At 50.7% G+C, this 138,756-nt stretch overlaps 5 protein-coding genes across 5 annotated transcripts; 2 read left to right on the forward strand and 3 right to left on the reverse strand.

Annotated features, from left to right (window-relative positions):
* Positions 1-1,123: 1,123 nt before the first annotated feature.
* Positions 1,124-55,448, forward strand: NFAT5 (nuclear factor of activated T cells 5). The gene is made up of 14 exons (XM_066557709.1): positions 1,124-1,220; positions 18,536-18,661; positions 29,387-29,945; positions 34,381-34,573; positions 37,806-37,996; positions 38,797-38,969; positions 41,752-41,886; positions 42,055-42,107; positions 42,603-42,735; positions 43,231-43,308; positions 44,157-44,269; positions 44,804-47,237; positions 47,915-48,164; positions 48,988-55,448. The coding sequence occupies exons 1-13, from the start codon at positions 1,148-1,150 to the stop codon at positions 48,151-48,153; spliced, it is 4,500 nt and encodes a 1,499-aa protein (XP_066413806.1). The 5' UTR covers positions 1,124-1,147; the 3' UTR covers positions 48,154-48,164; positions 48,988-55,448.
* Positions 55,449-56,130: 682 nt separating this feature from the next.
* On the reverse strand, positions 56,131-58,876 carry NOB1 (NIN1 (RPN12) binding protein 1 homolog). The gene is made up of 9 exons (XM_066557710.1): positions 58,768-58,876; positions 58,542-58,674; positions 58,301-58,434; positions 58,140-58,211; positions 57,898-58,029; positions 57,585-57,800; positions 57,329-57,426; positions 57,103-57,247; positions 56,131-56,650 (listed from the first exon to the last, which is right to left on the reverse strand). Exons 1-9 carry the CDS (start codon positions 58,843-58,845, stop codon positions 56,381-56,383), a joined length of 1,278 nt encoding a protein of 425 aa, XP_066413807.1. The 5' UTR covers positions 58,846-58,876; the 3' UTR covers positions 56,131-56,380.
* A 127-nt stretch (positions 58,877-59,003) lies between these two features.
* WWP2 (WW domain containing E3 ubiquitin protein ligase 2) lies at positions 59,004-90,041 on the forward strand. Its single transcript, XM_066557450.1, has 24 exons — positions 59,004-59,056; positions 60,971-61,054; positions 61,583-61,730; positions 62,001-62,119; positions 67,304-67,450; positions 68,164-68,260; positions 72,610-72,845; positions 73,717-73,933; positions 78,424-78,513; positions 78,812-78,986; positions 81,806-81,860; positions 83,328-83,409; positions 83,673-83,801; positions 83,947-84,025; positions 84,139-84,210; positions 84,295-84,383; positions 85,391-85,550; positions 86,497-86,630; positions 86,727-86,867; positions 87,395-87,515; positions 87,793-87,897; positions 87,995-88,091; positions 88,852-88,924; positions 89,053-90,041. The coding sequence occupies exons 2-24, from the start codon at positions 60,985-60,987 to the stop codon at positions 89,150-89,152; spliced, it is 2,736 nt and encodes a 911-aa protein (XP_066413547.1). The 5' UTR covers positions 59,004-59,056; positions 60,971-60,984; the 3' UTR covers positions 89,153-90,041.
* LOC136561079 (serine/arginine repetitive matrix protein 1-like) lies at positions 59,006-60,567 on the reverse strand. Its single transcript, XM_066557202.1, has 2 exons — positions 60,526-60,567; positions 59,006-59,518 (listed from the first exon to the last, which is right to left on the reverse strand). The coding sequence occupies exons 1-2, from the start codon at positions 60,565-60,567 to the stop codon at positions 59,006-59,008; spliced, it is 555 nt and encodes a 184-aa protein (XP_066413299.1).
* Positions 90,042-90,583: 542 nt separating the features above from the next.
* PSMD7 (proteasome 26S subunit, non-ATPase 7) lies at positions 90,584-93,890 on the reverse strand. Its single transcript, XM_066557316.1, has 7 exons — positions 93,739-93,890; positions 93,122-93,213; positions 92,767-92,859; positions 92,200-92,297; positions 91,840-91,920; positions 91,208-91,299; positions 90,584-91,068 (listed from the first exon to the last, which is right to left on the reverse strand). The coding sequence occupies exons 1-7, from the start codon at positions 93,810-93,812 to the stop codon at positions 90,630-90,632; spliced, it is 969 nt and encodes a 322-aa protein (XP_066413413.1). The 5' UTR covers positions 93,813-93,890; the 3' UTR covers positions 90,584-90,629.
* Positions 93,891-138,756: the final 44,866 nt, after the last annotated feature.

A 138,756-nucleotide genomic window follows, 5' to 3' on the forward strand; every position in this document is an offset into this window, starting at 1 on the left:
CTTCTTATTTTCCCATCCTTTCCCCACTTTCAAAGCAGATTTTGGACACTTTGGAAAAGGAATCGTACGTCTGTGCGGGACACCTTTCCACACCTCCTCCCCCTTCTTAGACCTTTCAGAGAAAGGGAATCCCAAATTCCCCCTCAAAGAACGCACTGCTTGTGTTCTCCCAGCTCCCCACATGTGGGGCACTTGTGTCTTCAGGCAGCTGCCATCAGTGTCAATGATAACGCACTGTTGACACCACTTTTGTATTTTCATGTTATTTGGAAATAGCTCTTTTTTTTTGACAATAACCGCCAGCGGGTTTGGCAGCTCTGCCTTGTGGGTTTCCATGGCGGAGCCCTGCGGCTGGATGGAGCTCTGGTGGCACCACAGCCGGCCCCTGACCCTCGGGGTGCCATCACGACCCCCAGCACGGGGCGAGGAGGGTCGGGCACAGCCCCCTGAGGCACAACCCCGGCCGCGGATGTCCCCCAGGGACTGGGGACAACCGCTGCTGCCGCCCTCTCACTCGGGCTCCATCCCGGGGACTCCCCGAGGGTCCATGCCGGCTGCCCTCACGCCGGGGCGCTCCCCCGAAGAGCTCCCCTGAGGGACCAGCCCGGCCCCTCACCCCGGGGGCTCCCCTCAGAGTCCACCCTGGGGCTGCCCTTGAAGGGCCCTCCCGGGTCTCCGATCCCGGGAGCTCCCCTCACCCCGGCTCCCCTCAGGGCAGGGCTCTCCCGTGAGGCTCCATCGCGCCCCCCGCTCCCCTTCCAGACTCTTCCCCCGCGCCCCCCCGCGTGCGCACGCGCGGCCGTTCCGCCCCCGCCGGTCCCCGGCCTCCCTCACGCACGCGCAGAGCGGCCGCGCCGCCGCCGTTCCCCGCCGGCCCCTCCCGTGCCCCGCGCAGGCGCAGCGGGCTCGGAGCGGCGTCGGGCGCGCTCCGCTGCACACCGGCCCTGCGAGCGCCGCCCGCTCCCGCAGCCCCGGCCCGACCGCCCGCCCGCCCCGCCGACCGCGGCCCCGCCGTGCGCCCAGCGCGCTCTCCCGGCCCGTGTCTCCGCTCCGCTCCGCGCGCGGCGGAGGCAGCCGCGCCCCCCCCCCCGGCCCGGCCCCCCCTCCTCCCGCCGCCCCCTCGCCCCCGCCGGGCCGCGGAGCTGCGATGCCCTCGGACTTCATCTCTCTGCTCAGCGCCGACCTCGACCTCGAGTCCCCCAAGTCGCTCTACTCCAAGGGTGAGTGACCGTGGCAGGCTGTGGGGGGGGCAGCGCCGGTACCGCCGGGCCCGCGCTCCGGGCCGCCCCGGGCCCCGCGGGGCATCGCCTGCCCGCCGCCCCCGCCCCGGGATGCGCGGCCGGAGGGGCCCCGGGGCCGCGCGGGGCCGCCCCGGCTCTCCCGGCCGCATTCCTGGCCCGGCCGCGGCCGCCGCAAGAATGTGTCCCGACAGGTTCCGGCGGCGGGGCCGGCGGCGGGGGGCTGCGGCCCGCCCGGGGTCCCTCCCGGCCCCGGCTCTGCCCGGCCGCGGCCACGGACACGCTCCGGCCTGGAGCGGGAGCTAGCGGGGAGTGCGGGCGGGTGCGGACCCCCAGAGCTGCTCAGTAAAGGCTCCCGGGAACGCGGCTCGGTGGAACGGGAGGGCTCGGTATGCCCTGGTTTGGGGTGGGAACGGGAGCGGAGCCCGGCGAGCCGAGCGTCCTGGGTCCCGGTGCCCGGAGCATCGCCGGGCGTTATCCCCGAGCACCGGGGTAAAGCAGCATTGTCTGGGGAAAGCTGGACCCCGAGGGGATGGAGTGGGTTTAAAAGTAAATTAGATTAATTTTTGTTTTCATAATACCGAATTTGAGCTCTGACAAGTGCACGTGAACATGGGTAAGTCTATCAGGACAAGTGTTACGTACTGCAGAGTTTTTAACTCATTTTCTCGTGTTTAAAAGACTTGAAAGCCAGTACTATTAGTTTGTGATACTAGAAGTACCAGTTAGTAGTTTATTAGTTGTTTGTTGCACACGCCTGCCCGCAGTACAGCTGGTGAGGGGAGCAATTTTGGGGCCGTATAATGAAATAAATGGAAAAATCTCTTATTACCCTGAAGTGAAGGTTTAAGCCAGTTTAATGTTGTTACAGCATTAACAGGTTAACAGTAAAGATTTAATTTTTTTAGGACTATAATATGGTCATTAACTTTGAGTTGTGCGTTGGTAAGAGATGAAGGTATGAGAAATAAAAAGACTTTAATGAATTAAACTGCTCAGAGTCATTGTCTCTCTCTTTAAAGTTATCACTGGTAGCTTGTAAGTTTTTTTTAGGATGTTACCAGAGGGGCTCAAGGCTTTCTGGTTGCCCAGCACAATGTGTTCCAGTTGGTTTCAGTCCTTGTGCCAGCAGTAGGAAGAGTATTTTGGAACAGGGTAATTCAATTATAAATACAGGTGATAAACCCCATTGAAGTTATGATTTATCCTACTGGATATTTGAGAAGTGTGCACTGTTAGTTTGTAACACAGTGGAAATAAAAAGCTTTTGTGTAAATCACGAAATTGCTTCAAGGACTTGTTAATTGAGCAGAACATCTGAACTGCCCAATCTCACTGTGAATTCTCTTTTATTTATTTGTATTTAATGGAATGGTTGAGTGTTTCAGGTTGGAAATGAGTCTCAAACTGATTAATCAAGAGTGTATTTTTCTTCCGGTGCAGAGATATGGGTTCAGAGCTGGAAGAGGTCGAGGGAAGGATGTTGTGGTCACAGTGAGCTCTTGATCCAAGCAAGATGCCACGGCAGAGGTGTATAACACAGACAGGGGTTATAAAGAGGTTAAAGCAAGTTTTGCTTTTCATATTTTGTCACAACAAAAGATCAAGGAGATGATAAGTTGAAATGCAATTGGAACTTCAGAACCAATGAATATACTTCTTGAGAATGAATAACAAAGTGACTGTGAGTGTGATTTTAGCTGAAATTTAGGAAAAGGCGTTACTGGTTCTCTGACTGATCAGAACATGCTCCAGTGTACTTTTTTTTTTTTTCCTAGATAGATACAGATAAGTTATCCTGTGGACAAGTGCTCTGGCTCAGGGTACAAGTACAACTGATGAGATAAAGGGAAAGGTCTGAACACAGTGAGAGAACCACAAATATGCATTTATGATGAGGGTGTGTTAGAGCGAGTAGTTTCTTCTAACTGCTCTGCTTTTAACAGCACAGCCGCCCCGTGGGTGGAATCCAGCCCCAGGCTGAGCTGGGGCCAGTCCCTCTCCTCTCGGTGGCATTCCTGTGCTCCCGGTGCTTGTGGCTGGTGATCCCGGCCTTGGGAGCCTCCCTGTTGGGCGCCGGGGGGCTCTGAGCTTCTGAGGGAACCTCAGCTTGGTGTGGTCTGTGGAGCTGCTGGGGTTTCTGACAGAGAACATTTGGTTTGGTGGAGTTAAAGTGGCTGAGTCTGCGGGCACCAATTAACAAAATAGCAAAGTTACATTTGGAAACCCAGCCGCTGGAGTTTTTAGTGGTGTGATTTTTTTTCTCCCCTTCTCTGGACAAACTGACTTACGTCATCAGCCTGTCCCCGCACCATGTGTTAAAAGTTTTGGCTTGCACCACCATCTCAGTTAAGAATTCTGTTTTCCCATTCTCATTAAAAAAAGTCAAACAAAATTCTGGAAGCCGCCACGCCTCAGGTGAGTGTGAGTGGGTAATATAAACTCACCCCGCAGTGAGAGTCCATAATGTAAACTCTGCTCTGATAACTCATTCCAGTAATTTCTTTTCATTTATGCGTATCTTGGGACGCAGAGTGTTTTCTTTGAGTATCTCAATACTTTCTGTTGCAGTTTCTGCCCCTGTAGGTGTGTTTCCAGGAGCAGCTCCAGCCCCAGTGAATTCCCATGTGCACACTTCAGGCAGCTGTGTGCTCCTCTTTTCCTCGTGGCTCTGCTCATGCCAGCTCTGACGTGGCCACAGTGAGCTGGACTGGGGAGCTGATCATGTTAAAATTAACTCAGCTTCTCCCTTTTTCTTTCCCAAAGGAAAAGGGGAGGAGAAATGTTGGTTTTTAATGGGGTGAGTGTCCTGTGTTTGCTGTGGGTCTTCATGAATGGCTCGTGCTGACTCAAGGAAGGGACATGTGGAAACTGGCCTTGGGGAAAGGTGGGACTAGTTCTTTCAGCAGCTTATATTGGCTTAAAATGATAGTGAAACTGTACTGAATTTGCAGGTCTCTGCAGCAGGATTTCTAAATGTTTCATATATTGGTTGTAGCTGTTAAAAGTGAAAGAAATGGGAAGTGTGGATTCCAGGGCCTGTTGCTGGAGCTCATCCACAGGCCCTAAGGAGCTGACTTGTGTGAAGGACTAAAACAAGTCTTTTAATGTATAGTCAATATTAAATAATGTATAATAATTAAGAAATGCTTTGTAACCATTGCAGAAGGATGATATCTCCTGCTAAGAAGTTAAAGATATAAACAAAAATATGCATCACTTCATGCTGAAAATATTTAGGCTGTAGTATGTTTCTTTCCCATCTTTACATAACACACTGTCCTTTTTGGAATAAACCAACCCAAATGTGCATACAGATTAGTAATGTAGTAGAAAAATCACTGGAGCGTAAAACCTAAAACCTCGAGGCTGGTTGTCCTGTGGTTGAATATCATCTGCAGCATTCAAATAGAGCAAAGTTGGCTCTTCGTTGGCAGCAGGCAGAGGTGAAAACCTGTAATTAAAGCAGTTCATCAGATGTCAGGGACTAAATCTGATTAAACATGGGATTAATTTAGCTAATACATTCACTTTGAGTTGCCCAGTAATGTGTGTGTACTAATAAAATGGCATTTTTGCACTGTAGCACAAGTGCAGTTAGAAGTTTTTATTCATGTCCTGCATTTTGCTTTCCACAATGGAGTGGCTGTAAAACTGAGAGACTTCCTGGAATTTGGTAGCAACAAGAAGAATGTTAGTATTCTGATAAATAGCTCTTTTGCCCTAAAAACGTCATATAACCAAAACTCAAACGTTCTTCATGCGTAAATGTGAAATGACTGTAATCCATTTGTGTTTGCTGGGAATCGGGATACAACATGTGGGGTTTGGTGATTTTTCTTTTTCCCTACCAGAACTCTTCTTCTGTGATCCCAGGGATAACTCTAGTAAGACAGTGACTAAATTATCAAAGAGGGTTGGAAAAGATGCTTTATGAAAATAATGTAGACCTTTAGAACTAGTACTAGCAGGTTTTAGGAATAGAAATCAGACTTGGCTTCTTTTTGAAGCAATTTTTATCTTATTTTTATAGCTGGTAGAAGGTGCCACGGGGGTTGTGCCGTGCTGAGTGTTCTGTGAGGGATGGGTCCCTCCATCCACCCCTTGCAGCTCTGCCAGCTGCCCCCAGGACATTCTGACTTAACCAAAATGGATTCAACCAAAGTTCTTAAACTTGTGCGTCAGCCTTTCCTTAAATGTCCTTTCCTCCTTGGAATCTTCCTCTTTTATTGGCTTTCAAAACAAAACTCTGGAATGTGTTGCTGCAAGATGATTGTGTGGTGCTGGGGGTAGGGGGAGGACTTTGAATTCACAGCTTTCCAGGGTGTAATTTGAATATTCCGGTGGCAGAGCTGTCTGAACAGCCCCTTTTCCTCACCGTCTGTTCTCACCCATGGACTGTGCTCTGAATCCTGCCAGCACAATTGTTGTTTGTGGTTGGGAGATGAATGGGATTGGGAAACTGATCTAGAATGGGGATATTGTACTTCTGATCGGATTTTCTCACATTGTTCTGCTTCCTGGTCTGGTTACTGTGCAGCTGCACAAGGAGTGGTGTCCCGGCAGGAAAGGGGGACTCTGGGGCACTGGGACCAAGTGGTGGAGGTGGGAGCAGATGAGCTAAAACTGCTGAGCTGGCTCTGCCATGGACAGAAATGCTCCTGGTGTTGTGCCTTGGTAGCGTTTGCGGTGCCCTTGTGCCGAGACTGGGCAGGCAGGGCAGCCCTGTCCCTGGAGAAATCTGTGCTGCTTTGGTTCTAGGACTAGTTGGAGTCTGTGATTGCCAGTTTTACTTGTTTTGGATACTTTGTCCTTCTCTGAAAGTTGTCATTTTTTCTGTTAGAGAATCCCCATACATTGCCCAATTCTTTTGTCCCTGGAGGTGTCCAGGGCCAGGTTGGATGAGGCTTGGAGCAGCCTGGTCTATTGGAAGGTGTCACTGCCCATGGCAGGGAGTGGAATGAGATGAACTTTAGGTACATTCCAAACCAAACCTTTCCTTATGGTTCTGTGATTCTGTATTGCAGATTAGTGTTGTCAAGAAGTAGAATTTTCTCATCGTACATTTCTGAGGTTGTAGGTTAAAATTTTTCATTTTTTTATGAAGCATCTGACCTTTACTTATAAATTTTCAACAGCATGGTTACCTTTTGGTATCTGTAACTAAAAATGGTTGGCATCCTGGAGCCTTGATCTGACTTTTGCACTGGTACACAGGTTATGCAGTTTTATATGAAATGTATTTTACAGAATCATTCAGCTTGGGAAAGACCTCTAAGGTTGAGTTCAACTTTTGAGTGATCCCCACCTTGTTCACCAGACAAGAACACTTATTGCCATGTCCACTCATTCCTTCAACCACCTCCAGGGATAGTGAAAGAGAACTAATACTTCATTTTGTACAAAAAGGCAATGGCTGAGCTAATTTTGAAGTGTAGCAGTGGTGGTGAACACCAGCAGGAGTTGGTGAGTGGCCAAAGTGCAGGTGCAGTAAGGTGTGTGGTCATGTCTGCAGTTACCATGTGTGCTGTCTCGGTGGGTATGTAGAGAGTAAACTGATGAGGCTGAACAGTCAGGCCACTTTGTCACTAGCAATTGTTTTAGGAACTGACTGAAACAAACTCTCAGATGCAGCTTTGAACAAACTCTCAGATCCAACTTTGAGCTGTGTAGTAATAATAGCAAGTGCTAATGGACACGCAGTAAAATCTCCGGTAGCTGCTGTTTGCAAAGCAAGCAGTGCTTTAGCAGTGTTTAAAATGTAAATGTCCAACTTCAGGTACATTATTTTGCTATATTGTATAGCTCTGAGGCATCTGTGAGGTGAATATCACTTAACCAGACTGAGGAATGTTGTCACTGTTTACATAAATACACTCTGTAGTTGTTCTCCATTCCCTTCCATCACTTGTCCTTCAGCATTTGGAAGGGTTTTATGATTGCTTTGTAAATAACTAGAAAGAATTTGGGGTTGCCTTGCAAAGTTTATGACACTGATGTGATGTGCTGAAGAAGCACAAGGTTCTGGCCCTAAAAGCAGGCTGAGTTGTGGTGAAGGTCGGGAGGTTTGGCAGACAGGGAAGATGGACAGTGGCTCCTGTCAGTGCCCAGGAGGGTGAAGATACGGAAGAGAGAGGTTTAAGAATGGTCCTAAAATGTTTCCAAATGTTGGCATTTCCATTCTTGTTCAGAAGAACTGACACTACCTGCAGTTGTTTCAGTCCCTCACTGTGTGGAGGCCTGATGGTTTTTGTGCATGTGGATTCACTCAGCAGGAGTCAGTGAGTTTGGATAGGAGCACCACGGGGTGATTGGGGAATAATCAGCTGCAGGGTCCAGAGCTTCTGTTAACTGGCAGTTTTCTGCCTTTGCAGTGAGGATCCTGTAGTGTGGAGATGTGTAAATCCTTACCGTTTGGGGCAGAATAGGAGTATCTAGACTTCAGCTCAGTTCTTTTTTGACTCTTGATTTGCAAGAAATCCCACAGTCTGGTTGTGTATGTGGTGAAGAAAGACTTGTATGTCATTTAAAGTTTACTTTGTTTTCAGTATAGGAATGAAGAGGTCAGCTAATAGTTGAGTATGTTTTGTTTCTTAGGGAGTAAAAAAGGCAGCTTTCCTTGGAATGTGTATCCCTATTAAAGGAGATTTACTGAGGAATTTATAATTACAGTTTCTAATAGTCTTGGTTTTATCTCACAAGTAAATGATGCAGAGCCCAGGAATCTGATTTAGGTTAAAGTTCTGAAGAGAGTCAGATGTTCTGCTGGTGGGAGAGGATGTGGGTGAGTCTTGTGGAAGCAGTGCCAGCTTTCAGTCTCAGCCCTTGGGGCTGGCAGGAGCCTCTGGAGATCATGGAATTGGTGCTGGGACCATGCTCAGCAGGGTCTGACTGTCCTCACAGAGACTCCACAACCACCCTGGGCAACCTGAGCCAGTGCTTGGCTGTCCTCATGGATAAGATAATTCAGATGGAATTTAATGTGTTTTAATTGGTGCCCATTGCCTCTTGTCTTGTCATGGGGTACTGGTGAGAGGAGCCTCTCTTGCCTCCTGTCAGGAATTTCCACACATGGATAAGATCCCCCCGAGCCTTCTCCATCTTTATTCCCCTGAGGAATCCCTTGCAGGTGCAGTAGTTGTCGCAGGTTTCCTGAGCGTGTTCCTCATAGCCCTGATGAGTCAGTCCCTTCAGAGCGTGAGAGGTGCCAGACTCAGCAGAGCTGTGTATTGAACATCACCTGTGGTTTGAAGAGCAGTGTTTATCACCAAAGAGTAGAAGGCAAAGGGATGGAGGGAAGCACAGCCTCGTCTCAGTGTTGGTGATGATGGAAGGACATACCTGTTAATGGCAGCAAAGGCAGGGAGGCTCGAGGTGCTCAATGTCGTGTTGAGAGTTACTAGGACTGGTCAGGTCCCAGGTCTGTAATGAAATACTGAACCCAAGGGGTGCCCACAATGTGTTGGAAGTCTGCCAGAATGCTTTTTGTTCTTCACCTTAAATATTGTGGTACAGCCTCAAAAGAAAGAGTCTTGTGTCTTTCATTGCTACTGCTGCTTTTCTTGCTCACAGCAAATGTAAGAGATGACAAAAATAACCCCCTCAGAAAAAATGGTGCAAACCTGTACAGGCTGAGGAACGTTGTAAGACAGCAGTAAACTGTGGGTCAGGTGAATTCTGTGTGTCCCTGAATTCGGGTGGTGCGTTGTACCTAAGGAACTGCCTGATTGCCTCAGTTTCTGGTGAACTTTGATTTTTGAAACAGCACAGGTGCTTTAAAGGGGTTGATAAATAGCTATTACTGATGTTCTTTGATCGCTTGGTATTTGGGTTTCTTTAAACATTTCAAGGCCAGGTTGACGGGGCTTGGAGCAGCCTGGTCTAGTGAAAGGTGTCCCTGCCCATGGCACGGGTGGAGTGAGGTGAGCTTTAAGGTTCTTCCAAGTTCAGCCAGTCTGGGATTCTGTGATTGTGTTCATGAACCTACTCCTCTGTCAGCCTGCCTGCTGCTCTGCCTTGTCCACAGTGGTATTTTAGGTGTATTTTTATGTTCTTTGGTTTCTGTCTGGAGTTTACAACCACATAGGATAGATGTCTCAGTAAGTCATTACTGGTCTGTTCCTTGAAGTGACAATTCCTAAATAATGTTGTTCTCTCATTCTGAGATGTGTAAAATTGGATGCAAACAAGATCCAGGATTTATACTGCCTGTCTACATTTATAAAAGTCCTCTTTGAGCTGTGAATGGGGATGACTGAAACACAGCCAGGAAAGCTTTATTTGATATTTGGATGAATGCCATAAATAGAATTCAGCTAACACATGCCTTTGTCAGTTGTTGAAATTCAACTTTAAAAGGATTAATTTCTCAACTCTACCCTGCTGTGCAGAATCCTGAATATTGAGATTAGCAAATTTTCTGAAGGTTGATGGGATATAGTGCAGGAGCTGGTTATGAATTGCTTGCAAAATTACCTATTTAATGCTGCCATTTCTGATAGTAATAGTTGTCCTTTAGAAAAATACAGGAAACCACTTTTAGCTTAAATTTTTATTTTTAAGTACAAGAAATAATGATATTGTGGAAATGTTCAAGGCTGGGTTGGATGGGACTTGAAACAACCTGGACTAGTGGAAGATATCCATGTCCATGGCAGAAGGTTGGAATGAGATGAGCTTTAAGGTCACTTCCCACCCAAACCAACCTGGGATCCTGTGATAATAGTGTTGTGATCAAGTGTTAATGACTTTATCATTAATTATCTATTACTGGTCATCTTTCTCTGAGACAGCTTTTCAGAGCACTCCCCTCTCTCTGTCACTAACACATTAGAATGTGCATTTCAGGGAGTAGCAGCATTTGCAGGCAAGATTTGAATTTTAGTGCCCAGTGCTCCGTCATCCACACGGAGCACTCGGATCCCCTGGGCACTGTGCAGAGTGGAGCTGCACCAACATCAGCTCTTTAATCCTGAAGGTTTCTAGCCCAGGCAGCACCATGGCCTCTGCCTTTCCCTCCACGCGCCTGAAGCCTGTTGATTTAGGGTTTGCTGCTTTTGTCTGAAGCCAGGGGGAACTGGAAGGAAGATTTTCTGTTTGGCTGTGTAAAACATCCTTGTATACACTGCAGTTTCTTTGAAAACCTGCCACTGTTGCTGTAGCAGCAATCCAGCCCTGCCAGGGCTGACAATAACAGGAGTGCTGGCGGGAGGACCTGCTTGCAGTCTTTCCCTGCTCCACCATCACAGATACGCTGAGGGTGCTGTGGCACAGAGAGGGAGCAGTGCTCTGCAGTTCATTTCCTCTGTCAGGACAGCATGGCAAGTCTGGTGACAGACTGCATCTGACAGCTGTGTGGAAATCCATGGGCAGCGTTGGGCAATTAGGAAGAACGTGCTAATTAGTCTTTATGTATTTTAGGTTGGATGATGCATTTTTGTGTCCTTCGTTTAATTGTATTGAGACATACTCAAAAATATGAAATAAAATCAATGTTTTAGTAAGTGTAACCTGGTGGATTTGGAACTGCAATAAGACAGATAGGACGGGGAGTCTTGTGAGTTATGATCTTACTACAACTCAGCTTCAACTCTTGCAAAAATAGGAGTGATTAGACCAGTAACTGTAAAATATTTTAGAGTGTCTGTTCTCCTCCTGCTCAGCCTCACTGCCTATGGGCTGCTTCTTTCTCTCTGGCTTATGCCATGCAGTTATGCCACAGAATGTCACGAGTGTCACAGAATCCTAGGATGGTTTGGGTGGGAAGGGACCTTAAAACTCGTCCTGTTCCACTCCTGCCATGGCAGGGACCCCTTCTGCTGTCCCAGGCTGCTCCCAGCCCTGTCCAGCCTGGCCTTGGGCACTGCCAGGGATCCAGGGGCAGCCCCAGCTGCTCTGGGCACCCTATGCTGGAACCTCCCCAGCCTCGCAGGGAAGCATTTCTTCCCAATGTTCCATCCAAATCTCTATCTCTGTGGTTCACTGGGACTCGGTAGTTCTGTGTTAACACTTGGTCTTGGTGTTCTTAAAGATTTTTCCCAACCTTAGTGATTCTGTGATTGTTTCAACAGTTGCTGTATTTTATTTATTCTATGTATGCTCAAGCAGGGTCCTTCATTTTGCTCTCTATGAAACCTAAACCTGTTTTCAGGACTGTTTGTCTTGTTTTCCCTGCTGCCAAGCTCATGATGTTAAATCAGTGAAGTTGCAAAGGTATTAGGAAATGCAGGAGTGTGATAGTCTGTAATATGTCCTAAATCCTCTTTTGACAGATACAGTACAAAAGCTGATTTACTCTTTGTTGCGTGTTCTTTCCGTCTTCCAAATATTTTTTCTTGTAACTTTATAATATAAAAATCTCTGCTGTCCCTTAAGCAGAGCTGCCATGGCCTGCAGTTGTCATGGGTGATTCTCACTTCTGCAAGTGAGAGTTTGGATCACCTAAGGAGTACTCAGAAAAACCAACCAAACAAAGAAAAAGGAAAAAGCCCAAACCTCAACAACAACAAACTGTCTGCAGTGAAGTAGGAAGTGCTTTAGTGGTCACTGATCTGTCTGGGCTGTGCCTGTCTCAGTCTGTTTCTCTTCTGGTTTATGCACTGAGCTTTGTCCCTCTCCTAGTTTCCTTTCTCAGACTCTCAGAGCTTCCTCTGTTGAGCTTCTTACTGGATCCTTGTTATCCTTCTTTGGCTTCCATCCACGCCGTCCCTGTGCCGGGTCCCTGTGCCAGCCGTGTTATCGGCATTGCTGTCTCAATGCCTAAAACATTCCATGGGCTGGGACAGATCCCTGTCACCCCTGTCAGGGTTATGGGTGTGCTGTCTCAGCGCAGCTGGAGGAACAGCTGGAGTTTTGTCTGCTCACTCAAATTCTAAATACAACACTGAAGCTGTATTTCCACTGCAGGAGTTACTCCTGTGGGTCCTGAGGTCGCTTCTCCCAGTTTAGCCTTGAGGAAGGGAGAGCAGCCCTACTGTGAGATGTGAACTCTCTCTAGTGGGGTGGTCCAAGTCTTCTGAAATGTATCCGGAATTCTCTTGTGGTGTTGGGAAGAAATTCTTCTCTGTGAGGCTGGGGAGACCCTGGCACAGGTTGCCCAGAGGATCCCTGGCAGTGTCCAAGGCCAGGTTGGTCGGGGCTTGGAACAGTCTGGGGTAGCAGAAGGGGTCCCTGCCCGTGGCTGGGGGTTTAATGAGATGTACATTAAGATCTCTTCCCACCCAAGCCATTCCAGGATTCTGTGATTCTCTGAATTCTGTGTTGTAATTACCAAACTTACTCAGTCAGTGCTGTTCCTGGGGTCTGCAGGAAAACCTGTTTATCTTGGGGTGAAGAGCCAGAGGGTTCCCAGCTGGCTCTTACAGGCTCTTCCTGATGGGCAAAGTAATCTTCAAAGTCTTCCCACACTCTTTTGTGTACAGAAAAATCCCTGAGGGCCATGTGATACGAATGTCTTTTAACAAAGTGAAGCTTTGATTAGATTTTGGCTATTTAGAGCTCCCCCATTTCCTCATCGTTCTCTAAAAACTCTGTGAACTAAGATATTGTGGTGGAATCAGTGGCCTCCAATAAGCTCAACCACTATGCTGTGGTTATGGATGCTGAAATTCTGAGTAGAACTGAACTTCAGGATAAACAGATAAACCAACCACAAGGTCTTCTGGCAGAGGCCTGGATTTTTTTAGGCCTAGAGTAGATTCTGGTTTTAGCATCCCTTACCCACTAAAGTTTCTGAAGTATGTTAAGTCACACATATTGTTTCATTAAAATGCAGCAGTCTTTGGAGTGAGGAGTGACAATCTGACAATTGGAGCCTTGGTAACACAGGTTTAGCCCAAAACTGTGTCTTAGATTAGCATCCTAGGACCTTTATATGTGTGCGGGTGTTCTGACGCTGAATTTGCATCCCTGTTGGGGGGTGAGGTGGAATATGGATACTGTTGATTTTCCTTTGCAGTTAACTTGCTGAGCACGAGTGCTCACTTCGCTTCATTGACCTCCCCTGTGTAGCAAAGGCTACTTGCTACTTCATGATTTCTAATTGTTTTTTAATCTCAGTTCCATATAAACAACTCTCGGCCTGTTTGCTTGCTTGTTTTTTGATCAGCTTAGTGAACATCATTAGAAGAGATTTCTGCTCCGATGCCACCAACTGATTAGAGGAGGACACCAAGGTTTTGTCTAATCTCTGGTGTGACTGTCATGTGCTGCAGCAAGGAAATGGCTTTGGAAGGAGCAGCCAAATCTGTGCGGGTATTAAACCATGTTGAGGAGAGGAGTATCAGTGGGGATCAAATGGGCGGCCATTCAGTGCAGGGAGCTTATTAAAGGCAGGGATTAACTTGGCTGCTGTTCATGAGGTCATGGAAGTGGTAAGGGATTTCCAGGATGTACCTTTCCTTAAAGGCAAAAAATGTCAGCAGCAGGTGGAAAATGCCCCATCTGTGCTGCTAGTGCCCATAATTCAGGCGGTTCTCATCTTCTCCCATGTATTGATCTTGCGCTCCACATGATTTCTGTGGAGCAGGAAACCTGTCAGTACCTGTTAGTCCTGGGATTGAAGGGATGCTGCTGCAGGAGCCCCTGGCATTACAGGGGGTGAAGTCCCAGGAGCAGATCTCAGTGGTGGGACAGACAGTGGTGGGACAGATCTCCTCTCTGGGGGAGAGCTGGATTCCAGCAGCCTCCGCAAGGCTGGGGCTGGGAACAGCCTGGAGAAGTGCTGCTGGAGCTGGAGCTGCAGCCAGGGCCCTCTGCATTAGTGATGGCCTCACTTGCCTGAGGCACAGCAAACTTCTCTGTCAGGTTTGTGACTTGGCTTCCAGCTGTGGCAGGTCCAGGTACCATGGCTTAGCTTTTGATATGGAGTAGCAAAGCTTAGGGGTATCTTTTCTGTATGTAAAGAAAATTCCATGATGTTTAAAGTGTTTGGGGGTCCTGGCAAAGTGAGGATGTCTGCATTCCTCGTGAATGAGCTGCTGTTGTTTTAAACATTGGAACTGGGTATTCTCTGCTCTTTTCCTTGCCTCTATGCTCCCAGCATCACTGGGTGCTGAGTTACAGGTAGCAGCAATTTGGTCAACCAACCAGAAGGATCTCAATTCAATCTGTGTCGCAGGAGTTTGAGGACAGAGAGGTTCTGTAACACCCTGAGCCAGTACTAGCACAGCACAAGATAACAGAGCACTAAGTTCTAGAAATCACAGTTTTTATTCTGTGCAGCTGAAGTGTCTGTGTAGGTGCAGCCAGAGAGTCATGGAGGATTCATGGCCCAGAAGAAGAAGGGAATACCTACTCTTGGGAAAAGCAGAGCTTTTATGGGCCATGTCCAAGCTCCTCAGGGAATCTTGGAGTTGTCTCAGCATTCCCACACAGGAAGCAGGCGTGTTATGTTCTCTTTGCCCCTGTAAGCTTAATTGCTCTGTTCCTAAGAATAAAGTGTAAATGGTTAGGTTGCGTGCAGAAATCCAAAATCATTCCTAGGAAAGGACAACTGTGTGTGTGCACTGAGGGGAAATCAGTAAAACAGGAGGTCAAGGACCTTGTAGAATTTGGTTTGCCATCACAATCCACCAGCCCTTTGCACTCCTGCCGCAGCATCACCACATCAGTTTCTCATGCTGGTTTTTGTACCTTCTCAGCATTATTTTTCCTGAATCTTTCCAAGGCCTCTCCTCTCCCCTTCGAAGACAGAGATCCTGTCAGCAGCTGCTGGGGCTGATCCAGGTCCGTGTTGACCCAGGGATGTATTTTGTGTGGACTGGTGGTCATGTGTCCAGCCCTGCCACAGACACCTTTTGTGCAGTTGTTTTAACTTGAAATGACCCAATTCCAGAGAATCCTGGAATGCTTTGGGTTGAAAGGGACCTTAAAGCCCATCCAGTGCCACCCTGCCATGGCAGGGACACCTTCCACTGTCCCAGGCTGCTCCAAACCCCAATGTCCAGCCTGGCCTTGGGCACTGCCAGGGATCCAGGGGCAGCCCCAGCTGCTCTGGGCACCTGTGCCAGGGCCTGCCCACCCTCCCAGTGAAAACCTCCCTCCTAAAATTTTTGATTATTTTTTATTGTTATATAAATTCAGAATGTTGTGTGCAGGTTCAAGTAGTGCACAATAAAATCTTCTCTTTCCCGATTCCAAGTGCTGTGTTGTTGGATCCTGATCCCATGTTTGCTGTGGTTCTGGTCCATATTAACCATGTGAAATAGAATTTTCTGGACTCTCAGTACAACTGGCAGGAAGATCAAAGTTCCAAGCAGCTGATCTCAGATGAGAGATTATAAAGGCAGGATAATCGGATAAAGGGCAGTTGAAGAAATTTGACACTTAAAATACTTTTTCTAAATCTGCCTGTCCCTGTGTGTCCTTGGTCTTGGGAGGAGAATTTGTGAAGCTGGGCTTGTCTAGGCGAGATATTTTGAGGCAAGATAAGAGATTTGGAAGTTTACTGTAGATAATGTCTAATAACTGATTAACAGGTGAGGATTTGTGTTGGGAAATGAGTGTGTGGGACTTCTGGCTGTTCACTAGTGTTTGGTTATCTGGTTTGCGTGTTATCTTGTTTATATGTCATAATAACACCAATCCTGAAACACATGTTCCTTGCTTCCTGTAGGGAGAGAGAGAAAATGTGTTTAAATGTTGGGTATAAATGGAGCTACTTCCAGGAAAAAAACCCTAGAAACTTGGGATCAACCAGTGTATTCATTAAAGGAATTGGAATCAGCAATAAATTAAAGGACGCTTAGTGCTGTCAGACAGCTTAAACTTCCTCACTGATTCAGTGCTGGCTGCTGGGAGCAGGAATTCTGTCTACACTTTTTTTCTCGCTAATTATGTAGAAACACGTAATGATGCTGAAATGCTATTTTTGCCTCCAAATGTAATACTGCATTTCTGCAGCAGCCTTTCCCTTTAGTGGGTGTTTTCTGCATGAATCAACGTAAAATTCTAGCAGGAAATGTAATGTTCTCAGTATTGGTGAGTGCACACAGGTGTAGGACGTGGTGATGGAGAGGGGCTGAGCAGTAGCTTCAGCTCTTAGGACAGTGTGAGGCTTGGGGGGAGCTGTATCCTCTGGGGAGGAATTAGTTTCCTTGCAGCAACTCTCATGTTTCTGGAATTTGTCAGTTTTTGCTTTAATGCTATTTATAGTTCAGCATATATAAACATTGGCCTGTGTTTAGGTGAAAACACAAAGTTTCATTTGAAGTCTGATGTGTGTGGAGTAGGTTTGTGGCAGCAAGGGTTCTTAAAGGTACCCAGGCACTTGGGGTTCCTCTGGAAAGTGCTGAACTGCAGTTCAGTAATGGTGTGTTTTAGACTGTGAAGCTGCATCTGATGCAAGAAAAGCCAGGAGAGTTGTTTTTCTTCTGAAAGCTTGGATTTGACCATCACCTTGTGCCGTGAGTTCATAGATTCACAGGATGGTTTGGAAGGGATTGGAAGGTAACACTTGTTCTCACTTTTGCTCCTGTTGTACTACAAGGAGCAGCTGCATTTGCTTTTCCTCAGAGATGAGTGAGCAGTTTGTACAAGCCCTTGTAGATGAGCACCAGCCTTTACTCCAGCTGGCACTGGCACTTCTACCTGCAGCAGGACAGGAGAGTCACAGGCAGATGTTCAGGGCTGCTGCTGCTCAAAATGTTGAGTGAGGGGCTCCAAAATGAGGGATTGCAGCAGTGTGTGTCTGCAGGTAAATACAGAGACTTTATATTTCATGTGTAAGTTGAATATATACACACACTTCCATTCCTTTCTCCTCAAGAAATCCTCTGAGAGGAGTGAATTGTCATCATCATCTGTCATGACTCATAATATATTCAGAGTTGACTACAAAAACTCCTTTCCAAACCCCAAGTTCTTGGGTAATTGAGAGCTTGTCTCTTTGGGCTGATTTTTGGGGATTTTTTTGTTTAAGAAATTTATTTTTGATTCTCCAATGTGGCGAAGGTTCTGTGAAGCCTTTTGCTTTAGAGTTATGCTTACATCCAAGACTCCCACAGGATAATTTTTTCTCAGGGAGCACATGATTTTTGCAGTAATCCACAAGCAGCACAATTCTAATCTTTGTGAGTAATTCCAACAATATGATAAAGAGGGAGAGAAGGAAAAGCCAGCATTAGAACTGAAGCACATTCCCAAAGATCACAAGACCATTAAGAGCAAATCTTTAATTTCATGCTTCATTGATAAAGACCAAGTTACTTGAAATATGGTCTAAAATGTGACACCCAGCCTCTCTCCTGAAACCCCTGGTGAGCACACCTAAGGCTGCAGGTGTACAGGAGGCTGGAGTTAACTTGAGAGCTGGAAATAGGTGAGGATGGAGCAAACTCTTAGAGGGAACCTTAGGAGGTCTCCTGGGTGACACACAAGGAGGAAGAGAGATCAAACCCACGGGATTAATGCAGCACAGGGAGGACATGGAGCTGTTGGAGCAAGCCCAGAGGAGGGCGTTGATCCCAGGGCTGGAGCCCCTTGGCTCTGGAGCCAGGCTGGGACAGCTGGGGATGGATGTTCCCCTGGAGAAGAGAAGGCTCCAGGGGAGATCTTAGAGCCACTTCTGGCACCTAAAGGGGCTCCAGGAGTGTTGGAGAGGGACTGGGACAAGGCGTGGAGGGACAGGACACAGGGAATGGCTCCCACTGCCACAGGGCAGGGTTAGGTGGGATATTGGGAAGGAATCCTTCCCTGGCAGGGTGAGCAGGCCCTGGCACAGGTGCCCAGAGCAGCTGGAGCTGCCCCTGGATCCCTGGCAGTGCCCAAGGCCAGGCTGGACAGGGCTGGGAGCAGCCTGGGACAGCAGAAGGGGTCCCTGCCATGGCAGGGGTGGCACTGGATGGGCTTTAAGGTCCCTTGCCCCCCAAATCCAGTCTGTGATTCTAAGACTCCATAGGATGTTGTTAGGGTGATGGTGCCAAATTAGGCTTTTTTCCCTTAGGAAGTCAGTTGCACAGTTGGAATTCTGGAAACAGGTTTGTCTCAGATTCTCACGTGATGTGCTGCCCTCAGCCCCTCGTTCTGGATGAGAACAGTTTCTCTGGAAGTTCATGAATTATTTCTTTGTTTGAACAAGTTTGTGTCCTTTGTTTCAGTCTTCAGAATGTGCATCTTAATGTTTGTTTGTTTTCTGAAATAACTTTCTTCCATGCTGTTATTTCCAAGCACTTACTGTGACTTTGCCCAAAGGTTCTGAAAGAGTTGGGTTATAGTTCATATCTTTTAGGCAAGAACATTATTTCTTTTCTTGTGTAGGACACGGGTGACATTTTGATCAAGTTCTCTTTGTTCCACAGAATCTGTCTATGACCTTCTCCCAAAGGAGCTGCAGTTACCACCTTCCAGAGAAACATCCATAGCATCCATGAGCCAAACAAGCGGTGGTGAGGCCGGTTCGCCGCCTCCAGCTGTAGTTGCTGCTGGTAAGGACTCTCCTTTATTCTGGTGTTTTCTCAAGGTTTGTGACGTTCTGGCCAACATGAACAGTGCTGGCAAAGTTCTGAGTGTAAAAAAGAGCTTGTGGAGAAGTAGCAGAGTTCATTCTAGGAGAATGTAGGTGGTGTAGTTCAGCTGGGCCATCAAAAGCGTCAGGTATTTTATGTTGAGGTTGCTGTGTTTCATACAGGCATCTCCATGAGCAATAAATCAGCTGTTCCTCTATTCTGCTATGCCACACAGGCAATTAACTCCTAGAATGCACTCTGTCTTCCAAGGGAATAAATCCCTGTTTGGAACTAAGGCGGAATACTGACTGACAAAGCCAGTGGATTCTAGTTAGGATAAAAATGGAATGGGAGATGACATTTTGGGCCATGAAGCTTTTACCAAAATGTGAGGAAGAAGAAAAGGTCATGTTTTCCATTGGGCCCTGAGGAAGTGTAGTATTTAAACTCCTTTCACGCACATCTCTAGTGTGGTGTGGTAAAAGATCCTCAAATACATGAGGTTATAATGTAGCTGTCATCAGCTGGTAGTCTAAATGACCAGTGTAGTTATTTTTCTAATTGACAACATATAAAAAAGAGGCATGACCTTTTAATCTGCATCAATTTCTTATTCCCAGCCATGTTCTAGACTTTAAAGACTCTCACTGATCTTCATTAAACAGAAAAAAAGTGAGGATCTAGGGGCAAAGCTTTGATTTGGGAGATCAGCCTCAGTGCTGGCTTTCATCTGGGATTCTTGTCAGTAACTTGTATATATTAGTACACATCTGTGCAATGGGAAATAAAGATAATTTTGCCCATTAGAGATGTGTCTCCCTCAGTGGATAAGGGTTTTTTTCATAATTTGATCCCTGTATTTTTTTTACAAGGTCATGTTCCAGTTTCCTAATTGGCATTAAATTTTTGCTTGAGAAAAAAATGGCTATAGGGTGAGAATTCAGATAGCTGCATTATTCCTGTTTCTCCCTCTCCAAGTTCATATGCATTAAATGTTTGTGTGAGAACGTTTCCCAGATTTGCATGGTCCTGGCATCCTGATCAGAACCTGAAGTGGTTGTAGGTTTGTCAGAGAAACTTTACAGCACTGCTCACCATTCATGTTTTGCCAGACCTCTCCTGAGAACCTGTGGATTTAACTGTGCACAGTGGAACTTGGTCTTTGAAAGAATTTGATGCTTTTATTATATCAAAAGGATTTGATGTTTTTATATCACTTACTAAAAAAATAATTTGAGCATCTGTTTCTAAAGTCAAGGTGCTTAATGATGGGTTTGGTTCATAGACAGCAGCAACCAAATCTTGTAGAAACTTGTATCCTCAAAACAACTGAACAAAACCAGCCCACAAACCCTGTTACACTCTAAATCCACAGACAGGCCTGAACTGCTAATTAATTCTGTACCTAACAGAAAAGACTTAAACTTGAATGGAACTAAAAGTCTGTTGCCTCCAGGTATTTGGCATCTGCCAACAGCCAGTCCAGATCCTTTAAAAAACCTGAGATGCATTCATTAGGTGTGTTCGGGTTAAACTGCAGCACGAGTTTCTGGAATGAAAAACTTTGAAAAATAAATATTGAGGCTTCTTGTTAAAATTGAAAGAACACCTGATCATTCACATATCAACACTGTTCAATGTCAGAGACCACAGAGGTCACAAAGACTGAGCTGATACCAAGTTGAGGGCTAGGATTGTTCAGTGTGGAGAAGAGAAGGGTCCAGGGTGACCTTAGAGCTCTTCCAGTGCCCAAAGGGGCTCCAGGAGAGGGACTTGGGACAAGGACCTGGAGTGAGAGTTGTTAAAAATTCTGTTTAAACTGTCCCACCCAACCAGACAAAACCCCAAAAGAGGAGCAGAGACCTGTGTTGTTTCCATTGCTGGTTTGGACGTGGCACATCCTGTGTTCTTTCTGTAGCTGTGCCCGCTTGGTAGAGAAAAGGGTGGTTTCCTATTTTCTGTAATTGTTGTGGGATTTCTGCAGCATCTTTGAGAATTCCACCACACTTTCAGTCTGTTACCCTGCCTTGAGTATTAACGAGAGGTCTGGCTGGGGTTTCTTTACAGGAAAATTATCCTGGGCTTTGTGCAAACCAGGTGCTTATACAGGGAACCACACATGCATTTTATACTTACATTTCAAAAGATTAATATTGACTATCATTTGCATACATCAAATATTTAATAGCAGGCTGTAGGCAGATTTTTGGGGAGCTGATGCTGTACAGGAGCAGGGTAAGGAGGAAGGACTGGCAACCTCTTGTTCTGTATGTGAAATTTTTCCCTTTTTTTGTGTCAGTCTTTCTATTTTTTTTTTTTTTGGTCTGGTCTTGCCTTAAAACCTCCTTTTTTAGGAATGAGGGGGAAATGATAGTTCAGTCTGCATAAGGCTGTATGTAATCGCATTTACTCTTGTTTTTAAAAGGAAGGGCTAATTTGAACATTTGGCCACACCATGTAGAATTCCCCTACAGATCTGATTACTCTGGATAATGAGAGGATTCTGTGACAGGGATTGATCCAAAGCGTTCAGAGCTTTTCCCTACTCTAGTAGTTCACGCAGCTTGTTCTCTGCTTCCTGAAATGCAAAGTAAGGCAATATTTGTCTGAAATTCAGCTTACTCAAGGTTTTTTTGTCACCTTGCTGTGGGGTTTTGTCCCATATAAATTATATTGTAGGTTGGAAATACTGCTGCAGTTAACTCCTGGTTTTTTTGGAGGAGCAGGATAGGCTGGTTTTAGCAGTGATGACCTCACAGTGACAGACTTCTAGTTCTTCTTCCATTTGGAAATTTATTTTATGACTTACAGAACAGTTGTAAGAGTATGAAAATGGAATGTTGCTGATTGGATTTTCATTAATTTGTTAATAAATGTGTATCTCCTATTCATTAATCCAGACATAAGAGGCATTACCCACTGAATACCAGACAAGTGTGATTTCATAGAACTCTGGGATTTTGAGCTGCTATCTCAAGCTTCTAATTCTGTACTTCTTCTGGGAAACAGAAGGGAGGGAACAGATCTGTTTTTACCCTTGGAAACCATTCTCTGTGCTTGCTACTTGAATTCCAGTGGCTTTGTTCAGGAGACAGGAAAAGGAGGATTTTGCCTGGTGCAGCACCATAAACACATTAAATATGAATCATCTTCAGACTCTGGAAATGCATGAGGGTGTCATGCTGAGAAATGTCATTGTGTGCTCTGCCTGGTGAAATAAATGAGCCTGAAGCTTTCCCAGTGCTCCTGCCAGTGTTTGAGCTCCACTTGCTCCACTCGAGTCTCTCCTCAGTTGGTTCTAAAAGCCTGAACAATTTTTTGGTGTTGATGAAGGCACCTTGAGCCTTAAAATGCTTAAAATTCACTCTGCCAATTTAAGTCCTTCCTCAAAGGAGTCTTTCCAGCTTGTAGGTAGCACATGGTTCTTGTCTTTGGGGGATGATCTGGGGTATTTTCAGCCATATTCTATAAATGAGTGTTGCTTTTTCATCTTTTATCTCCAGTGCCAGGAATGCTCGACCCTTCTGAACCCCAGTGAACTGTTACAGAAACTCACTTCCCTTCTCACCATCCCTTGTTCTTCCTGCAGCAGAACTTGGAATGAGATGCTTCATCTTGTTGATGATCTCTCAAGCTGCTTTCCATTTCCCACAGAGGCAAATATATATATATATATATATATATATATTTCCATATTTTTGCATTGCTGTCCGGTTTCCAGTTCTTAGTCTCCAGTGAATTCTCCAGAGTGGTGTTCTTGCAGCAGCAGAAGGGGAACAGGTTTTGTGCTACTGAAATGTATTTACTGATCTCTTCTTTTGCATTCTCCATACTGGGATACAGTAAATCTGTGATGTAGTGAAGTCTTCTGGCTCCCAAGCACCTGTGATTACATCCTAGGAAAATAGTAGGTAAATGATGAGACTTTATCTTTTTGTGATCAATTTTATGTTTTTTTAAATATTTATTTATAATTAAAGGGATAATCTACTTGCCCAAACAGATGTAATCAGCTTTTTTTGATTGGAGTTGTAACTGAAGTGTTGCCCTAAGCATCTTTGGTTATTTTAATTATCAAAATACAGTCTTTGATTTGGAATTGCTGCTTTAGAGGCATGGATAAAGATACCTGCACTGCCTGTAGGGTAGATATTGGGTGCTAAGGGGTCATGTTTTCTGCTGCCAAAATAAAGCTTTTTCATCCTTCTCCAGTGGAAGATTCTGATGAAGCCTCAAAATGGAGATGGGTTTGTTTTGGTTTGGTTTTCCCTGAGTGGCTTCTCAGGCCTCTTCATTTGTATTTTTACAGAAAATATTTTGTTCAGTTATCATCCTTCCTGGTGTCATTAGTCAGTTTTTCCTGTTGATACAGAAATAATTACCAGACATTTCAAAGGGGATCTCAGTGCTGTCCCCAGTTCTCTTATCCTGGGCTTACGATTGTAAACAAATGAGCAGAAAAAAAGATTCTTCTTTGTAGTTGGTCCCCGATGCCTGTAAAAGCTTCCATTTCTTTGTAGGCTTTTCCCTTCCTCTTCCCAGCACCCTCGCAGCTGGAAGTGCCTTCCTGTCATTTCCAGGAGGATCTTGCAGGGATTTCTGTCTGCAGCCTGCTCTCTGCAGTCACCAGGCAGATCCTTCTTCCTTACACAGAGAGCTTCAGGCAGACCCTAAGGCTCGTTCAGAGCTCACCCTCCTGCTGCTGTACTTGGCTTCAAGTGTTCCTGCTGGAAACATGGCCCAAAGGAGCCGTGCTGGAGCCCAGCCTAGACAGGCCAGGCTGTGATGGGGGTCAGCTCAGCTTGGTTCCTTCATCATCCCAGAGGGTCTTCTGGCGAGGCAACATTGCTGGGAAATGCCAGAGATAAAGATTTTTCTTACTGTTTCCATTTTATTGAAACATTTTAGGTGTGTTCTCTCTAAATCGAGTTGGAATATTCCAGTTGTACGGAGTCAGGTGTGTGCTGAGGGTCTTCCTGCTCCATGAGCTTCCACATTCGTATTGGTGTTCATGTCTAGTTCATATCTTTTTCCTAAATCGTATGCTTTCAGTCTTTATGAATTTCACATCTAGTTCCCATCTTTTTTCTAAATTTATTTTCAATCTTCATGGATTTCATGCAGTTATTACACCCAATTTTCTAGAACTGCTCAATCAAACAAACAGTTTCATCATTCTGTGAGGTTTTCTTTTTACAGTAATTTCTTGCATTAAATGGCTGCTGTTATTAGATCAGAAAGACTTGAGAACTACTTTGTGGGAGGAGAATTCCCTGTTCCCTAAGGAATAATGGAAAACCAAGGCCATGAGTGGTGAGAACAATCCTATTGTGCCACTGCTTGGGCACCTTCTTCTGTAGCAGCATCGTGAAGGCCAAGAGCAGTTCGTGACTTGTTAGGAAAAACCCACCCCTGTGTCTAAAAGATAAAATTGTCTGTTTCTTGAATTGAGGTGTTCTTGGCCAAGTCCACTGATCCTGACAGCTCCTGCAGGGAGCTGGGGAGGTGCTGAGGGGTGGCAGGCAGGGCTTGGAGAGAGCAGCTGCGGGTCCCAGAGTTCTGCTTGCTTGGAATCAGCCCTCACACTGAGTGGGAAGGATCTGAGATCCATGGAATTGGTGTGTGTGAGCCACTAACAAAAGTCCTCCTTAGATACCTAAACTTGAGTGTTAATTGAATAATGGGAGTCATAACAAAACCATTGATTGATGTATTTACCCAAAGTATAATAATACACTGCTTGGGTCAGCATGGGAATGTAAAGGGGAATTTACACTGTTGGGCTTAATGTAAATTAAATTAACCTACCTATCTTGAATCTGAGTGTGTTTAATAACTGGTGAATTGGATTGCTTTATGATATTTGCTGGGATGCTAGTTTTTTTCTCTATTAATACACTTAACTTGCATTCTAGCTTCGCCATTCAGAGACAGGCATCGAGTGGTGGGTTGTGTGACAGTGTCTGTCAATAGTGAAGACAAATAGTGCCAGAGACACTTAACCCATCCAATCTCACCCAGGGTATAGGTCGGTCTTGTTTTCAGACTTCTTCATAAGTCTCTTTTCTTTCTTTCCTTTTTTTTTTTTTAATTTTTTTAAATTTTTTTTTTGTTTATTTCTGAATAGTGGATTGATACTGATTTGAAACTAAACTTTTTGGAAAAGTTTTTGACATGACATCAGTAATACAAGAAGAAGAAAAGTAGAACCCCAAGTTTGGCATGTGAGGTGTTGAAAGCAGGTTTGCAGCCACTTTGTAAGTTCTGGGTTTTACCTTTGAAACCTTTGACAACACAAAGGTTGATGGTGGAAATTCTGCAGTTTCCTTCTGGGTCTGTCCTGAAATTGTTCTTCTGTGTCCAGGGGTTCAAATAAACCAATTGACACTTACCAAGGACATTACATGTTAGATAAATAAACACATTTAATCAAAGTTATACTTCACATGTTAAGCTTATGCATCACTTAATCCTCACCCTGTGGGTGAGTTTTCATTTTTGACACTTGTTTTGTGAAGAGAACATAGAGGATACCCTGGAATGCAGGGGAAGTTCAGAAAAAAAAATTAATTCTTTAATGGCTTTTTGCTTGTCCTGGCTGTCCATGCACAGGTGACTGGAAAACTTGTGAAACCAAAAATATCTTCAGTTTATTTGTCTTTATAATCTTAAGATTTCCAGTCTGGGAAATGACTTGCTTTTGCAATTAAAAAGCAAAGTCATCAGGACACTGTTTCTGTTTGAGGACTTGGTAATCCTTATTGTATTTAATTAAGGGTATTTGAAAAGAGTGAACAAGGATTTCAGGATTGGCTCCACAGAGGTGTTACCTAAAAAGACTCCCTTAATGCCAAGTAGTGATTTTTTTTCTCTCTCCTGCCTTTCCAAATCTTTTTTTTTAGAGGCTGAATGCCTTGTATGATTTCACAGGAGAATAGGATATAGAAAATATGTCATTGCCTTGGTTGCTAATGCAGGAGGTAATAAATTTTCTTTGGTTTTTTGGTGCTGAAAAGAAAAAGCCTGCCCTGGTTTGCTCACAGGGCCACTCTTTGCTGTGTGCTCCCTTACTTTTAGTCCTTGTGCTGGACTGATTGGTACAATTCTGCCTCTTTTAGAGGAGAAGAACTTGTAGCACAGGCAACAAAATCTGAATTACTTCTTCCAACTCCCTTTGAGGTTACGGTGATGGCAGTGAAGAGCTTCAGGAGGTTTAGTTTCAACAGTGATCACAGTTGCTGTAATGTGGAATATTCTTTTCTCTTGTTTTTTTATTTAAAAAATGAGAAAAAAACCCCACCTTGTGATGCTGATGCACATTTAATTTCTATTCCTGAGGCTGCACACTTGCCATGATAAGCTCTGTTCAGTGTCACTGCTCTGAAAGCAAGTTTGATTTTGAGACTGTTAAATGAAATATATTCAGTCTTCTATTTCAAAATGTACCTACTCTCTTAAAAATACCTATGTGTATTTGTCATTGCACGCACTGTTAAATTGCAAACCATGAGCCACCTGTGCCCGTGCCCATTAATCTGTGTCTAAAGAAAGTAAAATAAAAGGAGTGCTCAAAGCTGGGGAAGGTGTGTGTATGCTCTCACCTTGTAAAGCAACACAGGCTAAGTTCAAATTACTGAATTACCTATTTTCCAAAATGCAGCATGTTCATCTAAGAAATCTCTTTTGGTGTCAGATACGAATGTCACTGGCTTTGGAATAAAATGATGGACCCAAACGGGAGCCATGTAAAGCGCTGTTTATTCATTGCAGTAACGTGGGGAATTCTTATTTGATTGACCCAGTTTATTTATTAGTTCAAAGGAAAATGAGTTGGCTCAAGGCCTGCATACTCTGAGAAAACACAGATTTCACTGTTTCTTAGTATTTTCATAACTTAAAATGTTACTATTTTTTCTAATTTATGCCTCCAAAAGTTTTTAAATCTGTGTATTTGACTGTTCCAATACAGCCAGTTTATTCAATTTGCTGTAATATTTATCATACTTTATGTATGGATAGTAATGGCATTAATTTGTTCTATAAGGCTAAAGAGAGGTTTTCTTGCCATTACTGTTGAATTTGGGTTTATTCCAAAATCTAATCTCACCATTGCACAGGGCATGTCTGGTAAATGGAGGAGAGCGTAACCAATTTATAATGAACAATGTTTATTTACTTTTTAAAAGTATAAAGCCCACATACACGTATTTATACATATAAGTGCTTTTTAACTTCTAGAAAAAGAAGGGAAGAGAAATTGTTTTGGAGAGCAATAACGATAATATTGCAATAATGATAATATTTCACAATGCTGCACCCTAAAACAGCACTACCATCACCAGCTCTTTTAGCTTTGTGCTGAAAAGCATTTGGTTCAGTGATATATTTATTTTTTTCCCTAGGAAAGTGAGGGAAAGGTGCAGGTTTTGCATTCCTGGCCAGGAGATGCACTGAAGCCCCAGCTGAGCCCAGTGCTTGGTGTCTGCGGCCCCCGCAGAGCTGAGCCTGGAGTGTCCAAGGTTTCCTTACACTCCCAGGATTGGTGGGATTGTGTAAATGTGATACTAATCTGTTGGAGGAGGAGTCCTGCAGTCGAAGCCCTGCTGCCTGTTCCATGTGTGTAAAGATTCCATGGCTGGGTCCCTGTCCCTGCCTCGGGCTCTGCCCTGAACTCATTTCTGCCTTTCCAGCCCCAGCCCTGCAGCTCCTGTGCTCCAGGGGTCCCTGGCCACACTTCTGCTTCTCTGGAGGTATCAATGGTGGATGGAAACCAATCCTCTTTACCAAAACAAACATCCCAAATAGCGACGGGCTGTCTCAACTCAAAGTGGCTGCAAATCAGCTCCTAAATATTGTCACTGAAATGAATTCCTAGATTTGATAGTTCTTGCCAATCCTATAAATGTTTTTGAAAGAAGCATTGAATTAATGCATGATATAGAAAGGAGAAATTTGCCTTTAAATTGGAATGCAAAGTGACTGAATTCTCCAATTTCAGCCACTGTATTTGCCAAAGAACAAGCTGGAAAATGGAACTGGTATCATTCAGCTGCTCCTGGTTCACTGGGAGGCTCAGGGAAGGCAGAGTAGTTTATTGATAAACTGTAATGACCTCTAAATTTGACAGTCTGGAGTGGTGTAAGTTTGCTTTTACATTCATTTAGCACAGGAAAGCTGTAGGAAGCAGTAATGGTTTAAAAACTCTTTATTGTCAGTCATTGATACTCCCAGTAATTCCCAGTATAGGCAAGTTGGTTGAGTTTTACTGTTAATTAAATGTATGTATCATGACTGAACATGCTTCATTCTGTTACTTTTAAATATCTAAAACTGTATAGACTAGCCCAGCAGTCTCTAAATATTTTAATTAGACTTGAGAGACTATTGTAATATTTTGGATTTTTAAAAAATCCCAAGCAGCAAAAAGGAAAACATTGTGTTCCTCTTAGTAACAGAGATTACCTGTATGACAGCAGGAAGTAGCTGAACAAACATATTGTATTATTATGTATATATTTAATGTACAATTTGTTTCCAAAATTAGGTTATTTCAGTGCTTCTGGTTTATCAGGTGTGGGTGGCAGTGCAGAAATAGAGAAAACAGGGTCTCCCCACAGAAAGCTAAAATCTGACTATAAAATTCAGTTATTCCTCAGTGAGCTACAGCTGATTGAAATAAATACAAATATTTGAATGGCCTGCTTCCTCTGGGATATTTAACTTACATATGCCATTGATTTGTCCATTAAAATTCTTCAGTGGTGTTCTCCAGAAATCTTCAGGGGTTTGGTGTAATAATTTTCGTGTTTCTAAACCAAATTGAGCTCTGGGACCTCTGCAGAAGTTGTAGTCACAGTGTTGGAAATCTCCTGTTTAATGTGAATTTTTCAGAGGTCTGTCCCAAGCCGTCTCTGTGGAAGGGACCAATTAAGTCTGAGAGAAATTGGTCCTAGTGACTGAAGAAGTCAAATTACAGAAATTCCCAGTCCTTGGACCAGCGTGTCTCCAACACTGATACTCATCCCTATTTTGAACCTTCAAAATCAACAGCTCGCTCATAGTGACTGATACCAGTTCCATTTTGCCTACCAACTCAGTTGATTTTATATTTTATTTCTCATTTATGATGGAATAATCAGCAGCTCTTTTTCTCATTTATTTTCTCATATTTTTATTCCAGGATTTGCCTCTGAAGCAGGGAGTGTCTGCATTAAAAATGACCTGTAGTTCTCTGCTTCATAGGTTAGAAACTTATTTTAATATTTTGTGGCTAAGCACAGTCCCATCTTTTTCAAAAACAAAAAATTAAAAATTTCCAACAATAAATTGTTTAATTGGCATTGAATGTGGATTATAAGCACTTTGCTTTGGGGCTATTTTAGACGAAATGGCTTCTACACCAATAATTAGTCCAGCTGAGGCAATGAAAGCTCTGTTTACTCGCAGCCATTTGTATGAATTAACGTTAAGTCATTAAAAAAAATTTGATTACAGTGGATCGTGCTAAGACTCATTTGGACATTTCCAAAGCATTGGCCAGGCTGTGTTGCTTTAAGCACTTCCATTCCAAAACTGAACCAAATTCCAAACATTTCTTGGGGGAAAGCAATCGGTTCCTAAATCACCTTGATCTCACTGGGACTGCTATAGCCAGCGCACGCCCCGCCACGGGTCCTGTATTTACTTGTGAATTGTACACCGCAGATGCTTCTTCAGCTCCCTCCTCTTCCTCCATGGGCGGTGCTTGCAGCTCCTTTACCACCTCTTCCAGCCCTACCATTTACTCTACCTCAGTCACCGACAGCAAGGCTATGCAAGTGGAGAGCTGCTCCGCGGCCGTGGGGGTAAGTAGCCGAGGGGTAAGTGAGCAGCAGCTTCCCGGTACCGCAGCCCCGCCGCCGGCGGCCACGCCGAAGCGCCACACTGTCCTCTACATCTCGCCACCTCCCGAGGACTTGCTGGACAACAGCCGGATGTCCTGCCAGGATGAGGGCTGTGGATTGGAGTCAGAGCAGAGCTGCAGTATGTGGATGGAGGATTCACCCTCCAACTTCAGTAACATGAGTACCAGTTCCTACAATGATAACACTGAGGTGCCACGTAAATCGCGCAAGCGCAACCCAAAGCAGAGGCCAGGGATCAAACGCCGAGATTGCGAAGAGTCCAACATGGATATCTTTGATGCCGACAGTGCCAAAGCGCCTCACTATGTCCTTTCTCAGCTCAGCACGGACAGCAAAAGCAACTCAAAAGCAGGAAATGGGTTGGTATCTGCTTTTTTTTTTAATTTTTTTTTTAAAGAAAAAACATTCTATCTCCATATGTAAACCCAAACTAATAAAAGCACCCCCATGCCCTGGCAAATGTTCTGCTTAGGTTCTCACATAAACCCCTCCGTTCTCTGCTGTCCCTGTCATGTCCTAGCCCAGGATAAGTTCTTCCTGCCCCCAGAAATTGTGGCTGCACCTGGATCCCTGGGAATATCCAAGGCCAGGTTGGACAGTAGGGCTTGGAGCAACCTGGGATAGTGGAAGTTGTCCCTGCCCATGGCAGAAGGTGGAACTGGATCTCTTGAAGGTCCCTTTCAACACAAACCACTCCATGATTCTGTGATAAGTTCTCATTAGACTTGTTAATCTTTATTTAGAAGATAAAGCTAAACTCTCCTGCAGCAATTAAATGCAGCATTGATGAGCTCATCTGTTCTTTAAGTGAAATTCCCTAAAGGCCACACAATTCCATTTATAAAATGGCAATGAAAATGTATTTAAAAAGAAAGGCAGAGTGGAGTTGGTGCACCCTGAATGTGTTTTTGCAGGGTTTTATGTGAGGATTTCAGTCTGTACACTTCACCTGCTGCTCTATTTGTCAAATAGAGATAGGGATGGGAGTAGAAGCTAATGGTTAATGTCTCATTAGGATTTCTCATCATTTAAATTATCACTTGCTTTACTTTTTTATGAAATGTTAAGACAATATGGTGAACCAGTTTTTGGTTTTTCCATGTGAATTCACTTCTGTATTTGATTTTTTCAGAAATAAATCTCTAATGCTGTTTCTCTCTGTGCTTCTGGGTCGTGTGCGTGTGTCTGCGTGGGCACGCCTGGGTGGTGGCCCCTCATCTCCCACTTCACACTGTTCACTAAATGCATTCCAGTAGCTGCTCAAAGAGGACAATTCCATCAGTTTGCAAGAGTGTGTTGATGCATTTCTTTTTTTATTTTATTTTTTAACTTGTTGCTTCTTTAGTACCTTTAAAGTGGTCAAATGGATAGATTTGGCTCTTTTATTTTGGGCTTTTTTGGGGGCAGGGGTGCATTTTGGTTTCACTTTTATGTCTGTGCTTGCAGTACGTTCTGACGTTCATCACAGCAACGATGAATATTAAAATTTGACTGATGGCAAAGATGATGAACTTCTCATATCCCAAAGGGAAAGAGCCTGGAGTCTGTATTCCCAGGGTCAGTGCAGTTCCATACTTAAAATTTCACTGTGAAAAGCAGTTCTGAGAACATGTCCTGAGTGTGCTGCTGCTTTCTGGCCTCGGGGTTTTCACCAGCCAAAATCAATGGTCGTAAAGTAAAATATTAGTACCTGGTAGACCTCAGGCAGCTTGGAATGAGGAAGGTGCCTCCCCCAGCTCCGAGGGACCGGGCTTGCCTTACAGAAGGAAAAGCTTGATGGAAAGACAAGAGCTGTGCCACTGTAAGTGTGATCTCAGGGAGGTTTTGTAAACTCTGGAAGAATATGTGAGATCTTGGTCTGAAAACAGAACAAGATTTCCCCAAAACCACTGGGCTGACCGGGAAATCTGTGGGTTCTGTCAGCACAGAGGGGAAGAAGGTGGAATATTTTTCCTTATGTGTCTCAGGCCAAACTGAACTGCAGGAAAACTCCCAAGTAACAGAACCGTCCTTGGAAATAAACCTCTGGGATAAGAAGTGGCCAAGGTCTTAGAAAACTTCATTTTGCTGTTGGAATATGGAGACTTGGCCTTACAAATCTGGGTCACTGTAGTGACTGGAGTTTTTAAAGCTTCCCAGCCTGGTGGAGCTCGGCCAAGGGAGTTCATTTACTTTTGGCTTAAAGAAAAGAGCAAGGAAAACTGCTGTGCTCTGTGGTGAATGGAAATAGCATTTGCCCCTAAAGAGACAGTTGTTGTTAAAAGCCAGGAAGAGAAAGAATATATTCCTGTGGAAACTTGGAATTTGTGAAAGCCTTTTTAGCAGGGGATGAATTGGTGGTGATTCAGGGCAGAAACTCAGGTTTCCGTGGTCTCACTTTCACTTTCAGGTCTGCCCTGAGAACAGGACCAGGCCAAACTCCTCAGGAGATCTGTTGGAGCAGATTCATAGGATTTGCCACTTACATTTATTCCTTTTAAGAAATAGAAGTGCTAGACTCGAGGTTATTTTGTCTGGTAACTGTCAGATTAATACATGTGTGCATATGAAATGTACAGGTGTGAATACTTGCTGTATGAATAAACTGACTTAAAATGAATTCATTAGTTGAAAGGATGTATTAAGTGATTCATCCTGTATTTTGAGGAGAAAGACCACTGAGAAGTTCTGGTGAAGGGTTTAAATTGCCACCAGCTTTGGCTAGTTGATTGAAAATAATGATTAAGTTTCTAGAGAAAAGACCAAAATAATTGTGAGGAGCATCTCTCTGCATAAATATGACAATGATAAAATATTAATATGCTGACAGTGAAGGTAGTTGGGATTCAAGGGTATAGTTCTGGAGAGGTCAGTGTTAATGTCACTGCTGAAACATGGCACTGGGAGTGGTAAAGGGGAGTTTCATTTTGATGGCCAGCTCTCCAACGTTTCCCTTCAAAATTCACCTATATCCCAGTCTCCCCAGTGACTACACTGAGCAGAGTAATCAGGACTGCTTGGCAGGAAGATAGTTTTGTTGTAAGATGGCGTTAATGTTATTTTGCAGGGTTTTATGCTAGTTTTTATTTGGTTCCTGCCTCTGCTGGGTACTGGTTGAGGATGAGTATTCAAGGCAGCCAGGGCTGTGGCTGAGCTGTCCACGGTGAAGTGCTTGACCTTCATGGACAGAAAATGGGAATGGAAGTCATCCAAAGCACCAACTCTCTGTTTTAACTCTTTTTTATGTGTAGTGAAAGGTTTTGGAAGGCTTAATGAAAATAAGAGTGTGACAAATGGGATGTGTTGCATTAGGCAAAGAGTGATGGTTTTAAACTAAAAGAGGGTTGATTTAGTGTAGGTCAAAGGAGGAAGTTTTTTACAAGGAGGGTGGGCAGGCCCTGGCACAGGTGCCCAGAGCAGCTGTGGCTGCCCCTGGATCCCTGGCAGTGCCCAAGGCCAGGCTGGACAGGGCTGGGAGCAGCCTGGGACAGTGGGAGGTGTCCCTGCCATGGCAGGGTGGCACTGGATGATCTCCAAGGGTCTCTCCCAACCCACCCTGTGCTGTGATTCCATGGCTTTAGGGCTGTGAGATGTGAGAGGCAAAGTGCCCGAGCTTTCCTGGGCAGGAAAAGGGGCAGGGCTGGGGTCAGGGGCTCCTGCTGTGTCCAGGGGCTGCTCTGTGCACAGCCAGAGCTCTAGGAAAGGGCTGCATCATGTTTGACATCTGGCAGGTGAGAAGGTCAGTGAGAGCCTCATGCAGTGGCAAAGCTCCCAGGGAACAATTTTGAAAAAAAAAGTTTTCACCCTTATTGAGAAGGAAAAAAATCCTGGATAAATTACTTCAATAACTTGTACATTGAAATGGGATTTGTTTTTTAAGCAATCCACAGTTGTTATTTAAAACTGCTTTCTTCCCAGGCATTAGCTGTTAGAAACCATGTTTTGCTAGGAAGAAAGAATATGACATTTGCATGAATCATGGAGCCCTTTCCCTGCCTGCATCATGTATTGTGGCACATTCACATTTCCTAGTGGAAAGGAGTTTCATGGTCCTCGGGTTCGTTACCAAATCCTGGTCTGCGATCAGATCTAGGATCAAGGGTTATTTCCCATTGTGCTCTGAAGGGAACCAAAATGGCTCATGTGCTGCTAGACTTGGGAGGGCTTCTTCATCCTGGTTTTAATTATGGAACTGAGAACAAGCCACTACATCTTATGGAACCCACCTGGAAAGAAAGGCCTTGTGCATACACTGATTTAACTTTGGTGCAATTATGCCAGAGCTTTTACAATAACTAATTGGATTTTAGCATGAATTGCTCACTCTGTTTAGACAGCAGTCGGAGCTGGAGTTTGCATGGATGTACCAGTTGAGGTGGAGACAGGCATGAGGCTATTTTCCTGTTTAAAGAAGTGTCATTTAACCTTAAATCCATCCAGTGTGTGTGTACGTGTGTGTTTGTCACAGCAGCAAAGCAGCTTGTTCAGGCTGTGTCATAGACTCTGAAAAAGCAGGTTATGAGCCGCCTTCTGTTCGTTAACATCATTTAATGCTAATTGCTTTTCCCTTCCTTTATGTTTGCTCTCTGAAAAGCAGTTCCCATGTGCTCTGGATGGAGGAGGCAGGGAAGCACCATTCCTCTTCCTCCTGCAGGTCTCCTCTGGCAGAAAGAGAATTCCAAAGTTTGCTCCCACCTACAAATCTTCCACCAGTTAATGCGCACTCTTTGCCTTTTTAGCTTTTCTGTGATTTGGAGTGTTTTTATTGGGGAGCTGCTTCTCACATCTTCTTGACGGTGTGTTTTGACTTCTCAGAGCATCAGAGAACCAGAAGGGAGCTGGAGGGAAGAAGACCCCAATGTTGTGTGGTCAGTACCCGACCAAGAGCGAGGGGAAGGAGCTGAAGATCATGGTGCAGCCGGAGACCCAGCACAGGGCTCGGTACCTGACCGAGGGCAGCCGGGGCTCCGTCAAGGACCGCACGCAGCAGGGCTTTCCCACCGTCAAGGTAGGCTGGGACAGGGACTGCCTGCCTGGGGCTGGGCAGCTCCAGCTCACTGGGCCTGCGCTCTCTGCAGTGCTCAGGGAGCAGACGTGGCTGCAGGGGCTGCACAGGGGCTCTTCCTGCAGGTCACGAGTCTTACTGGCATCACGGAGTTACAGGAGGAGGGAAGCTGCATGTCAAGGCAGGGATTTAAAACCTGGCATGCACGTTCTGTCAGGCTGCAGTTCCATGGACTGTGTGAATGCAGAGACATTCCATACCTACAAAAGTGAGAGAGTGAAATGCTCTGGCTGTTTGATGGCTGGTGACAGTGGGACATCATTGTCCAGTGGTAGTAAAGACATAAAACCAGTTTTCAATTTAAAAAAAAAAAATTGTAAAGGGGATGTTCTGGTTTTGTTGGGGTTTCTTTTTGGTTGGGATTATTTTTTTGATTGCTTGGTGCTTTTTGCTCTTGTTGTTAATTCAGCAGTATCTGAGTTGCTGTGTACAGTGACTTTGAAGTGAGTCATGGAGATCTCACTGAGGTGTTTTACAGTCCGTACTGCTCGGTGTGTTTAGCGTGGTACAGGTGGAGGTAGTAGAGGTTGATGTGGATTAGAACTGGAGAATGGGGGCAAGGAATGAGGCAGCATTTATTTGCATACTTGACAGTTGCAGCCTGTTTTCTCTATGGGCTTTGATGCTTAAAATTCAGGTGCTGAAGGCGTCTTGCCATGAGGAGAAACACAAGAAGGTTACAAGGAGATCTTTGACATTTCTGCTCAAGAAGGACTGAGGCTGAGCTCCAGGGACCGCACATGAATGCACAGAGTGGGAATTTCCAAGTCTTGTTTCTTTCCCTTGTAGCCTGGGGAAAGCAGTTGGAGAACTTGAGGGCTTGGGAAGGTTTCCTGATGGAGATGGTAGAGAGGCTTAGCAGGAGCAAGGCTGGGCTTGACTTAGGGTGGCAAACAGAAGAACTGATGTTAAATATCCTCCCACATGATTATGAGAGTCAGCACGCCAGCACCACACTGGCACCATGGCAAATGGCACACTGGGCATACTGGGAGGAGTGTGGCCAGCAGGTAGAGCAAGTAGACAGATAGGTTTGTTATCATATAGATAAGGAGGGCAAAAGACATTTTAATATTTTTTCTTAGTTATGTCACTTTGAGAAAGCAGCAAAGCAGTTCTCAACCCAAACTAACTTAGCAGGTTTACAGGGAGATGTTTGTGACACAGCCCTTAAAATTTGTGCTGACTGCTGCTGACAGAATACAGAAGTAGGCTTATCTTCAAAGTCCTGTTCAGCAGTGTTAGGAACACCAGCAGCCCTTCACTCAGTCCTCCTGAGTAATGCAGAACTCCAGTAAAGTTTCATAAGAAAAGAATCCATTCATATCGGCCTGTTGCCATGGGGATTTAGTGCTCATTTATGTGGATTTTCTTAATGGGCCTTTGTTCATCTGAATTTCCTTTTAACTCCTTTCCCAGTTACCCTCTAGCACCCATCAGTGAAAATTCTCTTTGGAAGAGTCTCGTGTTACTGAATTCCTGGAAGTTCCAGTTTGCTTTACCAGTAGGCACAGGAGTTCATACCCTGCAGATAAAACTCTGCCAGGGCTGGACAGACAAATGAGTCAGTGAATCTTCAGGAAATCTGAGCTAGTGGGAAAAGAATATGTTACAGACAAGGGAGTTTTTTGTTTAGTTAGTGAGGTTTCAAGGTGAGGGGGAGCAGTGTAAGGATGTTGGTGCTCAGCAGAGATCTGGCTTGGGAGCGGCTGTGGTGCGTGGCCCTGACACAGGCCGAGGAGGAGCAGCAGATTCAGTGGCCGTGTAAATAAAACTCTGATCCTGATGACTTAGAACTTGAGTCTATACTCAGTATGCAACATCAAAATTGTATAACCAAGCCTTAATCGAGGGACTGGCTGTCGAGCCCTTTGTTGTGAGCTGTGCCCTTGGTTCCCATGTGGATGCCTGTGCTGGGTCACCTCCAGAGATCTTGGGGCTTTGCTCATCTCTGACAGTCACATTTGCTATTTGCTCCTCTTGGACAGGAACACACAATGATCTTACCAGTATTTCCAGTATTTGCTGGTTTATTTTTTTTCATTTATTCAAACTTGCTACAAACTTCATAACTGCATTTTTAAGTGAGTCAGGGAATAATCCCCCAAGAGATTCTGCAGGGGATTCTGCTCTCATTTGCATCTCCTCACTACTGAACCTGGAACTTCTTTCTGCAGGTGCTGCCTGGGCTTCCAGGCCTGGGACAAAAGACAACACTAACACTGTCACCCAGAAATCCTTGAGCAACGAATGGGTCTCAGTAGAAACACTAAAATACTCATTTTATCTCCTAGAATGCTCTGGCAAGGAATTTCCATCTCTGGCCTGCGAATTTGGCAACAATCTAATGTTTTTTTCACTTGGAGTATTTTTCTTAACTATTTCCTAAAAAGAAGAATTTCCTTTGTAATGCAATGTCTACTTTTACTTCAGGACTTCTTTTACCTCAGAGTATTTTTAGTTCTGTGGCACCAGTGGGATCCCACTAATAAAAAAAAACCCATTAAGAGGACACAAACCATTTCATGCCAGGGTGTTGATATTACAGAAATGAATGTAATTTTTGCTGACAAGTTCTGGGATAATTATGGATTGCACATGGGCTTGCAGGAGGATGTTAAAATGTCTGACCTGCTCTTATTTATGAAGCATTTCAGTGAATCCTGACATTGTTACCTTTTGAATAGGAGATGTCAGGTTACCATTTTTAATTTTTATTTTGATGTCTGAAGGAAAGCTGGGCTTATGCAGTTGGATGGTTGGACCATTCAATCACCCATTTCTCCCTCTGCTTCCCTTTCATCCAGTTCTGACTCCTTCAGGGGTTTTGCAACTATTGGACAATTCTAATCTGGTTTCGCGAGGATTTCAAAATGTGTCTGGCGTGAAGGTGGGGTCCTGGAATGCACATACTGAGCAGCAAAACCTCTTCACCTCTGGAATCAGCCCCAGGAAATGTTCTCTTTCTTGGCTGGCTGGTGGATGTAGATGCTGGGAGGGAAGGGGGAATAGTCACAGTTGGGGTGAGAACGGGAGGGTGTAAGAGCCGCGAGAGTCGCAGCTGGGATAATTCTGTCTGAAGGTAGACAGGATTGAGGCTGCTTTAGAAGCCAGCAATTAATGATAACAATTAAAGCAGTGGTTCCTGTGCTAATTGCCCACCTGGGTGTTGCAGCTGGAAGGCCACAACGAGCCCGTGGTGCTGCAGGTGTTCGTGGGCAACGACTCGGGGCGCGTGAAGCCGCACGGGTTCTACCAGGCCTGCCGGGTGACGGGCAGGAACACCACGCCCTGCAAGGAGGTGGACATCGAGGGCACCACTGTCATCGAGGTGGGGCTGGACCCGAGCAACAACATGACACTGGCGTGAGTAGCTCTTGCAGGAATATTTTCCTTTATTAGCTTGGGTTTGGGAACTGATTTCCTCTGTTGGATGGGTTACGGTTCAAGTCTGAGCATCTCGGCGCTCTCCTCCCTCTGCTCCTCGGCTCTTGCTTGTAATTCAGTGTACTCACAGGAGATAGCAGGTGATCCCTGTGCTTTTGGGACACAGAACCCAAAATCCTGGGTAAATTGCAGTATTCTTTTTAACACATCAGGCTGTGTTTGCTTCTGCTGTTCTTGGTTTTTTGGCTGTTTTTTGCTTTAAATCATTTTGCATGGAGCCTGTCTGAAAGCCGCCACTGCATCACTCACCTGGCCCTGTACATCTCCCCTAGGACCACACTTAAGGGAGGACTTATCTGTCACTTCCAAGTCCCACTGAACATAAATAATATGACTACAGTAAGTTTTCTTCTACTCCTGCTTTCTTTAAGTGAATGCAGAATATTTTGAAGCAATAATCCTGCAAACACAAGATCTCGCCTGGGGATGGAAGAATGAAGAGCTGTGATTCTAAATTGAATGCTTACCAGAATTATATTGCACTTCCTGTTTTATTCATGCTTTCATATGCTTTTCTGCTATGATTCATCATCCAAATTAGGCAGGGTTGAATGAAAACTTGAAAAAGGTCATAGATTTCATGTAAATAAAAAGAAATCTAATAACGTTTCCATAATTACCTCAAGGCTTTTGACTTTGGCTTATGAAACTACTTGAGAGACTGGTAAAGCTGCTGAACTTACTAAACTATGAAATTCTGCTGTGTTTTGTGTTGTTAGGGTGGATTGTGTGGGAATCCTGAAGCTGAGGAATGCTGATGTGGAAGCCAGGATAGGGATTGCAGGCTCCAAGAAGAAAAGCACCCGCGCTCGGCTCGTCTTTCGCGTCAACATCACGCGCAAGGACGGCTCCACCCTGACCCTGCAGACACCTTCCTCCCCAATTCTGTGCAGTGAGTGTCAGACCACGGGGCTGAGAGTAGGGGGGTCTGGGTTTTTGTGTGATCTCAGCATGGAAAGGGTGGTCAGGCACTGGCAGGGGCTGCCCAGGGAGGTCTGGAGTCCCCAGCCCTGGAGGTGCCCAAGGAAGGGCTGGATGTGGCACTCAGTGCTCTGGGCTGGGATCAGGCACAGCTTGGACTGGATGGTCTCCAACCTAAATGATGCTGTGATTCTGTGAAAATACCTTGGGGACTAAAAACCAACCCTATGTTAATCTGTGATAATCTCAGAATTGCTGTAGCTGAAATCAAGTGGATTGATTTTTATTTCTGGTGGGGTAATAGTTAAAATTATTGTTCAGTATTGAAAAATAGTGATACAATTCCTGATCTTCAGTTCAATGAATTTTTGCCTCCTAAAATTTCTCTGTTTTTGTCATGGTTGCTTTGAAAAACGACAGTTAGTACTTTGAGTTACTTCTGTATTGTCACATTCATGCCTCAGCTTTCAGTGCTAGACAGGACTTGCAGTAAGTCAGCAAGCCTGGCTCTCCCAGCTGTGGTCCTTGCGTGGGCCAGAGGCTGAATCTGTTCTGGTTCAGTGCAAGAACAAAACTTTTTATAGCTCTTTATTAAACTGCTCTGTTTAGCATGAGCACAGATGGCTGCCTTGGCTGGGGAGGTTGCACTGACCAACAGGGAAAAGGGGATTGTGGAATCATGGAATGGTTTGGCCTGGAAGGGACCTTAAAGCTCATCTTGTTCCACCTCTTATCTTAATGAATGAGATGGAGAGCTTTGTCTTTGCATGGAAAGAGTAGAGAAGCTCCTGGGCACTCGTATTGTGCTCTTTCCATGGTATAAAAAGGATTTTTTGGGGTTATTTTTTAGAAGTAGTCATCTTCACGTCTCCATTCCAATCAGTAGACCGTGGTGGTATTTCACAGTAATGGAGTCGCTGATACTAATTTTCAGATTTAAGATAAAACCATTTTCTATAAAATCTCAAAACCATTCCTGTATCTCTTTTGTTTGTAACTTTCCACCTAAAGATAAAATTATTTTACCCATAGAAGAAGAGGGAGTGAAAGTCACCTGATGCTTTCTTTAACAGTCCAAAACTTGCTATTGGGAGTGGAAGCTGAGAGTCTGAGATGAAGCATTTAGAGACTGATTTTAAAATAGGCTGTTGAGCTAAAAAAAGCTGCATTTGGTGCAAAGAGTAAATTGGTTTGGTTTTTGGCAGGCTGGGGTTTGGTCACTTGCTAAGAAAATATTCTCAATTGTGTAAGTTGCTAAGAGATTGCCCAGGAATTCTACAGTGTCTCCACTGCTGGAAGTCTTAGATCACAGAGACAAAATACTCTGGTCAGACTTGTGTCTTTGGGGAATATGTGAATAAACTGATCATGGTGTGAAGGTTGGGAGGGGAATTCCTGAGGCTCCTTCCAGGACTCTGTGCTTCTGTCTTAACTTACACCAGAGCTACAGGAACTTGCAGTAGACCTTGGCCAAGCAAATAGTTCTGGCACATGGCTTCTGGCTGATCAAAATGGCATGAAATGTGTTGTTTATTGAATATAAATCATCTCCTCAGGCACATTACACTGGGTTAGTTTGCTGCATAAACCTTACTACAGGTATGTAATGTACCTTCACAACAAGGTTTGCATTTACACTCATCAGAGCCTGTTCATACTGTATTTTATAATGTTCCTGAAACCTTTGAGAAGGCATTAAGGAGCTGCAGGCTCTTTATTTGAGGGCTGTGTTTTAAATAGGCTTTGTTAACTTGTTAGCAAACCTAAATCCAGTTACTCTTTTCATGTGCCTTGAGCATATTCAGTCATTGCGTAACGGTTGCCTGGGAACCTGCAGTCAGAGTTGTAGAAAAATCCTTTCTGAAAGGTCATTAAATAATTTGGAGTGGTACAGGATGTATGTTCTGCTGTGTAGTAAGCCCAGAGAATATTGTTATTAAACACTCAAAGTGGGCCAGGCAAGTGCAGAAACACGAGTCTGGGTGTGTGCCCTGGGAAGATGTGTAAGGAGAAAAGGTGCTTGAGGAACCTTTGTTAGAAACCAGAATTATTTTATATTGAACGTGTCAAAACACATTATTTTAAAATGCATCTATGTTTAAATTGTCTGCTCATTTACTCATTTAGCACATTTGCATTTAGCTCATTTGTATTTAGCACATGTGGTGTGTTAAAACTATTTGGTTTAAGGTTTAAGAAGAGTAGGAATGGTTTGCAGCAGTAGCAGTTTATGATAAGAATGGTATAAATCATCACCTGGACCTCTGGCACAGGGGCACCCAGGCATGTGTATCTGTAAAATCACATCCCCTTGGCTTGTTTATTTGCTTCAGATTGCTAAAATTTCCAACTCCAGAGATGTGAGTCTTGCAAGGATTTGTTGGGGACCTTGAAGCTCATCCCATTCCACCCCTGCCAGGGGACACCAGGTTGCTCCAAGCCCTGGGTTAGTTCTTGCACCAGACAGAAAACTGTGTCATGTGAAAGACACTGTGCAAAGCCCCCCAGGTAACAGGGGAATCACTCCTGCTGTTTTGCAGAGCAGAACAAGTGATTATTGTGACTTCTCTGAGCTCATTACATTTGGTGAGGAAATAATAGAAATGGTTATGTTCTGAAGAGTTTGTAATGAAATGCATGATAAAGAAAGAAGCTCAGGAGTTTTAGTTTTTCATTCATAACCCTGTTAAGTAAAAGTGGTTTGGTTTGGATGTTGATGTTTTCCTGATTCCAGACTGTGTTTTCCCTTGCAGCTCAGCCAGCAGGAGTCCCAGAGATCCTAAAGAAAAGTCTCCACAGCTGTTCAGTGAAGGGTGAAGAGGAAGTTTTTCTGATTGGCAAGAACTTCCTAAAGGGAACAAAAGTGATTTTCCAAGAGAATGTTTCCGGTTAGTGTGAAAGCAGGGCTGGCTTGGGGTGCTGAGCAGAGCCCGGGGTCGGGACTCGCTGCTGGGTACAGCTCAGTCAGGGAGAGCAAACTGGGGAGCAGAGTAAAGGCACTGAAACCAATTGCTCTGGGGATGTGCGCTAACCTAGGCTTTTTAATTTTCATTTAGATGAGAATTCTTGGAAGGCAGAAGCTGAAATTGACATGGAATTATTTCATCAGGTATTATTTTACTGTATTACAGAAATAATATTAATTTTTTTCACATAAGGTCTGTTGTGAGTCTGGTGGAATAAAATTTGGGGTTTACACCAGTGAAATTGTTCAGTGTCTAACTGAGAGCTTGGATCCCACAGTGGGTTTGCTGGCCAGGTCTTTACCCTTACGTGCAATGGAATTAAAAGGCCTAATTTGGTTTTCCCAGCAGTTTTCCATGGAAGGAGATCGTGTGTACAGCACAGTCTTTATAACTGGCTGAATTTTTGTTCCACTTTGAAATGTTTTACGGAATATTTATTCTTTTTGACACAAATAAATGTCCTCTTTAGCTGCAAATGGTGTCAGGAAAGTGCCATCAAGGGCAGTATCCCACATGTGCATTGCCCCCAGTGCTCTGGGCTTTCATTTATGGTGGTTTATCAGCCTGTTTCTGTCTTTTGATGTAAGTAAGGGGAATTAAGATCAGTAGTAAGAAAATGTGATCCTTTTGCCTTGCAGAATCACCTTATTGTGAAGGTGCCACCATACCATGACCAGCAAATCACCTCGGCTGTCTCAGTGGGAATTTACGTGGTGACCAACGCTGGCAGATCTCACGACGTGCAGCCCTTCACCTACACTCCAGAGCCAGGTGTGTGGGGTGCCCTGGGGGAGCAGGGGCCTTTTCACCTGCCCAGCAACGTGCATCTTCCCAAGCCCCTCTTGCTGGCCAGTGGTGCTCTGTCAATAATAAAACCGAAACGCTTTGCTTTTCTCATTTATGTGCCAAATACCTCAAATTCCAGCTGTCTTGTGACAGCTCTTCTTATATAGCAGCATCCATTTCTAGTTTAAGGATCAAAATGAAGCTGAGCAGGACAAAAAAATCAACATATCCCATACAATGCACCAAATAACCAAGAAATCCCAGCAGGCTTTATCCTGAGGAAATCTGCAATTTGCCCACTTCATGTATTTTAGTTTATTTATTTATCTGTATCACAATAGACAGTGCAAAGGTTTGTGTGGGTTTCAAAGAACCTGAATTTCTTTAAGCTATAAGGAATTGTTTTGGTTTGCTTTGTGTTTTTTTGGCTTGTTTGCTGATTTAACGTAAGGAAGTTCTCAATGTGTTTTGTCTCGGCAGCTGGGACTCTGAATGTTAATGTGAAGAAGGAAATCTCCAGCCCAGCCCAACATTGTTCTTTTGAAGAGGCTATAAAAGGTACTAAATTGATTCTTATCAGTGTTCTTAATAATTTAACTATGAATTCCTACCCAAATTTGGTGATATGAATCAGACATCCTGTGATAAGTCTGTGCTTATAAAATCTGGCCCTATTCTTACAGGGAGGTTTGTTTTCTGACTCTGAAACTTTTACTTTATAACAATATTCCTATCAGTATATTTTAGTACAAGCTAATATAGAACAAAAAAAGGCAAAAAATAAGACTAATTTGTAAAAAAATTTTCATGCATCAGGCTCTGCAGTCTAATCTTTATTTAGATGTTTGCAAGTGAAGAGTAAAAAAAGAGCCAAGAACTGCAGTTAATACAAAGAATTAGAAACTCTGTAGTGTTAATTTAAGCAAATATATAAACTAATACACAGGGTAAACCTGACATCCATCTAATTTAGTGTGGAGCTTAACTGAGGGGAGATCCCAGCTGCTCCAGGAGAACAGCTGCTGCTCCTTGGAACACAATGTGCTGTTGCTGTTCCTTCGTGTCCTCAGTTAATTTATGCAATAAATATGAATTTACACTCTCATGGGGGTTTCCGTGTCAGCTCCTCTTTGATGCTTCCTTCCTGTACCTGTTCTGCTCCAGGCTGACTCTGAACCAGAGGTCAGAGAATTTTGTTTGCTGTATGTACTTGGTGTGTTCTGTCCTTCCTCACTCTGTACACATGTGCAGAAATTTTACTGCCACCCTACTGTAAGGTTTAAATTTGCTTAGGGTGTGGAGATCTGTTGCTTTACGTTGAAGAGTAGTTCTGTAATTTACTTAAAGGGAGGTATGGAATGGTTTTACCATTGCCCCTCTTGTTGTGGTTTTGTTTGTGGCTGCAGCAGTGAAGGCCACGGGCTGTAACCTGGAGAAGGTGAACATTCTTCCTAGTGCCTTGATAACTCCACTCATGCCAAGCAGTATGATCAAGAGTGAAGATGTGGCTCCAATGGAAGTAAGTGCACAAAAATGCTCTCCCCCCCTGTTCCAGGTGGGGTTTGGGGGGGGCTGAGCAGAGCAGCTTTCAGACTCTGTGTTACATCTGCTCCTTGGTCCGTGCTTTAGCAGTGGAGAAGAGTAATAGACAGGGAAAAGTGCCATGTGCAGGATCAGTCTGGGCAAAACACAGTTACAGAGCATGTGTAAAACAGACAACTGCCTTTAATAACTTACCTGCTTCCTGCCCCCAGACAGATTGATGGGTTAGTGACCCTGTGATGGGGATTTTTATCCTGTGACACAGAGCTAGTAAATTACTGTAAGAATGTTCTTTTAATCAGTTCTTGGCATTGCTTTCATTAAATTGTGCCATGATTCCATCCTTGAAGTAGCATTTCCACTGCTGATCATTTGTTTGCTGGTTTGGGTGTGTCTGGGTTTCACATCTCACATCTCCCTCTGATCTTCCCTGGACATGGGGGATTTTTGGAAATTGTATCTGCATAACCCCAGTAAGTTTATAAATTACCAAATGTCTTGCTCTTTTCAGGCTTCGAATGTGGTTGGACCAACTCAGCCAACATTGGAAAACAGCATGTCTGGCATATCAACTTCTGCTTCCCATTTACCTTCTGAAAGTGAAAACCAGCAGCAGATCCAGCCCGAGGTGTACAACGCAGAGACCCTGAGCACGATCCAAACGCAGGACATTTCCCAGCCCGGCAGCTTCTCGGCAGTGTCCACGCCGGGCCCGCTGCAGAACAGCGATGCCCTGCTGCAGCAGGCTGCCCAGTTCCAGAGCAGGGACTCGCAGCCCAGGGAGGTGCTGCAGTCGGATGGCACGGTGGTGGCTCTGTCCCAGCTGGCCGATGCCTCGCAGCAGCAGCAGCCGACGCTCTCGGAGCCGGCCCAGGCCCTGCAGCAGCAGATCTCCTCGAGCATCTTCTCATCGGCCAGCGGCGTGAGTCAGCTCCAGAACACCATCCAGCAGCTCCAGGCCGGGAACTTCCCCACCAACACCGCCACGGGCAGCAGCAGGAACGTCGACTTGGTGCAGCAGGTTCTGGAAGCTCAGCAGCAGTTATCTTCCGTTCTGTTTTCGGGCTCAGACAGCAGCGAGGATGTCCAGGATCAGCTGAACGCAGATATCTTTCAGCAGGTCAGCCAGATACAGAGCAGCGTGAACCCCGGGATGTTTTCCTCCTCAGACACAGCTGTCCATTCCAGAGCAGAGAACCTTTTGCCTGGCCGAGCTGAGAGCGTGCACTCCCAGCCCGAGGGTGCCCTGTCCAGCCAGCAGCAGCAGCAGCAGCAGCAGCAGCAGGCCATGGAGACCTCGGCGGCCATGGTGATGGGCATGCAGCAGAACATGTGCCAGGCGGCCACGCAGATGCAGCCGGATCTGTTCTCCTCCAGCACGGCGGGGAACGGAGCCCTGCAGCAGTCCCCGGTGTACCAGCAGGCGTCCCACATGATGGGTGGCCTGTCCAGCAGCGAGGACATGCAGATGCAGTGCGAGCTGTTCTCCTCGTCCCCGGGCGTGTCCGGGGGCGAGGCGGCCGCCCCCGCGCAGCAGCCGGTGTCCAGCAGTGGTGCTGCCATGTTCCAGCCCAGCAGCTCTGCAGAGGGGGAGGAGGCCTCGGGCCAGAGCAAACAGATGCAGAGCTCCGTGTTTCAGACCATGGTTCAGATGCAGCACAGTGGGGAAAGTCAGTCCCAGGTTAATCTTTTCTCATCTACCAAGACCATGATGAGTGTCCAGGCCAGCGGGACTCAGCAGCAGGGCGGGGCTCTGTTCCAGCAAGGTGGAGAAATGATGTCGATTCAGTCGGGAAGCTTCATCCAACAGTCTCCACACTCACAAGCTCAGCTTTTCCACTCTCAGAACCCTATTGGTGACACTCAGAATATATCCCAGGAAACGCAAGGATCCCTTTTTCATAGCTCAAATTCCATTGTCCACAACCAGACCAACACTAATTCCTCTGACCAACTGCAGCCCCCGATGTTCCACTCACAGAATGCCATGGGTGTCTTGCAGAGCTCCTCGGTGCCTCAAGACCAGCAGTCTGCCAACATGTTCCTTTCCCAGAGTTCCATGAGCAACCCTGCCACTCAGGAAGAGCAGATGTCATTCTTTACAAGCCCAAATCCCATTTCTCCTCTTCAGACAGCAACAAACACTGAACAACAGACTTCTTTCCAGCAGCAGACACAGATCTCTCATATCCAGAGCTCCATGCTTCCCCAGGAGCAGCCCCAGACTCAGCCAGCTCAGCAGGGTTTGTTTCAGTCCCAAGTGTCGTTGGGCTCCATCCAGTCCAGCTCCATCCCTCAGAACCAACAAGGAGCCATCTTCCAGCCTCAGCATTCGATTGTTGCTATCCAGAGCAGCCCTCCATCTCAGGAGCAGCAGCAGCAGCAGCAGCAGAACATGATGTTCAGCAATCAAAATGCAATGAGTACAATGGCCCCCCAAAAGCAGAACATGATTTTCAATCCAAACCAAAACCCAGTCACCAATCAGGAGCAACAAGGCCAGTCCATTTTTCATCCACAGTCCAACATGGCCTCGATGAATCAGGAACAGCAGCCCATGCAATTCCAGAATCAGACCACAGTGTCTTCTCTCCAGAATCCTGGCTCCAACCAGGCTGAAGCACAGCAGCCAACCATCTTCCATAACTCGCCCCAGATTCAGCTGGTCCAAGGGTCCCCAAGTTCTCAAGAGCAACAAGTCACCCTGTTCATCTCCTCAGCTTCCATGTCTGCCCTGCAGAACAGCATGAGCCAGCCGGAGCTGCAGCAGTCCCCCATGTACTCCTCCCAGAACAGCATGGCAGGAATGCCAGGAACTGCTTCTCCTCCCCAGCAGCAGGCTCCTCTGTTCCACAACACGGCGGGAGGTGCCATCAACCAGCTGCAGAATTCCCCTGCCTCGTCCCAGCAGACCTCGGGAATATTCCTGTTCGGCATCCAGAACAGTAAGTGACAGTGCCCCGTGCTGAGCTTGCCATGGGGAGAGCTGCCATAGAAACAGGGAATGCTTTGGGTGGGAAGGGACCTCAAAGCCCATCCCATCCCACCCCTGCCATGGCAGGGACACCTCCCACTGTCCCAGGCTGCTCCAAGCCCCAGGGTCCAGCCTGGCCTTGGGCACTGCCAGGGATCCAGGGGCAGCCACAGCTGCTCTGGGCACCTGTGCCAGGGCCTGCCCACCTCACAGGGAAGAATCTCTCACTAATATCTAATCTAGGGAACGATTGTGCTCTCCTAAGAGAGATTTCTCTTGCTACTTTTGGTTTCCGCAATATTGTTGCCTCTCTTCACATTGCTGAAGGAAAACAAGGATTTTAGAAGCTGTTTAGAGCCCAGAGAAGTGTCTGTTAAAGTGTACTTAGCTGTACAAACCTGCGCTCTTCCTTGTCTCCTCTCTGGACCCAGGCTCCATGACCGGTTCTGTGGGATGCAGAGCTTTTCTCTGTGTGCAGAGGTCTGTGGGTGCCTGTGAGCCCCAGCAGTGAGAGGTGCGGGAGTTGCTTACACCAGGTTGTAGCAGCTCTGCAGGGTGGGTGCACAGCTGGTGGTGGTGGGGGGCCGTGGCTTTGCAGTGGGAGCTCCTGGCCCGTGCCAGGGCACTGACGTGTCGCTGTGTCCCCAGACTGTGGGCAGCTGCTGCCCCCCGGGCCAGCGGCGCTGCCGGAGGAGCTGATGGCCATGGGGCAGCCCGGGCAGGCGCAGGGCGAGGCGCAGCCCCCCGTGCCCACCCTCCTGTCCCAGCCGCTGCCCGAGACCCCCCCGCTGCCCCCCGCCATGGCCACCAACCAGAACATGGAGAAGATCGACGATCTGCTCGTGTCCTTGCAGAACCAGGGCAACAACATGGCTGGCTCCTTTTAACGAGGCAAGCGGTGAGTTTGGGTCTCTGGGTTCTCTGCTGCCAAGCAGGGGCTTTGTTGGGTGCATTTACACCTTGCAGTGTGTGACCGTGCTTTAAGAGGTCAGCTAAAGCACCAGTGAGGCTGAATTAGGACTGTAATACCAGATTGAAGTTATTAAAACCAGTCAGAGGTCAGAAGTTGTATGAAACACTTGAGACTGTGTCTTGTTAATTTTTCCTACGTTTTGTCATCTGCTGTGAGAGTCGGGTACTTTGTTAGGGAGGAGAGTGGATCACTGGCAGCTTGGCAGGTCAGAACCTTATGAAACATGACTGTGGTTAAAAAACTTGAGACTTACTGAGTAAATGACACCTCAAGTTTGAACTGTTTTTGAACTGTTCTGAACTCTTCCCGGGGGTTACAATAACATAATGTGAAAACAAGTTTTGGTGGAATGTGGCAGCTCTTGAGTGTGCCACATGCTGAGGCTGTGTTAGAAACAGCATCAGCTGTTGCTAGGAGACATTCTGCTTTTAGAAGGTGCCTTTTTCAGAGGGGGGAAGAGCCTTTGACTACAAATGAGCACCAAGAGCCAGGAGGACTCTGGAGTCCAGTGTTGATTGTGGTAACTTGGGGTGGTCTTGTCCCACATCCCCCCTGAGTTTTCACTGAAGTGATGCACATCATTCCCTAATCTAAAGGGGTTTGTATGTGGAGTTTGGAATCTCTCCAGAGCTTCTCTTGCTCCTCGCCCCCAGTTCAGAGGAACACCCTGAGGATGAAGTCACTGCACAGAAGGAGGAGGGGACTGTGGTTAGTTATGCCTGACTTCTCTGCTTGTTTTCTCACGCAGAAATTCCGTGGAGGAAAAAAAGCGACGATTTCCCAGATCCTCTCAGACCTTCCAACTCTGGATTAGGCTGCGTGGAACCAATTGCTTCTGTGGAAAAGTGGCCTCTTTAAGAGCACACGTGTGGCCAGTGGCAGACCTGAGGCCATGACCATGGAGTTTGGGCTCCACAGTGCCAATAATGCTGAGGAGTTATGCTTTGTGTTACTGGGGCTTGGGGTTGGGCTGTTACCAGGTTCATGAACCTCATTACAGTGGGGGCTCTTGGAATTTAAAGCATATCTGGTCAGTTATTATTGTTGTTGGAAGGTAATCCATGTTACCACGTTTACTTTTTCCCTGCTATTCCTCCTTCCCATCCCTTTTTTCCCTCGGGAGGCTCGTGCAGCAGGAACAGCAGCTGCCTGTGCCCCGAGCCGTGACTCAGCTGTCTGTCAGTGAAGGGATCTCTCCATTGACACCGAGTGGGAGAGCCAGACCCACCCTGTATGAATTGAAAGTATTGATAACTGTAATAGCCAAGCAGAGAATTGCTGCTGTAAATAACCAGTTCCCATCTGAGAATGGGATTAACGGTTTTCCACATCTGTGGAAGCTGGAGTTACGTGGAGCTGTACATAGAGCAAGGGTTTGGTGGCTCTACAAAATGAAGAAATGAAGGGGAACTTCCAGCTGATCTTAAAATCTTCTCTAAAACACCTTAAGCTTGAAAAGAACATTCTGTGTGGCTGAGGGACTCCTCTGTGTCTCTCGTTCTGACTGATGGGTTGGAGCTCTGTGAAGCCTCATGAGCTGTTCCCAAACTTGCCTTCTCCCTTTTATTCTTTCCATGGTTTTCTTTCTCTCCCTGAGTTTTGTATTTTGTTTTTTAAAAAAAAAGACATAAATATCCTACTGGCTTTAAAGCTAAAGAAACAGCTTTTAGGCATCCTTGGCAGTAAATTGCTTAGTCAGTAGAAGCTTTGACAAATAATCAAGGAGTAAGGAGAGAGGAAGCAATTTCTCCACCACCTTCTAATTGCAGGAATCCCCCTTAACCCGCCACTTCCAGCTGTGACTGATGGAAATCTTCAGCTTGGCTTTACTCCAAGTAGGGGGCAAATTGCATCATTTTTAAGCCTTCTTAAAAGGTCACTTCATCCCGAGCTGTTGCATCTTTGTAGCACATCGCAGTTCTGAAGTGATTTTTCCTTTTTCTACCACCGAGCCCCGAGTCTGGTTTCTAGATTGTCATGTTTAATTAAGGAATAAATCATCGACTGATGTTACCGAATGTAAAAACAACCCACTCCAGACCATGCAGGTGTATTGTGAGGCTTGTGGATTTTTTGGGTGCTTCAACTCTCCAGACAGTGTGTGATCTCTCACTACAGCCTCGTTGAGATCCGTGTTCCTCCCGCTGCCGCCGGAGCCGAGCCGCTCCCGCGGCGCCCGTTCCGCCTCGGTAGAGTGTAGCCGGTATCACGTCATTCTTCATTTTTGTTATTTGAAATAACAAAGGAACAGTCTGTAAATGGGTTTTTTTTAAGTTCCTCGAGTCTGTTTACTGTGTGTTTTCCCCTTAACTCGTGTGCGTAGTTGAGCCGTGTAGAGTTTTTGTTGGTTTTCCTGGATTTCCCCGTTTGTTGGTCTGTCACACGTTCACTTTCTCTTTCTGTCTCTCTCTTTCTCTCTCTCATTGAGAGGCATTGAATTACGTTTTCAGTAGTAAGGCTTCTTGCCGATATGAAGGGAACTTTTCAGAAAGAGACCTGCTCTGGGTCATTTAATTTTGAATACAGTTTTCAATCGTTCAAGTTTTGGATGGTTTATATCTAATGTGTGTTTCATTTTTTTGGAAAGCTATATTTTGTATTTAGGAAATGGTATAACTATTTTGCTATTTGTACTGAGTGAGTACATTGGCATAAATATAAAAATTTATATATATACATATATATAAAATATTCTTTTTGCCACACATTTTTGTGGTAAATTTGTGAGTTTGTCTGATGTTCTACCACAACGTGGCGTCTGATAACAGTGGGGTGGGGTGGGGTTTGTTATGTCTTTATTGAGTATTTAAGTACTTTTTGCAACATAAATAACGTGTTCATCTCTCGCCATTCCATCAGGCAGTGTTGGTCCAGCTGGCCACGAGAAGCTTTGCTCTGTATTTAGTGTGTCCCTCACTCACAGCCTAGCCAGGAAACCCAGAGGCATTTAGGATTATACAAAATATGAAATATTGGGGTTTCCCTCAGAATGAGCCATTCAGCTTTTCTCCACTCTCATTGCCTATTTAATATTTTATTATTAGCGCCTCTGTGTTTTAACTCCTAATTTATGATTATGCTCAAACGTTGGAAATTTTAATCAGGACAGAAAGAATTCCCTGCTGCATCATGTCCAGAGCTGCTTTAACCCCGACCCAGACTTCTTCTTTCTGTATTTTATTTCTTTTCCCCTGCTAAGACAAAACATTACCAACATCTTGTAATGGTTCACAAGACGAAAGCAGCAGCCCCCAGCAGTGCCCAGGTGCTGTCTGGGGCTGCTCAGGCTGAGAACAATGGACCCAACAACGTCCAGAGAGCCGTGGAAGTCCATAGGCACTCACTGGGAAAGGAACTGGTGGTGTTTGCAGGATGTGTGTCCCAGGATGAGCTGTTGGTGTCACCTGGGGCCGTCGGACACGGAAGGAGTGACAGGAACGATGGATTCGCTCGCGTGCTGCTTCAGTTTGCTCCTTGTTCCCAAGGGCTCTATCCATTTGTTGGTCAGTGCCAAGTCACCAGGGACCAATTCTCCATGGAACAGGATGAGTGCCCAGAAGAGAAGCTCATCCCAAGCCTGCCACAGCTCCAGGGAAGGGTATGTTTGAATTGTGGGCGTGTTTGAGGTCACTCATGAAGAGAAGAGAGAAAAAAACATACACAAAAAACCAACCAAGGGCTGTGCTATCCCAGTTTTCCCTTCTGGAAACACCTTCCTTTCCTCGTGTTAAAGTTACCTGTTCATTTTAGGTCAATGTTTAAATGTACAACACTTTGAACATGTGATTTGGTTACAAGAAGTATTTGTGTGACTGAAGAGGTCGCTCAGCGGTTGGCGCGTGCTCGGCAGCGGCTCTGAGGGCGGAGGGGTTGGACCAGCCCCAGAGGAGCTCAAGGTCAGGCTGCAGGATGTCATGGCAGGGAGCACAGCCTGAGCCACATCTGTGTCTGCCCAGGGCCCTGAACATTCAATTCTGAGCAGTTGAGGTTGGGCAGCAGAGCTCCTCTATGACCCCTGTGTTCCAGGAGCACACGCAGCGCTGGCATCGTGTCTGGGCCCTTTGGTGACAGAGAGGATCCTGGGGCACCAGGCTGTCAGTCCAGCATCCCTGGGGGTCCCAGAGCACCCATTTGTGGGCACAGGTGAGGCTTGAGGGAGATGGAGCTGCCAACCCCCCCCACATCCCCTCAGCTTTTACCCTGGGTGTGCCCAGAGCCCACCCAGACACCACGGAGCCAACACCTGGTGGAGGGTTTGAGCTGAACATCTCCTCTGGCACGGAGTCACTGGTGCTTTGTGCTCAATTAACAGTTGCTGCTTTGGTATTAATTGTCCTCCTCACTGCCTGGGCTTGCAGCAAGCCAAACGCTTCGCTCTTACTTTAGCAGAAATCTAGTTCAAGAAATAATTCCAGGCTGGCTGTTCTGAAGTGGGTGTCCCCTCCATGATCAGTGATGATGATTTCTTCTAATCACTGGCAGAGTGGCTGCTTCCATGTAGTTTTGAGATAAAACAAGGCATGAGCAGTTAAACATAACCTCGGCAGGTTTTTACTGGGCAGCTGTGTCAGTGGACATTCCTCTCACTTGCATAAGCTGAACTTTATTTTTTAAAGTTTCCATTGATATTTTGATTTAGAATCTCATTTCTGAAAGGAAAATATGTCTGAATGGATTTTTATTCCTGTTTTGTCGTGCCTCTGCTTGGCAAACTGTTGGGTTCCTTTTCCAGGGCCATTGTGGGAGAGCAGAGGGAGCACAGGCATGGATCTGAGTGAGGGGAGCAGGAGAGAGGAGAGGGAATTGCTTGGCATGCTCTGAGCTGCAGGTGGAAGGCAAGAACAGGAAATTCTGGTCACTGGTGACTGCTCGTTAGTGCAAAATGGAATTTTATGGTTTTGGGGTGTTTTGTGTTCAGGGGGCTCGGGGCAGCTCCATTCTGTAGAAGCTAAAAGCAAACAGCAGTGGGATGCTGTGTTTGTTCAGGGGCTTTGCTTTATTTTGGGCTGGTTTAGTCTTTTGTGGCAGCCTGTGAGCACTTTGTGTTCCTGCCCAGACCAGCTGTGGTGCCACAGCACCGAGGGTCAGCGTTGGGAATGGGGTAAACGTGTTAGAAACAAGGAAAAATGCAGCAGGGGGTGAACTCCTGCCAAAGGGAACTTGTGGAATTCTCTAGAGTGCAGGAGGGCGCACAGGAGGAGAGGCTTTTCCTCTCCCAGTCTGTATAGGGATGTACATATGCACTGCCTGTATATTCTAGGATTATATATATGTATATAGAGGAGTCAGATTATTATATATAAATAATAGTAGACACAGCGTTAGAATACTGTTATATTTACATTTTTATAAACATGAAATAATACTCCTTTTCCTCAGTAGGAGGTTTTTGTAGTAACTCATGAGTAGCTGTCTCCACCTCTCGGTCCTGGACGTGTGGTCCTGTTGGTGACATGGATACAGAACTTGCTCTGCTTGGGAGCCTTGCTGGGACCTGTGGCTTGCAAGCAGCTGTGGCCACTTCTGTGGTTTTGTATCTTTTAGTTCATCCTTGCAGATGTGGTTCAGGATAGAACTGAGAGCCAGGCTGAGGATGGGCTTCCTGCAGCCCTGAGCATCCCTGGCCTTCCCCTCCAGAGCCGTTTCCATCGCCAGGGTGGCAGCAGCTGCTGCAGACAGGGCTGGGTGGTGGCTGTGCTGCCCAGGACCGGGCTGGCACCAGCCCACGTGTGGGATGTTATGGTGTAGCACAAGGTCCCTGCTTCTGCTGGGTCAGGAGGGGAAACTCCTCTGACATTTCTCTTTATTCTCATGAGGGCAGAAGTCTGTAAACTGATTTTTTTTTAACTGATTCATTAGTGCAACAATCAAAATCTAGAGAACTCCTTGAAAGCCAGTGAAGCTCCCCTTGAATTCTGTCCGTGGGGAACCTGCCACAACTTGTGCTGATTTCTTTCTTGCAGGTTGTGTGAGGAATTAAACCCTAAGAATCATAGAAGCATAGAATATCCTGAGCTGGAAGGGCCCCAAAGGGATCTTCAGTCCAACCCCAGGCCTGCACAGACACCTGAATAATCCCACCCTGGGCCTCCCTGAGAGCATTGTCCAAACTCTCCTGGAGCTCTGGCAGCCTCGAGGCCATGCCCAGCACCCTCTGGGGGAAGAACCTCTCCTGATATCCAACCTAAACCTCCCCTGACACAGCTCCAGCCTTTAAATCAGGTCATACATTCAATAATGTGTATTGTGTCCAACACGACTTTCAATTCCAAATCTGTGTTCCACTGGAATTTGTCCTGAGTGGATCAGTGTTATCCTGGTACAGGCCTTCTTAAATCACCTCCACCACACTGAGAGCCAGTGTCCTCCTTTGTTCTCTTGGAGTTTGCAGAGCTGAACTCTGCCTTTTCCAGGGATCTGTCATTTTTGCTGTTACACTTCATTAAATTGCCCGGTGACATTCACTGTGTAGGGACAGGGCAGGGAACCCAGGGATTCCCTGCTCACTGACCCCTCTGTTCAGGGTCCAAGGTCCCAGCTGCCCTCTGTGACACATTCCAGCTCCAGGCCTGGGATTAGGGAGGGCTCCTGTGGTCACTGACAGGGAAATGGCCTTGGCTTTGTTTTGGCCCTGGAGCTGCCTGTGGGATAACGTGTCCAGGGGGAGGTTCCTGTTTGGAAGTGGCTCTTTGGGTCTTGCAGAACTGGGATCCCAATCCAGTACCCTTAGCAGCCTGCAGCATTCCTGGAGCTTTTTTATTCTGGATAAAAGGAGGCAACTTGAATTATTTCCACCTGAGCTGATGCTGAGTTAAGCTCCAACCCCTTCAGAGCAGAGCTCCAACCTCTGTCTCTGTCCCTGCACCTTGGCTGGGCTCTCCCCTGCCTGCCAGATGTTCTGGGTGCACCCTTGACCGCTGAGCTGCCTCTTCTGTGTCCTGCAATGTGAAAGTAGCACCAGATACTCCTTCGTGCAGTTTGTGTATATGGCTTTCGTAGGTGGGTTTTCCAAGCACTGATTCCCGGTGTTTTCAGTTTGTCTATGAGGGGATATTTTATTTGCATCTATGTTTTTAGCTCTCCTGTGATAACTTGTTGAATATTAAAAAAAAAAAAATATTTTGCTTCTATTGGGACATTTGTATACTCGCAACTATATTTCTGTAAACAGCTGCAGTCGAGAATAAACAATGAAAAGTTTTCATTTTACACTGTAAAGTCTTGTGATGGTTTTACCAAGGGCATCTCCAGAGCTGTGCCCAGGGTGCTGCAGCTGCTGCAGGAAAAGGTCCTGGGGAAGAATCACACTGACTCGGTGGTGTGGGACCCCAGGAACCCCTGGGGGAGAGGCAGAGGCTGCCCCAGGAGGTGAGGCCAGGAGTCCAAAGCTGGAAGTTACCACGTCCTCATCAGGCGGTGTGGGTGCTTCCCCAATGCCCTTTATCTGCAGCTTTGGCACACTCAAAGTGCCCTGGGGCTGGGGAGGCCCGGGAGTGTTCCCCTTTGCTGCTCCCACTCTGCAGCCTGTGACCTCCCCAGGACCAGGGGCCACAGCTGCTATCAGCTATTTCCTTACTTTGAACAATTTCAGCAGGGTTAAGGAGAAATTGCAGCAAGAGCTGGGCCCAACAGTCAACTGTGAAAGATTTCAGCAGATTTATCCACAAAGCTTTACCCCAGAGTCTCCCCCTTCAGCCCTGGGCATCACCCGGAGTCACAGTGGGACACAACTCCCTGCCCTGGGCTTTGTTCTTCTGGACCTCATTATCCCGGGGGGCAAATGATCCAAGAAATCCTCCCTCCCTCTGCCCCAGCCTCCTCCTTCCTCGAGGCTCAGGGAAAGGCTGCCCCTGGCACAGGCAGCCACAGAACTGGGACTGAGTCACAGGGCTTTGTGGTTTGGTGTTTATTGGGTGACACAGCCCCTGCCCAGGGGTGCCCAGGGAAGCCACCCCGCCCTCCCCCGTGCCAGGGCCCCCCAAACTCCGTCACCATCGCTCTGGTCACGGTGGCTCTCTGGGCACTGCGCAGTGGGGACAGGATGGCCCGGCCTGTGCCCAGGTGCCGGGAGAGGCCTCACCCCGGCAGAGTCCCCAGCACACCTGGGCAGGTGAGTCCTGCGGGCGGGGCCTGTCCTGTCCTCACCTCCTCTTGACGAACTTCTTGGTGACGGCGTTGGGGTTGAGGCGGCGGCGGCCGGCGCCCAGGGCGGCGTCGCGCAGCTGCAGGTGCGCGGCCCGGCTGTGCACGTCGTTCTCGGCGAACGGGGACGCCCCGGCCAGGTAGTCGGGGTCGAACACGTTGGTTTTCTGCCGGGCCTTGCGGGACAGGCGCTGCTGCGGGAAGCGCTGGTCCTCCACCAGGTGCGGGTTGTTGGCGTGCTTGCCGCCCTGCGGCGCTGGCAGCGGGTACTGCGGGGACAAGGGATCAGCCCCGGCTCCCAGGGACCCGGTGAGCACAGACCCCATGGAGAGCTGAGCAGGGACGCCCGGAAGCCCTGGGGTCCAAGTGTAACATCTGGACAATGTTCTCGGTTTGCCTAAATTCCCTCCAGCCTGCCAGCCACAGGCTGGGCTCCCATCCCAGGGATCCCAATGGAAGCATTTCTTCACAGAAAGGGTTGTTAAAGGTGGGAAGGAGCTGCCCAGGGAGGTGGTGGAGTCCCCATCCCGGGAGGCGTGCAAGGAATTAACTGGACATGCACTCAGTGCTCTGGGCTGGCTGACAAGGTGAGAATGGCCAGCCAGAAATGGCAGAGCAAGGGCAGGAAGAAGCCTCCAGAGGATTCTCACCAGGTTGGATTCTATGACCTTGATGGTCTTTTCCCACCTCAATGAGTCTGGGATTCTGTCCAGGTACTCACCCTGAGCCCCCGGGGGTTCAGCACCTTGGGGTTGCGGGAGAAATGCATGTGGAGACTCCCGTCCTCGCTGACACTCACTGCCACCTTCTTGAGGGTCTTGTTACCACAGTGGGGGCAGAACACCTTGGTCATGTCCGAGGTGGTCCTGCGAGGGTGGGACGGGGGTTCAGAGCTCCTGGGGCTGTGGAACGCGGGCTCAGCCCAGGCTCAGCCCCAGCCCCAGCACCTGAAGCAGCCATGGCAGCGCAGGATGTAGCTGCGGGCCCGGCGGATCAGCATCCCGTTCACAGCCAGCACGTGGAGACCCATCTGCAGCAGCACGTTCTGCAAGAGCAGGGACACAGCGGGACCCTGCAGCTGGGACCTGCAGCTGGGGCACTCAGAGCCCTACAGGCTTTGGGAGGCCTCTGGGACTGAGACCCTGCTGCTCTGACACACGGAGCTGTCCCAGAGCCTGAGCCCGGCTGCAGCCCAGCACCCACCTGCATGGCAAAGTCCGTGGTGACACAGCCGACCTGGACACCCACGGGAGCAGTGTCAAAGTGCCCCATGTCCTGCTGGGCCTCCTTCAGGTTGCTGGGAGTTATCCAGCCTTCGTCATCACTCTCCTCATCCTCCTCCTCCTCCTCCTCGCCAGCGCTGGCCCCGTCTGCAGAGCTCCGGTGCTGCTCGGGGGGCTCGGGGCTGCTGGTGATGGCCTGGGCCATGGTGGGAAGGAGATGCTCAGGGTGGCACTGAACGGCTGGCCAGAAACGGCAGAGCAAGGGCAGGGAGAAGCCTCCAGAGGATTCTCACCAGCAGCTCCCGCAGCTCCTCCTCGATGCTGGGCAGGGGTGGCCGCCAGTACAGGAAGGATCCGAACTCGTCGCTCTCTGCCGGGGCCGGGCCGGGGCTGGGCTGGTGTGGGCCCTTCCCCGCGGGCTTGTGCTGGGGGCACGGCACGGGCACCACTCAGCCCCTCGGCCGGGGCACGGCACGGGCAGCCCTCAGCCGGGGCTCCGCGGGCCGCAGCCCCCTCCCCTCCGGCCGTGCCTTACCTTGGCGGGCAGGTGGAAGCCAGCGAGGTGCAGGGGGGCCTCGGGGTGCCGCGGGGTGGAGCTGAGCCGCACCTGCGGGGGCAGCACGGGCCGTCGGCGGGGCCGCTGGCACCGGGACCCGCGTCCGGGCCGCTGGAACCGGGGCCCCGTGCCCATCCTACCTTGTCCTGCGGCTCCCAGCGGACACAGCCGGGGCCGTCGATCTCGGCCTGGAGCTGGCACGTAAGGGCGAGCACCTGCAGGTCGGCGGCTGAGAGGCTCGGGTAGTCCCCGGTCTTCTTGGAGAACTCGGTCACTGCGGGGGGAGCAGCGGCGCCGTCGGGCCGGGCCGGACCAGGCCGAGCCGGGCGGGGCCGCTCCGGCGGGGGAAGGAGCCGGTGGCGGGGCCGGCCCGGCACTCACCGAGGCGCAGCAGCTCGGGGCGCGGGCGGCGGACCCGCAGCTCGCAGGGCAGCGCGGCGAGGCGGCGGCGCGCGGGCCGGTCGCGGATCTCGGCCAGCACCTCGGGCACGGTGTACAGCGCGTCTGCGATGTCCTGCGGGCAGCGCCGTCACACCGGCCCGTAAGCCCTTGACCCCCCCCCCCCCCCCCCCGTCCCTCCGGTGTCTCCGCGGTGTTCACCCGGTACCTGCAGCGGGGCCGCGCTCAGGAACGCGCCCGCGTCGGCCACGACGTGCGGAACACGCGCCATGTCTGCGTGCCCCATGGCCCACCCCGGACGCCGTCGAAGCGCCGCGGGAAGCACACCGGGAGTTGTGGTCCGGGCGCGGGTCACGCCGGGAGTTGTAGTTCAGTCAGAGCACGCCGGGAGCGGCGCCGGGCCCCGGGAGCGCTTCCGGCCGGCGCGATCACGTGACGGGCCGGGGTCACATGACGGCGGGAGCTGGAGCCGGGGAGCGGGAGCGGAGCGGCCGCCGGTAACGGGACGGGACGGGACGGGACGGGACGGGCTCGGCTCGGCTCGGCTCGGCTCGGCTCGGCTCGGCTCGGCTCGGCTCGGCTCGGCGTCGCTTCCTGGCCCAGCCCGGGGTGCTCCCGTCCGTCCGCCGGACACGGCCTGGTGGGACGCTTCGGCCGCCGGAGCTGCTCAGCCGGTGCCGGTAGCGGCCCGGGACGGTGGGGCCGCGGGGGTGCCCTTGGCCGCCGCTTCCTGTGCGCGGTGCCCGCAGTGCCCGGGCCTGGTCTGTGCGGGGCTGCGGGGCCGGACCGGGCGGTCGCGGGGGCGGGTTCGGTGCTCGCTGCCGGGGCGGCGGCCCCGCCGGTGTTCCGGGAGGCCGGGCCGGGCTGGGCTGTCGGAAACGGGAAGCCGGGGGAGGAAGGGAGGCCTCGGTCTGGCCAAGAGGGTCCTGCCGTGTGTCACGGCCCCGCTGGGCTGAGGGCTGTGGGGTGTGCGGGCGGGAAAGCTGTGCCCGGGGAGCGGCACCGGGCACCCAGGGGTTTCTGGGGCCAGAGGCGTTTGTTGGCGTGACCGGGGCTGTCAGACGAGTGACAGAGAAATGGTATGGAGCCAGGAAAAGAGGGAACAGGGAAGGAAGAGAGTTGGGATGTGAAGGAGGAAGGATGGAAACAGCCCAGCCAGGGCTGGGCACGGGCTGGCACAGGAGGGGCACGGCCCCCGTGGAATCCGTGTGGTGTGGGGTGGGGATGTGAGGACCGGGGGTATCTGATGGCCTCAGGGGAGGCCGGGGTGACCCGTGGGCCGGGATAGTTGGGGTGGCAGCGAGTGTGTGACAGTGAGTGTGTCACAGTGAGCGTGTGACACTGAGTGAGCCCTCGGGGTGAGGGCAGCAGACTGGCCTGTGCCCGGGAGCCCTGGCTGCTGCTGGATGGAGCCAGGACGGTGCTCGGGCAGTGCCCAGCAGGCAGAGCTGGGGGCTGTGGGGGCACAGGCAGGCCCTGGGTGCCAGGCAGGTTTGCTGGGCTGGCACAGAGAGCAGAGACCCTGGCACAGGGGATTTCTCAGGGAATCTGCCGTGGGATGGAGCTCGGTACGGTGCAAGGAGGATGTGGGAGAGGGCAGGGGAGAGGCTCCTGTGCAGGGAGAGGGGCTGGAGCTGCTGCCCTGTTTTTGTGCTTCCCCTGGTTGGGAAGGGGGGGGTTGGCAGTGGCCTGGCCAGGCAGTTCTGGGCTGGGCTGTGAGCTTGGCCCCCATGCTCTGCAGCTCCTGGGAATGGTGGGAAGAGGCTGGGGCAGGCGCAGGGTGTCTTGTGCTCCTGTGGGATGTGTGACCTCATCCCTCTGCTCTGTGGTCATTGCTTTGGGCACCGGCCCGGGCCATGTGTCCTGCCACCCTCCCTGGTGTCACACTGTGTCCTTCTCATTCAGGGGGTGACACGATGGTCTTGGAGGCCTTTCCCAGCCTCAGTGATCCTGTGGGATTTGGTACCATAGTGAAACCAGGGCTGCCCTTCAGGTTTGTGGTCCCCATGCTGTGACCAGAGCTCCCTCTGCAGCTGGTGTTACTGCCATGTCTTTGCCATCTTGTTGGTGATGTGTGGTGAGCCAGTGTCCCCCGGGGCAAGGCTTTGGTGGCTGCTCTGTCCCCTAGCAGCACTGGCCTGTGGGTCAGGGGCTCAGGTGCCCAGAGGGGTGTCTGGAGGTGGCAGTGCCCAGCTCAGCCCGTGGTGCTGCTGTGCAGGGGTTGCTCTCCCAGTTGCCTTTGATGCAGGGGGTTCATCAGGAGAGGGAGCCCAGCCCGTGTGTCCCGGGGCTCGCCCAGCCCTTTCCCCGTGTCGCTGCCGTGCCGGGCACTTGCAGCAGCACCGGGCTGTGTCTGGGCTCCCTGGGTGCCCTGGCAGTGGGGCTGAGGTGTCTCCTCTCTCTGCTTGCAGCTGGGGGTGATGCCATGGCCGCTGCCAGCTCCAGCAGGGCCAGGGCCGGGCCGCCCTGCGAGAAGTCCCCGCTGTCCGTGAAAGGTGGGTGCTGCTGCCGCCGTGCTGGGATTGCCGTGCCGGGAATGTGCGTGCTCTGCCTGCGCCCCGGGCTGGCACACACAGCACTCGGGAGGAGCAGGGGCTGGGGACGGCCCTGTGTGCCCTGGGCTGGGGACGTGGCTGCGGGGCCGCGCTGGTGCTCCCGCGGCCGCGAGATGGCTCCCGGCGCCCGGAGCCGCGTCCCCTCGGAGCCGCATCCCGCGCTGCCCCTCCGCGGGCACTGCCGGCCTGGGGCTGCCCGTCCCGTCCTGCCCCGTGCCCTGGGGCAGGGAGGTGTCCCTGGGGACAGTGACAGTCCTGCCACCCTCGGAGGGGTGAAGCTGGGGACAGTCCTGGTCAGGGGTTGGTGCCAGCCATCGCTGCCACCAGGAGCGTTGCTCCCCACTGCCCCTCTCCCAGCACTCTGCTGTGAGCACCCCGAGCTGGCAGGGGTGGGCTGGGGGATGAGGGCAGGGCACAGGCAGGGGACAGGGTGTCTCACAGGCCTGACCCCGTGCCTGCCCTGCCCAGTTGTGTCTGTGAAGCCCAAGGCCCAGAGCCGCCCAGCACGTGTGAACTGCTACGTGGAGGTGGCCGGTGACGGGCTGCCCAGCGAGACCAAGAAGACGGGGAAGCAGATGGGGGTCTCGGAGCTGCTGTGGAACGAGATCCTCACCCTGTGAGTCTGTGTGACCCCTGCTGTGGAGCTGGCCCCTGCTGTGTGCCCTGCTGTGCCACAGGCTGGGGACACTCAGGTGTCAGAGCTTTGCCCCTTGCATGGGGACACTGCCAGAGACAGCCAGGCTGGGAGGGCGGTGGGAGAGTGGTGAGAGGGGGGTCTCCCACTGCCCCATGTCCTTGCCCACCTTCCTCTGCTCCTTGCCTGTGGCACTGCCTGCTCCCTGAGCACGGAGCAAGCCGTGCTGACAGCCCCTTTCCCTCTCTGCAGGAATGTCACGGCTCAGAGCCACTTGGAGCTGAAGGTTTGGATCTGCCACACGCTGAGGAACGAGCTGCTGGGTGCCGCCTCCATCAGCCTCGGCAGCCTGCTCAAGGGCGGTGGCAAACGTGAGTATGGCCTGGGGCAGGGCACAGAGCAGGGGCAGGGGACAGGGCAGGGAGCAGGGCAGGGAGCAGGGCTCGAGGCAGTGGTGGCCGTGGTGGCTGTGCTCCCTGGCAGAGAACAAGGTGCCATTGTGTGCCCCGGACCGGGCGTGCCGCAGCCGTACCTGCGTCAGCGCGGGCACCTCGGTGGGCTGGGAACACAAACCCCTCTGCTCTCCGCCACCGTTTGCGGTTGCCAGAGCGTGGCTCGTGACAGCAGCTCCCACATAAAGGCGGCCATTCAGGGCCGGGGCGGCGCTGGTGGAAAAGGCTGGCTCTGTCTCTTCCAAGGAAAGCTGGTGAGACACAGACCTGGTATTGAGCGGGAGAGGGGCCTTCTGCGCCCCGAGGGACTCAGGGCTGCTTCAGACCCTCCCCAGTGCTGGGGGCTGGGCTGAGCTGCTTCCCCTGGTGCCGCCAGCTCTGCAACCACACCAGTGTCCCCGCCATGCCACCATGGCACCGGGTGCTGTGGCAGTGAGGGACACATGGGACCTGTGCTGCTACTGCTGTCTTCTCACAAGGCCTGTGGGGACCTGGACGAGTGCCTCGGGCTGGCTCTGTTGGGGTGTAGCAGCCAGCCAGCCCCACAGCTGTGGGACCTGCCCCTGGGCAGCCTCCCCTGCAGCCGTTATTTCCCGAGGTGTGCAGGGGCCGTGCTGGGCTCCCGGAGCCGCCGCGGTTCCTGCCCTACCTGCGCCGCCACGGGGGCACAATTGGCTCTTTCATTCCCAGCCATCCCGGGAGGCTGTGTGGAAAATGAATGGAAAAGGCAACTGGCTGTTCTAACTTGTCTGTTAACATCCCCCAGAAAAAACGTGTCAGATTTTTCCTTGACACTGCAGGCTGGGAGGGAGGAAGGACTCTTAAAGCTGCAGAGCCTGCCCTGCCCTGCTTGGGAAGGTGCTGCCCCTCTGCTCCTGTCTGCCCTCCTTGTCTGGGCAGGCATCTGCTCCCTCCTCTTCTCTGCAGGCTCATGTTGAGTCTTCAGGCTTTGCTGCAGGTCTGAGAGGGCCAGAGGCTGCTGGGAGAGGTCCCATGGGGACCTGGGAGATCCTTTCCTCAGGGGCTGCTGTTGTCCTGGGAATAGGGGAGTGTGTTCCCTCTGCCTGCCAGCCTGAGGAAGGGGCTGGGTCAGGCAGAAGGCATCTGGGATTTCAAGCCATTCTGAGTCAGCACTTGAGGTGAAGGGCAGTGAAATGCATGTGCCCCTGCCACTGGAGGGGCCTGGCCCTCCTCTCCCATCCTGAGAGGTGCTCAGCCAAGAGTGAGCCCCTGCCGGGCAGCAGCCCCTCTTAGTTGGGTTTGTTATGGTTTTGGTGAGGCGTTATGAAAGGTGCTGATTTGTGAGTGTAGCTGTGGCCCTGGGTTGGTTCCTGTGGCTCTCCTCGGTGTGCAGGACAGTGTCCTCACTGCTGGTGACACCTGTGGCAGTGTGTGCCAGGATGCTGCTGTCAGCCCTCTTGCCAGGTGTGCCTCACTGCAGGGGGAAAAGTCCCAGCTCTGAGGGCTGGAGCATGGAAGAAGAGCTCAGCGATGAGGCCTGAGCTGCTGTGAGAGGCTCTGCAGTGGCAGCCTGGCTGTGGCAGGACAGCCGGGGCTCTGGCCGCGCTTCCTGCGGGGCCCCTCCGCTGGCCCGCAGCCCCTCTGGCCTTGCCGGGGATTGGTGGGGAGGTGGGTCAGGGCCGGCTCAGGCACCAGCACGGGCTGGAGCCTTCCAGGAGCCGAGCTGCTCCCAGGGCTCCCATAAAACAGCTCGTTTGCCGTGGCACGCCCCCAGCCCCTGAACAGAGGCTCCTCTTTGTTCCCGGGCTCCAGGAGCTGCTGGCCCCGGCCAGCCCCGCATCCCAGGCGGTGTGGGAGCCCCTACTGGGCCTGCTGGTTGTGCTGGTCCCGCTGTGTGCTGAGTGGCACCACGTGCCAGGGCTTTAGGGATCCCTGCTGCGGTGCTCCAGGCAGAGTGGCTGGAACTGTAGCCTCCTGGGATCCTCCAGGACACCAGCAGCAATTCCCAGCCTCTGGAAAGCTGCAGCTCCACCCATAGTGGCTGTGATGCCAAAGGAGCTGTGCTGTGCTGTGCTGCATGTCCCAGCAGCTCCGTGAGCTGGCTCTGCCATGGCCAGGATGTAATCCCACAAAACTGGTCATCCAGCCAGGAGGTCACTAGGGGGGTTGGAGAGTGCCCATCCCATGTCACCTTTTAGGGGAAAGATACAGAAACCTGAGGCCCTCCTGGTTATCCCTGGCAGATAAATGGAGTGGGACACAGTTGTCTCTAAGCTGCTGGTGATTGAGGTTGGATCAGCAGCAAAGGCAGAGCTTCTCCCAAAGGGGAGACTTTCATGGGACACTAAAGATTATCCCTTCCCCTAAACTCTGTGTTCCTTCTTGGTTTGGAAATGTCCGTAGAAGGTTTAACTTGCCCCTTGCTTGTTCCTGGAGGGACTGTAGCCATGGCATGGAGTCATTCCTTGTGGGAATGCACAAAGGTTGAGCCAGTTTTCACCTGCTTAGCACCAGGGAGCTTTGATTCATCCCAGACAAAACCTGGACGATCACATGGAGCTGTTGGAATGGGACCTGACTGGCCTTTGCATCCAGTGGGACTGGGCAAAGAGCTTGGCACTAGGTTTGGGAAGCTGAGACACTGGGAAGCTCATTTTGACTGTCTGTCTGAAAAGCTTCTGGGATGCAGCTGTGGAGATGGAGCCACCTCACACAGGGTCTTCCAGAGGAGCTGCCCATCCCGTGTGGCAGCTCCCTGGGGTCAGACACGTGTGGTTCCTGGGGGTCCCAGGGCTGGGGCTCAGCCCGGGGCCGTTATCACGCCGGCTGGGAGCAGCCTCGTTTCGTGGAACCGTAAATCCGCTTAATGGGCTGGGTGGGAATTCCAGCTCACCTCTGCTAAATGGGAGCTCTGATGCTGCGTGCAGGGCACTGGAAGTAGCTGAACTGAGACCTTATTCAGGACCAAATCACCCCCCGACCCCCTCCCAAAATAATAATAATCCCTCTGACATTCTGGCAGCCGGCGGGACAGAGGCAGCCTTTGTGCCGGGCCCTCCGGGGGACCTGCCGTCGGAGCAGCAGCAATGTCCCTTTGTGCGTCCCGCACGCTGCACGGGGACAGGGAGGGGAAGGTTCTGCCAGTGTTTATTTTCTTTAAAAAAGCTGGAGGGGGTGGAGGGGGGGAGAAGGAAGCCGGCTGGGAGGTTCATGTTCACATCCTCCACTTGGAGACACCTCGTCTTTGCGCCTCAGCCGGGCGCCCGCACAATGAGCGCTTGTGCGGCCCCGGAGCGCGGCGCGCGCGGAGGGGGATGGAGGGACCCTGGAGAAAATGTGGATTCCTACGGCTTGGAGGAGCCAGGGGGGAAACAGGGTCTGGATTTGTTCTGGTTTTTGGCCGTTCTCAGTAGCATCTTCTGTCTCGGGCTCTTAAAACTGTCTGTGAGGTCGGTTTCCCAAGGAAGCAAGCGGAGTGCAGCTCCGTGAGGCAGAGGGGAAGACAGGCTCAGCAGGATCCCTTGTTGCATGATGGTGATCAGTGACAGAGCTGTGCCCCTGTGAGCGTGTGCCCCTGTTGTGCAGGAGACACCTGCCTTCTTGGCACTAAAAACTGGAGACTTCCTTCAGATCCACAGGTGCCACCTGTCCCACAGCCCTGTGTTCACTGCAGACCCTGTGTCACTGCAGACCCTGGGTCACTGCATTCTGGGGGGCCTTGGTCAAGTCCCAGCGTGGGACAGCTCGCAGCTAGAGGTGGGCCAAGGGCTCTGTGGGGGTGTGCTCCCATCCTGCTCCTGCTGGCTGAGCCGCACCCCATCCCCGCGTCACACTGGGACAAAGCAGGTTGCTAAAAAATGGTGCCATTGTGTCATGAGCAATCCGTGTATAATAAAAATATTATTTGAGCAAATGAGTCAGGAAGCGTCTGGGCTAGTGTCCCAGGCTGGTGCAGCCAATTTTTTCTGGCCTTCTGTGACGGGTGTTTCAGTCTGGCTGGCACTGGCAGGCATTGCTGTGATGGGGTGGGTGCTGAGGGCTGTGCTGTGCCCCCATTGCCCCCAGGGACCAGCAGAGCCAAGCTGATGAAGCCAGACTGGCTCACACAGGAGGGAGTGGAGCTGGCAGCTGTCTCCAGGAGCCTCCCAGCCCATGGTACCCTCTCCAGAACCTTCTGTGAATGCTGTCCAGTGCTGCAGCAGAGTGTTCCTGTTTGGGGACAGCCCTCTGTGCTGGTTTTGTTCAGTGGAGTTGATGCACAGGGATGTGGATGGAGGGATGCTCACCATCCTGCAGGACCCCTCTTGCCCCTTGTATCATCTTAAAGGAGCCCCTCAGTTTGGGAAGGACTTTGAGACGCTCGAGTGCGTCCAGAGGAGGCAGTGAGGCTGGTGAGGGGCTGGGAACACAAATCCTGTGAGGAACCACTGAGGAAGCTGGGGGGGGGGTTCAGCCTGGAGAAAAGGAGACTCAGAGGTGATCTCATCACTCTCTACAGCTCCTGAAAGGTGCCTGTGCTCAGGTGGATTGGTCTCTTTCTCCAGGCAGCACTGACAGAACCAGAGGACACAGTCCTAAGCTGTGCCAAGGGAAATTTAGGTTGGATATTAGGAAAGAGTTTTTTATGGAAAGAGTGATAAAGTTCTGGAATGGCCTGCCCAGGGAGGTGGTGGAGTCACCATCCCTGGGTGTGTTTAAAAAAAGATTGGATGTGGCACTTGGTACCATGGTTTAGTTGAGGTGTTAGGGCATGGGCTGGACTTCATGATCTTGAAGGTCTCTTCCAACCTGGTGGTTCTGTGAAATCCCTTGGCTTTCCTGCTGGGATCTGCCCTACAGCCCCAGCTCCTGGCCCTGAGCGATGGGGGTCCGGGTGTCACAGCCAGGGCCGCTGGGGCAGCTGCAGCCCCACTAAAGGGGTGAAGGGATCCTGAGGGCTGGTGCAGGAGCGGGTGGTGGCACTGGCCGGGGTCCTCTGGCAGTGCTGGTAGGTGTGTGTAGGTGTGGGGCCAGCACTGGTGGCCCTGAGGGCGTGGGCACGTTGTTCTTTGGGGATGGGGAGGCCCGGGAGGCTGGCCCGGGGCTGGGCCGGTGTCCCGGTGGTGACTGGGGGTCTCTCTCTGCATGTCCCGTCTGTGGCAGTGGAGAACAGGCAGCTGACCCTGGACCTGCAGACGGAGAACAAAGGCGGCGTTGTGTCGGGCGGAGAGCTGACGGTGTTCCTGGACGGGCCGGCTGTTGCTCTGGGCAGCGTTCCCGTTGTTCCCGACGGCAGTGCCGGCTCCGAGGGTGAGTGTGAGGGTGAGGGTGAGTGTGAGTGTGAGTGTGAGTGTGAGTGCCCGGCCCGCACGGGGAGCGGGGCGAGCTCCGGTGTCCCGGGCCAGCACCCACCCCCGCCCCCGTGCGGCCCCTGCCCAGCCCGGGCCAGCCCCGTGGGCTCCCGCTGGTGCAGGAGGCTCCCAGCAGCCTCCCCTGCAGCCTGGGAGGAGCAGCCCTTCTGCAGCCCTCCTCCAGCCTTCCACACAGATCAGCCCCTTCCCTCGCTGGATCAGCCCCTTCCCTGCTGGCTGTGAGGGCTGGGGAAGTGGTGTCAGTGTCTGCTGATCCACTCATGAGAGCTCCCCGTGTCAGGGCATCTGTGGGGTCATGGGCTGGTGGCTGATCTCTCAGGGTTGCCAGGAGAGCAAAGCTTGTACAGAACAGGGATTGGTGCACTGCTTTCCCTTGGCTCCTTCTCTTTGTTGGTGGAAGACAAAACCTGTGCAATCTGGGAGCTGTGGATGCAGTGCTGTCCTGGCACTGCCAGCTCTGCAGAGTCCTGTGTCCTGCCTGGGGTGCTGGGCTGTGTGGTGTGAGGCAGGGGGTCCTTGGGTGCTGGGGGTCTGCCCTGCAGGGGATGAGGCTGTTGTGCTTTTGGGGCTCCTTTCTGGAAGGTGGGAGGGAGGGAAGGGAGGGTAGGTGGTTCAGTCCTTTTCTTCAGCCCTTGTTCTTCCCCCCTGCAGGGTCCCAGGCACCTGGGCGGGACCCCAGCAGCACAGCTGTGGCCACGGAGGGCCGGCACCAACCTCCCAGCACCAACTGCTTTGGCAGCAGACCAAGGTGAGGGTCCCACGCCGTGTGTCCATTGCTGGGGGTTGCTGTGGCTGTGTCTGGATTGTCCTTGTGCTCTGCGCCCCACTCCAGATCTCCCAGTGAGCCCCTGTCACACAGCACACGGGAGGTCTGTGCTGGGGACAGCAGAGCTGGGAGTGCAGAGGAGTGACTGCACAGCTGGGCTGTGGCTGGCCTGAGCCTCTCCTAAAGTGGTGGTGTCTCAAGGAGTAGCAAGTCTGTGATGGCTCAGAGAGTTTCCACCAGTTGCTCCACTGGCAGCTGAAAAAATGATCTGAGAGTGGGGCAGGCTGCGATGAGGCAAACCAGCAAAGTGGGGTCCCTTAAATTGGAATCACAGGAGCCCCAGCACTTGAGCACAGCCCTGGCCAGGCTGGGAAGCACAATGGCCCTCCAGGCAATGGCCAGAGGGAGATGCTTACAAAGGTCCAGGGAGAGTAGGAGAAGCAGAGCTGCAGGGAAATAACAGCTGCTTCCAAAGGAAGTGAGATGCCTGGGCAGCAGGCCATCCTCAGCTGGCTCCATGCCCTGCCCTGCCCTGCCTCCTTGCCGGGCTGGAGTGGCTGAGCGCTGCTCCTTTTGGAGCTGTGGTTACTGAGAGACGTGTCACACTGTCAACATGGAGTTGAATTTAACACCTATTTATATTTCCAGAGCATGGCAGTGGCCCAGCAGCCTGTGCAGATGTTCTGGGTAGGAGTGTGGCTGTGGAGAGGGCGCCTGCAGCCTGTCCTGGGAGCTTCTGCGTGGCCCAGGCTCAGGAGCACTCTCAGCTACAAGCTTCACCCCTCGAGCTCTTCTGCTCCTTCTTTATCTGCTGGGCACACACCAGAGCTGATGTTTTTGGCTCAAAAAGTGACCTTGTCTTTCCATGCTGTGTGTTCATCTCCCACCCGAGGAGGGCGAGGGATGGAAATTGGGAGCAGTTTGTGAGCGCAGATCGTGCCCTTTTGTGGTGGCTGCTCCTGTTGATTCCTGCTGTCCAGGTGTTAGAGCCTCCCCAGGGGAGGGAAGTGCTCAGTGACCCAACTGAGCTGGGCTTGGCAGGCACTTAGCAGCTCTCAGGAGGTGCTAGAAAACCTGCAAAGAAAATCCTGGTTTGGGAGGCTGAGCCTGGGCACTGCTTGTTGCCCATTCCCCACTGCCTGCCCATTGGCTGTGAGGAGTTTGCTTCAGCTGTCACCTTGAGTGTGGTGACGTCTGTCCAGGGCTTGTGCAGGGCACCTTGAGACACCTGCCAGGTGTGCCTGCCATCAGCCATATCCCCTGGCTGCCCTGCTGTGGAAAGCTCTGAGCTAGCTCTCAATCCATGCTGTACTACCTGAATTTGGGGTTGCTCTGGACATACCTGCTCAGTTTGATGTGGTGCTGCTCCGTGGGGCAGAGCACTGCTCTCTGTACCCACAGAGGAGGCAGCTGCACACTCCAGGGTGGAATGTGGGTCCCTTGCACTTGGGAATGTTGTTTGATGGTTGCTGTGTTTATACACAGAGCCGTGTTTATTTTCTTGGGCTTGGTGATGGATGCTGGCAAAGTCGCTCAGCGGCAGGATGGGAAGAAAAGGGGCATTCTTTGCTCCTCAGCTATTTCCACACTGTCCCTGCAAGGGAAATTGCTTGGTCAGGGCTTCTTTTTCTTCTCCTGAACAAATGTCATCTTGGGATTTGCTGCTAATCTTGGTGATTGGGTGTGAAATTCCACAGCCGTCTGTGCAGGGAGAGAGGGAGCTCTGGCTGAGAGCTGGGGCCATGGGTGCACAGCCCCTGTTTGTGGAGGCCCTGGCACAGGTTGCCCAGAGAAGCCATGGCTGCCCCATCCCTGGCAGTGTCCAAGGCCGGGTTGGACGGAGTTTGGAGTACCCTGGGATAGTGGAAGGTGTCCCTGCCCATGGCAGGAGCTGGAATGAGAATGAGCTTTCAGATCCCTTGGCACCCAAACTATTCCATGCTTCTCTCATCTGGGTGCAGGGGGATGTGGCTGCCTCCCCCCTTTGGCAGGAACAGGGGGAATTTCTCAGCTCTGTGTTTTGGGGGCTGTGCTCTCACTGCCTGCATGGCTCTGAGGCTCTCCTGGTTGTATCCCAGAGCTTGTGCCCTGCTCCCCAGAGCCAGTGCTGGCTCCAGCCTCTGCTCTGCCCTCCTCCTCCTCGGCCACAGCTTGGGCTCTGATGTGCTGAGTGAGGCCAAGACATGCTGCCACCTCTGCTGCATCTCCTGAGGGACCCTCTGGCCATCCCAGCTGCAGGAACTGGCCATTCCTGGGCTTCTTGGCTGGGGTCCGTGTTGGCCACCCTGGCGAGGGGACTCCACCTTGGCAGAAGGGGAAGGGGAAGGGTTGATGGCACCTGGCTGATGCCACTTTACTCGTTGGCCTCAGCCCAGGAGGGGCAGTGGGGCAGCCAGCCAAGGTCCCAGAGTCAATGGGGGACGGCAGAGTCTTGTCCCTGGTGTGGGAGAGGGGCTGCCATCCACACACCCCTCTCCATCCCACCCCACCTATTCCCATCCGTGCTCTGCCTGGTTTTTTCCTTGCTCCTATTTTAGCACACGCTCCCATCCCGCCGCGCTCTGTGGCCTTGCTGGGTTTGTTTCCAGTGTCTATTAAAAGACAATGCCCAGATGGGAGCACTCGTAGGAGGGCTGGGCTGGCTAATTCAGGCTGGTAACCCTGTGCCGCCAGCTGGCAGCCTGGAAACATCCTGTTTTGGTTTCTAAAAACTCCCTGGGCAGTTCTGAGCTCATCTGTGCTGAGGAGGGCAGGGACCAGACCCATCCCATGCTAGAAAGGTTGCTCCGAGTGGGACAGGCTGGTGGCACCTGCCTGCTCCCCTCTGGCCAGGGCTCTGGGGGCTGTGCTGCCTTTGGCCTCCCCATGGGGGAACTGTGGGGAGAGGTCCCAGGCAGCTTTTGGGAGGGAGGTGGGTGGTACCAGTGTGCCCTGCTGAGCCCTGGCAGTGAGGGGCCCCCTTCACCTCCTGATGGGGGAAGAGCAGCCTCTTCTCTCCGCACAGATGCCCCATGTTGCTGGGTGCTGGTGGCCAAAGCAAACCCCAGCACGGAGCTGTGTCTGGGGGCCAGCTGGAGTTTCAGTGTCTGAGGAGCCCCTGGCTGGGGGTCTGTGACTCACCCAAGTGGTCACAGCAGCTCGTGCTCTCCCCGTGGCTCTCATTTAATCTATTTTCAACAAATCTCCTGCTTTCCCATGTCTCCTCCCAATCCCAGCCCTGCCATGAGCCGCTCCCCAAGGAGAGAGCTTTGGAGCGAGTGGGAGGGTTCCAGTTGCTGGAGCTGCTGAGAGTGGCATGACTGATCTGTGCCCTGTAGCTGCCAAGCTGCTGTCCCCTCCCAGCACCAGCCCTGAGACTTGGGGACAGTTTGTGGGTTTTGCCCTTTTAAGGTAGATGTTGGCTGGGAGAAACTGATGTCCTTTTCCCTGCAGTCTCTACCCTCCGTGGTTGCTGCCTGGGCTGTCAGCCTGGGTGGAGGTGCCTGGGCTCTGCCTCTGCTGCTCAGGCCCCCCAGATTTGGGATGACAGCATCTCCCCTCCTGCCCTGTCCCCCTCCTCACTCACAGGAATGAATTCTTAAGGTGAAACCCAGCTTTTTCAGGAATGCCTTTGTGCTGCCTTGGGGCCCTGGATGGTCCAAGGCAGTGCGTTTGCTTGGGGGGGCTGCAGGTGCTCTGCCAGTGAAGGCTGGGCTGCCCTGGCCATGGAGAATGGTGGCAGGTGAGCTCCGGGGTGGAGGTGACCCCCAGGAGATGGAGCAGCTGCACCTGAGCTGGACACAACTCGTGCTGTGATTTCAGCTCTCACCTTTCCTGACTGCTGGTTCCCTCCTTTTCTGGAGGCCACGGCTGCCCTGGGAGCACCTTCCTCCCCTGCCTCTGCGCTAGGCTTGGAGCCAGGCACAAGGCACTGGAGAGGGTCCCCACCATGGTGCAGGACCCAGGGCTGGTGTGGGATCTCCTGGGATCTGCAGGGGTGGATGGAGCAAGCTGGGATCCACTGTAGTGAGCAGGTGTCTGGCTGTGAGCATCCGGGGCCATTCCTTGGCATGTGGAGTGCCCACCTGTGAACAAAGCAAGGTGGTGTCACCCAGGTGACTCCTCCATGGCTCTCTGCCACCAGCAGGAGTGTGCCAGGACTGTGGGCGGGTCTGAGCAGGCAGCATGAAGCTCCAGGCACTGCCCTGAGCAGAGGCACAGAACCATATCCTGGCCTTTCCCAGGGGACAGCAGTGGCTGTGCTGGGTAGAAGCAGCAGAAGCCCAGGTGAAAAGGCAGCAGCGGTGTTTTCCATGTGATGTCTCTCACCTCCTGTGCTCCCTCCCTTGCAGGACGCACCGACATGCGGCCGGAGCAGCCCGGGGGAACGCGGGGAGCGGAGAGCAAAGTCCCAGTGCCAGGAGCCGGCACCGGCAGCAGGCCAAGAGCTCACAGCACACCAGCACAGCCACCAGCATGGCCAATGGCGTGGCCACCAGCATGGCCACCAGCACGGCCAACGGCGTGGCCACCAGCACGGCCAACGGTGTGGCCAACGGCACGGCCACCAGCACGGCCAACGGCACAGGTGACCAGTGCTCGTGGGAGGTGGGGGCAGAGCTCAGGGATATTCACTGGGGAGAAAATGAGTCTCTGCTGAGATTCATGATGCATCTTGTAGTGCCTGGGAATTTTGTCCCTGTGCATTGGTGGGTCTCATTCTGTCTCTTCTACAGAGCGTCTGTAGCTCTTCAGTCTCCTTTCCATGAGGGTTTATACTGCTTTTTCCTACAATGGTTCTAATTGTTTGGGCTTCCCTTACAGTTTTTTATGTTTCTCAGCTCTAGCTCCTGGAAATATGTCCGCATCCCTCACTGCTTTGTTCCTTGTTCGTGGGTTTTTATAAAACTTTTGCTTTACCACTCCAGCCAGGATATTTTGTACCAAGGGTCCTCCTCAGCTTGGCTGCCAGGTCTCAGGGTTTTGGTATCCAGTAAATATTCCTCTAACAAATTCCCTCTCATTTTTTTGCTCTGTATTTTCCTCCTCAGCAGTTTTCTTTGTAGTTTTCCTTTGCTCTGTCTCTTCCCTTTTCCAAAGGTTCAGTGGAATCCAGCAACGTTTAGCTCTTTGCAGTGCTGCTGACTTGTGGAGCCTGGGTTTCACTCTGCCTCAGGGGAGATGCTGTACCCACTGTTTTGGAGCTCCTTCTCCTTCCCCGAGTTCCTGTCTGGGATGCAGCATGTTTCCGTGACAGAAGAGACCCTGGGCAGAAATGCAAAGCACCATCTCAGGATGGAGGCCATGGCAGTGGTTGCCAGAGGGGTCTGGGTGTGAAGCAGGTGCTGCCTTTGCTGCAGGCTGGCAGCACTGAGAGTGCCATGCTTGGCTTGTCACCCACCACGTGCTCTGTTTGCTGGTGCCCTCCCCGTGCTGACCTCCTGCCCTCTGCTCCGCAGTGAACGGGGACGCCGTGGCTGCCGTGGACATGGACGAGGACAGGCCGGCAGCAGGGGCCAGCGCTCCCACCCCGGCGGCGCCCGGCACGGCCGAGGGCTCCTCTGCTCCTGCCCCTCCTGCCCTGAGCGGCTCCAGGGAGGCAGAGGAGGCGGCCTCGGGCCCCAGTGCCCCCCCGGCCCGGGCAGCCGTGCTCGCCCTGGATGCTCTGCCCCCCGGGTAAGCTCTGCCCCCCGGGTAAGCTCTGCCTGTGGGGAGAGGGGGGACAGGAACCCACTGGGACACTGCTGTGTGCTGGGATCAGGGGCTGTTCGAGGGAGGGAAAGAGCTGCCCCAGGAGCTGCTGGAGATGCTGGTGCTCAGCTGAACAAGGAGGACCTGGGGCAGGTGCTGGGGATCCTGTGCCCCTTGCCTGGCACAGCCAGTGCTCCCTGCCTGCTGTCCAGGACTCTGGGCTGGCGCCTGGCCTGTGCCCACTGGGTGTTTGGGGCACTGAACAGTTTGGGGTGGCATCTGTGCCCGTGGAGCAGCAGAGCCCTCTGCTCTCACAGGGCTGCTCAAGGAATCAGTCAGAGGGAAACGCACAGGAGACTGAGTGTGGATTTTCAGGGAGCTCCCACTGAGCAGGAGGGCACAGACATGCTCTAGGGACACCACAGAGGCATTGGTCACTGCTGGGGACAGGGGGGCAGGACTCCTGAGTAGTGATGCTCATTCTCCTTGGTGCAGATGCTGCTCATCCTCCTCCTCCTCCAGGGGACGTTGGGAAGGGGCTGGAGGGGAGTGGGAGCTGCTGGCTCAGGGTGGGGGCAGCAGTCGGGTCTGGGCTCAGCCCCCAGTGTGCTGCAGCTGCACCGTTCTCCCCTTGTGTCAGAGCCCTTGCATTCTGGGCGGGGGGTGAACTGGGCTGTGTTTGGGATGAAGGGAGCTGTTTATTTTGCTTTGGCTGAGGCGATGCCTGGAAGGTCAGGGCCCTGCTCGCGTGTCAGTCACAGGTAATTAGGGTTAACGGCTCACTGTGCCTTTATACAGGAGTGTGAGGGTTTCTGTTCTCCTGGCCTGGGCGCTTCCTGTTTCCAGGCAGCTGGAAAAGTCCAGTGCTCTCAAAAAGGCCTTTATTCCAGCCAGAGCTTATGCCCCTTTCTGCTCCTACCAGGTAGACTGAAGGTCTCCTTTTCCCCACCTGGGTTGGAAACAGGCTGTTGTTTCTTTGCCGGGGTGGGGAAGCCTGCAGATAGCCCTGGGTTCCGGAGGCTGTGGGCACTGCTTTCTGAGACACACCAGGCTGGGTTTACCTGGCCCAGCCACATGGAAAGGTGGCCCTGTCCTCCTTGCCCATCTTCCTGGGGAGCTCACACCAGAGAATCGGTGTGTCAGAGCAGGGAGGAGGATAAAGCTCTTGTGCTTTGGGAGCTGGATGGAGAGGAACATTGAAGGGGTGGTGAGGATTCTCTGGGCTGAGCTCCTGGAATCTGGGGTCTCTGGAGACACCTTTGATTAGCACCTTCTGTGCTGGCTGTGGCATCTGCAGGGGGAAAGAAGGCAGCACGAGCTGTGCTTGTGCTGTGCTGGCCTGGGCAGGGGAGACCAGAGATCAAGGGCTTCCCAGGTGAAGGAGAGTGTGGAGTTGAATGCATTGAGGTCTCCATGGTGTGAGCCCTTCCAGGGAGCTGCCAGAGCAGGTCCTGGGCTAATGGGGATTTGCTGAACTGGGATTGCACAACACTGTGTCCCTGGGGTGGTGTAAATGAGCTCCTGCAGTTCTCCTGAGCCCTGATCCAGGGAGGCTGGTTTTTGGCGGGCTCCCCTCACCACAGAATTATTCTGACTGGTGGTTTGGGGCCCAGCTTGGGAGATGGGGCTGCAGGAGAGCCCCTTGCTGGGCTGGCTGTGAGAGCACTGCAGGGCCCATGGGGGTGGCTCCTGCTCTGCCCCTCCAGGAGCAAAGTCCCCTGCAGAGCTGCCAGGCATGTCCCTCCCGTCATGCCTGAGTGTCTCCTTCCTTCCCTGGGAGCGTGGGGAGCTCTCACTGCAGCCTCTGGAGGGTGGCCCCAGCCTCCCTGCTCGTTCTGGGCTCTGACAGACGCTTGGGTTCATGTGGGGATCCTGAGCGATTTGCTGTGCTCAGATCTCTGTGTCTCAACATCTGCACCAGGTGTGGCGGCTCAAGGGCATCCCTCACACAACTGGGAGTCTGTCCTGGGGGCTGGAGAGGGCTGGAAGGAGTTCTGAGTAATTCCAGCCCGACAGTGCCCAAAGGCTCCTTCACGCGCCCTGGGCAGTGTTCCCCTGCCTGCGGAGCCGGGCGTGTGTGTGCTGCCCGAGGCCTCGGGGGTCCCAGCCTGGGCTCCCAGCTCTGCTGCTGGCCTTCCAGGGTGGATTGGCACCGAGGGGCGGGGAGGGGGCCGCTGGCTGTGGATCCTGTCAGGGATGATGATCCTGTGTGGGACAGGCGGGGGGTGTGAGGCACAAAGAGGTGCTTTATGCTGCCTGGCAGAGCCCAGGGCTGTGGTTTCTTACGTAAGGAGGGCGTTTTGTTTGGACTGCAGGGCTGCCTCAGCTCTGCCACTTCCCACTGCCTGCGCCTCCTTGCATCCATGGCCATTGAGAGCCTGTGGGCAGCTGGAGGAGAGCTGGCAGGGACTGGCATGTTGGGTGCTTGGTGGTGCTTGTGGGGAGAGCTCCCACCCCACCATCCAGTGCTCCCAAAGCCATGGATCTCCCATGCTGGGGGCCGTGTGGAGCTGGGCAAGCTGGTCTGAGCAAGGATGGTCCCCAGTGTCCCCATCTCTGTGTGGCAGCAATAGTTCATCACCCCTGGCTCACAGGGTGAGGCAGCCCTCGCAGATTCACTCCTCACATCACCCAGGAGCTGCTGGTGAGCAGTTTGTGAGCTCATCAGTGTTTTTATAGGGGGTGAGGTGGGGACAGGGGACATCAGGCAGTAGCTGCCACCACCAGCAGCTCTCCCCAGTCCCAGGTGGCTCTTTGCAGTCACGAGTCCACCTAGAGGGATCCAGAAACCTGGAGGAATTCTCATCATGGGAATCCTGGTCTCTACAGCTGCAGGAATGGTACCTTCCAAGTCCTCAGAGCTGTATGGATCAGAGCATCTGCTGTTACTGAGACTGGAGGGGCTGTCCAGGGCAGTTCCACTGCCTTAAAAGTGCCTGGGCACCTTCTGCCATTCATCTCATGGAGTAGACCTGCTCATGTCTTAGGACACCCCAGCTGTGCTGATTTTCTCTTTAGAGTTTTCACTCTTGTTTTACCTGTCCTGGTGCTTTTATGCTTATGAAGCACCAAGTTCCTGGTTTGTAACCAGGAAACAGGGTGGTGTCAGGCTTGGCAGCCCCTCACCCTTATGGTGCAGGGGCACAGCAGGTGCTGCCTTGGACTCTCCCTCAGGGACACCCACTGGTGTCTGTGACCTGTTCCAGGGAGGAGAAAGGTCCCCTGCTGCTGACTGGAAGCAACATGTTCAAGTTGGCTCCACAGAGGCTGCAGTGCAGCTGAGCTGTGTCACTGCAGGTGTGTGGCTGTGCTGATGGCATTGCTGTCCCTGGCTGTGGTGATGGCATTGCTGTCCCTGGAGCTGTGGTGATGGCACTGCTGTCCCTGGAGCTGTGGTGATGGCATTGCTGTCCCTGGAGCCGTGGTGATGGCATTGCTGTCCCTGGAGCTGTGGTGATGGCATTGCTGTCCCTGGAGCTGTGGTGATGGCATTGCTGTCCCTGGAGCCGTGGTGATGGCATTGCTGTCCCTGGAGCCGTGGTGATGGCATTGCTGTCCCTGGAGCTGTGGTGATGGCACTGCTGTCCCTGGAGCTGTGGTGATGGCATTGCTGTCCCTGGAGCTGTGGTGATGGCATTGCTGTCCCTGGAGCTGTGGGGCTGACCTGGGATGAGCCCAGGCTGTGGGGCACCAGCACTCAGAGCAGCTCCATCCCCAGGGCTGCCTGCTGCCTGCCAGCCTGGGCTGGCTCCCCTGCTGCCACACAGAAGCTGGTGTATTAATTTCCTAGAGCTTTTTGTGGTGATTAATTGAGACAGATGATTGAATGGGGAGAGAGGCCTGTGGGAGCACAAGTGTGGCAGGAGAACACTTTATCTGTCAGCAGCTGCTGGCTCGCCTCCTCTGCTGCAGGATAAAAGCTGACAAGAAAGCACAGGCTCCACAGAGCATTCACCTTTGCCAGGGTAAATTCATGAATGAATTCACACAAAGAATGGCTGCAGCGTGGCCCTGTGAAGCCAGGCTTGCTGTCACCTGGGCTGTCCTCAGGGCCACCCCAGCCTGTGGCCACACACATGTTTAAGCTGTAGCTGTCAGCAGCAAGCCCAGGGCTGCAGGGAGGGATCCCAGCCCCAGCCCTAATTCAAACACTCCCCTCTGAAGATGTATGAAGAGAAACCAAACAAAAACATCAGAAACACAGGGCATAAAACTGACCCTCTGTAAAATCCTATGCTGACCTTTCTGGGGGAAATTAGGAATTTATGCTCCAGTTATGCTTGTTGAGGAAGCAGAGTGCTGCAGCCCCTCTCACAGAGTCTCCATCCAGGAGTAGGTGCCATGCAGAGCTGTCAGATAAAGGCTGGAGTGCCAAGGATGTGAGGGGCTGGGCTCCCTGACCCAGCAGGGGCAGCTCTCTGAATGTTCTTGGTGCCAGCAATACCACCTGCCTCATGAGTTTGTTTTCCTTGCAGGTGGGAACAGCGGGAGCTGCCGAATGGAAGAGTCTACTATGTAGACCACAACAACAAGACCACGACATGGGAGAGACCCCTTCCTCCAGGGTAAGGGGCTGGGGGCTCCAGGCCTTGGCTCAGTCACTGTCTTGGAGAGGTGTTCATGGCATCCTGGTGGGAGCTCTGCTGCATCCCAGCATCCTGTCAGGCTTCGTGTGCCCTTGCAGGACCTACTCAAGGAGTTACTCATCCTGTGTATTTCCTTTTGGTGGGTCCCGGTCATAAGAGCCCCTTTAGGTGTGAGAGCAGTGGTTGTGCTGGAGCTGGGCACGGAGCCCTCGTGTCGGAGGGTGTCAGGACCCGCGCGGCGTGAGCCCCACAGTGACAATTCCTTGCGTGCTTCCAGGTGGGAGAAGCGCGTGGATCCTCGGGGCAGGTACTACTACGTGGACCACAACACCCGCACCACCACGTGGCAGCGCCCCACGGCCGAGTACGTCCGGAACTACGAGCAGTGGCAGTCACAGCGCAACCAGCTGCAAGGGGCCATGCAGCACTTCAGCCAGAGGTTCCTGTACCAGGTGAGAGCCAGGGTCTCACCGGGGCTGCCTGGGAGCCACGGGGAGGGGAAGGCACTTGCTGGGCTCTGTGGGGTCTGTGTGAGCTCAGAGCAGTGCCTGGATGGGAGCCTTGGGGGAGTGACGTGCTGCTTTTTATAAACCAGCTTGCATGGCCCTGAAGGGTGGTGGGAGGTGTCCTCAGCAGCCTGTCCCCAAGGTTTCTCCAGTGCCAATGTGGCCAGCTGCACATTCTGCTGTGGCTCCCATCAGACAAGCCTTGCTGCTGACCTGTGGGGCTGCAGAACCTGCTGTTGGAGCTGAGGGAGCTGTGGGAGCCTGGTGTGTAGCAGGACAGGAGGCTCTGGGGCCTGAGCTCATCCCTCCCCAGGTCTCTGTTGGGCTGAGGACAGCGTGGCTGGATCCTGGAGCTGGAGGCCTGGGGTACAAGTGGGGAGGGAGGGCTGCAGGAGCCAGGGACCAGAGAGTGCAGGGAACAAGCTGGACTTGCCAGCATCCTCCTGCTTCATCTGCTGCTTTCCCCTGTTCCTGGTTTGGGCTGAGTATTTGTGTTTCCTTGCTCAGGGAATGGTCTCAGCCATTCTTTTCCTGAGCAGGGACCACACCTGTCCTGGCCATACCTTTGCCATGGATGTGGTGTGGTGTTAGTGACTGTGGGCTGCAGGGAGAGCAGTGCTTGGGACAGGGCCAGGCTGGAGCAGCTCTGCCTCCTGGAGCAGCGATCCGGCCCCATGCAGGGGTGAACCTGCACTTGTACCAGAGGCAGGTGAACAGCTGTGGAGGGAAGGTGGGCAGTGTACAGGGACCAACTTCTCATTGACTTTTGCCTCCTCAGAGAAAGCCAGGGGTCCCAGCTGGCACTGGAGTGGGCTCCATCCAGGAGCTCAGCTGCTCTCGGGGAGGGGGTGTAGTGCAAAGTGCTGTCTGTGAGGGACACAACCAGGGCCGCTCCCGGGGCTGCGGGAGCAGCTCAGCCCCCTCCTCTCCTGCCTGTCCCTCCCTGGATGTCTCTCCAACCCTTCCAAGCCTCACAGGCAGAGCTGGACCCCCAGTGCTGTGCTGGCCCTGCCTGCACCAGGGGCTCCCCTGGGAGGGCTCCCACCGTGCCCAGCGGGCTCTGGGCTGTCCCTCCTCCCTGCCAGCCCAGCCCTGGAGCTGCTCCAGGCCCTGTGACTCGTCCTGGCCACGCTCCGCCGAGGGAGGGGCTCGGGCTCCAAATTTAGCCCGATGAAACGATTGTACTTTTTGTTTCGAGTTCTGCTGCCAGCAGTGATGGCTCCTGCTCTGCCCCCTGCCCCACAGGGCCTTTCTGCTTGACTTGCTTCTGCCTCCAGCATCCCTCTGCCCTTGCTGGAGGGCACAGCAGTGGGGTGATGAGCAGTGGGGCAGAGCCTGGCAAAGGCACAGTTTGGGGGGCTCTGGTGAAGCCAGGGACTGTTCTCCTAGCAGATGCCCCAGTGCCACATCCTTCGCACAAAGGGTCTCTGGCACAGGGGCAGGTTATTCCCAGGGGCTGTGGGGAGCAGCAGGAGCTCTGCCCTGGTAGCTTTCATTAGCTGTTTTGAGGTGCCAGTGAGGTGGTGCCCCTGGACACCACTCGGGTGCCTGTGTGGGCAGCCTGTCCTGGCAGGGAGGGAGTGGACACTGCCCCAGTCTGAGCTGTGCTGGCCACTTCAGTCCTGGCACAGGGGTTGGGTACAAGAGACAGAGCTCGAAGAGGGGCACAGACTATGCCAGGCCATCCTCAGGGTGCTGGCTGCCACGAGCTGTACCCACTCAGGCTTTGGTGTCTTCCTGGGAGTGGGGGGCCCTGGCACCCCGAGGGCTGCAGGCAGGAGGGCCAGGTCTGGCTGCGGGTGCATTCCCTGTGCCCAGGTGACTCTGTTCCATCCCAGCACGGGAAGCTGGGACACAGCCCCCCTCCAGCAGATGGGTTTTTACCTTTTGGGTAATGATGCGTTTCTCATTTAACCATTAGAAGCCCTTCCAGCCCTCTCCTGCCCCGGACCCCGGGGATCCTCCATCCCCAGCGGGGCCGGGGCGGGGTGTGCAGCCCCGGGGCAGCCCCGGGGCCGGTGCCCGCAGAAAGGCGCTTTGTGAGGGCCGGGGGCAGCACCAGGGCCGGTGCCCGCAGAAAGGCGCTTTGTGAGGGCCGGGGGCAGCCCCGGGGCCGGTGCCCGCAGAAAGGCGCTTTGTGAGGGCCGGGGGCAGCCCCGGGGCCGGTGCCCGCAGAAAGGCGCTTTGTGAGGGCCGGGGGCAGCCCCGGGGCCGGTGCCCGCAGAAAGGCGCTTTGTGAGGGCCGGGCGGGGGCTCGGAGGGCGCATCCCGCACCGGCCCGGCCCGCGGAGGAGGGGGCCGCCGGCCCGCCAGGAAGCGCGGGGCGTGGACAGCGCTTGTGGGAATGATTTCATTGGAAAGGCCTGCGATATTTTTTCCCCTCTTGTGTGTGGTTCTTGGAGGAGGCTGGAGGTGTATGTGCAGGGGACGCCGAGCAGCCGCGCACGTCCAGAGCCCTCCGGGCCGTCCCGCTGCCCTCGGCCGGCACAGCCCCTGGCCCCTGCCCCGCTGCCCCTTGGCTGCCCAGCCCCTGCTTAGGCTGAGCTTCTGGGCTTTTTTTTTCCCCAGTTTATTTTTTTATTTGCTTTTGCTTTTTTTTGTTTCTTTTTTTAACCCCTCTTGAGTGTGCAAGTTTTTTTTTAGTTCCCTGGGAGCTGTGGGCCGAGGAGAGGCGAGTGGAAGCGGGGCTGGCCGGCTCACCTCTGCGCTCTGCTCCTCCAGCCATCCCGGCTCTGGGCTTTATTCCGTGTTTTTGCTCTCTCTAGTCCTCCGGAGCCCCGTCCGACAATGATCCTCTGGGGCCCCTTCCTCCCGGCTGGGGTAAGTACTGCACTGCCTCACCTGGCCCTGCACGGCCCCCGGGGGACACTCCTGCCACCCGCAGCAGGACCCTGCCCGTCCCGAGGGGTGCCAGCAGCTCCCTCGCTCCCGTGCCTGGCGTTACTGGGAAGGGTGAAGGGTGGCCATGGAGCCAGCACTCCTGTGCTGGGCTGCACGTGGGACTGACTCTGCCTGTGATTCCAGCGATCTCTTATATGAAATTCAGCTTTTTTCCCCCTGCCTTCCCCTTTTTCTGGAGGAGTTCCCAGTCTCTCTCAGCTGCTGAATGCAGAAGTGCTTGTGATTGTTCTTTGGAGTGGGGAAGATCCCCAGCGGGGGTGGAAGTCCTTGCTTGTCCCTGGACCTCTCCTCTGATGAGCAGGGATCTGTTCTCTGCCGTGCTGCCTCCTGGGATGCTCTGCCTGGGTCTGGAGCAGGGCTGGGAGCTCGTAGGAGCAGAGCTGGTCATCCCCAAGTGGCCCAAGCATTGTGTGCTGGGACATTTTGAAAAGTCCCTGTGGCACCCCCAGGACAGAGAGAACCCCTCCATTGTGAGAACATCCCTGGAGAGGGCAGGCTGGGATGCTTGTGGGTGCAGCTGGGCTGTGCTGAGCCAGGGAGAGCAGGAGAAGGGTTAAAATTGTGGCAGCTTGGAGCAGGACAGAGGGGCCAAGGCTGCTCAGGCAGTCTGCAGGGGCAGTGTCTTTATGAGGGTGGTGGTGGAGCCCTTGCTGGGTGTCCCCTCTCCATCAGCAAGGAGAAGGGACCTGTCCCCAGCGCCAGCGTGGCGGGCACAGCACCATGGGGTGGGGGTTCCCAGGATGGATGGGATCCCTGGGATGGATGCAGTCCTGGCCATCATCTGGGGGCTGCTGCCCACAGTCCAGGAGTGAGATGGAGCAAGGGGCTGGCACTGTCCAGAAGGGCACAGGGAGGTGACAAGGTGTCCCTGCCTGCATGGTGCAAGGCTGAGCATGCGGGAGTGACACAGTACATGGAGAAGGAGGAGGAGGTGTGGGGCACACACAGTGCTGGGGAGGCAGGGGGTGTGTGCAGGGGTGGCTGGGTGTGTGCTGGAGCTGTTTTGTGCCTGTGTGCACACAGGAAGGTGTGTGTGTTCACACACGTGTGCACTGGAGCAAGGCCATGCAGGCAGTTTGGGAAAGCACCTGTGGATCCGTGTGGAGAGACACTGCTGTGTGTCCCAGGAGGGTGTGTGGCTGAGCACAGCCCCTGTGCTGGCCTGGCAGGTCAGTGGCAGTGCTGGCCTCTGCCCTGGCACCTCCTGCACGCTGGCACTGCCAGGCTGAGGCAGCTCAGGCACGCAGAAGGAGTGTGGGGTTTACCCTGCCTTTTCCAAATGAGCCAGGGAGGTGGAATGGGGGAGCTGACAAATTTCCTGTGAGCTGGGAAGGGGAGGGCTGTTCTCAGGACTCCAGCTAACGCTTTCTATCCCTTTTCTCCTAGAGAAGAGACAGGACAATGGGCGAGTGTATTACGTGAACCACAACACCCGGACCACGCAGTGGGAAGACCCTCGCACGCAGGGGTAGGTGGCCGTGGAGGGAGCAGGGTTTGGGAAGGTGCAGTTCTCCAGGGACTGGCCTGCACTGAGGCCATGTGTCCCACAGAGGGAGGGGGAAGCTCTGACAGAGCCATGGCCATGGCCAGAGTGCTGCCCAGGCAGGACTCCTCTCCCAGGGTGTGGACAGTCACTCTCCAGTCCCATGAATCCTCCCTTGTGCCTGGCACAGAGCTGTAGTTGAGGGGGCCCCCAAAGGGCCTGTCTGGTGAGCCCTCCCTTGCCAGCAGGATGATCCAGGAGCCGCCGCTGCCGCCGGGCTGGGAGATGAAGTACACGAACGAGAGCGTGCGGTACTTCGTGGACCACAACACCCGCACCACCACCTTCAAGGACCCGCGCCCGGGCTTCGAGTCTGGGTAAGCCCTGAGCAGCACATCTGGGGGCTCCTGTGGGCTCTGACCGAGGAGAGCTGTGCCCCAGTGACCCTCATCCCAGCTGGCTCCTGGTGGGGGCTGCTCAGGGCAGGCACGGGGTGTGACCGAGGCCCTGCTGCTTTGGCAGGAGCAAGCACGGCGGCTCCCCCGGCGCCTACGACCGGAGCTTTCGCTGGAAGTACCACCAGTTCCGCTTCCTCTGCCACGTGAGTAGAGCTGCTGTGGGCAGCTGTGTGGGTGCCCTGAGCCCTGTGGGCAGGTGTGGGTGAGGAGAACCGTGCCAGCCTCACACAGCCCTGTGCCTTTGCCCCGCCTGCAGTCAAACGCGCTGCCCAGCCACGTGAAGATCAGCGTGTCTCGGCAGACGCTCTTCGAGGACTCCTTCCAGCAGGTAGGGAGGTGCTGGGGCAGTGCAGCTGGCCTGCAGGAGTGCAGCTGGCCCCGGCCATGGTGACACTGCCCTGCTCGTCCCCAGATCATGAACATGAAGCCGTACGACCTGCGGCGCCGGCTGTACATCATCATGCGCGGGGAGGAGGGCCTGGACTACGGTGGCATCGCCAGGTGAGCGTGGCCTGCTGGGCCACAGGGCCGTGCCCTGCCTGTGCCCTGTGTCCTGTGGGCAGCACACACACGAGGCAGCGGCACTCAGGCAGAGGAGTCCAGGGGCATTCAAATGGGCAACTGGCTTTTAGGAGTGGTGGAACACCCTGAAAGCATCATCCCAGCCCGTCCCTGGCAGTGAGAGCACAGGGGACCCAGCTGGGGCTCCCCTGCTGTCCTCAGCTGAGGGGGCAATGGGCTGAGTGGCCTCGTCTCTCTGCAGCAAACAGGCCCTGGTGTTCCCAGACAGTCAGTGTGTGCCAGGGCAGACAGGGTGTGATGTGGTTGCTGCAGCCCTGCTGCTGGGATGATGCTACCACAGGGCATGGGCTGTGCCTTGGCTGGAGGGGGTCCAGTGTCCCTGGGAGCCCCCTCTGGCTCAGCTGGGACATCTCCATGGAGCTCTGTTGCCATGTCCCTGCCCGCTGCCACCCCACGCTCGCCTGCTTCCCCTCATGGGGCTGCTACCCCGGCTCCTGCTCCTGCTCCACCTCTCTCCGTGTCCTGCCAGTGGTTTTACCCTATGGTAGGTTACGTCATGCTGTTCTACCACAGGGTAGAACCACGGACAGGATGCCGGGGCTGCCTCCACGTCTGAGGATTCCTGTCTGCCTGCACGGCCGGGGGAGCAAAGCCAGGATGGTGCTGGCCCGAGCTTGGCGTGGGGCTCCTGGGGCAGCGCGTGCGGAGGGACTGGGTGCACTCAGGGTGTGTGTGTGTGTGGGACAGCCCAGCTGGGACTGTGTGTGGCACTTGCTGAGGTTCCCAATGCTCTGAGTGGGGCCTGCAGCAAGCTGGCATCTCCAGAAACACTTCACAAACCCCATACAGCACCTTGGGGAGAGGAACAGCCTCACCCAGTCACACCAGTGCCCAACACCTGCCTGGGGTGGGCACCCGCTGGTGCAGGGACACACACTGTCCCCTCCCTGAGCTGCTTGTCACCGTGTTCCCTTGTCTCCTTCCAGGGAGTGGTTCTTCCTTCTGTCCCATGAGGTGCTCAACCCCATGTACTGCCTCTTTGAGTACGCAGGCAAGAACAACTACTGCCTGCAGATCAACCCTGCCTCCTCCATCAACCCCGACCACCTCACCTACTTCCGCTTCATCGGCCGCTTCATTGCCATGGTGAGAGCTGGGGGTGGCACCAGGGGTTTGTGTCCCCCTGCAGAGCAGGGGACAGTGTGGTCAGCAGGGCAAGGGGCAGCTCCGTGTGCCACAGCTGTGCTGGGCTTGGCACTGTTGCCCTCCCTGAGCCCCTTCTTGCACACGTGTGGGTCAGGGGGAGATGGGCCTTTAAGGGGGTGTGGTGGGGTGATGTATTTTAAATCCACAGAATGGCTGTGGGGCCAGAGGAGACCTGGTTTCCCAGGATTGTGGCGGGGATGGATGGCTCCAGGTCTTTGGCTGTCACCCCAGGTACTGTCGGGTCTGCAGCTCCAGGGACTATTTTTAGTCCCAGCAGTGTGAGATTTTCCAGCTGCCCAGGCTCCGGAGCAGCTCCTCCCGTTTGTGTGGGATTGCTCAAGGCCAGTGTGCCCCGGGCTGGCAGGGGGGCTGCTGGGCTCCCCCAGCCCGGGAAGGGTCCCTGGCCCGCAGCCCCACAGGGTGTGCGCGGGGGCGGCGCCGGCCCCGCTGTCCTGCCCTGCCCTGCCCCGCCTCGCAGGATACCAATAAAACCCCAGACTATTACTCACCGCTGGGCCGTTCTAGACAAGCGTCTGCATTATTTTTGGCTGCCTTTGCCTCGGGGCTCCTGGAAGCCAGGGATTCAGGGAAGCCACAGCACAGCTCTGTTTAAACAAGTGCTCTTAATAGAGCTGTGAGGGGAGAGGGAGATGCAGTGGAATTTGCCGTGGAGAGGGAGAGGGGCTGCAGCCCACCCGGCCTGGGAAGTGCTGTTGGGGCAGCCCACCCTTCCCCTCCATGTGTGCCAGCCAGGAGCAAGTGCCATAGCTCAGGAACCCCTGAATGAGTCCCTTCTGCCCCGTGGCTGCCCCGGGCTGGAGCACTGTCTTGCCCCAGGGCTGTGTCCCAGGGTTCTCTGTGACCTGGTGTCCCCTCCCTGGCCCAGGCTCTGTACCACGGGAAGTTCATCGATACCGGCTTCACGCTGCCCTTCTACAAACGGATGCTGAACAAGCGCCCGACGCTGAAGGACCTGGAGTCCATCGACCCCGAGTTCTACAACTCCATCGTCTGGACCAAGTGAGTGCCCTGCCCTCCCTCCTGCAGAGCTCTCCCCACAGCCCCTCACTGCTGCTGGGTGCCTCCAGCAGGAATCTCATCCCGGTGTCCCCCCAGGGAGAACAGCCTGGAGGAGTGCGGCCTGGAGCTGTACTTCATCCAGGACATGGAGATCCTGGGCAAGGTGACCACCCACGAGCTGAAGGAGGGTGGTGAGAGCATCCGTGTGACGGAGGAGAACAAGGAGGAGTACATCATGTGAGTGGCTGTCTCAAGGGTCCTGTCAGGCACCCGCCCCCGGTGGCTGCAGGGGTGGGACCGTGGGGCTTGGGACGTGGCCGCTTCCCTGGGCTACGTGGCCTGTGACAAGCCCGGGCTGGCGCGGCTGGCCGAGCTCTGCTGCGGTCTGGATTGCTGAGGGCTGGGCAGTTGCCAGTACTTTCAGGAAAAAGGAGAGGGGAGAGAGGCTGAGGCTGCTTTCCCATCCCATGGCTGTTCCCCCTGCCTGCCTGGGGGCTGCCAGGGCCAGCTCAGCTCCAGCCAGGGGATGTGGTTTGCACCCCTGGAGCTCCTAAGGCCGCTCTTGGGGCTGAATGCTGCTCACAGGTTTGGGGGCAGAGACAGAACCCCAGCAGTGGGAATTGAGAGGAGCCCTGGTGCTTTGAGGGAGCCCCTCTCCCATTCCCCACACTCCCGGGGCCCTCCCTGCTGGTGGGAGGGATCCTGGGCTTTCCCTGGGCCAGGCCAGCGGTGCTGGCTCTGTGCCGACCCCTCTGCCTCCCCAGGCTGCTGACAGACTGGAGGTTCACTCGGGGCGTGGAGGAGCAGACCAAGGCGTTCCTGGACGGCTTCAACGAGGTGGTGCCGCTGGAGTGGCTGCGCTACTTCGACGAGAAGGAGCTGGAGGTCAGCTGGCACCTGGGGTGGGGGTGTGGATGGGAGTGGCACGTGGTGACCCTGCTCATGCCCTGTGCCCATTGGCTGATGACAGCCTCGGGTGCTGGGTCTGGGGGTGGCTCGTTGGGTCCATTGGGAAGAGAACATCCCGTTGGATGGGAGGAATTTGCGCCAGACACCTCAGTGCTGGCACCTGGGCCAGGTGAAGGCTGGCACCAGAGGGCTGGTGCTCAGAGCACAGGCTCAGGGCTCTGTCTGTCCCCTGCTGAGTGTCCCCTGTCCCCAGCTGATGCTGTGCGGGATGCAGGAGATCGACATGAACGACTGGCAGAAAAATACCATCTACAGGCACTACACCAAGAACAGCAAACAGATCCAGTGGTTCTGGCAGGTCAGTCTGAGCCCAGCTGAGGGCGTGGGGTGCCCTGGCAGGAGCCATCCTGCAGGATGGGACCAGGACCCCGCTCAGCTCTGCGTTCCTGCTGCAGGTGGTTAAGGAGATGGACAACGAGAAGAGGATCCGGCTGCTGCAGTTCGTGACGGGGACCTGCCGCCTGCCCGTCGGGGGCTTTGCTGAGCTCATCGGTGTGTCCTGGGGGTGGCACCTTCCTGTCCCTGTCACCACACAGAGCTCACAGCAGCACAGAGCAGCTGGGAGGTCTGAGCACAGTGCTCTGGTGTTATGCCATTTCCACACATGTTCTTTGGCTGTGACCAAAGATGTCCCACCAGGGTTAACTATGTTGGGCTGGTTTGTGATCTCAGTCTAAATGAGATTGGATTTCTGATTCAATTTTCATTCTTGTGCGACAAAGCCTCTTTTTCAGAAAACCACAGTGTGGTTCCACTGCTCCTTTAATTTACTGCTTTTTGGGGCCTATACCAGCCTTTCCCTGACTTTCCTGGCATCCGTGTTAAGCCAACCAGCTTGCTTAACCCACTCAGTTGTTCTTGCTGGCATATTAGCTTTTTCCACCCCCTGGAATCTCTCCAGCATTCCCACTGTGTTAAAAAGCCACCTCAGTGACTCAGACTTGCTGTGCCAGGTCCTTTAAAACTCTTGGATGGACTCGCACAATCCTCAGGGTTTACAGATCAATGAGTTTTAGCACTTGGTATGGAACCATTGTGTTCAGAGGTGGTGCTCTTGCCCCTCTGTGCTGCTTTTTGCTTTCTCTGTTTTTTGAACATCCTCTCTGCAAACAGGCGGGGATTGCTGCCAGGGATTTATGCCCTGTGTGACCCTGGGATTGTAGGGCCATGATGGTGGATCTCGGTGTGTGGGAGGGGTTTCTTTTTCAGCTCCTGGTCGTGTAAAGAGCTTTGCTGTGCTCTTCATTAACAGGCAGCAACGGGCCCCAGAAATTCTGCATCGATAAAGTTGGCAAAGAGACGTGGCTGCCACGGAGTCACACGTGGTAAGTGACTGCCCCTGGGCCTGGCAGGAGTGTGGGGACAGGGGGAACTCTGCGGGGCTGCATGGGGCTCCATCCCATGGGCTGGGACTGCTGCTCCTGGCCCGGCCCAGCCTCGGCTCTCTCCCCAGCTTCAACCGCCTGGATCTCCCTCCCTACAAGAGCTATGAACAGCTGAAGGAGAAGCTGCTTTACGCCATCGAGGAGACGGAAGGGTTTGGACAGGAGTGATGGAGCTGTGGGGCGTTCCCGGAGCGCTGCCGGCCGGTGCCCAGGGCCCAGCCCTCCCCGGGATGTGCACGGGCCCCTGTGGACAATGTGGCTTCTGCTCCTGGGCGAGCTCTGCACTGACACGGCCCCGGGGGAACGGGGCTGTGCTTCCCTAAGGAAATCCGAGGTGTGATGGAGAGGAGGACACGAGGGCTTGGCTTGTGAGGGCTGGCGCAGAGGGGCTGGGGGGCAGCACAGGGGGCACCGGCGCTCCCCAGCCCTCTCCACAGACACAGTTATGTGTTTGGTAGAGGCTCTTCTTCCCCCTCTTGTTTTCTGCCTTTTCATGGCATTTTGGTAGTGGCAGGTGAGGGAGAAAATGGCTCTCCCATTTACTTCTGGGCCCCATCCTGCAGCCAGTGCATTCAGCAACAGTGACAGGGACCCCCAAGACGATGCTTCTGAGGGGCTCTTGTGCACCATCTGAGTGCCAGGACAGCCCCTTGCCAGGCCAGATCCGCAGCCACTGGAGCCAGAGCCTGGCTGAGCCTGTCCCCATGTGCAGCCCCTGGCCCCTGGGCAGTTGTATTTAAATGATGTGGTTTCTGCTCGGAGCTGGTGCTCCACAGCAGCCCCGGGGGCTCCGGGCACTGCCGGGGCCCTGCCGGCCTTCGCTCGGATCCTGGGTTCTGCCCACACTCCTGTGTTCCCTCTGCAGCGAGGAGGGCAGGATCACCTGGCTGTCACTTCTGTCCCTCCCCGTGTGTGCGGGTGACAGACCCAGCGTGTCTGTGTCCCTGTGTCTGGGGGCTGTGGGGACGGGACCCTGCAAGGGCTCTGGGCTGGGAACGGCCGGTTCCGCACGGCCCCGCGCGGCTTCGTGTGCAATAAACGACAAAGCAGCTGCCGAGGTGTGCCTGTGTGCTGGCTCCCCCTGCGCGTGTCCTGGTCACTGTGTGTCTCCCAGCGTGGGGTCGATGCAGGGCTGGGGCTCCAGGGCCATAATGGCATCTGGAGCTCAGCACTGGGATCACAAATCCCATGGATTTTGTCCCTGCTTGGTCTGTGTCAGCAGTGATGGCCCCAGGGCCTCCCCAGGCTCACAGCCTCCTGCAGCCCCTAGAGCTGGCCAGGGAGGCACAGAGGTGACAGCAGCGACAACATCCCAGCTGTGCCACACCCCGAGGGGCTGGGGCACAGAGCCAGTTAAACACGGGGATGGCTGTGGTGCACAAAATTGGCTGATGGCAAAGGATTAGCCCTGAACATGGGAATATGCTCAGTGAGAGCAGAGTGTGTGTGAGCTGAGGCCTCAACACCCCTAAGACACACTGGGGGAAGAAGTGCTGTATAACAGCATAATCAAAAGCCTCCATGTGGCTCCCCCCAACCCTGCCTGGGTGAGGAGGAGCAGAGTGCTAAGCACATCATACAAGACCCCAGCACCAAGGATTTAGTTTACAAGAATTTTAATTTACAAATAAAAAAGCTACACCTTTTATTTCTTCTCCTTTTTCTCCTCTTTCTTGCCATCACTCTTCTCCTTGTCCTTCTCCTTCTCATCTTTCCTCTCCTTTTTACTTTCTTCTTTTTCCTGTCCTTCCTTCTTCTCCGCATCCCTGTTGGCAATCTTGTTGTTGATGAGGTTGTGCAGGGCCACAACGGAGCGGATGAGCGAGGCCAGGTACACCACCACCATCTGGTCGTTGGTCTTCAGGTAAAAGGCCTTGACAAACTCCTGCAGGTTCACGTCTGGGAGCAGGTTGAAGACGTCCTGGAGGTGGTAGATGATCTGGTGGTTGATGGGGAGTTTGCCCAGGGCTACTTTCTCTAGGTAGCTCCTGATGTCCAGAAGCTTGGAGTTCAGTCCCTTCAAGCCATGGACCTGGTTTGTGATCCGCTGGGACAGTGTGCCCACCGTGGTGTCCTTGATGTCCCTGAAACCCAGAGAGAATCGGGATTAGAACCTCAGCCCTTGTGCCTTTCCAGCCGTGTGAGCAGGGCTGATGGCAGCCAGGCTCCCAGGATTTATGCCACGTGTCTGAGGTGCAGGGCCCAGGACAGCTGTCCCCTCACCTCAGCAGGTGCTCCACACCCACTTCCTCGGCCTCCTCAGCACCAATCTCGCTCGTCACGTGCTCAAAGGTCTTGGAGGTCGGGGTGCCATCCTACAGGGACACACAAATGGGGCATTTCAGCCAGGGGATGAGGAAACCAGAAAAGCAGCCCTACACAGGCCACAAGGATCTGAGAGGAAAAGCTCTAGCTGGGATGTCCTTGATTTAATCAGTGTCACTGACTGCCCCAGCAATCTCTCCTGCTCTGGCTAACTTCCCATTTCTGCATTTTGCTGGTCTGTGCCTGGGGGGGGAGCAATTGAAATTCTAAATATCACAATTATTTCTCTCTTTCTTGATCCAACCTCATTGCATTCTGGGAGAGCAGCTCCTGCTCTGCAGTGAAGGCCTCAGAAAGGCAGAAAGATCCAATATTTTATACGCATCCAGAATAATTTAAATGCCACAATTGCAGTGAGTCACTGCTGGGTGCTGTTTGTCTGAGTGGGGCTCAGTGAGGAGTGAGCTGCCCAGGGCAGGCCCACAATGACTGGGCACACCTGGGAGCACCTGCAGCCAGTGCCACCCATGAGTGGCAGCCTCCCAGAGCTCCCAGCTGTCACTGTGACACTTCACCCAGTGAACACTCACATCATGGACCTCCTCCACGGAGATGTAGGCTTCTGTGGGCAGCCCCAGGTCCTTTGGCTTCACATCAATGATCACCAGCACCTCGGGGAGAAAGAAAATGTGCAGAGAACTGGATTTCAGTCAAGGAGTAGGAAAAAATTACCCAAGGCAGCTCTTCCCTCCTCAGCACCAGCACAAGGCTGCTCAGAGGCGTAACCTCAGGCACTGAGACAATGATTCAAAAAACTCCTGATCCCAGTTCCTCAATGACTTTACAGCTGTGTCACCGGCAACAAAGGTGGGGGACAGGGTTTCCCAGATGGCCCTTTTAGGGAAAGAGAGGCAAGAACAACCCCCCAGGCCAAAGGTGGCCCCACTTACAGAGTTGGGGCAGTATCTCTTCATCAGCTCGTTGATGGCGATGTCGTTCTTGTGCAGCTTCGGGCCCGTGTGGTACCACCCCACGATTCTTTCTCTGGCTGAGCAAAAGCAGAAAGGATTTGGAATCAGAACTGAGGGAGGCCCCAGCAGAGAGACCTGGGCAGAGACTGGGTGGGCTGATGGAGGGTGAGAGTCTGATCTGTGTGGAGGAGAGGGAAGTGGATTACAAGGCCATGGCTTGAGCAGTGACCGCACTCACTCATCACTGTCACTGACCCACAGCTTTTCTCCTGGTAATTAACAGCTTCTGTTAATTATGTGGCTCTCAGGGTCTGATAGCCTGCACATCTGACATCTCGAAATGCAAGTCCCATCCCTGAAGTGTTCAGAACTGTGTGGATGTGGGACACAGTTAGTGGAGAACACGGTGCTGGCTGATGGTTGGACTTGATGATCTTATAGGTATTTCCCAACCTTAAGGATTCTATGATTAATAGGAACTTCCTTTTCCACAGCCCTGAAAGTTTTTGGGAGCGTATCCCTGACTGTCAGAAGATCTCAACTCACCATTGACCTTCTTAAACATTCCATACATGTTCTCCAGATAGTCATGGTCCAGGAACCACACGGTATCATCCTTGTCATCCTCATCAAAGGGTACTGGGAGTAAAACAAAACACCCGCGTTTAAGAATCCAACTTCCTGAATGAAAATGTTTATTGAAATGCTCTGGATCTGGGTATTTTTGGCTGCTAAAGGAGAGTGAGGTTTACTTAGGGGGGTTGACAGCAGTTTGCATTTGTTGTTGGGTATGAGGTGATTTGTACATGGATGGATTAAGGGGTTTCTTCAAAACCCCCAACACAATCCATCCACTAAATCATTCAGTGGCTTTGGAACAGGGCAGGACACCCGAACTCACCTGCAAAACTGTTGGACACATCCAGGATCTTCTTCTGCCAGGAGCCCAGCAGCACTCCAACCACTCGCTTCTGATTTCCCACTTTTCCTATTCTAAAAGGAAAAACGACTGTCAGTCCCTGCCACAAACGGGGAGGAGGGAGAAGGGACCCCCACCCCGTGTCGGAGGTGACACAGCGGGGGTGGAAGAGGAGGGTTATGATTGTGCTATCACTGCTTGTGTTTACAGCCACAAAAGGGCGTTCCGCTGCCCTCGGAACCAAAGCCTGTCCCCAGGGACGGACCGATGTCACTCACGGGGGACGCGACACCGACACTGCCTGCGAGCAGCGGGCAGCGACCGACCCCAGCGTCACCCGCCGCGGGCTCGGCCGCCTCCGGGGATCCAGGGCTTTCTTTTTGGCCCTAAAAGCGGTCGGCATCGGAGGCAGGGAGCGGGACTAGGCCCCAATCACCCGGGGTGCCGGAGGGACCGGGTCCCCTCCCGGCCCAGGGACCTTCCCGCTCAGCCGGGTCCCCTCCCGGCCCCGGGCTCCTCCAGGGCCCCGCTGCCGGCCCGGCCCCGCTCCCGGCCCGGCCGTGACTCAGCGCCGCGGCGCCACTCCCGCCCGGCCGCACCTGTTGAAGTGATCGACGACGCTGAGCAGCACCAGCGGGTGCACGACCACCCTATCCACGGCCAGCTCCGGCATGGCGCCCGCCCGGCCCGGCCCGGCCCCGCTCGCTCCGACCGCCCGCGCCCGCAGCAGGCCCGACCGGCGCCGCGCCTCAGCCCGCCCCGAGCCCGGCGTGCAGCGCGCGGGGCGGGGCCGCGCCGGCGGGGCGGGGCCGCGGCCATTTTGGGAAGGTGCGCTCGCCATGCTCGGAGGGGATTGGCCACGGCGGGACGCGGCAGCCGCCATCCTGAGGAGGTAACACCGCCATAGTGTCACGGTGCCGCCGCCATCTTGGGAGGGTGCCGCCGCCATCTTGGGCTGCGGCGTTGCTCCGCCCCGAGGCGGGGACAGGGCGGGGACAGGGCGGGGAGGGGGCGGCCCTCAGCGGCGGTCCCGCCCCTTCCCCCTCCGTTTTTCCCCCTTTCCCTTTCTTTTCCCCACTTTTCTTTTTCTTTCCCCCCCTTTTCTCTTTATTCCCCCCCTTTTCCCCCTTTCCCCACCTTCTCTCCTTTTCCCCCTCCCCTTTCCCACCTTTCTTTCTTACCTCCCCTCTTCCCCCTTTATTTCATTTCATCCTCCCCTTTTCCCCTCTTTTTCACCGCCTTCCTCTCTTTTTCACTCCTCTCTGCTCTTTCTCCCCCCCCCCACTTTTTTAACTCCTCTTTTCCTCGCTTTTTAAAACCCCTCCTCCCCCTCCCCGTTTTTGCACCTCAGGGGCAGCAGCTGGCACGGAACTTTGTCTTTAACTCTTTATTTCTAGCAAAAAAAAAAAAAAAGAAAAAAAGAAAAAAAAAGTATTACCAGAGGCTGTTACTTCAGAGTCTACACGGAGGAGTTACTAACATGAAAAATATCAAAGTTGCTGAGGGTGATCTCACAGTTTTTAAAGCACTATTATATCCCCTTGTTTTTTTCACTGTTCCCACATGGTTTTTGTATATTTCTGTACATAGTGGTAATATTTTGGTATTTCAAAATACCAAATGGTATTTTGGGTGCAATTGAAGGTTTTGTGCTGCTATTCAGCATCATAAAACTTCAGAGATTTTGGCAAAAACAATAATTTACAAACCCTGCAGAGTCTGAGACCTCTTGTGGAGTTTTCAGTTGTTACATCCTTTAGTGTTCCTACTAAAAAAAAAAAAAAAAAAAAAAAAGAGCGAAAAGAGTCTCTAGGTCTCTAGTGGAGTTCTCTGAGTTTTTTTCCCGGCAGAGGGAGATATCTGACCGTGGAATTCGAACATAGCCGGGGTTCTTGTCACTTGTTTTATCAATATACATATAAAACTCAATGTTCAAATTAACTAGTTCAATAAGTAATTTAGCTCATTGATTTTCAGGCATATCCTAAGTGCCATTACAAGCTACGGATATTTTAAATGCCATTACCTAATAGAAGGAATGTTTTAAGCACCTTTTATTGATTTTATTACTGCTTTATTTTGCTGTCTTGGTTTAAAAATCATTTTAACCACTCTGTCATCGAGAAGAAATATATCGTTGGTGAAATACAGTCAATTTCCTAAAAACCTTTGACATCGTTAAATAAGGAATTAGAGTTGTTAAATCATGTCGGGCAGTGCCGGGGGACAGCGAGGAGATGGACGGGGGGCAGAGGGCCAGGGGCTGTCCAGGAGCCCCGGAGCAGCCCCAAAAGCCCCGAGGGGCGGGAGCAGCGCGGAGCGCCGTGCAGGCACAACTGGGGGGCATTGTAATGACCCGCTGTGGCTTTTTACTGAATTACTCTGGACCTTGGCGCGTTTTAGGTTGGATTCTCTGGATTCTCTGGGAGTTTGGGGTGTTGATGCTGTGCACACAGGGGTACACGGAGCCGGCTCCCAGGGATTGCAGCTCCTTCCCTTCCCTTCCCTTCCCTTCCCTTCCCTTCCCTTCCCTTCCCTTCCCTTCCCTTCCCTTCCCTTCCCTTCCCTTCCCTTCCCTTCCCTTCCCTTCCCTTCCCTTCCCTTCCCTTCCCTTCCCTTCCCTCCCCTCTCCTCCCCTTCCCTCCCCAGCTCCCTGGGGTTGATGTTATCCGAGTTACGGAGCTGATCAGAGGTGTTGGAGCCGTGCAGTGGCAAACGCCCTCCCTGAGAGGGGCTCCTTCCTCGGGGTGCTGAGCTGGGACTGCCCCTGAGCACCAGCGCTGCCACCTCACCTGCAGTGGGGATGGAGGGAGGAGGGCACCTGCTCTTTAACACGGAACAAGTGATTCCTGCAGAACTTGCTGGGCTTTTATTCTGTTGAGAAAACTCCAATCGAACCCAGACACAACCCCCAAAAGTTACACCCAGCTGTTCTCAGAGGTTTAAGAATGGTTTCCGGTTTGGGAAATAAGGGTAAACCATCTTAAAGTAGTTTAAAAGTCAAAGTACTGATTGTAAATGTTAAAGCAGCTCTGGCTGCCTCGGTGAGCTGCAGGGGAGTGGGCACAGGAATGCCCAGGAAGGGGAGGGGGCTGTGCTGGGGCTGTGTCCAGATCGGGGGTCCTGGGGGGAATGTGATGAACCTGGAACTTCCCTCCCAATCCACGTGTGCCCTGATTCTCCTTCTTTTGCCCCAGCTCTCTTCCTTTTGCCTGGTTTGGGGTTGTGCCCTGGCCCCAGGTGCCAGGTTACTCTTTCTGGTGGCACAGGGGCCACACCTTTGCAGATGTTCTTCCAGAGGTGAGAGACAGAAAAAGGAAGGGTCCATGCAGCTGGGAAAGATTGACACCTGATACTCTGGATCCTAATCCTAAAGGACTCTTACTGATGTGCTCCTTTAATACTGCTTGGGTTTGTTTTTAGGGAAAAACCTTCCTTTATTTTCCCTACACTTACAGACCATGCCCACTAGCGTGTGTTTTCCTGGAGGTACCTCCTCAAATGTGTTTTATCCGTCAGGAGAAGCTGGACTTCCTCCAGACCTGTTGATAGTCTGTCACATAATACCTTTGTGCTCCCAGTTTGAACAGGAAATACATTTATTTCCCTATAAATACATTTAGCTTTGTCCAAATAACTGTAGTTTCCTGTTAAGATTTCCTCAGCCAGGGTATGCCATAAACTGGTTTAGAGGGAATGATGCAGCCTGGAACTGAGCAAGGATAACACAAGACATGGGAGCAGAACAGAAAGCCACCACCACATGAATTGTGATTTATTTTGGTTAAAGTGTAATTCATTGATGTGCTGACACTGTCTATCAGTGCATGATGGCCTGAGCCAAGCTGCATTTTGCTTCTCAACACCTCCAAACAGCCATTTCCCCCCCTCAAATATCTGTTCTAGAATGTCCTTTCTAAAACAAACAATTAAATCCCTAATTATAAACCAGTCTATCCACTTTCTGATGTGAACTTTAAATATTTGTGTTGTAGTAATTTATTTCTCTGTATCCCTATAAGGTGCTTGACCAAAGCTGTGTGTGTATAAATATATACAATTATATATATATATATATATAATATATATATGTAGAAGTCGTTACTGACCACATCTGTGAATGTTGTTGCAGTTGCTGCCAAGGGATTTAAACCCTTTTGTTGCCACCTGGGGGGTAGCAGGTGACTCAGATAATCCTGCCCTCTCTCAAAGAGTGGAATTTTGACCGATAACTGTGGACATCAAACCCTCACTTTCTTTAGTTAAAAAACAGGAGAATTGTCAACATGTCATATCACACCATGGATGATATTTAATGTTTTATATTCTATGCCTCTGATTTTGTTGCCCTGTCCAGACATCACAGGATATAGAAACATCAGAAATACGGGGTTTTAATAACTAAGTCCTGACTCTAATTTTTATTTTAATACAGACCGTTTTCCTGGTCCTGTATTTTAATACAGACCAGGAAATAAATGGTCTAACTTTGCTACAAAATTATTTAAAAAAAATAATAGTGGAAACAAACAGTTAAAAAAAGCAAGCACAACAGGTTCTAGTCATACTTATTTTTCCACACCTTGAGGACTAGCAAATTCTTTAATATGAGATTTTATTTGTACAAAGCAAAACTTCAAACCCACTCCAAAGCTTTCTTATTAAGTGCTGTCAGTGCAGTGATTTACAGGGGCAATAAAGATCTGGAGGGGGCACATTCATCACGGGGTTCAGCGCACCAGGAGCCATTTTCTCCAGCGCTAAAGCCAAGTGATAAAATGAATTCTTTTGTTCCATAACCAAGACACATTCCCTGGTTGGTTTTTTTTTTTTTTTTTTTTAAATGTGTGTTGGACTCCTTGGTTTGTAGCTTTGGCCGTGTTCCTGTTATGCATTTATAAATAATGAAAAGTTGCTCACATGCAGATGTGATGATGCATCTGGCAAAGCCACTGCTGGAAACACAGGAACTTACTTTCTACTTTGTCCTATTTGCTAACTTTTCCCCATTGTTAATTCTTGTATGAAATTTTAACAGCCTTTTTTAAACTACAGGGTTTGGGGGGAGTTTTGTTTGGTGTGTTCTTTTATTTTTATTATTTATTTTGAGTGGTTCTATACCTCTCTGCAAAGCCCAGAGAATTCTGGTTAGGAAGTAATAAAAGTATTCAAAATGAAGAGCGCTGCTCATGGGGTGCAGTGAGCTTTGGAAAGCTTCACTTGCTTCCTGCGCTTCTAAACCTGCGCTTTGGTGACTCCTGGGATGCTGCTCCTCAACAGCAGCGGAGAGAAAAGTTGGGCTTCTGGTCCCGAGGGAAATGCTGCTGCTTGTGTGGGCACTGCCCAGCCCCGATGGGGAGAATCTCTGCCAGTGCCCGACGGGCTCAGAAGCTGCCCGTGCAGGGAGCGTCAAAAAGGGAATTCTGGTTTTTCCACACAAAAATGGAAAATGCCGCCACCTGCGGGCTCTGCACGGAAGGTCTGGGGAGCCCCGACACTGCCAGCATCTGGGAGGGCTGCACCGGCACCTTTGGGGCAGAAAGCAGGAGAACCAAGTTGCAAAAAATACTATAAAGTACAAATTTGAGCATTTTTAATTGTGAGTGTAAACCTGCGTGAAGCTTCTGCCAGTGCTGTGCTGTGGGTTGGGCTGGAGCCAGAGCCTGAGGAAAAGGAGGCTGGGGAAGCTCCGGAGTTGAGGCAGATTGGGATTGGAGCTGGGAAAGCTCCGGAGTTGAAAGCTCCGGGTTGAGATTGGAGCTGGGAAAGCTCCGGAGTTGAAAACTCCGGGTTGAGATTGGAGCTGGGAAAGCTCCGGAGTTGAAAGCTCCAGGCTGGGATTGGAGCTGGGAAAGCTCCGGAGTTGAAAGCTCCAGGTTGGGATTGGAGCTGGGAAAGCTCCAGAGTTGAAAGCTCCAGGCTGGGATTGGAGCTGGGAAAGCTCCGGAGTTGAAAGCTCCAGGCTGGGATTGGAGCTGGGAAAGCTCCAGAGTTGAAAGCTCCAGGCTGGGATTGGAGCTGGGAAAGCTCCAGAGTTGAAAGCTCCAGGCTGGGATTGGAGCTGGGAAAGCTCCGGAGTTGAAAGCTCCAGGCTGGGATTGGAGCTGGGAAAGCTCCGGAGTTGAAAGCTCCGGGTTGGGATTGGAGCTGGGAAAGCTCCGGAGTTGAAAGCTCCGGGTTGGGATTGGAGCTGGGAAAGCTCCGGAGGTGAAAGCTCCGGGTTGGGATTGGAGCTGGGAAAGCTCCAGAGTTGAAAGCTCCAGGCTGGGATTGGAGCTGGGAAAGCTCCAGAGTTGAAAGCTCCAGGCTGGGATTGGAGCTGGGAAAGCTCCGGAGTTGAAAGCTCCAGGCTGGGATTGGAGCTGGGAAAGCTCCGGAGTTGAAAGCTCCGGGTTGGGATTGGAGCTGGGAAAGCTCCGGAGGTGAAAGCTCCGGGTTGGGATTGGAGCTGGGAAAGCTCCGGAGTTGAAAGCTCCAGGTTGGGATTGGAGCTGGGAAAGCTCCGGAGTTGAAAGCTCCGGGCTGGGATTGGAGCTGGCACCACACTGGGCAGGGACACCAGGTGGCTCCAAGCCCTTCCAGCCTGGCCTCGGGCACGGGTCCTGACAAACCTGTTTGCTAATCCTGGGTAAATGCTCTTCAACAGTCAGGTGTGTGTGGGACCAGCAGTTTCCCATGTGCCAGGCTCTACATCCAGGGCTTTGGAAGCAGGACTGGCGCTGCTGCCCCCAGTCCGTGTGTCCATCCGTGTCCATCCGTGTCCATCCATGGCTGCCTCACAGGAGTCACTCATCCGTCCACAGGGAAGTGCTGCTGCAACAGCACCAAGCCCCACCACAGCTGCTCTGTGGCTGGTGGGAAACTGGAGCTTCACTGGACTGAAAAAAGGGATTTTGGAGATCTCTTTCCTGTAATTTTATGTTGGCACTTGAAATTTAGCAAGGAAAGCTGTGGTCTTGAAGGCTTTTTGTAGAGCCGTGTATGTTACTGCTGATACTTTTATTGCAAAACCTTTAGTCTCTGATATTTAAGGTCAGAAATTGTGTGTGTGTGTGCTAATTTTTTTTTTAACCCAGGGGCCTCTTATACTGTAGTGTCATGAAAGATCCTAAAGCTTTGAGGGGAAAAAAAAATGGAAATACTTCATTTTATGAAGCAGTTTTGGGGTCAGTTTTTCTGAAATGAATGCTTTTATGTTGGATAGTTTAAAGCCCATCTGTTAACTGAAACCAACCCTAAGTGAAGTTGCAGTTGTGTTTCCTATTAGTCCTGTATCTTTCCTATTAGTCATGTATGAAAGAATACAGAGCCATCCAGTAGAATTCCAAACAAAAATGGAAAAAGCAGATGGTGAAACTATTGCCTTGTTGCCTTTCTTTTACAGGAGCGAGTAATTATTAATAGATCACAAAAATACTGTAAGAGTAGTTCTGTAAAGTGTTACCAGAGTCCCCGCTCAAGGTGTCCTTCTGATCATTGCCTGTTGCAGGTGAAAATTGGCGCATTTCACTCAGAGACACTGAAGAGGGTTTGAAAATAGATCATGGATGTTATGTCTGGAAGCCTACAGTGAAAGATAAAATACACAATTTTAAATAGTTAAGCACTGCAAGTCTCTCAGGGCTCATTTATTATGTTGTCATGGTGAGCAAGGAATAAAAAAATAAAATAAAAAGGCTGTTCCTTGGGTAGTTGGTACTTAGAGGCACTTTTCTTTTACAAGAGTTCCATGCTGGCTTAAGGAAAGATCTTGGAGAAAAAGAACAAACTTTATTTTTCAAATAAATTCAGCTAGGAACTCACAGCCTCCCCTGACACAGGGCTGAATTATTGTTAGTGTATGCTGCTGGGAGAGTAACACTTACTGCTGTTTAACAACAATAGCTTTCCACAGAATTTCAGAACGGCAGTGAGCAAAGGAAAGGCAGAGTTGAGTCCTGAAGCAGAAGGAAACACATCCAGCCCAGAGCCAGGCTCCTTTATCAGGGCTGCTGGAAGGGAGAAGGAACACGCTCTGTACATGCAGCTCCATAGGATTTGGCTGTAAAATTCCGAATGGTTTGTGTGTGTGTGTGTGAAGCAGGAGGTCCTCTCTTCCTGAATAAAATCTCCTTAGGTGAATTTCTGCCAGGCTTTCTCTCTTTTCCATTCTTAGACTGCAGCCAAATATTGGGAAGGTTGTGTCTGCAGAGCTCCATTTGTCATGAAATGGAGACAGGATCTTTTTAGTGTTGTGCTGGAAGGTGATAGGTGTGCTTGGTGGGTGAAGGGTTTAAAATAGCTGTGAACTGTGTGAATTGTGTCCAGGCTGTCCCGGCAAGGTTCCCTGCCTGTGGAATTCCACTGAGCAGGCTCTTGGATGCTCCCACATTCCCATATTTTCAGGTTCTGGACTCCTGGCTACTGAAGCTGTCCCACATGAGCTTTTATAGAGCTGGAAGCAGCGGTGCTGTGGTACAGGATACTCAGGATCTATAAGGAGGCACCCCTGAGGTTTGTGTGTACAGTTTGGGGGGTGTTTCCTTGGGGTATAATCACTGGTGAACTCCCAAATTGCTTTTTAACTGGTAAGCTGATTGGGCTGATTGTGTTCTGGCTGTTGAGTTTGGTGGTTTTTTAATGGAAATAATCCTTTACTCATTTTACATCAGGGAGACAATTGCCCAAGTGATGTTTTCATATGAAAGTGTCATAAGCTGCATTTGTTGATGTAAAAATGAGTCAGTTTTAGTAAATATTACTCCCTTGGCTCATGGAAGAGTGGTGTTCAAGCTCATTCACTCTTGGATTCCAGTGATAGTTCCTGTACTTCCCTTTGCTCCTGCTCCATTCTAGAAAAGGCTAATTAGTTCTCCACTGAGCTTGATTAAAAAATTTTTAAAAGGTGTTACATTGGGGCACGAAGGTAACACCACAAGGAGGTACTATAATTTTATCAAATTTGCCTTAGTAAGTTGTTTTACTAAGTTAAAGTGATTACAGCCAGCAAAGTTAATTTCAATATGCTAATACTCCACAGCAAGTTGGAAATTTAAATAAATGATACTAATAATTTAAAAGTAGAGAAGGTAGAGCAGCTTAGGAAGGTGACCTGTGTGTTACACGGAGATTGCAAACAGGCTTGGCAGATGTGAAGGGTTTCTCAGCAGGCTCTGGGCTGAGCTGCACTGACCTTTGTGGGAGGACGTTAATGCAGCTCTGACAAAAATGCCTTCTCCAAAAGTTTGTTTTCATGTGAGAGAAAGAAGCCTTTCTTCTCTCAGCTGTGGGGATTAATGGGTTTAACACCTGTGTGAAGGTGGCTGTTTATTGGGGCATTTTTTTCAATGGAGGAATGCATTCTCTGGCATTCCTCTATTAGGGAGTGATTGCTCTCAATCAAAATGCAGTGCTGGGACTCGATGCTGGCACCCAGGGGAGAGGGTGGCTGGATGGGTGTTCAATCCCCAGGGCTGCCCAGGCGTGGGGAGCTGCTGCCTGCCCTCCCCTTGGTGTCAGCAGCTTTGCATGAGCTCCAGAGCGCCGAGCTGGAAAATGCGGAAGGAATAACATGTTAGTAGAGCACCTGAGACAGATATTTTCTGCTAATTTCTACAGAAGAGAACGAATTTGTCATTCCTGTGATCCTGTTGAGTGAGTTTTACTTTCATTAGGAGGTTCCCAAGATCACCGTTTCCCTCCAGGACATGGAAAACCGAATTTCAAGTCAACAAACCGGTGGGAAGGCTGGGCTGCCAGGGTTCGTCATTGGGAATGATGTAACGACTCGGGATTTTCCAAACGCTTTTCAAGATGCTTTCAGTGGCTGTTTGCAGATCGAAACCCCCGCATGGCATCAGGCTGTGTGGGGAACTGGCCCAGAACGCTGCTGGTTCTGGTCACTCCTGGTCATTCCCTGGCTTTGTGTGAGGGATGTGCCCGAGGAGGATCCTCAGAGCATCCTTAGCGAAGAGCTGCAGCCTCGGTGCTCTGCATCCTCCACACAAACAAAGCCCAGGGGGGTGGATTTAAGGACATTTGAGTGCCAGTAAAAGGCTTCGATTTCCCTGGCTGTGAGCTGTGTCCTGTTTAGGAAGCCTGCAGGTAAAATATGGCAAAATTGGGAGTTCTAGTGAGAATGTTTAATCACAGAGAACTCACAGGTAACTTTTTTCCAAGGAAGAAACCAAATGAGTGCATTCTAGATTTGTATAACAAATTATTGGTATTGAATTATCAAATTATATGCACAATTAAATTTTTATTAAATAAGGAATAACGTATGCAATATTATGCTAATCTGGTGCAGTATAACAAGTTTGTGAGTTTAACACACCGTGCGCTGTGCCTCTGCCTCCCAGGGGACTCGTTTGAGACGTAAGGCATTCAGCAATTGAAAAGGAAATTATAAAATTAGTCACTTGAGTAATTTAAACATGCAAATAAGTGTCCCAACTGTGGTGATACCGGATTTAGCTGAATTTACTCGGGCTGCTTCGACTTTATCACCCTAATTATTCCAGCTTTGTGTCAGGCTTAAGAAAGCAGGAAGCCAGAATTCTCTGTTACCCAAGTTTCTTGTGGTGCTATTACTGCACTGTGTGTGCCCTAATGCACTCACTGGGAAGAACTTGTTCCAAGGGTTTTTTCCCTACTAATTAGCAGAACAAAGGCAATCAGGACTGTTCTATCACCAGAGATTTAACACACTCGGATTTTATGAGCCAAGCTGAGCGAGGTGTATATGTTCTGATAGCAAACATACAGCACAGCCAAGGGAATTCCGTCTGCCGGAGCCCCTCAGCAATTCAGTAAAAATTACCTGTTTAGGTGATGACTTTTTTTTCCTCAGAGCCATCTCCTTGCATGTCTCTGACACTAAAACATAGCTGGCTCCATGAAAGTATTAATTATTTTAGAAATCTTATCTACATGGAAAAAAGCACACGATCCAGTTGCACATACAGGGCTGTTTTCAGGCTCCTGTTAATATTGAAAGAATGTTAATGTAAAACATTAAGATAAGAAATCAGAGGACAGTCTCTGCCTCCATGAAGCCCAGGAGCTCCTGCTGAGCTTTGCTCAACAAGCAACTACGGAAGCTCTGTGATTAAATTGATTTAGCCCTTGTTATTGGCAGTAGAGCGACCATTGCTTGGATGTAAGAGTAATTTTCTTAAAGGTATCTTGGTGATAAATGATGAGAGTCTAACAGACTTTTTGTCTTAGTTTTTGGCATAACTCTTTAATTTTTTCCCCTCAGGAAGTGTACACAACAGCCCCATTTTTCACATGAATAAATGGAAATAATCTTTGCAGCCATGGATGCTTCTTAATATTAGTTCAAAGCAAAGATGCACATAGGGCTTCTAGTCTATAAAGAAGGTGAGAAAACAAATAAGAGCAAGTGTTAATTCATGTACACAGAATTTGTGTCTGCACAGCAGGTGAAAATGCTACATTAATGCTGGAAATATCTGTCCTGCTGTGTAGTTTTCCTTCCTTTTTATTACTCTAGTGTTTGGTCTCATATGAATGCACCGTACTTATTTGCATGTTATCACGACAGATTCCTCTTTGCTTCTAGTTATCCATATAAAGAGATGGATGCTCCACATGACCTCAAGAAAGCATTCAGATGAAACACTGTCTTAAAATATTGTGGGTTTCATAGCGCAGCGTATATATACATAAATTTTATTTTTAGTCAAGGTTATTAATTGCTCGCAAAAATGCCAGCTAAGAAGAATGTTGTTAAAGTGTAATGTCAAATGCTTCTAATTATGGCAATGTCAGGAGCAGGGGTCAGTTGGAATGCCCATGGGATTAAATAGAAATAATCCCGACTGTGTGACTCCAAGCTTTCGACACCCCTGTTTGAGGAGCCACCGGCTGTGGCCGCGGTCCCTCCTGGCACAGCTTCCCCCTCCTGTGCACCTGGCTTGTTCCACCCTGGTTTCAAAAAGAAGGGAGGCGACTCCTGCCATGGTTCCACTGCTGCATGCGTGGGGCTGCTGCCTCAGGCTGGTGCTCTCCAACCTTCTGCCACGCTGTTGGTCTGGATCTGCAGTTGTCATTAGATATTTGTTGTGGAAATAATTCCTCTTTTTTTTTTTTTTTTTCCTATTACAATAACAAGGAAAAAATTGCAAAATCTGAATTAATTTGATAATTCAGTCTTGCTGGCCACACAAATTCCAGGTAAAGTTGTACCTTGTGAGGAACCAAGTGTGATAGATGACATGCTCTGTTTTGGTCTGGGTATTTGTCTACCTCTGTTATTAATGTTGTATCATGCTCTGAAAGTATCAAAGACACTGTATAAGGGGAATAGGTTTTAAAAAAAAGTGGTGAGTGGAAGAAGGGTAAGAATACATACAAAAATGACAAGCAGCCCATCAGTAATTTAAAGTTACTCTTCCAGACTGCGTTGTGTGGCATTCACATTTTTTCAGTGTTTTTTTTTTCTGATTGTGCTTTATGTATTTTGCTTGACACAGCAGGTACTTGGGGTTTGTACTTTTGTCCATGTGGCTCACAAAATGGACTTTTCTTTAAAACAGGTATTTTTGCACTGTTTTGGGGAGCCTTGTGGTGGATTGGTGTGCCTGTGCCTCAGCCTGGCAGGTCAGTGAAGCCTGGGGACACTCAGCACAGGAGCGGGGAGGAGGAAGCCTCTGAAGGGTTCTCTGAGATCTTTGCTGCTCCTCCGTTCCTTTCCTCAATATCCTACAGAATAATCTGCTGCCAGAGAATTTCCTGCCTGTGTACAACTTCCCTGGTGCCTTAGGTGTTGCTAAGTTGAAACAGGGCTGGGCTGCTCCAAGGTAAGGTGGGGAGGTGCCGCAGCAACCTGCAGTGCTCTCCCCTATCCCATGGCCAAACCCACCGGAGCAGTCCCCGTCCACAGGTGTGGATCCTGCTGGGGAATGGCCCTCCCTGCTCTGAAGGGCCAGTCATTCGCAGGAGGGAATTAAAACGAGTTCCTAATGCAGGGTGGCCGGAGAAATCTCTTGCAGGAGGCAGTGCAGGACACAGCGGCTCAGGGAAGCCTCTGGAGCTGCCCACACAGGACACGTGAGCTGCAGCGTGGGGAGCCTGCACAGGCTGGGCTGAGCTCTCCTGGTGGTTCCTGGGCTGCCAGGGGCAGAGCTGGGTCAGAGCCCTGGGAAATGCCCTGGTGGCAGCATGGCACGCCTGTGGGCAGTCTCCTCATACTGCTGATTGTGCTTGCAGCATTTTAGAAAAGTTCATCCTTCAGGTCTTCAGTACGCAATGAAACATTTAATAATTTAAAGTTCATATTAGGTCTAAAATTGAAAGTATTCTGGATCCTCCAGAAAAATTTCAGTGTCTCCAGAAAATATGAATCCAGCCCTTTGAGCTGGCTCTTGGCTGCTCAGGTGGCTCTGGGGCATCCCCGCTGCTCTAAGCCAATGAGGAGACTTTGGATTTCTCTCCAAGTTCTTTTTGGAGCTCTCACTGGGCCACAAAAATGTCACTCAAAAACCTTGTCACTTAGCGAATCTGTTGCTCTGCAAAGAACAAATTTAGATGAGGTAGCTGTCAAAATATGTGCTTGGTCCTCTTCTGACCTAAAAAGTCTGGGTTTGGTCCCTGATGTCATTAGGCCAAACTTTCTCACTTCATTGACTCTAGGAAGGCAGCTGTGACTGAGATACTGCGTTGGATGTGTTGGGGGCTGTGTAATTAGTGTCTGAAATCAGTGCTTAATAGCTTGCCTTCAGAAATTTATTTTCTCTTCTGGAAAAAAGTGTTGATATTTTAAGCATTTTAACTGTTCCTGCTTATTTTTTTTGCTTCCTTTTATGATATAAAAATTCAGTTTGGTTCATTTTGAGCCTGACTGGAAGGCGAAGTTTGTTTATTTTGGCAGCTTAGTTGTAGATTGGCCAAGAGGAAAATGAAAAACTGTAGCCTGTGGGCATTCTGTGTGTGCTTATCTCCGTCCTCCTGGAGCAGGGATAACTGTCTCCTTCCTAGGAAAGGAAAACAGGTTGAGGAGAAGCCTCATGTATTTTGTAAATTTTTTTTTCTGTAGCAATTCTGCGCAAGGTCTGTTGGCAGTGTAGGGGGTGGCACAGACACACCCACAGCGCAGGGTATGCTCTGAAGTACTTTTGCCCAACAGAAGTTTAATCAATTTATTAAATATTTGTTTTTTCTACTCCTAGAGTTTAGAAAATAACTTGAGATTGTATATCTTTGAGTGTTAGTCTAGGAGTGAATCAGAAAACAATAATTTCTGTAGGCTCCTTTTTTGGTGCTGCAATTCAGCCGAGGGCACGCATTCCAGCAGCCCGGGCACTGGGCCGGACCCTCAGGCTGTGCTCTCATCCAGCCAAGGACAGGCGCTGTCAGGTTGTCCCGCCGTGATCCCAAACACCTCCCAGAGTCCGCAGGTGCCACAGGAGCGGCTGGGACAGGAGGGTGCAGAGGGAGCCTGGCTGCCAGCGCCGGCGCGGCAGAGCTGCAGCGGCCTCGGTGCCACCCGGGGACAGCAGGTGAGTCGGGACAGGCAGCCCTGCTCCAGCACACCTGGGACGCTGCTGTCAGTCCTGAACAGCTTCCACTCACACATCCTGGGGGCTCACCCTCGGCGCCGCTTCTGCGGTGTCAGCTCTTTCACGTGAAGCATTTGAAAGGTTTGCAGTTATGAACTTTGTGCCAAGTTTTGTGTTGTGTGCTCCTTGCCACTTGGATATGTGGGAATTTCTTCTTATGAGAGATGATAAACATGTAAAATCCTACTTTTCAGGAGTTGGTACGAGTTCAAATACTATTGCTTTAAAAGAAAAGGATACTAGTAAGGCACAGAGAAGAAACTTGATGGAAAAAGTGAGGGACCTGTGTGCTTTTTGGTAGTTTTTAAAAAGCTTCTTGCTCAAGGCATCTACTCTGTCCTCAGAGGACTTGGGTATTGGTTTCATGTCAGTTCTTTCACAAATAAACTCTTATTTCTGTTATTCTATTCATACATATATGCTGCTAATAAAATTCTTCCTTAGGGTATCTGGGAGGAAAACCTCATTCCTTTGTTTTGGGCCAGGCAACTGCGGCACTGGTGGGTTAACAGATGAGAAGCTTATTCCAGAGAAACAGCTTCTTCTGGAAAATTGCTTTGACAGAAACCCCTCACTCCTGCGACCAGAACCCACAGACTTTCAAAGTAATTAGGGAGACTTCAGTAACAAAGACATACAGAGAGCAAATCCAACAAGAGATTTGGCTGCTGCTCCACAGCCTCCCTGTCCGTGTGTCCCTCCTGCTGTGGAGGGGAGCAGGGAAATGAAGGGCAAGAGGAGTTACTGATGGTGCTGAGAAGCCTTTATTGCTGGGACACCAAGCTCCTCCCTCTCCTTTTGGGCAGGGCTCTGTTTTTGGGGGCAGGAACGGGAGGTGAGGTGTGGCAGCAGGTGCCCGGCAGGAGTGGTCCAACAGTGTCTGCTCCAAGGATCGGGGCAGGGGCTGTTCCAGGAACTGGGCACTGCGGTATGGAATGGCACTGGCAGCGGCTGTGCCAGCCTGGCAGCCAGGGGCATCTCCCGTGGGCAGGCCCTGTGGCCAGCACCTGGTGTGTCCCAGCCTGACTCCATTCCCCAGCTCCTGTTAAGGGCAGAAAGAATCCCTGTTTCCTTAATGTGTCTTTAAAGCATTAAACAGGCTCTGGAGGCGGGGAGGGGAAGGATAACACCCCTCTGTAGAAGGAGTGCTCTTAATGGGCAGTGCCCAGCACTGGGTGTCACCCCCTTCTTTGCCTTGGTGACAAAGCCCCGCTCGGGGCTAAGGGCTGCTGCTGGCACTGTGGGCTCAGCCAGCACCTTCCTGCTGACTCGGGGGTTCTGAGGGTGTGCTGGGACTCTGGGCCAGCCAGGCTGAGGGAAAAACAGCTTTCCTGGGTCTCTTTTGGGACTGACTCTAAGTGTATTCCCTACACTGCCCAGGCGGGTTTCTCCCCCTTGTGCCTCCCATCCAGTGCAACAGAAATCACGGTTCATGATTAAGTAAATGCACAATCTGTGGTGTTTGATCCACGTGTGCCGTGGTGGCAGCCAGATGAGTGGGAGTTGCCATGTGTGTGCTTTCTTGCAAAAGTTTGGGAAAAAATCAATTGGCGCAGTCAGGACAACTGTCAGTGCAGAATTCCTGGCAAGGGCGAGGTGGCCTGATGCCACCTGAGCGCCTTCATCCCAGGGCCAGAGCCTGCTGATGCCAGGCCTGTGGGGCAGGTGTGCCGAGGGGTGGCACGCTGCAGGTGCCCCCCAGCCCAGCACAGCAGGAATGTGCCCAGCAGCTTTCCCTCAAAGGAAACATGAGGAAAACATCTTGTTTTAGAGAGATATTTAATATGTTTTTCATATTTGGAAGGCAGTTAATGTCTGGGAATGTCCTTTTGCTCCCTGGCCAGCATGATTAATGTTACTTTTGATCTTTTTTATAAAAAAATCAGAGTAAAAGTGATTTATTTGTAAGGAAAGCAACAGCAATTATTTACTCTGTATTCGTGGTTAAAGTTGCTTTCTTTTAAACATTATTTTTGGGAGGGTAAAAGTTCTTAAAAATAAACATGGTTCAAATTATTTTTAGATTAAAATACTTTATGGAAGGAGAGCTGAGTTTTAGTGTTTGAGCATTAAACCAGGTAGTTAAGTCTTTGGGGAAAACACAGATGTAGAAAGGCCAAGCAAAAATGTGCTTTCAACTACCTGGAGCTAATTACACAGAGCAGCTAATGAGGATTCTAATGAGGATGCTGCTGGGTTGGGTGGTTGTGCCCAGGTGGGCTGGTTTGCTGCCCTCCTGCCAGCCCTGAGCTGGGGCTCAGCTGTCCATGGGATTGGGCACAGGGACTGGCACAGGGATGGGCACAGGGATTGGCACAGGGATTGGGCACAGGGATGGGCACAGGGATGGGCACAGGGATGGGCACAGGGACTGGCACAGGGATTGGGCACAGGGACTGGCGCAGGGATGGACACAGGACCTGGCACAGGGATGGGCACAGGGACTGGCACAGGGATGGACACAGGACCTGGCACAGGGATGGGCACAGGGATTGGCACAGGGATTGGGCACAGGGATGGGCACAGGGATGGGCACAGGGATTGGCACAGGGACTGGCACAGGGATTGGGCACAGGGCCTGGCACAGGGATTGGGCACAGGGATGGGCACAGGGATGGGCACAGGGATTGGCACAGGGCCTGGCACAGGGATGGGCACAGGGATTGGCACAGGGATTGGCACAGGAACTGGCACAGGGCCTGGCACAGGGATTGGGCCCAGGGATTGGCACAGGGATGGGCACAGGGATGGGCACAGGCACTAGCACAGGGCCTGGCACAGGGATTGGCACAGGACCTGGCACAGGGATGGGCACAGGGATGGGCACAGGGACTGGCACAGGCACTGGCACAGGGACTGGCACAGGGATGGGCACGGGAACTGGCACAGGCACTGGCACAGGGACTGGCACAGGGATGGGCACGGGGACTGGCACAGGGATGGGCACAGGGACTGGCACAGGCACTGGCACAGGGATTGGACACAGGGATTGGGCACAGGGATGGGCACAGGGATGGGCACAGGCACTAGCACAGGGCCTGGCACAGGGATTGGCACAGGACCTGGCACAGGGATGGGCACAGGGATGGGCACAGGGACTGGCACAGGGCCTGGCACAGGGTGTCCCCAGAGCAGGGTGGGGGGCAGCCGGGGGGGCATTGCACGTGCTGCTCCTTTGAGTGTTGCTGGAAGCTGCCCTCAGCAGAGCACCATCAGGGCCTGGCAGAGGGCTGTAGGTAACGTGCAGGTAGTTCAGGGTCCATCAGAATTAGTGCTGTAGCTTTTTTGCCCGTGAAGCTGAAGACTTTGTTGGCTCCTTGGTGTCACAGTCTGACTGGGAACCATGGAACAGCTCAACGTCATGGGATGGAGCTTGTGGTATTTTAATACAGATTAATTTTATCATGGTCCCTTCTGGTACCAGCAGCACCTGTGATGTCCTGAGGCTAGGGATGGTCCCTCTCTGCCCTGGGGAATGATGGGCTGCAAACCTGGGTCCACCCTTAATAACAAGACCAGGTGGCTGCTGGGGCTCACACCTCTCTCCGTGCATCCCTCGGGATGCTGCTGTGCTGGAGTGGGGAGAGAGAAGCCTTTTTTTGGTTGGGATGTGCAGCTCAGAACTGCAGGTGTGGGACTTTGGAGGCACAGCTGTTGGCATGGCTCCCTTACAGACAGAGAGAACAGCAGCTTTGCAACCAATGGGGCCTGGCCCAAGACTGTCCACGTAGCAGAGGTTTTGTACTGATTTCATGCCCAGAGGTGTCCCTTGGGCAGTCAGAGGCACTGATGGTCCGGCTGGGAGTGAGCAGGGCCCTGTGGAGGGGGACACGTTGACTCTGGATATTTGCTGCTTCTTCTGATTGCTTTCTGCCTCTGGCTACACCCTGTCTAATTAGTAGTAACATATGAAAAACCAAGACTGAGCTATTAAGTCCATAATGCATGAATGAGCTAAAAGGATAACCCCAAGCTACTTCTCTACTTACAGAAAATAGCCCTGAGTTCTTCATTTTGTATTAAGGTTGTTCTGGTGTGACAGCAGGTCTTGTACCATAGACATGATTGTCAAAGAAAACATGGTTTATCCTCCTGATTTGATTAAATTCTGGGATGAGTAACAGAGATTTCCTTTTACTTACATCTTCCATTGTGGTCATACAGATGCCATTTGGGTGGGAATATTGCACCAGTCTGATCATCGTGTCAAATCACCTGTGTTATTTTCAGCCTTAAAAGCCCAAAGTGAAGTGTGTCACCCCAGCTGGGGCAGAGACTCCTGAGAATGGTTCTGCAGGACCTGTGTGTATTAAATCCTGTGGAGCAGTCACAGTGGGCTCATTCCCAGTTGGGGCTCTCCAGGCTTTTTCACCTCCATTGTTACTTGGTAATACAGAAAGTGGTTTGTGCTTCACATCCCTGTTCATCCCCCACAGCACGTGGCTGCCCAATCCCTTGGGGCGGTGCTGTTCTGGAGGCAGGAGCTCAGGCTGGACTGAGGGAGGTTTATCATTTCCCCTGCCGTGGCTGATGCAGTTCGGGGGCTGGTCTCATCAGCAGGGTGTGACAAAGGGATGTGGCCACAGCAGCCCATTCACTGAGCCATGACTCACTGCTGCACACGAGTAGCCGTGACTCACTCTGTGTCCTCTGTGCTTCCACCCTTCATCCACAGGGCTGAACATCTGATGATTTTGATTTGTCTCCTTGGAGCTGCCTTGGCACAAGGGTATCCAGGATGAGCCTGCTGATAGCAGCTCCTTGAGATGCTGGAAGTTTCCTTGTGGGTGATGCACAGTGCTCTCCAAACTGAACCTCCAGACCGCAGCAGAGATGGGTTGTGGTTGAACCATCCTCACCTTGAGCCGTCCCCATCACACACCTGGGCCCACCTGGGAGAGGGTGGCTTTTGTTCTCAATGTGCAGGTCACTACCGGAGTGCTTTGATTAACCAAGTGATTCCTGCAGGGTAACATTTTCTGTGACAGGATGCTGAGAGTCCAAACCTTCCATCTCACCTACTTTGATACAGTTTTTGTTTTTTTCATTGTTAGTGTACAAAACGTAACTCCACTCATAACGAGTTTATGCACCTAAAATTACCCTATTTCTAAGGGGAATCGAGATTGCCATGAGATGTTGGAACAGTTCTCTAAAAAATAGTCAATAAATTTCTGCTCTTCCTCATGTGTCTCAGCATTTGCAATCTGGTTCCTCTGATGGGTTTTTTGTGTTTTATTTGGGTCCTTTTTTTTTTTTTTGATTATACATATTCCCACTTTCAGGCAGGGAGTCCACTGGTCTCTCCCAAGCTGCTTCAGCACCACAGATGTGAATCGTCTGCTTCAACTCCACAGTGAGCTGAGAAATGTCTCCTCATGAGTGCTCAGAGCTGTGAACACTGTAAATGAGAGCAGCAACAGCAGAGATATAGGAAACAGATGCTGTGGCTTCCGGTTAGAAATTCAGTGACTGCTCTGGCAAAATACTTTAGACTTATTAGATGGAAAAAGGTGCTACAAACCCACACAAACCTGTCAGACTTGAGCGCTGCAGCCTTAAATTGTGGTGGTTACCATGCTGGCTCACGAGCCGCAGGAACTTGAAGTGACGAGAACGTTGTGAGAATCTGTTGCCTTGAATTTGGTCAGAACACGCTCTGAATGAGTGGCAAAATCATTTGAAGGAAATGGCATTTATACCACAGAATCCCAGAATGGTTTGGGTTGGAAGGGACCTTAAAGCTCATCCAGTCCCACCAGCAGGGACACCTTCCACTGTCCCAGGCTGCTCCCAGCCCTGTCCAGCCTGGCCTTGGACACCTCCAGGGATCCAGGGGCAGCCACAGCTGCTCTGGGCACCTGTGCCAGGGCCTCACCTCCCTCACAGCCAGGAATTCCTTCCCAATCTCCCATCTAACCCTGCCCTCTGGCAGAGTGAAGTCATTCTCCCCTGTCCTGTCATTCCTGTAAATAGTCTCTACCAGGTACTGGAAGGGCAGAAAGAGAAAAACCTTTCCTTACCAGGTGATGGAATTGTACCCACCTGGGTTTGCTGAGTAGTTTTTGGGATGCTGAGCTGTGGTCAGTGCTGGTGGATGTAGTGATGTGGTTTAGTGATTTTGTGGCTGGTTCTTGCCAGTGTGCGTGGGTGTGAAACAGCCCCTGTCGCACACGCTACCTTCACCGAGTGTACAAACAGGGGTTTCATCTGCTTCCCATTTACTGGTACATTTTGTTGTCTTTGCCATGGGCATTTAAAACTGAGATGTTCTGAAGAGCCCTGCATGAAATTTTAAAGAGACTGGACCTTTCATCTGCACACCAGCAGGACACCAGACAGATGAACAAGAAAGAAAGAGAAATTGTTTTTGAAGCAATAGCAAAAAAATAACAGTAGAAGCAATTATTTTATCAAAGGTTTATTTTCTTTCTTGTTTTTTAAAGACCTTTCCTCTGTTGAAGTTAGCTACCTTCTTATGTATGTTTGATTTGTGGTTTTCACAAGGTCCAAATGGAAAATGTCAGCTGGAAGATGTGTATTGTTAATGAGCAATCACAATGGCCCTGGTGATTTCAGTGAATTTTGGCGCTCAGAGGATTGCAAAGCTCTTGTCTTCTATCCCCCAAACAGGAACACATTTCTCTCTCACATTTCACTCTGTTCCTTGACTATGGACAGACCTTTTCAAAGAGGAAGGATGGAGTCAGTCTTTGTTTGTCTTTGTTTGTCATGTTCTTGCTTGCAGTGACATAAATGGCGTTCCTTACAGCAAGGAGCTGGGCTGTGATCCCTCAGTTGCCTCTGCCAGGCCATTAGGCAGTAATCTCCACTTAGGCTGCTTTGGCTTGTGGTGGTGGCCCGACTGTGAGAAGTTCAGTGTCACATTAGTGGTTCCAGGTCCTTTCAAATCTCTGCTGGTTTTGATCAGTTTTCCCTTTGCTGACTGATCTCCTGCCTGCTGCTCCTCACCCTGCTGGGAGATGTTCCCCATGGGTGATGGAAGCTCCAGCTGGAGCCCTGAGGTGGCACTGACTTGCTCCAGATGTGCAGGTGGGATGGTTTTGGTTTGAATATTGATGGTGCTCTGGTGGGAAGGAAAATAAAGCTCCTCTCCTTGTGTGTTTGTTGTATGACACTCTGGGAGCAGACTGCAAACTCCATGGGCTGCCCCAAGAATTGACTTGGAGCACTTAGAGAGTTTGAGGAGAGAGCAAAGGCCCCGGCTGTGCCAGCCCTGAGTCGTGGGCAGGAGAGTGATCCAAGGGCTGGGACCTTCAGCTGGGCTGGGCTTTACTGCCAGGCTGGTCAGAGCAATGATCTGGGGGAGCCTCGCTGTCCTGAACACGCAGGACTGAGGACACCGTGCTGGAGGCAGAGGAAAGCTCGGGGAAATCGAAGGTGGGAATAAACACACCTCGTGTTCCTCGCTTTCAGATCTATGGATCTTGTGTTAATGAAACAGGGCAAGGGGACGGGAAAGGGGTTTGTACTGCCAGTAAATACTGGAACTGGGATCTTGTTTGAATTAGGGTGATGTCTGCTGGGTGAGAGACACCTACAGCCATATATAAGACCAAAGCTTCCAGCAGTCCATACTGACTTCCCTGAAAAGCATATTTATACCTTCCAGACCAGTAATTAATCACTCAGTAGGACTTTTTGGGACGTGAATTCACTGAAGATCTTTTTGTACTGCCAGGAACCACAAAGCATGGGCACAATTAAAACTCTGATTTAATTTATTACTTAGAGGCATGGAATGGGAATGTTCTAAGTGATGTTGACAGACCAACATTTCAGAACCACCTATTTTTTTAAATAGAAAACAAATGCTGCTCCTTACAAAAATTAAATTACATTAATAGCAGTTTTCTAATACACTGCTAAGAAAGAAAATCAAGTTTTGGCATTAATTAAGATGTGAAGAAGTGGTATAATTTTTAAAGAGAATGCATTTCAAAGTTGTCTGTTTATATAAAACAAACGACACTGCCTTTTCTTGAAATGCACTTTAAAAGTACATGGCTCTTTTGAAAAATTAAAAATAATTGCTGAAAAGTTTTTGTGTGCTGATAATTTCCCTTTAGTTAATCTTGGGAGTCCCTGCAGCTCCTCTGGTGCCTTCATGTGCTGTTGTCCATTTCTTGGCCTGACACTTGGAAAAGGCACTGAAACAGATGCACTGAAAATCCACAAAGTGGATTTTCAAAGTGGATGCACAAGGGGAATTAAATAAGTGAAAAATTATTCTTATGGTGACAGATAAAAAAAACCCATCTCAAATAACTTGTTTGTTATCAGAAAGGCATTAAAGAGGTGGTTGAACTTGGTCAATAAGAGCCTACATGGGCAAAAAGAATTAGCAAATAGAGAGCTCTTAAGAGTAGAAGAAAAAAATACAGAGATTTAGTGAATTGAATTAAAGGTAGACAAAAATTTGACTAGAATAATGTACATGTTAATCAGGGAAGGTGATTAATCACTGGAACAACTTAATGGCTGTTATGGTGGATATCTTAGCATCAAGAGCAGATGATTTTCTAAATCTGTAGTTCAAGTGTAACTATTGAGCTTTAAACTGGAAGTAATACAGAAAATTCCAGTGGCCTGTATTATGCAAAGTATTGGATCAAATAATCACATTACCTTGAGTCCAGTGAATTAACAAGGCACTTTTGTTTCTGAATAAACACAACCTCTAATAATTTCCTTTTTCTTGAACAGCTCAGTCCTACCAGCTTGAGTTTTTCATGATGTTTTAGTCCATCATCCCTGAACAGGGATTTCTTCAGTGGTGAAACAAAGAAAATAAATGTGAGGAGCTGTCAGGAAAATATAATTAAAAAAATTGTTGTTGATTCTGCCTTTTTGCATATGCCTATCTGTTCTTCTCTTGAATCTCCCATGCTTTATGTGCTGGTGGCACCCCGTGTCACCCATGGTGCGATACAGGGCTGGAGTGACACTCCCAGCTCTAATTCTGCTGCCTTCTGTGCATGCCATAACATTGGCTTGTGCGCTTCATTATTTGGTGTTCACCACATCTGTGTGAGAATATTGTGTTAGGGTAGCCATGGGGTAAACCATGAGGAGCTGGGAGAAGTGACAGTGGAGAGAAAGGGTTTAATGTTAATAAAGTGCAGGTAAACTTGTGCTGGTGCAAATCCTCCTCTGGCTGAGCTGTGCTGCAGTGCCAAGTGAACCCAGCGAGTTACAAAGATGAGATCCCAGAGAGGGGCTGAGCTCTCACCCTCACTCACAGGGGCCCTTTTGGAAAGGGCACTGAAGGTTATCCTGGGAGAGCTTTCCAAGCTGGTGTTAATCTCAAGTGCAGAGAAATCAATGGATGGGTGGAAAGGCAGTCATAGAAATTAAATGTGGGTCACCATCTGCATAAGCAGAGGTTTTCATTTTCATCCCTCTGGTGCTGAGATGGGACCAGGCTCATGGAAGCCAACAGGAGAAGCTCGTGGTGCTTTCAGCTGCCTGAATATGATTTGAGCTGCGCTGGGAATGCTGGAGCTCAGGAGCAGAGAATAACCCAGGAGGATTGCAGCACTGCCTTTGGGTGCCAACAGGAACAAACCTGGCACACAGGAATGAATGGAGGAAGTAATGGCACTTGACTGTACGGATCAATCAAATGTGATAAAAAAAGAGTAAATTTTTTAAAACCATAAAAATAATTGAGTTTGCAGAACAAATTTGTCTGCAGTTTAAGGCTATTTTAAAATAACACGTACAGAGATCTTTCCACTGGAGTTTGAAGGACTCTTTCATTTCTGAACTGACCAGATACAGTTCAAAATATGTAGGAGAAACCACAAACAGATTTTCAAACCTGTTCCAGGACAAGTGAAATTTGGGTATGATTTACAGGATTCCTGGGGGGATACTTCACAGTGCACGTCTCTGTTTCTTCTGGGGCTTTCGAGGCATTTGTTATCCGTGTTTCCGTGTTTTAAGGAGCAGGTATTATCCCATGCACTGGTACCAAATGCTCTGGTCCTGGGCTGGTAAGAGTTTTATTGCGCTGTTGATGTTGGGGTCGGGAGGCCAGGGGACACCTGTTTGTTTGGCTCTCGGAAGAACTCCGTCCCTTGATGGATTTTAGATTTATTCACACACTGGAGATTGCAGATGACAGTTTCTCAGACTTTCTTTTGAGATTCATGGTTTGCAAAGGTTTTTTTCTTAATGAGCTGTTAATTCATAACAGTATTCACCAGCGATGTAAAATAGCCGTCTGGTGCTTTCCAAGCTGGTTTGCATTGTGCTGGAGTTTGCAATTTCTAAAAGAAAAGGATTTATTTCCTCCTGAGATTTATTTTTTAGATCACAAAGTTTCATGAGGAAAATTTTAAAAACTTGTTTGTGCTTAAGATTTGCCCAAATATGTGCAACATCTGCCCTTGGTGTGCATCACTGTGTTTTTGTAAATTAATTCTCTTAATCTAAGCCCCCAGCTCTGATCCTTCAGAGTCCCAGTAGTGTCACCTTGTCACCCAGCTCTAGCACAGCTCCTTCTGCTCCCTCACAGACTTGCTCTAAAAACTCCTGGACACTCTGATGCATAAGCTCATGGATGCACAAAGCTTGCATGTAAAACATCTTTTGGCATGAAATCCATCTTCTCTGTCCCTGGAAGTGTCCAAGGCCAATCTGGACAGGACTTGGAGTGACCTGCTCTAGTGGAAGATGTCTCCTTGCAATTGCTCTCATAGTAAGGTACAATGAAGAACTATCCTGCCCAATATTTCAGTTTTTCCTGTTCAAACATTTGACTCCATTTTGCTTCTGAGCGATACCAAGCCCCTAAATAACTTCATAATTATTTTCTGCAGTGGTGTGGAACTGAAACTGAAATGAGAAGTTAACATTCAAAGAAACATTCAAAGAAAGCACCAGTTTGGTGACTGGGTGAGGAGTGAACGCTCAGGCCCCGGAGGCTCCAGGATCCCATTGCCCCTGCTCGCACAGGGACAGCGGCAGCGGCAGAGGATGCCAGTGGCAGGAATGTCAATCCCCAGGCGGGCAGCAGGTGCCCGAGCCAGGCACTGCCACCAGCTCGGCCCTTCCAGAGCTGGGGCGGGAGCCAGAGGGAGCAGCAGCGGCCGCGCCCGCGGCTCCGGGGGGCACCGCGTCCCCGGGGCAGCATGGAGCACACATCAAAGGTGAACAGGAATAGGAGAGAAGCCAGAGATAAAGAGGACCATAAGGCTGGAACAGTCCGTGGAGATATTCCATGTTTATAGTGGGGTCTGGGGGAATAATGGGTGTTTATAAATGAGTTCAAGGGGATAATGTGTATTGAAATATGAGTCCGGAGGGAGAGTACGTATTCAAAAACTATCTACTGTATATAGCATAATAATCCCAGTATTTCATAAGCTCGTAGGAAAGTATTAAATAAAAATAAATTACAAATGTCTGTGGCTTGATTGCAAATCATTTCAGAGCAAAGGGAAAGAAAGTCCTTTGCAAAATGTGGAAACCATCTTGTGTTATACAGCACCAGAAAAAAAACCCTAATTGTAAAAAGTAAATGTCAGTTACAGTTATTACAGTGGCCATGTTGTTTCCAATAACAATTTGGCATTTTATTTAGTCTGTAACAATCTACAATTTAAATTTAAAATAAAGATTTTTCTTTTATTTCCCTCTGAAGTTGTGTGCCAAGCACAGCAGAGCAGAATGTAACATCTGTTGATGATTAAAACAAGCTTTCCTATGGGCCCTGAATACAAAGTAAACATGGATTTTATCCATAGTCAACAGCATTTACAAATGTAAGGGGAGGAAGCTACTGAGTTTTTGAAGAATGAGCTGTGAGAGAGGAAATATAAGACCGGGGACGGCAGATGGCGATAATTAGTTCCATATAGTGAAAGGCTTCTATTAAAAAATAAAGAGGACAGAGTCCTGGATTATGCTGCTGGTTTATTAAAGGCCCTTTCTTTGCCATCAGCCCCTGTGCACGCCGCTCTGGGCTGGGATGGGTGGGCACAGCTGGCGTCCGTGGGCGCTGGCGGCCGGCACGGGGCGCGGCCACTCACAATACGGAATCTCCAAACTCTTCCACGTGCACTGCACAAACACTCTGCTGGCAGGAGCCAGAATTCAGGAGGAATTTATTATGTGGACTTATAGGCTAGTAATCTTGCATTTTATTCTGGTTTAATTTCGATTTAGGGGCAGGGTATCCAAAGTTGAAGGCTACTGAACTTGTTGATGCCCCTTGTCTGCTGCTTCTGCCCTGTTCAGTCACTCAGTGCATGGTTCCACTGAGAGCTGCTGTGTTTTATCTCTGACCAAAGGATTGTGCCTCTGCTCCAGATGTTCCTTGTATGGTTTGTGTGTTCTTACTTCACTGGGTTTCGCTGTATTGCTCCATCCCTGGAAGTGCCCAAGGCCAGGTTGGACGGGTCTTGGAGCAGCCTGGGATAGTGGAAGGTGTCCCTGCCCATGGCAGGGGGTGAGACAGGATGGGTTTTAAGGTCCCTTCCAACCTAAACCATTCTGGGATCCTGTAGTTAAAGAACTAATTATTACTGCTGGAACAATTTAATTTCATTTCATAGGGCTTTGCTCAGCCTGTTTGCCTGGTTTTGTCTTGCTTTAATTTTTTTCCCCTAGTTATACATAGAGTATATTAAGTGAAGTGTCAAAGTGAAATTCCAATTTGCTGAGATTTACCTGCTTCCCAGGGAGAGGACAGCCCTCCTCCAGCTCCTGGGGCCTGAGCCAGCCCCAAGCTTGCACAAGAGTTTTTTTGACTCTTCTTTCCAATTCCACTCTGGGCTGGTTTCAGTTTGCTATGAAAGTCTCCTTTTTCCTTTTTTTTTTTTAAGTATTTTGTAGCGTTCCAGTTCATATGTTATTTTGGAATTCATTTCAGTTTTTAATTGCAATTTCTTCTTTCCTCACTTCTACCCTCCTTCAATTTTCTTTCCAACTGGAAGCTGTTGTAGCCGAGTCTCGTAGGCAGCCGTGCAAGTTCCTTTGTAGCCCTGCACAAACACACTGAGTGTTAATCTGGCACTCGCCTGCTTTTTTCCCTTTCCCTTCCGTCATTTTATAATTACCTCAGGTGGTAACAGCTCTTAAGAGCCTCGTCTGTCACCCTGGAACCAAATGCTTTTCATTGAAAATTAAGGAGAGGCTTCAAAAGTTTTGAGTTCTTTCAGCAATGAAACGCGCCAGTCCTCCAGCAGAAAGAGCATTGTGCTGCTGGATCCCATTACAGCCGGGTGCTGTGGGCTCGGGAGGCAGCAGGAACGCTGGGGGCTCGCGCTCGCTCTCACAGCCACAGCTGCCAGCTCTGCTGGCCTGGGGAGGGCCCACGGGACCTGCAGGGCCCTGTCAGGGTGGGCACGGATCCCACCTGGCTGCCAAGGTGTGAGGAAAGCACAGCCCCGGGCCTGCTCTGCTCCCAGGTGTAAATGGAACCGACTCCTCAGTGATCCACCTGGACATGGGAACTGCCACAGTGACAGTGGCAAGGGGCTGAGCCAGGAGGGGGCTGGCACTGCATGGAAACGGAGGCAAATCATCCCCATGATGCCAAATGCATGCATTTAATGAAATTTAAACTTAATGAAATCCCTCTCTCTGTGGCACAGGGTGCCCAGAGCAGCTGTGGATCCCTGGAAGTGTCCAAGGCCAGGTTGGACAGGGCTTGGAGCAACCTGGGATAGTGAAAGGTGTCCCTGTCCATGGCAGGGGGTGGCATGGAATGGGCTTTAAGGTCCCTTCCCAACCAAAACCCTTCTGTGATCCTATGATTCTGATTTAAATTTAAAATGCAAAAAGAAAAACTGCATGGAAATCAAAATAACTTTAAAATTGCTGATAGAATGAACAGGAAGAGTTTTAGGCAAAATAAAACCAGCTCAAACCATACTAAGTGTCCAGATCTGCTGAGACATATGTTTTGGGCAGTTTTCCTAAACTCATAGCTTTAGCAGAGACTTCAGGTAACAGATTTTATATTTAAATGTCCAACTTCAAAGTGAAACGACAGCAGAAGCAGCCTTGCTTTTATTTTTAATTAAAAATTCAAAAGCATTACCTGAGTGGACCCCAAAAGTTAAAAAGCAGAAGGCAAATAAAATGTTATGTCTCTTAATGCCTTTGAAGTTGAATCCTACAATTGCTGGATCTCGTTTTGTGGGGGTTTGGGCCTGTTTGGGAGTGGGTGTCTTGTGTCAGGCTGGTGGTGAATGGGATGAATGAAGGGATGGAGACTTCAGAGGAGTTTTTATTTTTTTTTATTAAATAATTTACAGATAGACTGGCAATAGTGGGTGCAGTGAAAGTGCTGTGGTTTAAATGGCTGTATAACCTTGCAGCATCAGAAAATGATCTTAAATAAGAGCTCAGCCACAACTCAGCCCTTGCTGAGTGTTGCCTCCTCTCCTGTCCAGCGAGGGCATGGCTCACCATGGTACCCCACACCCGGTGTTTGCAGGGCTTCCCTGGCTGCCCCCCAGCCTTCCCTGTCTTCCAGGCAGTAGTGAATGGCTTTGGAGGCCCAGATGAGCATCGCAGCTTTCCAGCAGGTGATTATCCTTCCTCTGGTGCCCACGGGTGAGGCTGCTGCAGAGCTGAGTGTTCACTGTCCTGTTACAGAGTGCTGCCCTCAGACTCGCTCTCCCTTGCCTTTCAAATAAGCAGCTCAATCATTCTCTGCTTGCAAGTAACATTGCGAGCTGGTCACTTCTTGTAAATCTGTGCAAGGAGAATTTAACGTCAATAAAGTTTTGGCTCAGGTTGGGTTTACCTGAGCACGTGGAAGCTCATCTCTCTGGCTCCATCAGCTCCATCAGCATCACTCCTCTGCTCCTCTGGAAGCTCAGGCAGGAGCGAGCCAAGGGCCGGCCTCGCCTCCTTTAGTAAAAGCCATTATTTCAGCTCCTGCACGAATTGGAGTCTGGCCATAATGTGGGATGGGAACACCTTGTAACACTTACAGATGAGCCCCTGCTTTCAGTGGATCCAGGCCAAACTCCTGTTTGGCTTCTTGTTTTCCCCGCGGATGGGCTGCGGTGTCTGTGGTCCGTGGGGCGGCACAGGCGGTGCTGGTGCTGTGGGCAGTGTCTCTGGGGAGCTTCCCTGCTGCTCTTGGGTGATAAAGCTCCAATTTTCTTAGATTTTGCCGTGCATTTCTGTCCGTGGTGCAACCCAGTACTCCTTGAGAGGGATCAGATTGCGCAGGGAGGCTGAGGAGTGTCCCTCCCTGGGGAATCCCAGAACCCTCTGGATGCAGTCCTGTGCCCCTGGGATGGCCCTGCTGGAGCAGCGAGGTGGGACCGGATAACCCGGTGTGCTCCCTGCCCCATGCTGTGATTCAGTGAGAGGATCAGCCCAACCCAAAGGTAGCGTTTGCTGCCCCCAAAGCAAGGGGAAGGGCTCTCTGTGCCAGTGAGGGTCTGGCTGGGCTGCGATGACCCCTGTGCTGTCTGGTGGCCAAATCTCAGCCCCTGCACTGGGGACAGTCACCTGCTGTCACTGGTCACCTGGGGCCAGGGCAGGGAACATCCTGGGAGGATTTTGCTGCGTGGAGCAGCCCTGCTTGCCCAAAGGCTCTGACTCTGAGTCAGTCAATTGAAACAACACTATGAAACCTAAAAAAAAAAAATCAATGTTTGCTCAACAAGACTCTGTACAAAACATTTGTGACTTGAGTTAATTTTATTCCCATCCTCTAATATTTTATTGATCAAATTCTATATTAACTTCCCTGACATTCTGCTGAAATTGATGTCAGGTTAAGTAACCTGTAGTTACAAGTCCTGCTTGCTCTGGTTGAATGTGGATATAATCTACAGCATTTCCAGAATTCCATGATTTTCCTGCTCTGGTAACTTTTCTCCATTCCTTTTGACAGATTAGGGATCTCTCCTGGCAATTCTCTTACAGTGTAGGAGCACAAGGCACCCAGAGGATGTTCGATTTTAGACTCTTTAATGCTCCCTGTGCCTAGAAATTCTCTGATGGGTTCGTGGTCTTCATCTGATTTGAGTGCACTGGCTGAGTTTCCTAACAAAATGTTTATTGACCACTTCTGCCCTGTCCCTGCTTCTTTATTAATAATATAATCATATCCACCCAACAATAAACCAGTTCTTGGAATTTCTTTTGGTCCTAATACATCGAATACACTCCTTGCTGTCCAAAGTCTGGGCAGCTGAGACTTTGATATCTGCCATCTTCTGTCAGTGACTGACACCTCAAACATCCACAACTCTATTAGGTCCTGTTTCTTTTCTCTCCTTGTAACACAAGGAGGTATAACAAAAGATGCACCTTGCTACAAAAGTTGGTCTAGAGCAGTCATTGGAAAGGGCAGTTTGGAGATGCTGGCATTCCATGGATGCACATGTCCATGGAGGCTTTTCCCAGGGTCTGCGCACAGGAGGTGCCAATCCAAGAGCCCTCTCCTCTCCTTGAGGTATTCAGGAGCCTGGGATCGGGCATCTCTGAAGGCCTTACAAAAAGGGCAATAGTCAGCACCTCCTTTTGCCTTAAGCCACCTGTTGTAAGACTAAAGTTTATTTCTGAAAATAGAGATTTCTTGTAGTTGAGCCCAAGCTGGGACAGACTGCTAGGAAACAGAGGCCATTCACTGCCTTCTGTTCCACATTTAAACAAAACTCCTACAGTCTTGTGCTCACTGCTCCTGCAGTCAATGCAGATGTCCAGAACAAATAATTATATGACCACTTGCCAAAAAATTGCCTTACAGCAACTTTAAACGACTCAGCTGTCGGCAGCTTTTGAGGGTCTGCTGTTTCTGTAACTCAGCTGGGCTGTGTGGCACATGAAACAGGGCCTTGGGCAAGAACTCTCCCTTGGGGGGGTTTTTGTAACAGATTGCCAAGATGGCAATCACCCTTTGGATGATTTTTTCCCCACCACAACAAAATGCCTGCCTTTGGGTTGCTGGATGCTGCTGGGATGTCCATACCCGTTTGATGTTCCCACCAGTCCCAAATGCCAAATGTGCAGGGATTCCTGTGGGCACCTGACAGCACATAGATTTTTTTGGTATTGCACCATATCAAGTGCAAGTTTCACTTTTTTATCTTGAGAAATCTTGAGAACATGGATAGGAATGGAAACTGGCTCTGCAGCTCCTGGGATCCCCGTGGGGTTCACACCTTCCCTCCCTTCTGCAGCACCCTCCTCCTTGGGCTTTCAGATGTTTTGACCACGAATTTGCATCCCAGGCCCAGATGCTGGGTGGCAGCAGCCCCTTGTCTGCACATTAGCCCCCAGAGGGTCCCAGATGTGGTCAGCCTGCTGGAGAGCAGTGCCCAGGGGAGCTGTGGGGCAGGGAGGAGCAGTCGGGCTCCCAGGAGGCTCCCGTTGGACTCGACCTGTCACAAGCAATGAGGCTGCAGAGGGAAATGCTGCACATCTGGCAGCCTGCTCCGGAGCAGCGTGGAGCTGTCTGGTGTAAAACAAAGCCAAATGCTCGTAAACTTACAAGACCACATAGATAAAACACTGATACCAAGATTTATTAATGTGTTCTTTGCTGTGCCCCAGCCTCGATGCTCCCAACAGGTCAATCAGCACCGTGGGGCCAGGGCTGCTCAAAGGCACCACGGCAGGGCTCATGGTGACAGCATGGCTCATGGTGACAGTGTGGGCCATGGTGACAGTGTGGCTCATGGTGACAGTGTGGCTCATGGTGACAGAGTGGCTCATGGTGACAGCGTGGCTCATGGTGACAGTGTGGGCCATGGTGACAGTGTGGCTCATGGTGACAGCGTGGCTCATGGTGACAGAGTGGCTCATGGTGACAGTGTGGGCCATGGTGACAGTGTGGCTCATGGTGACAGTGTGGCTCATGGTGACAGCATGGCTCATGGTGACAGCAGTGGCTCATGGTGACAGTGTGGGTCATGGTGACAGCGTGGCTCATGGTGACAGAGTGGCTGATGGTGACAGCAGTGGCTGATGGTGACAGCATGGCTCATGGTGACAGTGTGGGTCATGGTGACAGCGTGGCTCATGGTGACAGAGTGGCTCATGGTGACAGCAGTGGCTGATGGTGACAGTGTGGCTCATGGTGACAGAGTGGCTCATGGTGACAGTGTGGGCCATGGTGACAGTGTGGCTCATGGTGACAGAGTGGCTGATGGTGACAGAGTGGCTCATGGTGACAGTGTGGGCCATGGTGACAGTGTGGCTCATGGTGACAGCGTGGCTCATGGTGACAGCATGGCTCATGGTGACAGAGTGGCTCATGGTGACAGTGTGGGTCATGGTGACAGTGTGGGCCATGGTGACAGTGTGGCTCATGGTGACAGAGTGGCTGATGGTGACAGCAGTGGCTGATGGTGACAGTGTGGGCCATGGTGACAGTGTGGCTCATGGTGACAGCGTGGCTCATGGTGACAGCATGGCTCATGGTGACAGCGTGGCTCATGGTGACAGTGTGGGCCATGGTGACAGTGTGGGCCATGGTGACAGTGTGGCTCATGGTGACAGAGTGGCTCATGGTGACAGCAGTGGCTGATGGTGACAGTGTGGCTCATGGTGACAGTGTGAGCCATGGTGACAGTGTGGCTCATGGTGACAGCGTGGCTCATGGTGACAGCGTGGCTCATGGTGACAGTGTGGGCCATGGTGACAGTGTGGCTCATGGTGACAGCGTGGCTCATGGTGACAGAGTGGCTCATGGTGACAGAGTGGCTCATGGTGACAGCGTGGCTGATGGTGACAGTGTGGGTCATGGTGACAGCGTGGCTCATGGTGACAGCGTGGCTCATGGTGACAGAGTGGCTCATGGTGACAGCGTGGCTGATGGTGACAGTGTGGCTCATGGTGACAGAGTGGCTCATGGTGACAGCAGTGGCTGATGGTGACAGCAGTGGCTCATGGCACTGACCATGGCTGTGGGACTGGGGCAACACTCATTTTCTGCACTGCACCAGCTCAGCCACTCTTCCACTCATTGTCGAGGGTATCTGTTTGGTGAACGGGGGGAAAACACCTCCAGCGAGTGCCAGGGAACTCCCAGCTGGGGAGACTGAAACGGTGATGAAAGTGTTTTCTGCACTTGCTTCATGTCAGGCCCTGAGCTGTTAACACACTGTTGTGATACATAATGAACGAGTTTCCTTTTCCAGTGAAGGAGAAGCGGGAGGCATCCCAGAGCAGGGAACTAACACCAAGTGTGTCTTAAGGCACCGTGCGAGTGTGGGGGCCCCTGTGGGCTCTGTGCTGTCCTGCCCTCCAGCATCAGGCTCTGCACAAGGGCTTTCTGTGTTCCTGACCTTGTTTTGGCATGTGCAGTGGGAAAATACCACCCCTTCAGAACCTGGCTTGAGAAGGAGAGAGAAAAGGGGTATTTGAGATGGAGGTTAAAGCACAGGGCCCTTTCCACATGTGGGTCCTTTGCCCAGCCCTCAGGGGGGGCCCTCAGAAGTTACTCTGGAAATGGGGGCCACGAGACTCTTAGGAAAGGAGCTGAGTGTCTGTCCAGGAGCAGCTGACCTGGCTGGCACAAACCTGGGCACGTGCCCACAGGAGGGTCCGTGCCAGGCGCTCAGCTCCAAGGTGGGAGCACAGTGTGTGTGTCCAGGTGCTGCCTGGGGACAGCTCTGTCAGGAGCACTGATTCTGCTGGATAAACGTGCACCTTTGTGGGCTGTGCTCCTCTCTGCTCCAGAGCAGCCCAGCATTCCCTTGCACACAGACCCTGCTTTGTTCAAGTATTCATCCTCTGCCTGAATTATTTATTTATTCATTTTTTTCCCCCTTCATTTTTCCTTCTGTCTTTCCCCTGCTGGTGCCAGATGAATTCCTGTTTCTCCAGCAGCTCAGCAGGGCAGGGATTAATGTGGCTGGAGCATGGCTGCAGCCATGGCGGGCAGTGGAGTGACCTCCTCCTGGAAAAAAAAAAAAGGAAAAGAGAAAGAAAAGTATCCAGCACTCACAAATAGGGGGAAAAAAACTCTGGGTGCTTCTTGTTCCTTTTCACTACAGACCTGTTTCCAGCACCTCTGACCCCTCAGAGAGGAAAATACAATGGAAATCTTTAGCAGAAGAAAAAACCCGAGAGTGCAAATATCAAATTGTATTGAAAGAAACTGCAAGCTCCGAACCCAAACCCATGTAAACTTTGAGAGCTTGGTTGAGGCTGTCAGTGCTGGGCCTGTTCTCACAGCTCTGGTTGCTCAAGCTCCAGGATGCAGGAGAAATGTCTCCTTTGCTGTTGTCCTTCTGCTAATGGCATGATGAATTCTGATTACACTGCAGCTGCAGGCCGGCACTGTGGAAGGCCACAATAACTATTTGGGACATCAGTTTTCCTTCTGCCAACTTTCAGCAGTGTTTTATAGGATTAATATTCAATAAAACCCCCTTAACATTAAAAAAATGCTTAGTCCCCCAATTGTTATTAAATTCTTTTCCTGTGCCATAATGCGGCTGCTTTGATGTAAAGTCCTGCAGTTTCTGGAAGGAGCCGGCGTGATTACGCTAATGTGCAGTGCTCTTTCTGCTATTCCTACAGGGAAAATAAACCCCACATTAGTTCCATATTAGTACCTGACTTGGAGAAGTTAAAAAGTGCCAGAAAAAGGTTAACCAGAGTCAAGTACACATAAGAGAGCTGTGATTATTAGTGTTAGGGGAGCCATTTGAAAAAAACATTTCTGCTTTTACAGAAGAATTTATTGGTGTCTTTGCTTCTGGCTGCTTTATGCATTTTAATAAAGCAGTAGCAGCAATACCAGGGGGGAGTTGGTTGTGCCTAGTCCCAAGAAGGAGTTTCTGTGTGTGATATTGCCCCTTGTCCCCAGCCTGGGGCTGCCCTCTGCGCAGGGGAGCCCAGGGATGAGCCTTCCACCCAGCACTGTCCAGGAGTTCACATTCCTGAATGCTGGAGGGGTGCAGGCTCTCCCACTGCCAGGGGATCCTTCTGGACAGCCACGGAAACCAAGGCAGGAATTGCTTTGTGTGTTAAAAGTGTTAAAAGTTACATCCAGCCTCCAAGCAGCTTTGGCAATTTCCCTGTCAAACGTCTGGGATTATTCGGAAAACATGCTCTGTTGAAAGCAGCCCCAGTATGAGACCCACCCTGCCATGGGGTAAAATGCTGCCTCTGGATGCAGCTGGGGCCAGAAAAGCCTTTTTGGTGGGAGAAACACTAAAATGCTTTTTGTGTGTGGGGACGGTTTGTGCTCTCCTGAGGCACCCACTGACCTGGAGTAACAGTTCTTTGCTGTCATTTAGCTGTGGAAATGTTACATTTTTGATTTCATCACAGAGACCTGTCATTTATTCATTGAAAACTCTGATGCAGTTTAACCTTCACACCTACAAATTAATAATTACACCATTTAACCACCTCAGGGGGTGGGGAGGCCCTGGCACAGGTGCCCAGAGCAGCTGGGGGTCCCTGGCCGTGCCCAAGGCCAGGCTGGATGGGGCTTGGAGCAGCCTGGGACAGTGGAAGGTGTCCCAGCCCATGGCAGGTGGTGGGACTGGATGGGCTTTGAGGTCCTTTCCAAGCTAAAGTGGCTGGGATTCTCTGGTTCTCTGGTAATAAAACCTGGGGGTGCAGCCTGAGGGCCGTATTTTGCTCAATGATCTGTATTTCCTCGCTTCAGCTGCTCACCTTTCTGGACCTGTTTTGTGTGTTTTCACACATGGATTCTGCTCTGGGGATCCCACTGTCTGTTCCTGTAGTGCTGTTTTCTCAGCAGTGATAATGCCTCACAGGCTGTGCAGCAGTCCCATTCATCCATTTGGGCAGAGGGGGAAGATTTTGCTTTGCGGGCTGTAAGCCCATCTGCACGGCCACATCTGGAAAGGCTCACGCCGTCTGTCGTGTTAGTGCACTGGGACAAGAATTCTGATGGAAACACTTAATTCTCAAAGCACTGCTGGATAATGATAAATCCTTTGTGAAACGTGGATTTGCATTTAAGATTCTTTCCTGCTCCCATTGTCTGCGGGACATTTTACTCAGCTTCATTTCCACTGTCCCAAGTCCAAACTCCTAATCCCCTCTCCTGATGCTTCAGCTGGAGCTGATACTCCTCCGTTGCTCCTTCATTTCCGTGCTTTTCAGAGCCCAGGCTCCGTCTCAGCCCTCTTCCCTTCTCCTGCAATCCTCACCAGTTTTCTCCTGCTCTCCACTGCTGCTCTTTCGGGCTGTCCCATCTCGCACCCTGATTGCTCCCGACCCTCTCACCAGACGGCTCCCGCTGCAGGGGCAGTGCCAGGGGTGCTCCTGGCCCTGCTGAGGGTCGGGCACAAGGACAGGCACCAAAGGGCACTCTGGTAAATGCAGATGGGGTTTGGTGAGCCCAGCTCCGGGGGCGTCCCGATGTGGCAACGATGCAGCAGCGCCGGGGCTGGCAGAGGGCGAGGCAGCAATTCCGAACAACCTTGGGGGGTTTGCAAAACGTCTGCAAATTAGAGCTGAAATTCACTCATGAGACACCCAAGCCTCCATATTTATTCATTCCTTCATTTTCCCTTCCTGAGCATGGACTGGAGAGAAACTGGCAGGACTGTCAGGCCCCTCTTCACAAAAGGCAGCCTGAAATCAAAGAGGGAAATAAACTGCTGGGTCCTTAATGATGGGCTGGAGGCAGCATTTTATTTCATACTTTGTCCCTGCAATTTCCCCCTTTGTTTTACAGGGTGTGACTTTACCAAAAATAGTCAAAGGAAGAAAATAAAATTGAAAACTTCTTGGAGCAAGCCAAGTTTTCCATGCTGAAAATCAATTATTGCCCAGTATTTTCAAGGCGAGACCCCCATGCTCTGGCATTAGGCCAGTTCACCCACCTTCACCTGCTTTGTACTTTCTTCACAAGAGTCAAAGATTCCAACAATAAAATTCTTTATTTCAGGGGAGTTTTGAGTTTCAAGGCATTGCTGGTTCTTCTGGCCAGAACTGCCAGGGGAGGGAAGTGACTTCTTCCCTTGCTCCATATGTTGTTCAGTGTGACCAACGACAAATACAAGCATTCCATGAAATAGAATGATCGCTTTTGGAAGGAACTGCAAGGTGGCAGAATTAGACAGTGGACATTTTAAAGGTTACTTTACTACGCCGGAGCTGCGAAAGATGGAAGTAATTTATTTCCTCTCGGTAATGTTCCTTTCTGGCCGAGCAATTTATCAGAAATGTTAATCCAACAAGCATAAGTGTGTACGTGGTGGGAGGAGGGAGGGGAGCAGAGGAAGGAGAGGGAGAAGGCATTTAAAATTAGCTTCGAAATACTGTACATCTCATTAAAAATGTAATCATGCATAAAATGAGATCAATGAAAATTTATCTAAAAGTGCAAGGAAAAGGCGTTTTCTGGTGTGATACTGGGTATAATAGTCTGGATTTTAATTTAGTCAGTTTGCAACAAAATTCCCTCCAGGCTAAATAAACCAGTTTCCCTCCCAGTTATTGTCTGGACAGCTAATTTTCTGCACCTTTCCTTCTAATACTCAACCTTATCTCTTGCTGGATAGAGGTTTCAATATACTGCAGAGTTTGTTTTCTTTACATTTTCTATTACTGCAATTTAATTTGCATGATAAATGATGAGAGGTAGAAAGATGATAAAAAGAAGCAGAACATTTCTTTATTAATTTTGTTTAAATTAGTGTAACTTTTCCCTGACTGTGCTTTTTACCCAGAAAGCCTCTGTAGAAATTATTTTAAGTCTCCGTATTGCAGGTAGAAAACATTTAATACTTGACAATAAGCTCCTGCCTCCCCTTCCAGGGTGCACATTCTCATTGTCATGCTTTCTTCCTACTTTGTGCTGTGTCTTACGGTACTTCTGGACCAGTTTGGTCACACCCCAAGGAGGCTCCAAAAGAGCTGGAGAGGGACTTTGCACAAGGGCCTGGGGTGCCAGGACAAGGGGGAATGGCTTCCCTCTGTCAGAGATAAATGGACCCTGTTCCTGAAGAGGACATCTCCTTGCTGCTGGCCGGTCAGTGCTTGGCTTGCAGCTGATTTGCAGCTTCCAGAGAGGCTGGAGATCTCCCTTCCTGCCAAGGAGCTACTTGAGAAGGACCTACATCTGGGCTCCATTGTTTATCTGCTTCTTGGATCAGTCCTTGGCTTGGCCATCCATGCAGGAGTGGTGGCTGCTCTTTCTCCACAGCGTTGTCCATGGAGGGCTCAGTTTTCCCTATCGTGTGTGGCTCCATCAGTCTTGTCAGCCTCCTGCCCATCATGAAACCTTCTGCAGCTATTCCTCGAGGTTCTCCCAGTTTCTTCTGTTGTGTGTCTTCCAAAGGCACCATTATATAAGTCTTCTAATATTAAAACCCTCACTTTCCAGTTAAAATGAACACCATGGCCATTACAGTGTGTTAATTGATGTCCTCCATGTCGTGGGTAGATGTGATCCATCTGGAGGAGATGTTTGTGTTATGATGTTTTCTTCTCCACCTTCCATGCCCAGAACAAAACTGGCTCCACTTTGCTCCCTCTGGTTTGTGCTGATGGTTCCACCAAGCCGTGAACGCCTTCATTTCATTCGTCCATTCCAACTTGGTGCATTTTTTGATTGATGTACTTTAATACACTGGCCTGCAGGCTGTGATGTGTCAAATAACCTTTTAAAATCCAAACAGATTATGTCCCATGTTTTCTTCCTGTCTGGAGTCTGTGTTACCTCTTAAAAAAATTCCAGCAGATTTGTCAAACAAGATTTGCCCTTTATAAGACTCTGCTGGCAACTTTTTGTATCAGCTCACGTTTCTCCAGATGTTTTGTGATCTCATCACTTATTAATGTCTCCATAATTCTGTCTTCTGCTGAAGTTACAGTTATTACTGTTAATGTGGCTGTGAATGCCTTGTCTCTTGCTTCCTTACTGGACTGCATCCGATGACATGGATCTGCTCAGGAAGGGTTTGAAGCTTAAGGAAAAGAATCTTTTTTTGGTCTGAGATTTGAGGGATTTAGAAGTACCTCCATTTTCTTAATCTATTACTTTATTACTGATATTTAATAATCTTGTCTAAAAGGAGTTGGGCTATTTCCAATAGCACATGCTATGAGGGTCCCACACCTTTCCTGTCTGTCCTCATTTCATAATCTCTCCTGCAAACATCATTCCAACTCCCAGAGTTAGACATATCGAATTATTTTCTTCTTCTAGGCTGACTGGACTTTGACTCCTCCCTTCTTCCTCACTCAGCCATTGCCACTGGCTGCCTCAGGTGCTTCTTGCAGGCAGATGAGACAGAAATGTCTCCACGTCACCATCCGTGCAGAAGCTGCCTGAGGACCTGCCCTCCTGTTGGCTGCCAGCTGCCCATGCTAAGCAGGCACTGGCCTTCCCTGCCTTTTTCATGGAGGCAGTGGAAACAGCAGTAACTCGATTTTGCTGTTCTTGTAGTCTTGAAAATATTGATTTCCACAGAATTTCCAGAACGCTGTTTCAGAGCATGAGCACTGTTTGTGCCTTCTGTCTGTGCAGTCAGTGTGTGTAGGCAAACACATCCCCTGGAGAATCCACAGGAAGGTGGCACAAGATTTCCACTTGATTTCCTTCCTTCAGAAGTAATAAAACTCCATGGGGGAGCATGAGAACTTTTCCCAAAGCTGTCCCTGCCCTGGGACTGCTGGAGTGGCTGAGAATGGAGGTAAGTCCCATGCTGCAAAAATTTATGGGAAAGTCATAAGCTCCATGAAGCGCGTGGAATTTGGATGGGATACAAGCCAGCCTCTCCATTACATGGCTACAGCTCCCTGCATATTTCTGATTATCCTTATGAATAATGTAAGCTCCTGCTTTCAGATGGGAGAGGCTTGGGGAAGGAGTTAGGGAATGAGTCTGAGTGCTGGTAATGAACTCGGGAACCAGCAGTTTGTCACTGCATGGGGCAGTGCAGTCACACATACAGCCAATAAACTTCCTTGGTAAAGGAGCAAAAATTCCTTTTCTTGCAGTCACTGCTTCTAGAACAATCTTTGATTTGTGTAATCCAAGAGGCAGGGTTGGTGAGGAAGTTGACACAGTGGTGTCATTATGCAGCTTAAAACCAGTAGCTCTTATTTCAAAATATTCTTGTCTGTGGAAGAGGATTTTCTCATGGCACTGACTCTTGAATCACTTAGTTGCTGCTGTTGGACTTATTTTTAAAAATATTTTATAAAAAAATAACATTTTGATTCCCAGAAGAAGAAGAATCCTTCCTCCTCCTTTCTAGAGGAAGAAATTCTTTACCTATACCTCTTGAATTTCTCTACCTGGGAAATCCAGCAGGCAGAAGATGCTGGAAGCCTTTTCAACACCTCGAATGGGTAAGATGTTTACATTACACGGGCCTGATCAGAAGGGTCTTTCGTGTGGAGGCATTTTGGTAACTCATCTTTGTCACCTGAGAAAACTGTGCCCAAAGTTCCTCCTTCAGCCTGTTCTCCCTGGGTGGAGCATGGCCGTGGCTGGGTGTGGGTCGTTCATCAGTGGTCACATGTGTCTGCAGAGCCACAGAATGAATAAAGACAATTGTTCAGACAATGAGGCTAAAAGCAGAGCACAGAGGGAGGGTTTGATCTTTTCCTTGCTCTATCACAACAGTTTTAAGGGATGGCTGCAGAAGAACGTTGCCAGTGGTTTTGCTCATGCTTGTGGTAGCTGCTGCTGACACTTGGGCACCAGTTACACTGAGTAGTCTCATTCCCTGTAGTTGGGAATGTGCTGACCCCACTGCTGAATTTTGGCTAAAAGTTTCATTTGGTGGCTCCCCAAAAAGCTGTGGTTGAGGTTAGGCTGGGAAATGCCAAGTTTTGTCCACTGAGAGCTCCATTGTTTACCTGCATAGAAATGTTTCTTCATCCCCAACATTCTCTCCTTCCCACCACTGAGGAGGACTTGGCATTTGATCCAACAACTCCACGCCAAAGGTCCAGGGCCTGGGTTATCTCTCCAGGAACATATGTCCATGTGGGACAAGAATATTTTGCTCTCCAGGCTCCCAAACCTGCCCATTTCTCCTGCTGGAACAATCCTGTGGCCTGGGAAGAGAAGGGAAGGGAAAGGTTGGCTTCTAGTTCTGATTCATCACTTTTATTGAACATAAATTCTTTTGTTTTAATGCACACTTGATTGAGCCAGCATTTATCCAAATGGTTATGGTTCGTAGCAAAAAGAGACAGTTGAAGAAAGAACAAATGAATCTAATGTAAATCAAATACTTAATGCTTTTATAGAAACTACAAAGCCTTAAATGTGTATTCCTAATGGTAATTTTACAAAACTCCACCAGGCATCTTCAAATGGAGGTGTGACAGTGATTGTTTCAGGCTGGAGATGGCTTTCCTTTCACATGCTAATCATCTGCTCATGGTGATATTTCCCAGCATCGTTGGAGTCAGCGAATTGAATAATTTATGGAATGAGTTTTGTTGTAAATTTATTGTGTCACAAGCAGGTTGTAATTTCACTAACAGTACACTTAAGTTATTAAGTAAAAAAAATAATGTGGCTGATAGGACGGTGCATTTGGAGGTTCTCTTGCTCCCTCCCCAACCAGTTCTCATCTTATATATTTTCAAACAGAGTATTTACCTAATTTTTATTCAGAATCTGATCTGAGAAAGAGAGCGAGAGAGGACATTAACATAAGTGGGTTTGCATTTGCACACTATTGTTGAATCTGGTAGTCGTAAACAAATTACAGAAGATTTTATACAGACAGAAATAGCATTAAAATGGCAGCGCTGCGCTGCGGCGCCGCTTTTGTTCCCTGTTTGATTCCAAGGAATTGGCCTCAGCCACAAGTGATGGAGTGCTGAAGTTACAGGCAGATGTGCAGAGCCAAGTGCAGCCTCCCCAGCTCTGGTGTTGGGTGTTTGGGAGCCGTGGTAGGAAGGTGCTCCTGGCTGCATGGCACAGCAAGGAGCAGGCACGGGCACACAGGGGCTTGGCCTGGAGACCTTTACTGCTGCAACTTGGGCAGAATTTTTCTACAGCCTCTGAATGGGCTCTTGTAGCATTTTAAAGCAGCTGTTGAACCTGTATCCAGTCGTTATCCTTGGGCCCTGGGATGTGGCAAAGGCCCCTTGGATGTTGGGCAAAGGCTCCTGGGCTGTTGGCTAAAGGCCCCTGGGATGTGGCAAAGGCCCCTGGGATGTAGCTAAAGGCTCCTGGGATGTGGCTAAAGGCCCCTGGGCTGTTGGATAAAGGCTCCTGGGATGTGGCTAAAGGCCCCTGGGCTGTTGGATAAAGGCCCCTGGGATGTGGCTAAAGGCCCCTGGGATGTGGCTGAAGGCTCCTGGGATGCTGGCCGAAGGTCCCTGGGCTGTTGGATAAAGGCCCCTGGGATGTGGCTAAAGGCCCCTGGGATGTGGCTGAAGGCTCCTGGGATGTGGCTAAAGGCTCCTGGGCTGTTGGATAAAGGCCCCTGGGATGCTGGCCGAAGGCCCCTGGGATGTGGCAAAGGCCCCTGGGATGCTGGCCGAAGGCTGCCTTTGAGTGTGTTACAGACACATCAGATGCAGGTTCTGCCCCACCGCAGGTACCTCCATCACCTCCTCCAGGTGCTTCACTTTGTCCAGCCTCCTCTCTGCCCTCTGCCATCCCTTGGGGATCCTGCATTGAGCTGACTGTGCCTTTGCCTCTTCCCCACCAGCTGCCCCCTGCAACCGTGGGAGGTGACAGCCTGGCTGTGGCCAGGGACCCCTCGTGCATCCCGTGCTCCCACAAGGACTTTGCCAGCTGGAAGCTTCATGGGGCTGCAACTTGTTGGGTTGTGTAAATACCAGGAAAGGCTGAAATGTTGAGATTGTTTATTTAATTGTTTCAATATGCCAATGTCAATACATATAATTACACAATATAAGCACAGTTAATTGCTTAAATGAACTAAATTTTTTTTGCATCCTAGTCTAAAATTGCAATCAAAAGTTCTCAGTGGGTGGCAGATTTAGAAAATAATTTTTCTCCTGTTTGGGCTTTATTTTCATTAGAATTCCCATCTCTGGCTACTTTTCCTGCTCCTGTAAATTGCACTTGGGAAGCATTTCTCCATTTCATTCCTCAGCTGAAATTCCTCGTAGTAGGTCTGTATTGTAATTATGGTGGCACGTGTTAAATTTTTAATTTGATTTTCATTTGTCTATTCAATTGATATAATTGATGTGCATCTTTTCTCCCTCAGGATACAGGTTAATAACCTACTAACCTTGGAATGAAGGAATGATAAAAGGATCCCACACCAGGGTTTAAGGGACCAGTTATAATGTATGTTTTCAGCTGTAGACTTATTTTTTGTCCTCTGTAGCCTCCAGCATTTTGTACTTGCAAAGCCTTGACAGGCATTAAAAACACTGATTATTTTAATTTTAACGAAAAGAACTGTTTACGCTGGGCCTGCAAGGAGGATGGTTATATCCCCTGTTGTGAATATCTGGCAAAACAAAGAGGAAAAGTTTTACAAACATAGTCAGTTTCTGTTTATTTTCCCAGCAGGTGTTTGCTTGGTTTTGGTTTTGCACTTGTTCAAGCTGCAATGGTCACTTGCCAAACAAGTAATGCACGGCTACAGAAGCTGATGAAAGAGGCAAAAGAAATGTTTAGATAAGATCAAGGCATTTGCTCCCCGAGGAGGATAGGTCACGCTGGAGCAGGACAAAGTTGAAAGGGATCACTCAGCAGGTTTATTCTCAGAGCCTGTTCTGCAGTGAACTGGGTTCTTCCCATAGTCCTGCATTAGCTAGGTGATCTATATTAGATCACCCTAAGAGCACAGCCCAAAGCCAAAGTTCCTGCTGCAGCAGGACCTGAAAGGTCGAGCTGTTCTGCCCCAGGCCCAAGCAGAGCCAGAGGAGTTAGAGCTGGGATACTGAACACGCTGGAACGGGCACCTGCACCATGTCTGCTCTTGGCTGGCCACCCATTATTAAAATAATCAGTGTTTTTAACGCCTGCCAAGGCTTTGCTCTCCAGGACCTGCGGGCACCCCAGCAGCCCTTCAGCACCCCGGGCTCCATCCCGGTCCCTGCAGTGACTCTGGGCAGCACCCGGCTCCCCGGGCTCCATCCTAATCCCTGCAGTGACTCTGGGCAGCACCCGGCTCCCCGGGCTCCATCCTAATCCCTGCAGTGACTCTGGGCAGCACCCGGCTCCCCGGGCTCCATCCTAATCCCTGCAGTGACTCTGGGCAGCACCCGGCTCCCCGGGCTCCATCCTAATCCCTGCAGTGACTCTGGGCAGCACCCGGCTCCCCGGGCTCCATCCTAATCCCTGCAGTCACCCCTGGCAGCACCCGGCTCCCTGGGCTCCATCCCGGTCCCTGCAGTCACCCCTGGCAGCACCCGGCTCCCCAGGCTCCATCCTAATCCCTGCAGTCACCCCTGGCAGCACCCGGCTCCCCGGGCTCCATCCTAATCCCTGCAGTGACTCTGGGCAGCACCCGGCTCCCCGGGCTCCATCCTAATCCCTGCAGTCACCCCTGGCAGCACCCGGCTCCCCGGGCTCCATCCTAATCCCTGCAGTGACTCTGGGCAGCACCCGGCTCCCCGGGCTCCATCCTAATCCCTGCAGTCACCCCTGGCAGCACCCGGCTCCCCGGGCTCCATCCCGGTCCCTGCAGTCACCCCTGGCAGCACCCGGCTCCCTGGGCTCCATCCTAATCCCTGCAGTCACCCCTGGCAGCACCCGGCTCCCCGGGCTCCATCCCGGTCCCTGCAGTCCCCCCTGGCAGCACCCGGCTCCCCGGGCTCCATCCTAATCCCTGCAGTGACTCTGGGCAGCACCCGGCTCCCCGGGCTCCATCCTAATCCCTGCAGTGACTCTGGGCAGCACCCGGCTCCCTGGGCTCCATCCCGGTCCCTGCAGTCCCCCCTGGCAGCACCCGGCTCCCTGGGCTCCATCCTAATCCCTGCAGTCACCCCTGGCAGCACCCGGCTCCCTGGGCTCCATCCCGGTCCCTGCAGTCACCCCTGGCAGCACCCGGCTCCCCGGGCTCCATCCCGGTCCCTGCAGTGACTCTGGGCAGCACCCGGCTCCCCGGGCTCCATCCCGGTCCCTGCAGTGACTCTGGGCAGCACCCGGCT

This window comes from Molothrus aeneus, chromosome 11 (assembly GCF_037042795.1).
Source record: "Molothrus aeneus isolate 106 chromosome 11, BPBGC_Maene_1.0, whole genome shotgun sequence".
In the NCBI taxonomy this organism is placed as follows: Eukaryota; Metazoa; Chordata; class Aves; order Passeriformes; family Icteridae; genus Molothrus; species Molothrus aeneus.

Coding starts and splice junctions, on each gene's coding strand:
- NFAT5 (XM_066557709.1), top strand. CDS start 1,148: ATGCCCTCGGACTTCATCTCTCTGCTCAGCGCCGACCTCGACCTCGAG. Junction 34,574..37,805: donor AGGGCTTTCCCACCGTCAAG/GTAGGCTGGGAC, acceptor TGGGTGTTGCAG/CTGGAAGGCCACAACGAGCC. Junction 42,108..42,602: donor ACATGGAATTATTTCATCAG/GTATTATTTTAC, acceptor TTTGCCTTGCAG/AATCACCTTATTGTGAAGGT.
- NOB1 (XM_066557710.1), bottom strand. CDS start 58,845: ATGGGGCACGCAGACATGGCGCGTGTTCCGCACGTCGTGGCCGACGCG. Junction 58,030..58,139: donor GCTTCCACCTGCCCGCCAAG/GTAAGGCACGGC, acceptor CCGTGCCCCCAG/CACAAGCCCGCGGGGAAGGG. Junction 57,248..57,328: donor CGCTGCCATGGCTGCTTCAG/GTGCTGGGGCTG, acceptor CCACCCTCGCAG/GACCACCTCGGACATGACCA.
- LOC136561079 (XM_066557202.1), bottom strand. CDS start 60,567: ATGGGGACCACAAACCTGAAGGGCAGCCCTGGTTTCACTATG. Junction 59,519..60,525: donor GCAGCCCTGGTTTCACTATG/GTACCAAATCCC, acceptor CACACCCCACAG/CCCTCAGCCCAGCGGGGCCG.
- WWP2 (XM_066557450.1), top strand. CDS start 60,985: ATGGCCGCTGCCAGCTCCAGCAGGGCCAGGGCCGGGCCGCCCTGCGAG. Junction 67,451..68,163: donor CGGCAGTGCCGGCTCCGAGG/GTGAGTGTGAGG, acceptor TCCCCCCTGCAG/GGTCCCAGGCACCTGGGCGG. Junction 86,868..87,394: donor AACAAGGAGGAGTACATCAT/GTGAGTGGCTGT, acceptor CTGCCTCCCCAG/GCTGCTGACAGACTGGAGGT.
- PSMD7 (XM_066557316.1), bottom strand. CDS start 93,812: ATGCCGGAGCTGGCCGTGGATAGGGTGGTCGTGCACCCGCTGGTGCTG. Junction 92,298..92,766: donor AATGTTTAAGAAGGTCAATG/GTGAGTTGAGAT, acceptor GCTTTTGCTCAG/CCAGAGAAAGAATCGTGGGG. Junction 91,921..92,199: donor AGAGATACTGCCCCAACTCT/GTAAGTGGGGCC, acceptor TTTCTCCCCGAG/GTGCTGGTGATCATTGATGT.